The sequence below is a fragment of the Fundulus heteroclitus genome, chromosome 2 (genome assembly GCF_011125445.2).
Source record: "Fundulus heteroclitus isolate FHET01 chromosome 2, MU-UCD_Fhet_4.1, whole genome shotgun sequence".
Taxonomy (NCBI): domain Eukaryota; kingdom Metazoa; phylum Chordata; class Actinopteri; order Cyprinodontiformes; family Fundulidae; genus Fundulus; species Fundulus heteroclitus.
In genome coordinates this window covers 22,231,669-22,371,484 of record NC_046362.1, presented here as the reverse complement: position 1 = coordinate 22,371,484, position 139,816 = coordinate 22,231,669, and the positions used below count along the sequence as shown (strand labels likewise).

Here is a 139,816-nt window from a genome sequence, read left to right as displayed (position 1 = left end):
ACTGAAAGGCATTTTAGCTGAGTGGATTAAGTTAATTCTCTGCAGTGTATGTTTTATATTTTCTAGCACTCTTCAGGTTGCAGATCAATGCGTCTCCAGAAATGTGGATTTATTCCCCCCCTTAACTTCTGCATAACCAACATTTTGCATGCTTTTTTTTTTTTTGTTTTTTAACCAATCCTGTGTAGCAAAGCATCAACAGCAATGTGCTGTCATCGTAAAGCAGATGGTTTATGACGGAACATAGTTTTTCTCTTGGATGTTTCCTCAGATTAGTGCAAAAAATAAAAAAGTTATAGATAAAAAGAAAATTATCGGCCTCTAATCAAAAATCTATCTGAAGAGGGAACTAATCAACTAACCATCTTACAGGAGTAAATAAGACTAAAGTTAATACTTATTTCAATGAATAAAGATGCAAAACCAAAGTTACAAACCAGAGATGACACTAAAGAGAAGCTCAGGAGCTGAGGATGAACATTCAGAGAAGAGCTGAATGTGGAGCCAAGTAGTCTTACTGAATGGGTTTCGTCTCTAACGGTGGTCAACATGGTGCAAATTAGCCTACAGGAACTTTAACGATCAGGCAGAAAAACAAAAAGGTAAATAAAAACATGGACCTGAATATTGAGTTGATCAGGATTGAAAGCTTCACATTAGGCCAGAGCTTCTTGGCGCTGCCTCTGGACGCCTCTGAGTCAAAACTGGACTCAAAACACCAGACAGTAAACACCGCTGCCCGGATCTGCTTACTCTAATCGTTGAGCTCTGAGCTATTTATTTTAAAATGTATTTAGCATTATTAAAAGGAGGAACTGCACAGTAATTAATTGATTGGCGGATCATTTAAAAATGTCACTGATTTTTTTTTTTCACCTGCAGTATTTCTATGAAGGGGACTATTGTGTATTATCATGCATCTAAATGAACAATTATTGATCATAGCAGCGGAGTCGTAAGCATTACATGGTTCTGACAATCTCAGGAAGATCATCTGTGGGGTAAAAGATTATTTCAGCTCTGCCTCAAGTAGTGGTGAAAGCCTTCTGCAAAAGTCTCATACAGACTCGGCTGTGGGTCCAAATCGAGACAAAAGGCAGATAGTATTAGGGAGTGGTGGCCTGGCTTTAGAGCAGGCCGCTTGCATCCTGGAAAGCCTGCAAGGTCCCCGGTTTGAATCCCACAGACAGCCTCTCTGCGTCTCTGAGCAACACCCTTATCCCCAGAATGCTCCTTGGGAGCTCCACAGCGGCAGCCCACTGCTCCCTGAGGGATGGGTTAGAAGCAGAGGACAAATGTGATTGGAATATACAAATCTTAAGTGATGAGCAAAATGTGATTGTTGTTACATAATAAGTGCGGTAGAATAAAGTGGATAATCCCGGCAGTTCAGAGCTGCTGCAGGAAAGCAGGTCCACACAGAGGACATGGACATCTGGTGAACTCTGCAGCTCCCCTCACTATCCTCTGCAAGTAAGGGAATCAAGGCGGGAGGTGGCAGGTGCATTTCCTTGCTAGTAAGGGCAGTTTCTTTTCAGAAGTACTAAATGAGCTAATTTTACAAGATTAAGTGAAGGACACATTTATATCTACTTTTGGTGTTTTAAATCTGTCCACAATGCAGCTTATTACATTGTTATTGTTGGAAAATGAAGATTGGAGTTCCCCACTTGTTTTAAAATGCACCATAATATACAATCTGCATTATAACGTAAACATTTATTCATGCAGTCTCACACTGTTATAGGGTAATAGGGGTATGTTGGGGGTTATTTGTTTCTACAGGACTGTTTTGAAAGCTGCACAGCCTGCAAAGGACAGGACAGGAGTGTCATTAACAGTAGCTTGATGGTTGTGGTAGATCCAGGGACACTTTAACAAATTATTTTCAGGTTTTGGTGAATGGAGGGGGGCACTAATAATCCTGAGTAGCCCACCATAGCCAGAAACAATTGCAGAATTTCAGGGGTTGTGTTTGGGTAGCTTAGTACGACAGGATTTGAAATGCAGGTCCAATTTTGGAAATGTGTATCATCCTAATCCAGCATAGGATTTTTTTTTCCCCAAAACACAATAATAATCTGAGTTCATTTTGGGTGTGGTTCTTTACCATAAATCAACGGATTTGATCCTTTTTCAGTCGAACCCCCAGAAAAATAACACTGTAGCAGTGACAGACATTTAAAAAGGGGAAACATGGTCATACCAACATAAATGAAGGCTGTAAACACCCCTAAAGCTTTTCCTCTTCTCTCTTAAATCTGTGCATTGAAAATATTAGCAATTGCAGACTGTCTGACCAATGAAGACTGGGAGCATTGTCTGGAAAATTGATAATCTGCTGTAAAAGTGCATAAAGAACTGGACCCTAAAGCAGACTGCCCCCTGCTGGTGAAGCATGATCCACCCCCCTCCCTTAAAAAACAATGTTCACGTTCAGTTTGCTCTCAGCCCCCTGCTGAGTTCTGGACTCTGGGTGGAGAGACTGGACTCAGTGAAACATCAGTGAACGCTCCGCGCCGCAGTGGGAACTGTACAAGCGAAGAGTTTCTGTTACCATGGCTCTAAGGTCTGTCTAAATATTTATTTTCCTCCCTTCAAAGTACATTTTTGTGGCAGAAAACAGGGAGTTTTAACAACCAAAGGATGTTGACTGTGTGAAATGCAGGCTTGGCGGAGTCCTCCTCCTTGCAGCGCTGCTCTGCGGAGTCGACGCGTCAAGGTAAAGCGCACGAACACGCGTCCCTGTGCGTGTGGCTCAGCTTTTTTTTTGTTTTGTTTTGTTTAGTTTAGTTTTTTTTTTGGTGCGTTTCTTCAGCAACAGGCCCGCTGTAAACCAGGAGCTCTCCAACCTTTTCAACGAGCTCTGGAGGCTGGACGCGAACCGCATGACGCCCGGGGTGGACTACACCGTCTCCGTCCAGGTGAGGAGCTCCTTTCTCGCCAAAAAAAAAAAAACGCCGCTGCTCTGTTCGCGGTGTCTGCAGGTTGTCTGGCTCTCCTCCGCAGGGCAGAGCGGGCTTCGTGAACCAGGGCAGCCACGTCGTGCTGGATCACGCCTCGCTGCCTCTCTTCTCCAACGTGGACGAGAACAAGCTGAGGAACATCACCACCTATGCCCGTGAGTGCGTAAAAGACAACCATTCATTGCGTTTTGTTAAAGTGTCCCAGGATCTACCACAACCATCAAGCTTCTGTTTTGTTGACTTTTGAGTACACAATGACACTCCAGTCCTGTCCTTTGCAGGCTGTGCAGCTTTCAAAACATTCCTATAGACACAAATAACCCCCAACATACCCTACCCTATAATACCCTATATACCCTTACCCTATGTGAGACTGTGCATGAGTTTAGTCTCACAGTTTACAATGCATTGACTTAACATGAATGTTAAAATGCAGATAGTTATGTTACGGTGCATTTTTAAAACAAGTGGCAAATTAGAATCTTCATTTTCCAACAAGAAAAATGTAATAAGCGGCATTGTGGACATATATAAAATACCACAAGTAGATATACATGCATCCTTCGCTGCAAAAACGGAACTAAAAATAAGTTAAATGTTCTTAAAGTTTGTGTATTTATCCTTGATTTGAGCAGGTAAGTAAGATTTTCTGCCAATGGAATGAGTATTTTGACCCCTAAAATAAGATAATTAGACATCCTGCACTTAAAATAAGATGATAGAGATGAATTGTTCCTATTTTAAGTGCAAAAATCTTATTCCACTGGCAAATCATTTTATTTACCTGCTCAAATCAAGGACAAATACACTAATTTTAAAAACATTTAACTTATTTTTAGTTCCGCTTTTGCAGTGCTCACTTAATCTTGTAAAGTTAGCTCATTTAGTACTTCGTTTTGCCCTCGCAGACTTCATGAAGCTCCTGGACAACTACGAGCGGTCGACGGGCATCACAGAGCGAGTCACCCCGGAGGAGCTGACAGAGATCAGTCTCTTCCTGGACGCCGTTCTGGAGACGCAAGTCATGAAGGTGCGTCCGAGCGGCCGGTCGTGTTTCACGACAGACGCGTGTTTGTTGTGTTTTCCAGAGGCCTCGAGTTTCCCACAGAACGAAGAGAACCTCTTTGTGGCTCGGGCCCTTTTTGTGGTCGGAGGCTGCAGCTGTGCCTTCCTGTCCCTGCAGGAACTTCGGTGGTGTTAGAGTGGAAAAATAACAAACAGCTGAAACATCTGTGCGCAGCTGTGGAATGCAAAGCTGGCCTCCGCGGCGCGTTCCCCGAGGAGGATCGCTGGGGGGAAAAAAACGTGGACATTTAGTACTGGATCTGCAAATATTTGGCTCTGATGTGTCCGAAACGGAAAAACAAATGATCATAATACAGATTTAAATCAGTTTGTTGTCAATTTCTGACACGCAGCACAACAAGACCCTGTCTCTCCGGGATCCTTTGGGTTGTGAACCAAATAAAAAAAGCTTACATTTCTGACAAGATTAGCAAATAAAGGGCCTCGCAGAAGTGTTCATCCCCCTAATTTTCACATTTTGTCACATTACAACCACAAGCTTCAGTTTATTCTGCTTGGATTTGACGTGACACAAAGTTGTGCACAATCGTGACGTGGAGGGCGAATTATACATGGCTTTACATTCTTATAAATAACGAGCTGAACGACGCGGCATGCGTTTGTATTCACATCCCAGTTGTTTGCAGAAGCACATATTGCTTTCGCCATCTATCTCTACGCCTATCTCTGAAATCGCGTGAGCTCAGTCAGAATGGATGGACAGCATCTGTCAAAAGTCTCCCTCAACAGATTCTCATTTGGATTTAGGTCTGGACTTTGACTAGGCCATTGTAAACCAATTGTTTTGGTCTAAACTGTTATATTGGAGCCCTGGCTGTATTTTCTAACCTGACCCTAGCCAGCTGAATTTTGCTCCGCCTAGCTCCACTCATCCATCTGGGACATCTCCCATAGAGAGTGATTTCTCCAACCAATTTTATTGTCCAGCCAATCAGGACGCAGGGCTGGAGTTTCATAGATGTGACGTAGTGGAGAAGCGACCGTGACACTGATTCAGACTATGGCGGCTCGCATCGAGGAAGCAAGCGTTAACATTGATGCTGCTATTTCTTCCATATGTTGTTATGGAATATTGTTTCATTAAAAGAACATCAGAGAACGGCTCTGAAGGCTTTTGTTGGTGGAAACGATGTTTTCGCCCTTCTCCCGACTGGATTTGGCAAGTTTTATTTTCCGGGGCGCAAGGATTTTTCATAAAACCCAGCCTTCAAAAAAGGCAATTCCTATGGAGAGGTCCCAGATGGATGTGAGTGGAGCTAGGCGGCGCGAAATCCATATGGCTAGGGTCAGGTTATGTATTTTCAGCATCAATGTGAACCTCCACCCCGGTTTAAAGTCTCGTGCAGCTTCCCTGTCTGTGCAGAGGGAAAAACAGCTTCCCCACAGCATGATGCTGCCACCACCATGTGAGACAGGGATGGTAGGCTCAACAGGATGTCAAGTGTAGATTCTCCACCACACACAGCGATTTGCATGCAGGACAGAAAATTTAACTTTGGTCTTATCTGACTGTTACAGCTCCTTTTTAAACATGGTGTCCATTAGATGGTTTGTGAAAAACTGCAACCAGGAGTTTTTGCTTTCCCTTCTTCCATAAAAGCCAGATTTGTGGATCACATCATTCACCTTTAAATCTCTGCACCTCCTCTAAAGGTGTAAAGCACTTTGCATTGTCTCTGTACTGAAATGTGCCATATAAATAAATTTGCCTTGCCTTGCCTTACCTAAAGTTACCATGAGTCTGTTGGGTGACTCTGTGATTAAGGCTCCACTTGCCTGGTCTGTCCATAGAGAGGCCGTAATGTTTCCACTTTCATACTTCACAGTTAAGCCGTACTTTGTGTTTTTCTATCACAGATAAGTGGTGGTAAAAATTTAAAAAAATAAAAACTCAATAGTTTAAGAGGTGTGAATAATTTTTGCAGCAATGATATAATTAAGAATCCTCTCAGTGTATTTCCCCTGACGAGTCAGTAAACGTCACAAAGAAAAGTCTGATATTCACAAATCGAGTAACGGAGCAGAAAAGAAGATATTTGCAGAGGTCTGACGGTTTTTACTGCTTTGCACTAACGGATGTGACTTCTCCACAGCGTGCTCATCAGTACCTGGTGAGCAAAGGGAAGTCCAGCTCTGACTCCAGGCAGTTTAAGAGTCAGCTCAACCTGATCTGGTTCCACCTGTACCACCGGCAGAGAAACACAGGGTGAGGGTCCAAAGAGCTTCTAGTTTGTTTCCCCCCCTCTGTCTTTAGTTGAATATGTAAAAGGCCGGTGAAGAATTATTTATATATATATTTTTTTGTGACAGCCCAGACTCTTGTGGATTTGAACACGTCTTTGTCGGTGAAACCAAATCCGGCACAGAAATAATCGGGTTTCACAACTGGGTCCAGTTCTACTTGCAGGAGAAAAACAGCCACTTGGACTACAAAGGCTACAAGGCCAGAGACCACGACCTGGTAGGTTCACCCCAGCGAGGAGGAAACGTGTGTCTGACCCGCTTTTAAAAAAAAAAAAAAAAACGTGTTCTTCACGCTCCCCTCCACAGCCCGATCAGGACGACCACGTCCTCAACCTCCAGTTCAGCTGGCACGGCGTGGTGAAGCCCGTCGGCAGCGCCTTCATCGGCACCAGCCCCGAGTTTGAGATGGCCCTCTTCACCGTCCTCTTCCTCATCAACACGGAGCGAAGCACCACGGCGCTGGTCAACATCGACCAGTGTCAGATGGAGCTGGTGGTGATCAGGCAGGGCCGCTGTCTGGGGACGGCGTACCCCAAACTGCTCAGCAGCAACAGCAGACATGTTGGGCAGCACTCGCACTGACTCCTGCGGCACCTGAAGGCATCACGGCCTAAAAGCGGGTGGAGAAATCTGCGTCCATCAGGAGAATCATAATCTGTGTTGATTCAACCATGTATCTTTTAATCAACTGTTTTATTAGGGGAATAGGATTTGTTACGTTTGTCAGTTAAAGGTGTAATGGGTTATTAAGCTGTGAGAACTTTATATTAATCATTCTCATGAATCAAAGTAATGCTAAATGTTCTAATGGCCCTAAAATTATTTTAGAAATAAAAGCATTGCCTGTGCAAACATCCTTTAAAGAGTGTAAACTCATTAATGTCTTGTTATTTGAGCAGCAACGACATGATGCAGCTAATCTAAAACGAATACTACTTTCTTTTCTTGATGGTTTTATTTTTCACATTGAAGCTGATGGACTCGGGGTTTCTTTGAATTGCTCTGACATGACAAGACTATTTTGTTTTTTTAAGGTCTCTGAATATTGTCGAACAACTTTTTCTTATCCTATATGATTTCACAAGATGTGTCTTCTCCCATTCTGTTTTTGTTTTTATCTCACCCGTCAGTTTTTGTGTTCGATTTAGGTCACGTGAACCCTTTCTGTGATTGTTTTGCCACATGTTCTGGATAATTACCCTGAAATCTACAATCGTCTCTTTAAGACTTCATAATTCATATAGGCCATTTTTAGTTACCTTGACTTTATGGCAATAAATGGGTGAACATGTGTATTATACAGAAGAGGATTAGGGCCATCAAAAATAAAATAAAAAAAGGAGGGGGGCATTAAAAAATGTCTATTCAGTTCTGACTTATTTCTCAGAATTCTGACTTTAAACTTATGAGATAAAATCAGAATTAAGTAGAGTTTTTTTTAAATAGCTCTACTTATTTTTTTTTAATGGCCCTAATCCTGTTCCATAGTATTAAATATTATTACTTCTCCTGTGTAACATAAGTTTAAATTGCAAAATAAAAACTTGTCTTCCAAATCCTGTTTGTGCTGATTTTACAGCAGCAGACTCTGCAGGCAAATTTCTTTGTTAAAAAAATTGGAATCTGTATGTTTTCCTTTTATTTGATCAAGAAACAAAGCATAATTGAAAGTGTCTGTGGATTGTTTGTCTATGTTTTTTCTTTTTTTTTCCCCTTCGTTTTTTATATGGAATAATTTAGTCAGAAATAAAGATGAATATATCATGAATATATGAATATGTATAATTGTATTTTTCATAAGTATTATACTTTGCCGACAGCAGGTATATTTAAATTTTTTGTGTTTGTTATTGTTAAAACAAACTGATTTCAAACGATTCGCAGCAGCATTGACGGTTTTGCAACAGTAGGGGGCGCCAAGGCAAAACATGATGATAACGAGATCAAAACGGAGAAGAAGAATTTATTTGTAGCGGAACTATATGTTTAGTTCCGTCCATCTTGCAGAGGGGACGTTTTAAAAAGTAACACCGTCGGGACGCATGTTGGGTCCCGTCTGACTTTATTTCCAGTTTTATGTGTTTGTTGGTGGAGAGCAGCGCTACTCATGGAGGTGCTGGGAGGAGAGTTTGGGGACATGACTCCCCAGGAGCTGGCGGCTCCTGTCAACACTGTGGCGGTGAGTTTGAGGACAGTGGGACAGATGAGTTTCCACCACGAGCGTTAGGATTGTGTGGTGTAGTGGCAGAATGGAGTCCCATTATAGCCACCACTGTTCGGCAAACTCTGAAGGGAAAACTGGGACTGATTTCTGTTGTTGGTTTGTTTGTTTTCCAACAGGAAAAGTGGAAATTGTTACCAGCCTTCCTGAAGGTAAATCAACACAAAACGTGCATTCATAAGCCATCCTCCAACCACCCCAAAATCACATGGAACCAAGCACCATCTACAGCCGATTTAAAGCTAAATATGAGCTTTTATCTAAACCATAAATCTTCCTGTTTGGTTACATTTCATATGTATTTTAAAAAAATATTGTCCCATTAAGCAAATTAAGATGATAGTTTGCCTTCTCATCTACATGTCTTGTTGATCGCACGGTTTTCTGTTGTTGTTTTCAGTTACATTTTATTTATATAATGCCAATTCACAACACATGTCATCTCAAGGCACTTTACAAAGTCAAATTTAATCAAATCATACGGATAGATTGATCGAAAAGTTTCCTATCTAAGGAAACCCAGCAGATTTCATCAAGTCTGACAAGCAGCATTCACTCCTGAAAAAGTGTAGAACCACAGTGGAGAGTCGTTGGCTTTGCAGCAATCCCTCATTCTGGTGGAGAGGAAAACTGACTTTTAACAGGAAGGAAAACCCTCCAGCAGAACCAGGCTCAGTGGGGGTTAGAGCATAACCACAAAGCACACATTGATCCAGGAATCCTTTCTATGTTAGAGGGAATTTGTGTCGTTGATTCACCTTCCCTTATGTGACTGGGATCGATTTCAAAAGGATCCTTTTTAATGTGTTTGCAGACCTCATTTAGATGTTAAACCTTGCTTTTTTAGCCAAATATTTCTGCAGGGTTAATGTGCTCAGTCTGGGAAAGTCTGGAATTTGATTTCTATCTGGAATAGTAAGGACAAATATTTGTATTTCTAAGCTTTATTTCCCTTTCCACTGTCTTAATGTTGTGTCCTTTTTAATTTTTCTTTGTTTCTGACCTTCTATAGTCTTATACATACTTGTCCTGCGTCCCTGCTACATGTTCTTCCTTCTTACCTTTTTTCCTTGTAACCTTCCTTTCTTCCTATCACTCTTCCTTCCTCAAATCATTAGTTTTCTTCCTTGTTTCCTTAGTTATTTCTGTATGTTTCCTCAATTTCTTACTTTCTTATCCTCTCTTATGTCCTACCTATGTCCTGTTTCTACTTTCCTTTCTTTATTTTGTCTTCCCTTCTTTTTCTTCCGTCCTTTCCTTAATTCCTCCCTCCTTTGCTTCCTTGTGCCTCTTCTTTCCTTTCTCACGTCTGTCCTTAAATCCAGTCAGTCTTTGGTTTGTCCAGGTTCCATGTTTAAAGCCTGCCACTAAAGAGAAAATCTTCCATAAATTACTATAGAGGAAAGATGACTTTATAAAAATTTACTCATGGAAGAATCTGGTATTTTATCTGGAAAAGGAGTAGGAACAAAGATCCCTGCCTCAGTGCATGTCTCATAATGAGCATAATCAACATCTGTTTACTTTTTAGTTTCATTGGAACCGCAGTAAAGCATCAATCAGTTTAAATGTTTGACCAATATAAAATTATATTTTTCTGCTATTTTCAGTATTTATTGACTATAAATTCATGGTATGAACTTGTTATAGTTCGTATAATGGACCAGGTTTTATTTCTGCTCCTCCCAATCACTCGTCTCGTTGTTTGCTCTGCAGGTGAAAGGTTTGGTGAAGCAGCACATCGACTCGTTCAACTATTTCATCAACGTTGAGGTAAAATTAAACACCAAACCACATAATTTATCAATTTATTCCAGTTTTCAGTCTTAAAACGGCTGTCTGAGTCTTAAACTGACCTCCTTTGTTTTTTCCAGATTAAGAAAATCATGAAAGCGAACGAGAAAATAACCAGCGACGCTGATCCAATGTGGTACCTGAAGTAAGCCGGGCCCATCCGCACCGACTCCGGGTTTAAATGCAGCGACTTTTGGTGTCAGGTCTGGGTTTTTAAGAGGACTTATTTCTGCACAGGTATCTGAACATCTACGTGGGAATGCCCGACGTGGAGGAGAGCTTCAATGTTACCAGGCCGGTTTCTCCTCATGAGGTCAGAGCAATGTCTAAGTAATTAATTGGCTCACAGGGTCCCTAATGAGGATAATTCACATTATGCCTAATCTTTGTAGTTTTTTTTGATGTTCAAGAGTCCTTTACAGTTTTTAAAATTATTATAAAAGAGAATGGAGTCTCAGATTTGATCCCTTATTTCATTATCTACACTGAAGTAATGTCAATATTGGAAAAATAGAAGGCTTTTCAACTTGGTTGCATCCAGGTAATATCCTTTTTTCTTTGATTTGCCTCATCAAAGCTTAGGTTTGTCAAACTCAATACTGATTTGGGTGTTTTTAGTCGCTGACAGATTCCTCAGATAAATGCATGCTTTCACAATTTTTTAAGAGCAGTTTAAATGCTCTCTAGGAGCACAAATGTGGCTTATAAATTGGAACCCGTTTAAGTGTATAGGAGCTATTGTACCAGATTGCTAAGTTAATAAAGTCAGTTATGCAACAAGAAGAGCATTTTACTTTTCACCATTTAAAAAAAAAACAAAAAAAACAAATCAAAACAACATTGACTTCCCTTCATTTTCAACCCTTTCTATAGTCTAACTCTACAAGCTTTGGTGCGCAGAAACCTGAGGAAGACCTGCATAGGTCGAAATGTCGTTTTAAGCACAACTATCTTTTTTTGGCCTAATTACTTTACTAATTTTTTTGTTGCAGTTCTTTTATTTAAAAAAACAAAAGTTAAAAAAAATCACACACACACAAAAAAACTACACATGCACCACAAACTGTTTTTGTTATTATTTTGAAAACTATTGTTTCCCCTTTGGTAAACCCTCCCTTAAGTCTATAATTTTTTTATTTTTTTTAAACTTTCTTTAAATTCATTTAAACTCATTCATAGTCAATTTATTTTTATTACACAACTTGTCATTTTAATGTGTTGTTTTCTCATTTGGGAAACCCTCATTTTAGTTTTTTGGGTTTAATAATAAAATTAAAACACAGATTAGAGAAAGAGGGACACATGGATGTAGGTTCGCTATGGTGGCAGACGAAAGAGACGCCGCTAACCAGACAGAGACTGTTGGCGGTGGGGTTGGGTGGGGGAGCTGATGGATTGATGGACCGGACACCTCCCTTCTCCCTTGGGAGGAGGAATCAGTTCCCCTACCCTAATCTTTACCAGTATATACCTAACGCCAACCCTACCCTAAACCCTAATTGACACCTGTGTCCTGAACTTAACTACTAGCCCAAAATACTAGGGACCAGAAAAATGTCCTTTCTTTACTAAAATGAGGAAAAAAATTCCTCACTCAGCTGCAAGTACAAGAACACAGACATGCAACCAAAGAAGAGGATCTTTCATTTATTGTCTCCACTGTAAAGGGTTGTAGGTGTTACTGATTTTGGGAGTTGTTCAGGATTAGGGCTTCATAGTAGCATGAAAACATGTAGTTCTGATGTTATTGCTGCGTTTTTACAAGACAGGGTAAATTCCTATTAACCCCCATAATCTCAATTCTTATAATATCCTAGCAAATATTGCATTGACGCAGTTCTTTGTGATTGCGATCTGTCGGGCATGCATGTTGTAGTGATGCCATGTCGTGCAGCTCTGGTTTCATGAGTTGTGGAACATGAAAATGATAAAACCCATCCAGGTAGACGTTTGCTGCTCAAACCTTACGATAATGTGCAGGAAGTCTTGATTGCTGAAACGTCTCCCATGTGTTCGGTCAGTGTCGCCTCAGAGATATGACCTACTCGGCGCCCATCACAGTGGACATAGAGTACACTCGAGGCAGCCAGAGGATCATCCGCAACGCTCTGCCGATTGGGAGGTTTGCGCCTTCTTTCCGTCGACGTGACTCTGCGTAATTGATACGTTGCCGTTAACGCGTCTGATTCTGCTTTCTTCAGGATGCCAATCATGCTGCGAAGCTCCAACTGCGTTCTCACGGGAAAGACGCCCATGGAGTTCTCCAAGCTCAACGAGTGTCCTCTGGACCCAGGTACAGCGTCGGCGTGGCCGTGTTTGTTAGAGTTCCACCTGCACAGAACTGACTGCCTCCCTTTTGTCCTGGCAGGGGGTTATTTCATCGTAAAAGGCCAGGAGAAGGTCATCCTGATCCAGGAACAGCTGTCCAAGAATCGGATCATTGTGGATCAGGACAGGAAGGGAACAGTTGGAGCCTCGGTCACCAGGTGAAAGCATAACCGGTGCCGTCTTACGAAGACCTCAAATCACTACTTGGGTTCTAAGAAAACTAGATGTATCTCGATACAGTGGAATATACCGTATTTTTCGGACCATAAGGCACATTACATATGCTTCCCAAGTGTGTAATATCGGTGAAACGTTGCACTACATCAGTCCCGAAAGGGGAAATGGTTTTGGTAATAGCATGCAATGTTTAGGAAAATATATTTCCAAAATACTTCAAGGAGGAAACCTTTGTACCCTAACATGAGGCACTTAATTCATTTACTTATTTTTCTAATTGGTGGGACGTTACACAAGTGCCTGTTCCTAGCTGTGTGACACAACTAGCAGCAAACATTTAGTTAAATTTTCATTATTTACTATGGTGGGGCTGGCCATCTTGTTTTGTAAGTTATTTTTATAAGTTGTTTTAAAGCTCTTTAAATCATTTGTTTTTTATGAAACAAAAGGAAAGAAAGCTGTTTTAATTAGATTTGGCAAAAAAATAATACATTTAAGCCGTACGCCTCAGCCCTACATTGTGTATTTATTTTACTTGGATAGAAGAAATCAGCCAGAGAGCAAATACTTTTCACAGCACTGCAGGACTGTGAGATTGATATTTAATTGTAGATGTGAAGATAAGAAGCTAAATGTAATTATCCCAGTTATATCAGAGGGGTGTCGCTCTGATTTTATTGTTTTTATGTATCATCTGTAATCCCACTTTTCACTACGGTATTTCCTAAATTTCACCTAAGTTAATTTTGTAATAAAATAACAGGATTGTTGAAATTCGGCCCATATAAAATGGGTATTGTACATGTTAAGTTGCTTCAAAGCTAGAGATCTTGACTGCATAGACATGTTTAGGTATTGCTGGTGAAGATTCTCAGTCATCCAGGTCAGGGTCATTCCAAAAAAAAACAAAAAAATACAAACAAACAAAGGAACTGGACTTGTTTTCCGTAGTTGAAGACGTTTCGCTTCCTCTCCAGGAAGCTTTCTCAATTCAAAAAGTCTGGAGTAATGTGCAGTACCAAGCTTTATACTCCTGCCAAACAAAGGTCTTGTAATGGCTTAGACAACATGCAAATTCAACCAATGTTTAGGTATTGGAGTTGAAACAAAGTAGTCCTCTCTCTGAATGTCTGATCAGTCATAAAGTAGGAGCTTTCACTGTGAAACCTCATGTTTTCTACCCCAGCTCCACTCACGAGAAGAAAAGCAGAACCAACCTGATTGTGAAGCAGGGCCGCTACTACCTGAGACACAACACGCTGTCTGAAGACGCTCCCATCGCCATCATCTTCAAGGTAAAAGGAGTTTTTTTTAATGACGCCACTTGTCCAGCAGGGGGCGTTGCAGTACAGGTTAATAATTCCTGGGATGACCCAAGCAAGGGTGTGTTGTTACCACTTGATGCCATGCATGTTGTTTTTAAGCTTCAGTGGAGTCGTTCTTCTGTCGTTGAACGTTCTCACCGCTTGGTGTTGACAATGAAAATGTCAGCGGGACAGCTGGTGTAATGATCTCCAGCCGCCTAAGGGGGGGAAAGAAAAAAAAACCTCCTCAAACACGTTACCTTGTGAGGGTGAAGTGTCGGGATCAACGGTTTGCACGTTTGCCGAGCGCCTCCTTCCTCCGCCTCACGTCCACGGCGGGTTCCAGCGGATCAGTTCCCACAGCCTCACATTTCCATAAGCAAATGTCACACAACCTCCCGACTCCCAGTTCGACCTCTCCAACCCTGCGAACACGTTTTCATTTTCCTTTTGGTTCCGTGTTTCAGCCCTTGTGCAAAATTTACCACGGTTTTACCTCGTGAAGTCTTTGCAACATTTAAAATTTAAAATGTTGCACGCCTGATTCTCTCCCCCTTTTCAGTTTCCCGCCTTGTTTGCACATGTTCCCCTGCAGGGTATGGGTGTAGAGAGCGACCAGGAGATCGTTCAGATGATCGGCACGGAGGAGCACGTCATGGCCAGCTTCGCTCCGAGCCTGGAGGAGTGTCAGAAAGCTCAGATCTTCACTCAGACTCAGGTAGTTTACTTTACAGCGCCCTGCAGAAAAACGCCGCTCGACCTTTTCCCATAAAGCGACAACCAAAGCCAGAGTTGTAGCGGAGCACGACTGCAGCTAAGTTCACACCGCAGGAAAATGCGACCCAAATCCTAAACGTAACACTCATCCATCTTTTTTTTTAGTCAGTGTGAACGGCCCAGTTTCAATCTTTTCACCCCCCAAAAATCTCTGATTTGTGCCACTTCCATTAAGTGGTTCTAAATCTGACAAGTATCAGATGTTTTTCAGAGCATCTGAACCGTCATGTCGCATTTCCTCCGTTTCTTGTTATGTGATCTTAATATTGTTCAGTACCCGTCACTATAAGCTACATACTAATACAGAGACCCCGATATCTGCTGTTGCTTGGGTTTTATTTTATTCAACAAAACTTTATTGAACAATTCTAGTAACAATTACATCCACCAAACAGTGCACTGCTGGCATGCCGGTCGCTTTGGAGTCTTGAACTGTTTGGACAGAAGTATGATGGCGGTCACATTCCATTTAGCCGCATGAACAATGACGCAAAAAAAAAAAATCCGATTTCAGCAACAAAAAAAAAAATCAGAATTGAGCATCAAGACCTGCAGTGTGAATGTAGGCTACGAGTTTTTTTTCTCCCTCTCTGTGGATCCTCATGCCTGCACTGCAAAATGGAAACTAAAAGTAAGTAAAAAATTACTTGAAATGAGTATATTTTTCCTTGATTTGAGCAGGTATGTAAGACTATTTGCCAATGGAATAAGATTTACGCACTTAAAATAAGAACAATTCATCTCCATCATCTTATTTCAAGTGCAGGGTATCTAATTATCTTATTTTAGGGGTAAAATATACTCATTCCACTGGCAAAATGTGTTATTTACATGCTCAAATCAAGGAAAAATACACAAATTTTAAGAACATTTTACTTACGGTAGTTTTAGTTTCTTTTTTGCAGTGTGAGCTGTGGATCTCTGCAGCTCCCACAGCCTTACAGTCCTTCCCTGATTAATGCTCGCTTTGAGCGGCATCACAATAACAATGTTTCTATGAGGGTTTCTGTTGCAAGTGTTAAAATGCGTAAAAGTCATCCTCTTAGATTCAGAGACGCCATATGGTAACCTTGTTGGTGTGCGATTACGCTTAAAGTGCATAAAACAGCCATACTGAATTATCCAGCAGCTCTGATGTGCTCTCATTAGCCTCATCTGAAGAAGCTCCAAAGCACAAACGCCTACAGTCCCCTAACAGGAGACGTACATAGTGATGAAGACTTTGTTTTTCCACCCAGTTAAGTAACACTTTTCACATCCTTTTCAGGAGTCCCCCCGTGTTTTCCTTGACATCTACAGATGAATGCCATCGTCGGCCAATTTGTTTTTCATAAAGATTATGTTGTTAGAGGTTCCTCTGATGCATTGATGAGGGCATGTTTGGATCCTAGCAACCCATTCGCCTCAGCCCTCGTGTTTCTCTGCCTGCCAGCGTCCGTCATGTCTTTTCAGGGTATTCATTGGCTCTTTGTGCTGTGAACAATGAGACCTAAATCTATATAATTAGAGGCAGATAAGGTTTAAGGAACAGCGTTATCAGATTGTTGGTAATCTGTGTAAACCAAATGGGACTGTAATCTTTTTTTTTTTTACATATCAGATTCTGAAAAATTTACAGATTTTATCAAGCCATGTGTTCAATTCCTCTAATTAGATGGGATTTTAGTTTTAAACACAGCTGAATGCGAGCCATTTACTGTTTTTATTTATTTATTTAGGACAGGAAGGTGTATTGGGAGTCCTTCTAACTAACCACTGATCTTTATTTACTCTGTGTAGAGATACAACTTAGCAGTAACTTAGATAAGTTAATGTGTGCGGTCTTTCAATTATGCTTTTTGACCAGGAGTTTAAAATACGTCTTAAAATTCAGTCTCAGTCTTTACATATTTTGTCTAATTTACATAGTGATAACTTATCTTCTATGGATTAAATTGGAGAAAAAAAATAAAACAGTGAGGGCATCCATGATATAACAGGAGTCAAGATTTAACATGTCAGGGCTTTGTTTCGTGTCTTTCTTTTTTCTCTCTCAAAGTAAGTAACAATAAAACAATTTGTTGTTTGGTCAATATTAATATTGCTTTTTATTTGAAATGATTATTCATTGAGTTTTGCCTAAAAAAAATACTAACGTATAGTAATTTCATGCTTTCTAAGCACGGTGTTGCTCTTAAAGTAATGTTCTTAATCATCATCTCAATCTTAATTATTTTGTAAGTCACATGATTTGTTTAATAGTTTGGATCCCATATTTAAATATGAAAATGATTCATTGCAAAGCTCTACATGAAACTTTTCCTCAAAATTATGGGCACGTTTAATTTTTATTTCTTAATTTTATGTAGTTTATACATTACAGTAGGGCCTATCTTACAAGTTGTTGTTAGCATCTATGATTTAATTTCCATTTTTTATTTTCCCCAGGGAGCACTGCAAGGCTCTATTCTTGGTCCTCCTTTTTTTTTTTTTTTTTTTAAGACATTTTGGAGAAATAAAACACAGAGATGACGGCAAAAAAACTTCAAACATCATAAGTTTGTAGCATTCAAATAAGATTTGCAGTATTGAAAATGTTAAAGTTTGCAGAGACCTTTCGACGGCCGTAAATGAAATCTGTCAGGATAGAAATGAGACTTTTTAGCGTTGGCTCCTTTTTAAGGAAGTTTGGTTTGGGTGAATTACTCGCATGGTGTCGTTTTCCTCACTGGACTCCTCTGCCTTTTTGTTTGGGTTTCAGGCTCTGAGGTTTCTCGGGAATAAAGTCCGGCGGCAGCGCATGTGGGGAGGTCCCAAGAAGACCAAGATGGAGGAGGCCAGAGAGCTGCTGGCCTCGCTCATCCTCACTCACGTTCCTGTGTGTAAACGGACACAAACCCTCTGATTCTTCCTACTGTTTTAATCGGTTCTTCTCAGAAGATTGCGTCCTGTAGAAGTTTAACTTTTTCTCTCTTGTTTTCAGGTAAAAGAGTTTAACTTTCGGGCTAAGTGCTTTTACCTAGCTGTGATGGTCCGGAGGGTGATCCTGGCTCAGGGCGACAACAAAGTGGACGACAGAGATTATTACGGGAACAAGCGTCTGGAGTTGGCCGGACAGGTAAACCTTCACAGTGAGGCCTGTTCTGCAGGCGGCTTCATTCGGACTCCGCTTCATTAAAACCTCCGCTGGGTCGCTGGTTTTATGTTTTAGATACAAAACCTTTCAGCTCCAGAAGGTTCCCCGGCTCTGTTTGGACGATAAAGACTCCCCGTCGACCTTTGTTGTTTACCCGTTTGTTAACTGGAAGGTGTTTATTCCTTTTGATTTCCTTGGAAAACAAAATGTTCTTATTAATAATTGGTCGGCGTGTGTGCCGCGGTGTGAATGGATCACAGGGCTGCACCAGCTCTGATCTTTCACCTGCATCTTTGTTCGCGCCACCTTCCGTTAATAAGCCTCTCATTACCTTTCGTCAGCTCTGGATTCCCCCCCACCTCCCCCCCCTCACATGTTTTGTTTTCGCACACCCTCCCCTTTTGTTTCTGCCTGGCTTTGTCAGGAGGGAGATATGCAGTGGCACCAAAATCCCAACGCTGTGGAAGCATGGGGATTTTTCAACACCGCGACAATAGAACCGCTGCCTTGACTCGAGCGATTGAGCTAATCCGCAGGCTGGGCTCTGATAATGTAATTACTGCTGTCTTTAGGCTTTTAATTTCCACCCCACCCTCCCCTCCCACCAACTTGCTCTGTGTAAGGAGCAGAGATGGGAGGTGGAGGTGGGGCTGGGGGAGCAGCAGAGCCCTCTTTCAAAAGGAGGCTTACACATCGACGACGCCAGCAATCTCCTCGCTCTCCAATTATGGTTCCCTGACATTCAACTAATTGGCCCGGCTGCGCAATGGAAGCTTAATTTCGTTATTAATTTCAAGCAGCCTGTTTGTTTTGATGTATGCTAATGCAAAAAGGGGGTGTGGGGGAGGGGGGGGGGGGTGAGACGCTGCCTCCTGCAGGCCAGGCGGAGGAAGACGAGGACTTGGGACAGAGGCCAGGTCAGGGTCATCTCTGAGCCGAGCACACCTGGTTATTAAATCTGACGGCAACCTCGATGCCCGTCCTGATACGACGACTTTGCTCCCTGAAATGATTGTTCCTCACTGCAGATAACCATTTTGGAAATTGTCCCGAGCTAGTAATACCAAACAAGACAACTCTCTCCATCTTCTTCTTTTTTTTGTTTTTCTTTCCCCAGCTGCTGTCTCTGCTCTTCGAGGATCTGTTTAAGAAGTTTAACGCCGAACTGAAGAAGATCGCCGACCAGATAATCCCCAAGCAGCGAGCGGCTCAGTTCGACGTGGTCAAACACATGCGGCAGGATCAGATCACCAACGGCATGGTCAACGCCATCTCCACAGTGAGTTTAGCTGAACGCAGCGCTGAACGCAGAGAAAATGGGACAAAAAGTTTCATTCGCTTGAGATCACGCTTCACTTTTCCAAAAAAAGTCTTCAAAGATCAACTCCTCGTTAGTCAGACATGCTAAAAATACTTTTTGTTTAATGGTCCCTCTGTGAGAGAACAGAACTATAAAACAGGGTTTTAATATTTGACGATAAACAAAAACAGACTTAAATTAGCCAGATTACTGGCAGTAAGATTTCCAGTGGTAGTGACCTTGGTTATTGTTTAATTCTAATGAATGTAGATCTTTACTTTAACTCTAAAGTTTCAAAAAGTTGCCAGAATTTCCAGATTGAAAGCTAAAACAAATAAAGCTGAGCAACTTTGGTGTACTCTGTTCAGCCTTCCTGTTATCTGATAAAAATCCTGCTCTCTCAAGCTCTCGCGGCCTGAATAAACTGCAGCAGTCGTCATCAATTGTAGCAAAGGTTTAAATGTTTTCTTGCATTTCTGTGCTTCAAACACCTTACTGATACTAAAAAAGGCTGATTGGGGGAAAAAACTGCTTTTTATCTGTTTATCAGCAGATTTCTCTGAGTAATTAATCTTTGGATATGTTTCCCATCATTAGGGCAACTGGTCTCTGAAGAGGTTCAAGATGGACCGTCAGGGTGTCACCCAGGTTCTGTCCCGTCTGTCCTTCATTTCGGCTCTGGGTATGATGACCAGGATCTCCTCCCAGTTCGAGAAGACCAGGAAGGTCAGCGGGCCGCGGTCCCTGCAGCCGTCCCAGTGGGGAATGCTTTGTCCGTCTGACACTCCGGAGGGAGAGGTGAGAAAGCCTTAAAAAAGTCCATCAGACAGATAATTTTCAGTAAACGTACCTAAACCTCAAGCCCCAACACTTTTGGAGTGTATATACCACGGTTGCTAGTATTGCTGCTCAATAAAAAAAAAAATTTTAAATTGTTGAAATTGTTTACTGCAGAGAAAAAAGTCAAAACATTTGACTAACTAGTTCTAAACTGATAACAGTAGATGGACGTTTTTACGTGACAGGTTTCCATCCAATATAACTTATTTGACGCACTTAAAATCTCACAAATGTATGGTGCTCCTTTTATGTGGTACAGCACACTCATAAATCTGTCAGAATAGTAAGCAACGAAGCCGCTCCGCTCAGTGGGTCGGACCCCTGAGCTGTCTACAAGACTGCCTGACTGTAATGTCAGAAGAAGTGCACAAGAAGTGCATTTATGTATGGCAGCCCGTGCCTGGAGTATGGGCTAGCAACAATAATTAATGCGCCTTATAATCCGGTGCGCCTTATGGTCCGAAAAATACAGTTATACTACCTGCTGTCATTTTTAAATTAAGAAACAACTTTCAGTGGTCAGAAAACCGTATGGGGACGGCTAATGCTTTTTTTTAAAGAATAAACAGTATTTCACAAATTTTGATTCGCTGAATGTGTATACGTGGATTTTAGTGTGAATTTTTGCTTGGCTATCACTTTTTATCACAGCTTTTTCACTGTAAAGCACAAAACCAGCCGTTCCCTGGTCATAAACCAGGCCAGCCATAATAATCTGTTCACCTCAAAGCCTGCTCTCCGAACTGAAGAGTAGCTCTGTGATCAGGAAGGTCACCCTGATCACAGATGATCCTTCTCATCTCCTCCATCAGTCTTTGCAGCTGTTCCCGTCAGGCAGAAGGTTTAAAGCCCCTCTGGCCCAGAAAGCCATTTACAAAAAATAATTGTATCCATTTGCGATATACACCTTTTAAACTACACTTTTAAACAACATGGCCCTTTGTGTTTTTGGTGCTTTTTATGTGAGCGTAGGAATGCAGTTGTTGGACCCCATCAAAGAAAAACGTCTGTCTCAAACTGGGACGGACAAACTTTTCTATTTTATTTTATGTACCATTAACAGTCCTGTTTGAAACAAAAAGAAAAGTAAAAAATAATGGCCTCTATCAAAGTAAAAGTCTTAAATTCTCTAATTGTGTGCACCTAACCAGCCTTGGACTGTGTGATCCAAAGTGGACCCTTAATAAAAACACCCGATTGTTGCTTTTGCCTTGCACTGCTTCCAGTGAAATATTCACTTTCTTTGAATCTTGTGCAGTGCGGGGGCCCTCACTGCCTGGTAATGTGTTGTAAATTGAGTCTTGTTAAAGCAAAAAGTCAAAGTTTTCTATCAACGGCATGTGAGATGTTACAAATACTTGATTTAATGAAGGAGTGCAGGATTACACTTATGGAAAAACAAAACAAAGACTAGCTTCTTTCTGTATGAAACACCATGTAGCTGAATTTGATCTAGAGTAACTAAATAAAGTGTCTCGCAAAAATATTTAAAGCCCTTGAAACCTTTCACATTTTTTTTTTTTTTTTACATCTCAACCTCAAAACCGAGTGTATTTTATTAGGGTTTTGAGTAACTGGCCGATACGGGAATCGGCAGCTCAAGGGGGAAATTGATAGAATAGTTTTCGGCACTTTAGCTCAAAATCAGCACAACCCATTGATTTCAGAAGACCCCTTATTGGTAAATAGAGTCCATCTGAGAGTTGCTTATTGTCAGTACCAGTCCAGCTGTCCTGTGAGAGCAACCAGCGTCATGAAGACCTAGAAAGACTGCGGGTAGTTGGAACGTGTGAAGCCGGGTGAGACCATAAGATAATATCCTAATCTGTAAACATTTCACAGAGCTCTGCCTAAAGCTGGAAAGCTACACGGCAATACATCTAAACTAGACTGAGGCAGTGGAGCATTAATTAGAGATGCTGCCAGGAGGCCTGTGTTACCTTTGGAGGAGCTGCAGAGGTCCACAGCTCAGGTGGGCCGATCTGCTTTTGGTCGTGCGCTCAGCAAATCCGGCATTATTGGAAAAGCGAGGAGAAGACAGTTGTTACTGAAAGGAATTATTTCTGGTTTGATAAAACATAAACTAAACTTTCTGCTCTGCATGGACTGTGTGGTGAAGAACTAACGCTGAACCATGATCACGATATCACCGTGGAGAAACATGGCAGCATCATGCTTTGGATAGGCTTTTTTTTTTTTCCCCTCTTCCTGCAAAGACGGGAACGCTAGTTAAGCGTTGATGGGAAGTTGATCCAAGGCAGCCCTGTAGAAAATCTGTTGGACCTGATTGGGGCTGAGGTTCACCTTCCAGACAAAAATGTAGGAAAAATGTTTTTCCTGCTCCCCTAACCGACATAAACATGTAGCCGTCGTTATTAACAGGTAAAGCGGGAAGAGTGAGCTCAGTCACGTGTTTGAGGTTGCTCTTTTCTTTCCCACAAACATAGTTTTTTTTTTTTGTTTTTTTTTTTAAATCTGTCGCTGGGCAGGCCTGTGGTCTGGTGAAGAACCTGGCTCTGATGACCCACATCACCACGGACATGGAGGACGGGCCGATCATCAAGCTGGCCTTCAACCTCGGCGTGGAGGACATCAACCTGCTGTGCGGAGAGGAGCTCTCCTACCCGAGCGTCTTCCTGGTTTTCCTCAACGGTAAAACTTCTTCTGAGCAAACTCGCCGAACCGGCGAACGCAACAACTCCAGCCGCCGTGGCTTTAGATCCTTTGAAAAGACCCTCTAATCCCGGCAGTTTTAAAATGCATTGCCTGTGAACATGAAGCAAATTCTCCGCTGTTTAGTTTAGAGGATGTCATTTTGTGTTTTTTGCAGCGACGCTGATAAGTCTTTAATTTCACGGCAGCAGTAGGTGTTATTCTTGTGTCAACTTGGCCCTTTTTAATTACTGTATTTGTTTGTCTTTCGCTTCTGATAACTGTCGAATTATATTAGCTGCCACACCGTTTAATTAGTTGGTAGCAGCAGGTGTCAAACCCCTTCAGAGTGTGTTCGCTCACACAGAGGCAGAGCACAGGCCCTCCTCTGTTCTCCGCTCGTTTGTCTGTCAGAACTGATATGAAGCAGCCCCAGCAGGCAGCCGGGGCTCTGCTTTCTCCCCGAGTCGAGGCAAAGAGTATGTCGCCGTGCAGCAGAACTCCTACTTTTCCTTCTGCCGCTAAAGTTTCTTTAAAGAGTGAAAGTCGGTTCACATTTCTTTCTGCTTTGCTTCCAAAGCAAGCATACTGTTGGTAATCTATCAGCGTTCAGTGAAGTCTTTCCATTAGGAAGCAAGTTTAAACGTGGTTCCTTGGGTTCTTTTGGTTTACTGGGATCCTGCTTTTCAAAAGCAGACAACTTTTATTTAAAGGCCTTCATGCAGGGATCAGATCTGAGGGTTTTAGCAGCTACAGAGTTGCTCTCATTGTTGCAAAAAGCTTTCCTCCCCCTGTATGCATTATTTTATGTCTGAATCCCTGAAGGATCTTCTGCTTCCATCACAGTAGATGAATTCCCTCACTGCAAAAAGGGAACAAAAAGTAAGTGAAATTTTCTTTAAATAGTGTATTTTTCCTTGATTAGAGGAGGTAAATAAGACTATTTGCCAATGGAATAAGATTTTTGCACTTAAAATAGGAACAATTCATCTCCATCATCATATTTCAAGTGCAGGATATCTAATTATCTTATTTTGGGGGTAATAATACTCATCCCATTGGCAAATAGTCTTATTTAGCTCCTCAAATCAAGGAAAAATACACTAATTTCAAGAAATTTTTACGTAGTTCCCTTTTTGCAATGCTGTCGTAAGCAGGCCTCGTTTTCCAATGTTAACTGGGGAAAACGAGGTCAAATTTCTTCCCACTTAATGTTGCAAATGTGCCAAAGGAGGACAAATGACCAGGTAAGTCCACATAGTTTGATTCAGGTATGTATCATCTGTCTGCTGCTGTCACTGCTACGGGTAAATTTGTGTCCAGGTAATGTCTAACAATTTTTCTAAATGTAGTCCAATATGGTAAATACAACATACTTCTTTTTTTAATCATAATTCTGTTAACAAACTTGTAATGGACAGCTATATGTGAAAAAGGCAGTATTGCAAGTGTAATTTTTCCTTTTGATCATATTAGTGTTTTATTATTTTTATTACACAACAGTCATGGACTTAATTATATGGTTAGTATTGGCGGTCTCTTTAATAAAGTCCTTGCCTTCCTCCTAAGCTCTGCAGGGCCCCACAGGCCAAGACTCACCAAACTAAAGAATGGCGCGTCCCTCGGGTCCTTCAAGGCCTTTCTGTAAAACATTTTTGTTTCTTAGGATTATAACAGCTACTTTTGACCTATTAGTCCCTTTTTGAATCGCATTAGCATCATATATTCATGAAAAGTGCAGTTAACGTGGCTAGCATTACAAAACTATCGATCTCCATGTAGGCTTTATATTTTTCAGGCTGATATTTAGACGCTTCAGGATAAGACAGTCATTTGCATTTTGTTCTGCAATAAAATTACAAAAACAATGTAATTTCTAGATTATTTGGCCACATTTCCCTGTTACTGTACTCGACCTGCAATAAATGCAGTTTGTTTACAGGCTCAATAATTGTTGGAGGCTGCTAACTTTGACCAACATGTTATGATTTTTCTCTCTCTCCATAATGGAGGAGCCCTACTTTGGGAGAGCAACATGTTATTCTGTGACGTCTGATCGGATTACTTGAATTTGACCTCGAATCAAATATAAAACCTGAAGACACAAAGGTCTTCATCTTCCCTTCACCTGTCTTCACATTTTTTTCATTTTGGGGGTTTCCTGTAAAAGCAAAGAGAAGAAAGGGGGGATTTAAAATATGTCACAAAGTTGTTGACGGCACTGAAACAGTTTTCTGCTAGTATAAATGAGACTTTGTGTCGCATTTAGGTGATCAGGTATTGACAAGTTGTCCGTGACGTATCCGATCTTAGGCTTTTATCTGGCATCTCTGCACGGTTCTCTTATCTTTTACAGGTAACATTCTGGGAGTCATCAGAGACCACCGTAAACTGGTCTGCACCTTCAGGCTCATGCGGAGGGCGGGTTTCATCAACGAGTTTGTGTCCATCTCCACCAACATGACCGACCGCTGCGTCTACATCTCATCTGATGGCGGACGACTCTGCAGGTGCGGTGAAGCGTAGAAGAAACAAAAGCAGACATCCGGGAAGTGATCTTTTCTTAAAACAGCACAACAAGTACATCAAGAGTGAACTTTCTAAGGCTGTAGAAAACCTTTAGCAGTTCAACTAACGTGTTTTTCCAACTATAAGGCGCACTTAAAATCCCTAAATCTTAAAAGATTATGGTGCACCTTATAATCCGGTGCACCTTTTTATATATGATTAAAGTTGTTTACTGACTCATTTCAGGTGGTACAATGTGCTAAAAAATCTGTTAAAATATGTAAGTATGACTTTTGATTAGCTAAAAAGCCGCTCCGCTCAGTGGATATTCAGAGAATTACGGTACACTGTGTCACTACCTGATCGGACCCCTGAGCTGTCTACAAGACTGCCTGACTGTAATGTCGAAACTAGAAGTGAATTCATTTAAGGCAGCCTGCGCCCGGAGTAACAAGCTAGCAACAATAAACGTAGTAAGTTAATTCAATATAAAAGTTGAGTTTATTTTGGCCTTATGTTAGAAACAGGGCAATGTAGTCCAACTACTCTGTCCTCCCGGCAGAGACGGATAGCTCTCCCTCTCAGGTAGTATGTGTGTACGCGGAGGGACGGAGTGATATTTCACACTTGGAAAGAATCTTTAATGTGCCTTATAATCCGGTGCAGGTCCAAAAAATACGTTATGCTATGTTTTGGTCTGTTTTCTCCTCGCCACAGGCCATACATCATCGTGAAGAAGGGACAGCCGATGGTAAATAACAAACACATGGAGGATCTGTCTCAGGGCTACAGGTGAGTCACTGTCAAGGCAAATTAGACCACATACATATGCAGAGCTCCTAATAAATATGTTCAAATAAATGTATTATTCTGTGTTGGTGAAGTTTTGGGGAAAGGTAGAAATTTTCCCTGCTGCCCAAAAGTCCCGTTTAGTTGTTAATTTGTTCTTATCCAATGTATGAAAGGATAACTTTTACAGTTTCAGCTCTAGTAGGCGAGGGTAGTTTACAACAAAGCTGTTGGGTGAAACTTTCTTTTTATTTCTTACGGGCATTGACTTTTCAGCCAAAAAGAAAATCCAAACAGACGTACAGTTCTCTCCAGAAGTTAAATTCAGGTTATTTACATTTCACCAAGTCGCAATAAATGTCGCCTGAAGGCACTTCACAAGACTAACTGGTCAAATTCATATCCAAATGAATTTAGTCTTAATTCATTTGGATATGAATTTAGACTAAATTCATATCCAAATGAATTTAGACTACATTCAGTCCAAATCATGCCAATATATCCCAAAAAGTCCAGTCATGTTTAGGTCTAACTGCACACATTTAAGTTCAAATCTTATACCATAATACATTTAAATTTAGGTTAGCAGGTATTGTCAAATGGTAAAAATGTATCAAAGGAAGCTCAGCTGATTGCATCTAATCACTGACTTTTCAACAAACCCTACTCCTAATAAAGCAAGCATGTGGCGACAGTGGAAAGGAACCTCTTAGCAGGAAGACACCTCCACCTGCCTAATCCTGAGGCAGCATAACTGCAGAGATTGCTCAGGATATTGTAAACCACCTTAACTATAAGTTTTATCAAAAGTGAACATTTTTAAACCTCAACCACAAAAAGTGGGAGTTGGTTCCACAGGAGAGGAGCCGTTTAACTACAAGATCTGCCTCCCATTCTACTTTTAGAGACTCCAGGAAGCACCAGTAAACCTTAAAAAGTGGCAGGATTTTATTTTTTTGACAGGGAGCTGCTGAAGAGGAAGTAAAACAGGAGAAACTTTTAATCGTCACCTAAACTCTCGTTTGAGCATTCTGTATCAGCTCTAGGCTTTTCTAAAAATGTTGAGGCCTTTTGTGATAATAGCATTGAAATATAAAGGGATAGACTGAAGCAGGGTTTTCCTAATTTTGACAATATTGTGCATTTAAAAATCTGTTCTAGAAACCTGTTTTAGGTGGGATTCAAAGGAAATGTCCTTGTCAAAGACATCAAGTTATTTACAGTAACTGTGGAGGCCAAACTACAGCTATCCAGAGAAAGCAGTTCAGATGCTCCGGTGCAAAGATGACAGCTGCTGTAATTCAGGCTTTTTGTAGACTTTTGTTAACATAAATATATAAATGTAGCAGAATATCTTTAACATGGCAGTGAAAATTTATCCAGCATTGTAGTAATTTTACCAAATTTAAAGCGTGTATATATAAAATAAAAAGAACTGGTCCACACACTAGACCCTGTGGTCCTCCATAACAAGAATGATTTGTTATCTAAAAAAAAACTGGAAAGTTTATTTTAAATATGATCGAATTCAGCTCAGCGCTGTTCCCTTGATATCTACAGCTTGGCAAGAAGTATTGAGTCATATCTCGTTTTGTTGTATTTCACTTTAAATTGCCAAACTTTCTTATGATGCAGTTTTTAACCTTTTTAAACTTAGCTTATTTTTCATTCATGCCACATAGATTTTGACAATTATCAAAACACATGTCTCAGAAATGCCGTCATATCCAAGTCAGGATATTAAAATACTCCTGTTTTTCTCTCTAATGTTAAAAATGGGTGTTTTTTTGTTTAGTTTTTCCTGCAAGTTTGCAGAGTTTTTAAGTTCTGTATGTTGTTGTGATCCGACACATTAGCGCTTTATGAACAGCTGAGTTAATGATGTCTGTAACTTGATCCAGAACGTTCGAGGACTTTCTGCACGAAGGCCTGGTGGAGTACCTGGACGTGAACGAGGAGAACGACTGTCAGATCGCCCTTTATGAACACATGATCAGCAAGTAAGCCAAACACGACACGATGAAACGGTCAAAAACCACCTTCCTGGGTTATGTTAGTCACTCCATGCATGTTCGCTTTATTCCTTCAGAGAAACGACGCACTTGGAGATCGAGCCCTTCACGTTGCTGGGAGTGTGTGCAGGTCTGATTCCCTACCCCCACCACAACCAGTCACCCAGGAACACATACCAGTGCGCTATGGGCAAGCAGGCCATGGGTAAGGAGCCTCTGCTGGGCTGCTGGTCTGGGCTTCCTGCACCGTCTGGAAAATGTATTTGTTTGATATCAGTATTTTCCAGGTCTGGATAAGCATGACAAAAAAACAACATTATGAAACAATATTTGTGTTTCCAGACTTCCAGACTCTCTGTATTCCTAATCCAATTATCAAAACGGTTGTCTCTCCTTTCCTTGCGTCTCTCCTAACCTTGTGTCTTTTCATCCATCCTTCCTTCTTCTCTCTGTCACGTCCTTTTCTTTCTCATATCTTGATTTTTACTTCCTTTCTCGTGCTCCTCCTTCCTTTCCTTGTGTCCTTGCTTACCTTTCCCTTCTTCGTGTCCCTTTTTCTTCCTTTCTTTTCTTTCTTGTCCTTTCTATTCTTCATCCTGTCTTTCTGCCCATCCTTCCTTTTGTTCTTTACTTCCTCCCTCTAGTCCTTCTTTTCTTTTCTGTCCTCCCTACCTCTCTCATATCCTCCTTTTCTTGTCTTTTTGTCCATCCCTCCCTCATACCTTCCCATCTTTTAATCCCTCCTTCCTTCCTCAGTACTTTCCTCCTTGCATCCTTCCCTCTTTGCTTCCTTCTGTTCTTCTTTCCTTCCTTGCTCATGTCCTTCCTGCTTTGTTTGTAACCTTTCCTTCTTCTTGTATCCTTCCTTACTTGTGTTGCCCCTCATTCCCTTCCTCCTTTCTCACCTTTCTTCCTTCTCCGTCCTTCCTTTCCTTTTTTAAAGTCTGCCTACTGTGAATTGAGGGGGATCTTGTGTATTTTATGTTTCCACATTTACTTGGAGGGCTGATAAATCTGGAAATTTCGAGTCTGGAGAAGTCAAACATTTATATAAAACGTTGTAGGAACCGTAGTAGTTTCATATCGTTCATATTTACTTTATTGATGCAAAGACTCGCACTAGGAGTATTTCAAACCTCCATGAACATTATTCTCAAGCCCCCTTTAAGTCTGAAAATTTAAAGATTTTATTTGCATGAGTTGAAAATAAAACGCACAAAAAAGGCCATTAGAATAACAAACAGTGTGGATACAGACAGGCTGCTGGTTCCACTCCCCCGAAACTCTGCTCCTGCAGCACTTCTTGTCAGAATACATTTGTATGTGTGATTGAGTGTTTGTCGAATATGTGTGTGTGTGTGTGTGTGTGTGTGTGGGTCGGTCAGAGTGTGTATGCACGCGGACATCAAACATGGGGCGCTTGCGTAGGTTCTCCATTGTGCTGTGTGTGCGGAGGCCCTTTCCCTGCCAGTCACCCAGAGTGTCATTAGCAATTCATTGTGTCTGCTCGGGCTTACTCGGGGGGTCAGTGTGCTCAGCTGCAAAGGCCCACAGAGTGCGCACCCGAAGCTCCTTGGTAACCAAAACTTCCCCAAACGGGACGGCCAACGTTCGCAAGAGCCGAAGTCACACCCCACCCTCCTCTTCTCCATTGCTTCCCCTCCATCCACCCATCCCTGCCCATCCACCCCCCTCATCTTTACAAAAACACTGACTGGAACTATATTTGGCCCAATATCCTCTGTGTTGTCTGTTTTGTATGGACAGGCCTTTACATGTGCAAATCTGGCTGTGTGGCCTGAGCCTATTATCACAGACTCTGTGCTTGTAGGCCGATTGTGCAGTAATAGCATCTGACAAATGTCAAGACTTCCAGGGAGGCCAGGCTTTACGCCATAACTCTCCCCCGTGAGCTCTTTAGACGCAGGGTAAACCAGGCCCAGACTAACAGGAGAACTTTAGCTCCACCGTACTGTGAAAAAGTATTAAACCTACCGGCTCTTTATGCTTGGTGTCCAAGGAGCCGAACGTTTCCTCATAGGGATTCCAAACAATCATTTCTCAGGCTCTTCAAGCATTTTCTTGGGAATATTCTTGGGAAAGGTTGGAATTTAATTTAAAGGTATACTATGCAACCGGGGTTGATTTTCCAGCGAGGCTCCCCCCAGAGGGCGAAAGTAAAAGTGCACTGTCGTCAAGATGCTCAGCTGTTCTGGTTTCTCCGTCAAGCCAGGCGCTTTGGTTGTTTTGAGCTTAGCAGACAGGCGAACGCAATGAAAAGTGGAAAAAACGGCAGTACAAACAATGACTAACACAGTGAAAGTATGAACATCAGGGTTTCCTGCAGCGCTATCTTGGGGAGGTGGCCGCGGCGTCTCGCCAACATTCAAAAAAAAAATAAAAATAATAATAATTATAATAATAAAACTCGATATGCTTGCATGTTTATTTGACGTTAACACGCGGTTCTTTGTTGTTGCTTTCGCGCGTGCATATAGTGAATGGCAGGGCAAAAACACATGGAGTTCTCGCCGTAAAGCAAGACCGACTCTCGCGGTCTTGCACGAGACTTCTGAGCCTGTGTGTGCGGTATTTCCCCCACAGACCACCAGGGCGGCCGAGAAAACCTTTGTTCGACCTGAAATGACTCATTTAATCATCCAAAACGGTATGGAGCACATTAATTAACTGAAAAATGTTGCATAGTATGCCTTTAAATATTTTCCAGCTGTGGATAAGGAGGATTTATTTCCAGACTTCATTTTTAATTTTTTGTTCTACTGTCCATGACTAGTATCCGTCCATCAGTCAGTCCTTCAGTCAGTCCACGCTTTCTTCCTACACTTGCATCTCTCCATTTTTCCATCCCTGCATCCATCGGTCCCTCACACTCGCTGCAGGACTCGAGGAAGACAGATTTTTTTTCCAAGCTGTTTGACCAAGACTGTGGAGCGAACTACCTCATTACCTGCGATTACTGGACTCTGTTGATGCTTTTAAAAAGCAACTCAAGATGTTCATTTTGGCCTCACCAAGCCTAGGGCTGCTACGATTGAATATATGTTGCTGTTATGTGTAATTAACTTCCCTTTTACAATGTTTTTTTTTTACTGTGAAGCACTTTGTTGCCTGAGAAAGGTGCTAAACGAATAAAATGTACTTCCCATTGCATCAGTCTATCCATCCAGCCGCCTCGATCCTTGCATCTTTTCATCTGTCCATGCACCCATCCGTCTACGTGTCAACTTTGATACGGGTTTATATTGATTAGATTAGATTAGATTCAACTTTATTGTCATTACACAGGTACAGGTACAAGGCAACGAAATGCAGTTTAGGTCTAACCAGAAATGCAATAGCAGCAAGTGCAGGATAAACAATGGTTCCATAAGTATAGGACATGCGTTATTACTGAATAAATATAGAGATGGATACTATTATAAAAATAATGTTACTGATCGATTTGTCCTATGAGTATAATATATAGATAACTAGTATTGTAAACTAAATTTACAGCTGGATATGTACCGAATATAATATACAGGTGGATATTACTATGAATAGAGTTTCGCAGATATGTACAATAGCATAATATACAGATGATTATTATAACAGTTTACATGTACTATGAATATATGTACAGGTGGCTATTACTATAGGAACCCTGATCAAGACTACTTTAAACAATAAAAAAAGTTGCATCTGCCTACTTGGTCTCATACAACGAAGAGATGACGTACTGTACGACCCTAAAGCTTCCCGTCAGCTTTTCAAACTAATTTTCTGCTCTCGTGTCCTTCCAGGGACTATTGGCTACAACCAGAGGAACCGCATCGATACGCTGATGTACCTGCTGGCGTACCCTCAGAGGCCGATGGTCAAGACGAAAACCATCGAGCTGATCGACTTCGAGAAGCTGCCAGCGGGTCAAAACGCCACCGTGGCAGTGATGAGTTACAGCGGCTACGATATCGAGGACGCTCTGGTTCTCAACAAGGCCTCGCTGGACAGGGGTGAGACCTTCTACCTTCTGGTCAACTAAACTAAAGCTTTTACTCAAATCGGGAGTTTTTTTTAGACTCTGAGTGCCGGCAGGAATAGAAATGCGTGGGGCTGAATGTCCGTTTTCCTCTCAGGATTTGGTCGCTGCCTTGTCTATAAAAATACAAAGTGCACTCTGAGGCGTTACACCAACCAGACCTTTGACAAGGTGATGGGCCCCATGCTGGACGCCGCTACCCGTAAACCCGTGTGGAGGCATAACATCCTGGATGCTGACGGCATCTGCTCCCCTGGTGAGTACAAGCAGGTCTGCAGAGAGCCCAGCTTCTTCTTCTTCTTCTGCTTCTGCTTCTTCTTCTCGGTCTGCTCCACTGCTTCAGGCTTACAGGTGCATAAAGCTGGAGGACGTTAATGTCATTTGTGCAAAATAAATATTAAATGTTAGATAATGGAGACGTAGGCTCACAAACATGAACGAAAGATGTGAAATAAAATTAATTCTTTAGATACTTTGGAAACCCTTAGAGCAGGGGTGTCAAACTCATTTTGGTTTAGGGGCCGCATTCAGCTTAATCTGATCTCAAGAGGGCCACACGAGTAAACTCTTTGCAAGATTAAATAGAACTAATAAAAGTGCACTTGTTGTTGATTTTTTTTATTTTTTTATATTAAATGAATTTCATTTTATTTACACAATATATTATGAATAACCTCAGCGTTTTTAAGAAAAGTATGTGCAATTTCAACAATACTTTTACTCAGTTAAACATTTACTTAAATGCATTATGCATGAGAACTGATCACAGTGATTGTACAATGCTGAAAAACATTTAATCAAATTTTTTGGAACTTAAAAACACTGTCCTGCATGACAAAATACATCAAACAGATAAAAATTAAGAAATTATTTAAAATCAATATTCCACATCTGAAGCTCAGTGCTACCATCTGCTGATTAAAACACAGCGCCTCTCATGGACAATATAGGAACTGCAGAGTTTCAATTAAACCAAGTACATGTTTTTTTCAATAATTGTTTTATCATTCTCTTCCTTTTATCTCCTCTTTCTTTCACCTTTTTTCCCTCTTATTCTTCCTTTCCTCTCCTACTTTCCCATTGTAGTGTCCATATCATTTGAGATATTCCCCGCATGAATCATAATAAAACTATTCACATTCATAAATCAAGCGGAGCACTATGGCAAAAGCAGTACTGCTCCACTTGTGAAAGTCAAATCTGATTAGCTCTTTTTGGCATTAAAACAACAATTCTTTTTGCCACATTGCACGGACACTGGAAAAAAAATAATATATTTTTTTAATAATGATAATGAATTTAGCCAGCGGCCGGACTAAATTGTTCGGCGGGCTGGAACCGACCCGCAGGCCGTATGTTTGACACCCATGCCTTAGAGGGAAAGGTAATTATCCTTGATTGTTTAATTTCAGATTTGTTTAATTAACTTGTGTAGTGCCATGTGAGCGTATTTTAGTTGAATATGGAAGGATTAGACAAAAAAGTTGTAGACTTAGACAACTTTATTTGTCCTTTTGTATGCACAGAGTGCATACAGAACGAAATTTCGTTGCATACAGCTTTGTAAATTGCAGTAAAAGTTAGATTACAGTTTTAGGTGCAGCAGAGATTTAAAAGTAAACATAGATTTAAAATACACTATAAAAACAATTGAAATGTAAACAATGCAGGCGAAGGTCACAGTATACAAACCATTTTTGTATACTGTATGCTATAATGCATGCTGAACACGATTACTGATAAACTTGATTTATTTAAATAAGTGCCAGTTCCAGTCAAAAGTTTATATACAGTTGTCATAGGCATACATTTTCTATCAAGACATGATCAGTTTAACAGACATTGTCAAACATTTATATCCAGCCCTAATAATATCAGATGAATGTCTTTTAGCTTGACCGCATGTTTTTGTGGCCATCAATAAGTTTCTGGCTTAAATCTGGCTCAATATAAATAAACGTGAATTTATTTATACATTTATATAAATTAAACCACAATAACGATGAGCATTTATTAAGACTTTATGTTTTATTTAAATGAGGGGCCTCCATTTGCGGTGAAATTTAGAAGATTGTTTTGTTTGTTGTTTTTTTTTGTACCCAAAATGTTGCAAAAGATAAAGGTTTTAGGTTTTTGAGCTGGAAAATATGCGACTCCACCAGCATAAAGTTGCACTAAGATCTAGTTGAATCTAGACTTGATCTATAATTCAATGATATTTAAAGACAAACTTTAGAGTTTAGTGTGTTGTCGGGTTTGTTTCCGACACTGTGTGTTTTATTCTGTGGTGCTTAGGTGAGCGGGTGGAGAACAAGCAGGTGCTGGTGAACAAATCAATGCCGACTGTCACTCAGACGCCACTGGAGGGCAGCGCCCAGCCGGGTCAGCCGCAGTACAAAGACGTGCCCATCAGGTGAGAGCCCCTCCGCCTCGTCTGCGCTTTGGTGCAGCTTCTAAATGTAGAAAGGTAGCAGAGGAAGTCATGGTTCTTCTTCTTTTCTTTTTTTTTTTTTTTTTTTTGTTTGTCTGCAGCTATAAGGGCTCAACAGACTCGTACATCGAGAAGGTCATGATCTCGTCCAACGCTGAAGATGCCTTCCTGATCAAGATCCTCCTGAGACAGACGAGGAGACCGGAGATCGGAGACAAATTCAGCAGTCGACACGGACAGAAAGGTTAATATAACAATAAGGATCATCGCTTCCATACCAAACCAGAACAACAGTAGGTTGTCTCTCTGCTCCCGAGGAGTTGTCGAGTCCTGTCTGTCCATGAATTGTATGGATTTACTTCAGTAAATGTTACAATTTTAATAAAAAAAGTTTTATGGATTAATTGTAGGTCAACTCTGCTGAGGAGAGCTTGTTGAGTCAACTCCCAGCGGCTGTAGCTGTCACCCCCCCCCCCCCCCCCCCCCCCCATCCCCATCTTTCAAGAGCTCTTTTCAATTAATTGGCTCTTTGTCCTGCGCCAGACTATGCAAATTTATTACACCCCAGCAGTATTCTGGGAGGGGAAAAAAGTGTTTACAACCTTCATTGTTTTGCAGCGCCTCCCCTATAGAGGGCTGGTATGATGTTTTAATCAAAAAGCTAACTGGCGCCATGCATAATTTACTCTCTTCATTAGCGCGGGTGGGTACGGGGCGGTCAGCGCGGGGCGGGACAATGTCCTCCGTCCCAGATAATGACGAGGACAGGGGTCGCCGTGGGGTTAGCTGGAGGACGGGTGGGGGGGGAAACATCCAGATGTGTAACTGTGCAGCTTTCATCTGTTAAAGTCTGCTAAAACTAAATCTCTCCTCACTTTGAATTGAACCGTAGCTGGAGTAAAGACTAGGACTAATATTTAATGAGAGATGCACCAATCAGTCTGTTAATGGTCAGAGTTGTCCCTTTTATTTGGATCTGATTGGTGATCCAAACTTCAAACACTGTAAAAATTGATTTTTCCTGTTTATTAAGTTCACCATAATTAAGAGCTAACCCAATTTCACCCAATAAATCGACAGCATGCACTTTTTCAGCTTAATAAATAAGACATAAATCCACATAAATCAATAAAAGGTCATTCTCTGCTTTTTTTTTTTTGGTGTCGTCACATCTGTGTGTCAGGGGTTTAACTTACGTCTGTTTAATAGAATAAAAACTGTTTTAAATCTAAATGTCTTGCAGCTTTTACGGTGACGTCCAACCTTAGAGTTACAAATAATTTTAGAGATGCAGCGGTTTATCAGAAAGGGATCCTTTGTAAAAAAATTTTACTTGGATCGCTCTGATTTCTTACGTCCAGGTCAAATGGTCCATTTTCTGTCTGTATGCGTTGACCTGTGACATCCTTTTGAGTATTTTAACTCAAATCAGCTAAAGGTTAGAAACATAATGCATAAATGGGGATAATATCATCATTTTCTGTTGGACTCAAAAGTTACTGCAGCAAACTTATTTAAAATCCTCTGAATGGAGAAAAAAAACAAAACCGGACCTCCAAAGAAATTGTAAAATTGGTATCGGCCAGTAAAAAAAAACCTGATCGGTGCGTCGATTATGTGAATATAATCTTTAAGTGAACTGGCATTTGCAGTGTTGGCTACTCCTACATCCCAGTCGGCAGAATAGGTTAATTATTTACCCGCCTCTCTCTTACACACACACACACACACACACACTCACTCACACACACACACACACACACACACACAGCTGTGGAGGTGGAGGAGGTGCAGGGTTGTCGGTATTAGGGGCCCATTGTGCGAGCCGTCAGTGCGGAGCTGTATGAGCCGTGATGGAGGGTCCTGGACCCTTGCTGTTGTCTTGCTTTTCTCTGCTGATTTCATGCCTCCTTTATCATTCACTTTCACACAAAACAAACAACACCGAAGATGTCTGCTGTTATAGCCACCGTGTGTGTGTGTGTGTGTTAGTGTGTGTAAGACAGTGAAAGAGTTATTCTGTGTTTGTTCCTCCAACTTTTTCCACATCTTTGCTCCCTGATCCTGATTTTTGCCCTTCTTAATTTGCTCTGGCTCCCTTTTTTTTCTTTCTTTCTTCCTTCCTTTTGGATTTTTCTTCTCTTTTCACCGTCTTCCTGCCGTTGGATGACTTTCCACCAGCTTGCTGCACTTGTTCCCGGTCCACATCCTGTTGCCACATCCTGCAGGCCATCAGCAGTCAGCCGAGTCGCCCCGCTTAATAACAAATTTTTCCCACGTGCATGGCTTCAGTTTCTCCTCTCCAGTTGATCCCCTCCACTTCCTCAGACTTAAAGTGAAAGTCATGGGTCTGTAATCCTGCTCTCTCCGTCCAGCTAAGCACCTTTCTCCACTTCCTGCCCCTGCTTCTCTCTCTCTCTCTCTCTCTCTCATTTTTTTTTATTTATCTTCATTTGCAAATGGGACAACAATCTGTGTACCCTGGCCAGGGAAGAGTGCTTTCGGGCCCCCTCGGCAAACATTTGCTCTTGCACTTAAACCCCTGGCTACCGGGGAGCTCGTCCCCACATCAGGCGAGTCAAAGGAGGACCTTGTCTGTCCACATGAGTATGGAAATGTCCTCTCCTGCTGGGGCTCCACAGCCTCCAGCACAAAATACGGACCAGGAAACGGCTCCACCAGAACTTTTCCAATCCAAACTGGGTTTGGTCCGTGAAGTATTTCAGTTTCTGATAAATGTATAACAGGATTTTGTTATCACTTCATTTCCTTTCACCTCGAAAAGTCTTTTAAGTTTGAAAAGTGTGGAAAAGCATGAAATTTGCGATTTATCAGAAAGGTGTGAGCCAATAAAAACGGTTCCACCAGAACTTTCACTCCTCCAAGCTGGTTTGCATGTAAAACTGTGAATGACTGATTCAATTTCTGGGGTTCCTGTTGCCGTCTTGAAAAGTTTTGCATTTGGTCTCATGTTCCAGGTCTGGTTAAGTGTTTCAATTTCTTTAAACATTCCTCTGTATTTAAAAACAAATGCATATTTATTAATTTTTTTGCTGAGGTTTGTATTCAAATTACTTTTGTATCTTACATTTCCTTGACATTTTAATATTTCAGGCATCAATGGTTTGATTTCTGAGTTATTTCCTGTGAAATAAGCATGGTTCTGGTGTGAGATGAGTAAAAATACCGTGTTGTTTAGAGTGCTGCATGTTGGACACCAGTCCAGGATTAATAACGTTGATCTGCAGCAGCGTTTCTCTCAGCGCAGCACAAGTTTAGAAAGTGAGTAACTTATCTATGTTCACATAGAGTGTACGCATGTTTGGTGATGCTTCCAGACTTTACATTTTTTTCTTTTAAAAACAAATAAAATAAAGTTCTGAAAGTGAAGTGTTTCTTACATGGGTTGTATGTAAATGATTCTTTAATTTGCATAATTTAGTGGGAACTCTGGGATAAAAGTGCACACTCAGCGCAGATACAAAAAGGATCTGTTTCTATTTGTTCGGGTGAATTCTCTACCAAACAGAACAGCAGGTCCTTCGCTGGGTCGGATGTTTGAACGATCTGATCCGGTTTGTCTTTCTGATTCTGATAAAACTCAATATAGGCTGAGATGAGACATGATATCATGTCTTAGAGCATTAGACACATAACAAAAGTGTCAAATGTCACAAACTGGGAGGGGTTTGCATTAATTGAGTCCAGGTTTTAAATGAAAGGTGATCTAAGTTGGCTCAGATGCCTAAAAAACAGAAAAAAACCGCCTGCTGAAGGTTTTCTACATTCTCCACTCAGCTCTATGAAAACCAGTAAAAATTGTAGTTATATAATTGAAAATATGCATTTCCCATTAGGGATAAAAATATTTACTTATGACCACAGATTAGCGACTGACTCAATGGATAGAGCAGTCGGTTGTGGGTACGATTCCAGATTCCCCTGTCCCATGTCATAGTGTTAAAGAGCTTACAGTAGTCAGTATGATTAGAAAAGTGAATAAATAAATTCAGTCCATTTACCATTTAATAAAGAAAACCTGAAATCCATATCAGTCAAATGACAAAGCCTGAGTGGTGCATCTCAAACATTTACAATAAAGAAGAACTTGTAAACAAACTCAATGAAATAAAACAATCCAAACAACAAAATTTTAGTTTTGTGTCAGAAAAGCAAACGCAGAAGCATATTTATTTTAGGAAATGCAACAAAAATAAAACATTCCTGAGGAGGAAAAAGCAAATTAACAGGACTATAAATCACACCTTCCATGGTGCGGAGTTTTGTCTGACAACCCGTTAATTAACAGAATAAAAATGGCGTCTTTTTAAAGCGTCGTCTTGAGTTTCTACATGAAGCAGCTCTTCGTCTTTGAGTCTCTGGTTATTGTCTTCCTCAGCGTTGTGTGTCTGCGTGTGTTTCAGGTGTCTGTGGCCTCATCGTCCCTCAGGAGGACATGCCGTTCTGCGACACGGGGATCTGTCCGGATATCATCATGAATCCCCACGGATATCCCTCCAGGATGACGGTACGACGCCCGTTCCTCTGGCAGATCTATGGCCACAAGTTTAGTTTTTTTTTTATTTCCAACTAATATACAGTAAATAAAATGGGTTTATCTGTAAAGTGTCGCTGTAAAAAGGCCTAATGTAATTTTACCATAGAGACAAATGTTTTTTTTTCTATAGAAAAGAGTCAATTGATTCATTTTTATTTATTTATTAGCTTTTTTCGTTCTCAGAATATTTGTCGTGTTTTAGAAAAGGCTTTTAATTTGACAGCAGTTGACATTTCTCTGTAGTTTGGACCCGAGACCTCTGTGTTGCCTCTCCTGAGACAATAAAGCCTCATTATCTGCGCCGCTCTTCCCTCCGGTTTATCGTCGGCTCCCAGAGCACACGTCCATTGACGCCGTCGAGCGCCGACCTCGCTCTTCACAAACGCGTACCTGTTGCTGCGGAGACGGCTGCCAGCGGATCCGCCGCGTTCTGGCAGCGTGTGTGTGCGAACTTGTTTATTTTTATCAAACACGCCCAGCGCATCAGAACTGAAGCGCTGGGCGCTGAATGTGGACCACATGAAAACCGGCCCTCCTCTCTGGCGGGGCCGTAAACACCCCCGGTGGATCTTTACTGCCCAAGTTGTCTGTGTGTGTGTGTGTGTGTCTTTGCTGGCCGTCGTTGCCTCGGAGAAGCCTCAGAAATGTTTGGCTCCGGAGGATGTTTCTGTGGCCTGAGAGTGATACGAGGGTAGGTGTTTGCCTTTATGTGGCGGGGTCAGGGGTCCTCGGGGCGCAGCCTCACGGGAATTGTTGAAATCAGTCATCCTTGGAGGGATGTCCCCTCCCCGAGGGAGCAGGCGGGCGGGGGGAACGGGGGGGAGCGGACATGTGTAATCTAATTTCACTGACATTAATCAGCACTTTGAGCCACAGGCGGATGAAAATGCTGAAAATATTTGCGTTCTGACCAGGAGTTGTGTGTTTGCGGGTTTCAACAGGTTGGAAAGTTGATAGAACTGCTGGCGGGGAAGGCGGGAGTCCTGGACGGACGGTTCCACTACGGCACGGCCTTCGGAGGCAGCAAGGTGAAGGATGTGTGCGAGGATCTGATCCGATACGGATACAACTACCAGGGCAAGGACTACGTCACCTCAGGAATCACTGGGTAATTTAAATAGAGGCGTGTGCAACTAAACGGATGTTATAGCCGTCACGCTGCAAAGAGGTTTATGTTGTTCCCTTCATTTGCATGAATAAATTATTTTGGTCTTTTTAAATATTGATTTCTACTCTGTCAGGGTGGAATGATTATAAAATATGCTTTGAATGTGTTGTGGACTTTCTCTAATCCACATATGGTCAAGTATATACATACGGCCCCATTAATATTTGGTCAAGTGTTGCATCATCAGGTTTCTAATATTTGATTATCTGAAAAAATGCCACAGATCATTAAATCTTCAGCTTTCTATTAAAAAACTGTCAAATATTGATGTTTAAGTTCATTCATTTATAATGGGGGGGGGGGGTATATATGGAATTAGGCTTAAACAACAAAGTTCAGCCTTGTTTTGCTCTCTAAACAAAACTTGACATTGTAAAACGCCTTACCCTCTTTGGCTCAACTAACTTGAGAAGCTTCTTGAAGCTACCTACCACTTTCTGACATCGGTCCACTTTCCAGAATCTTTATCGCCATTATGCGGCCATAATTAAATTTTGGTGAGACGTCGGATCTGAATGTTCACATTACACGCAGACACAAATCAAAAAACACCCATAAAAAAAACAACTAAGAATGAGCATTCATAAAGAAAACCCTCAAAAATACAACACAATGTAAAAAAAGCTAAATTTAAGGTTGAGCTGTAAGCACAGGAGAAAGACTTATCAGAAGGGGAAACACGCTGTCCAGTTAATAATAGATAATACGGTATATTCAAATAATATTGAGATGTTCAGGTTAAAAAGAAAGTTACACGTTGGAGGCGTTTCTTACATGTTCAGCCTACGTCAAGTCTTCCCACAGCATCTCAGTGAGATCCAGATCTGGGCTTTGACTAGGCCCACAACTCACTCTTTGTGTTTCAGAGCAGCTCTTCTCTCCTGCATTTCCTCTGGCTCCACTTTTCTGAACCAAGAGCCAAAAATCCCAGTTAGGCCACTTCATTTTCACTCTGAAGAAACATTTCCACGCCACTAAACCGTCCCGTATTGTCGCGACCTCGGATGTAACCGTGCGTTTCTGTCCTTATTTCCCCTCAGAGAACCTCTGGAGGCGTACATCTACTTCGGCCCGGTCTACTACCAGAAGCTGAAGCACATGGTTCTCGACAAGATGCACGCCAGAGCCAGAGGACCCAGAGCCGTTCTCACCAGGTGAAACCTGCAGAACCCGACAAACGGAAATCCTTACAGACAAATAAACTCTGGGTTGTGCATGTTTTAGTAGAGTGATTGCATTAATAATCTCCCTTCATCAAGTCTCGGATTTCTGCCTGCCTGCAGACTTTTTAAGGTTACTCTAGTGAATGTGTTGAATGTGTCTTCTGAACTCCCCCCTCCCACCAACAGGCAGCCAACGGAGGGTCGCTCCCGTGACGGAGGTCTGCGACTGGGAGAGATGGAGCGCGACTGCTTGATCGGCTACGGAGCGAGCATGTTGCTGCTGGAGCGCCTCATGATCTCCAGTGATGCCTTCGAGGTGGACGTGTGCGGACAGTGTGGCCTGCTGGGATACTCCGGGTGGTGAGTTGTATCCACAGATCAATAGGTCAACACACGAGTAGTTTCAGAGATGCATTTTGAAGATAAAGCAAGCCTTTAAACAAAGAGTTATGAAACTGGGCAGAAAGGGGAGTCATTTTTGAGCAAATTATAAACTAACCTGCTTACAATCTTAGTGAGTGCCATGCAATCTACACTGCAAAAACTGAACTAAAAATAAGTCAGATTTTCTTGAAATTAGTGTATTTGTCCTTGATTTAATTATGTAAATAAGATCATTTGCCAATGGAATGAGTATTTTTGCACTTAAAATAAGAAAAACTCATCTCCATCATCTTATTTAGAGGGCATAATATCTAATTATCTTATTTTAGGTGTCAAAATACTCATTCCATTGGCAGATAATCTTATTTACATGCTCAAATCAAGGACAAATACACTCATTTCAAGAAAATTTTACCTAGTTTTAGTTTCCTTTTTGCATTGTAACAGCGTTACAATGCAAAAAGGAAACTAAAACTAGGTAAAATTTTCTTGAAATTAGTAAAAGTAAATAGTAAATAGCAAGTAAATAAGACTATTTGCCAAGGAATAAGATTCTTGCACTTAAAATAAGAACAATTCATCTCCATCATCTCATTTCAAATGCAGGATATCTAATTATCTTATTTTAGGGGTAAAAATACTCATTTCATTGGCAAATATTCCTATTTATCTGCCCAAATCAAGGAAAAATACACTAATTTCAAGAAGATTTTACTGACTTTTAGTTCCTTTTTTGCAGTGTACCAAGATATCAGGATCTGATTTTATGCAAAGATCAAGCAAACGCCTGGGAGAAAATAAACGACATGCTAACACAGCAGTCTGTTTAGGAGCGCCGTCTCTCTTTCAGGAATGCTGAGCATAGAACAAACTCCACATCTGAATTACACCACGGTGATCCTAGGGCTCATTTCAGTAGATTATAATCCAATAATGAGCATTTAGAGGTCAGGAGGAGGACATGGAAGGCTGAAATAAAACTATTAACAGGTTTTAGCAGACCTTGAAAGTAAAGACCTCTTTGGCACAGAAGTCCAGAAACATGACAACCTGGTACGGAAAAGATGGAAGCACTGTGATGAAATTACTGATGATATAACGACGGATTCATTTTCACAATTTCACAACGATTTCCCCACATTAAACCAAAGCTGGTGAATAGAAAAGGGGTAAAGCGGCAAAACCAGCAGCAACACACAGTTTTCAGCCGTTTTCTAATCTGTTTGGATTAGAAAGGAAGTGTTACCGAAAGCCGCAGCGTCCCCACCGGATCAAGCTCCTGGATTTCATGGGCAAAACAGGAAAAGTTTTGGTAAATTTCAAAATAAAATCATCCACTAATTTAAGCTAATTTGACTAGTGCCAACAAAGTGGCAACACAGAAACACGAGGAAACAGAGGGGCTACCGGAGGATGAAGTAGGATATTTAGTCGCTACTTTTGCCCTAGAAAACTAAAATCAAAGCTTTTTTTTTTTTTATTCATTTATGAGCGGTGGCAACGGGAAGAACCACGTGAACATCATTCCTAGGCTGATGTTCCCCTAGGACCCCCTGTGTTTGTGGAGAAGCCGCATTGGATCAGGACGGTAACCGGCACCGTATTCAGCGTGAGCCCGGCGTGATGCTGCCATTCTTAACGCATGAAGTACATCGTGTCTGGAACAGTTTTATCTTATTCAAAACTAATCATTTAATTTCAAAATAAAATGGCAGCAATCAGGTGAAGTTCACTCTTTGCCCCTTAAACACTGGTAGGATTGTGAAAACATTGTGTGTTGTGCAAAGATTCAGTTCAGCTTCAGCATCAGTGTTACCGTGGTTACTGGTCGCAGTGATGGTTGTATTGTCTGCCGCCTGAACACACAGCGCACCCAGCATGAGCCAAGTGGAAAAAGTTTAAAGTTATCTAAAGGTAATTTTCTTACCGTTGAAATGCGTGTCTGTGTTTTAAAATTTGAGATTATTAGATTAGAAATTAAACTAAACTTGCTTTACTTTCAAAACATGACACTAAGTTTTGATTGGCTCCAGTTCTTTCCTCAGGTCCAGCAACAAACTAGTGCAACCAGTAGTTGCTACATAACAGATATCCAAAACACATCAACCACAGCAGATCTAGCTTCAAGCACTACCCTTTAATTTAAGCACTAAGCATACAATGTTTACCTTTGAACAGACGAACATGCGGTAGTCCCCGTTGATCGTTCTTTTGTTCAGCTGCGTCCGCATGCCTTTATCCATCTTTTACAATTTCCTAGACTCCGTTTAAGGTTTGGGAAAGGAATACTGATGCTCTTAACGTTCGGGATAATGTCTGGCTGTCCCCGCTGACAACATTTAACCATTTTTACAGATGTAATTTAACTAAATCACTCTGACCGCAACATGTTCATAATGGAAAATCCCGGGTAATGTTGTCGCAGGTAAAGGAATCGGCCCTTACCTGTGGGTGAGGGGCGATTCACTTTGGGACAAATTGCGATCGCTGATTGGTCAATTGGTAACGAGCCTCCAGGATTGATTGATTGAGAGGCGGCGTCATGTCAATTAAGCACCAGAGCTTGTTTGGGTGGAAAATTAAAGGCCTTTTTGCTCCCAGGTCCAGAACTAAACAAGAAAAGACAGAATGTTTATGTTGTGCTTCAATTATAGTAACATTTCAGTCCAATGATGTAGTTCCAATATTTAAATGAACTTCATAGTTTCTTTGAAGCCCTTTTGAATTAACGTGAATAAATATTGCCACACTAATGAAGCTCACCGTCCTCGCTATGTGTGCATTATGGGTCGTGCCTAAGTTGTCTAACGGACTCAGCTAAATGTAGCATCTCCTGAGAATGTGATATTCTCAACAATAATAAACTTTCATGAACAAAAATGAAAGAATAAAAGTATAGTTCACATACCGATGATTTAACTTTCATCGTAAAACTCTCTGCCTTCTTCAACAGAGTGCTTATTTCTAGCTTGTCGCTCACAAACGCTCTTCACGGCGTCATGTTAAAGCCGCCGGTAGCGGCCAATCACCGACGCGCGTCTGTCTCTGCTCTGCAGGTGTCACTACTGCAAGTCGTCCTGCCACGTCTCGTCGCTGAGAATCCCGTACGCCTGCAAGCTGCTGTTCCAGGAGCTGCAGTCCATGAACATCATCCCTCGACTCAAGCTGTCGCGCTACAACGAGTGAGCGCAGACGGGGGACAGAGACGCGGTGGGAGTGAGTGAAAGGTGTAGACGATTTAGGCGACGAGGTCCTGGAGTTTGGGTTGGATGAGGGGAAAAGGCGTGCAAGAGGAGAGAGATGGACCGAAGAGAGGATCGTTTTTGTTGATGTTCCCAAACTTCAACTGTGAAAGTTTGAAGCTTCCTCGTTTGAGTTTTCGTTTATGTAAATGCTTCATCAATATTTTTCTTGGACTGTGTACAGAATAAACGCAAATGTTCCTCAGTGGTTTTGTGTGTGTTCTTTAATTGGGTTAATCTGCTTCGTCTGCGTCGTCTTTCGGCTTTTTCCCTTTTCAGGAGTCGCCACGGCGAGGCATCCGTCTCCATCAAACCTCATCTTCTGCATCTTCTTCTCTCACACCAACTACATTCATGTCCTCTTTCCTACATCCATAAATCTCCAGACCTCCTACCTAACAGTTCAAGCCTCAGCGTCCTTCCACCGATGTTCTCTCTATTCCTCTGTTGTCCAGACCATCTCAGTCTGGATTCTCTGGTTTTATCTCCAAAACATCTAACATGAGCTCTCCCTCTGATTCCTGATCCTATCCATCCTCGTCCCTCCCAAAGACAACCTCAACATCTTCATCTCTTCTGCCTCCTGCCTCTTCCTCAGCACCACATCACTGCACTAATCACCGTCTTGTACACCTTTCTTTCTTTCTTTTTCTTTTTTTTTTTTGCCGAGCTTAATTGGGTCAATCTGCTGTTCTTTAAACACATCAAGGCTTGTCTCATGGAGCTGTGGGTAACGTGGATGGAGGAGCAGAAGCTGTTTCTGAGGCGCTGAACCATAAACCGGATCCCTTCGCTTTCTCTGCCCGACATCCTGTTTCTCTCCATTATCAGGGGCCGGTGCACTGCAAAAAACGGACCTAAAAATAAGTAAAATGTTCTTAAAATTCGATCTTTTGTCCTTGATTTGAGCAGGTAAATTATATTATCTGCCAATGGAATGAGTATTTTGTCCCCTAAAATAAGATAATTAGACATCCTGCACTTGAAATGAGACGATGGAGATGAATTGTCCCTGTTTTAAATGCAAAAATCTTATTCCATTGGCAGATCGTCTTATTTACCTGCTCAAATCAAGGACAGGTACACTCATTTTAAGAAAAGTTTACTTATTTTTAGTTCTGTTTTTGCAATGTGGCACTCAGGCGTTTATGCCATTTCTGATCAAAAATGTCTCCTTTTAAACATTCAAAGTATCATAATCTTCTTAGGAAAACCTTTAATGATTAAAATGAAACATCTCAATAGTTAAATGTGTTTCTTTGCTCTTCAGATTGTTAAAACTGTTAAAAACCTGAAACATCCAACATAAAGTGGTAGAGATGCGCGATCATAAGTCATACTTTTTTTTTTTTTTTTGTATAACCTCTGATCAAATTTCTGCACTGCAAAAACGGAACTAAAAATAAGTAATTTTTTCTTGAAAGTAGTGTATTTGTACTTTATTTGAGCAGGTAAATAAGATCATTTGCCAATGGAATAAGATTTTTGCACTTAAAATAGGAACAACTCATCTCCATCAACTTATTTCAAGTGCAGTATATCTAATTATCTTATTATAAGGGGTAAAAATACTCTTTCCATTGGCAGATAGTCTTATTTACCTGCTCAAATCAGGGGCAAATACACTAATTTCAAGAAAATGTTACTTATTTTTAGTTCTGTTTTTGCAGTGTGATCAAATTTACAATCTTTCTAAACCCCTGTTGTAGATGCACACAGCGCGGTGGCGCACCGCCCACAGCATAGCTAAGACTAACACAAATCCACTCACTGCACTATATAAATGACTCAAGCAAAAGTGTTCACGCTTTAACTTTTCACATTTTGTCTCACAAACTTCAATACATTTTGTTGGGCTTCGTTTTAAAATAATTTAAAAATAAACTCATGAGAAGTGCTGGTTTGCATTCAGCTCCCACAAAATAGTACAGATTACTCCTATTACAGCTGCATATCTTTAAGGGTTTGCCTGTTTTTTATGTAAGAGCTCAGATTATATGGAGAGCATCTGGGAACATCGATTGTAGTGTCTTTAGATTTTAGTCTGGGCTTTGGACCATTCTGAAACATTTAAACCTGACCAGAGCACCTTCGTCCATACTTTACACGGGTGGTGGGGGAAAATGCAGTGAACACTTTGTAAGTTTTTCTTTTTTGAAGGTGAAGCTTTCTTGGAGCTAAAATAAAATCCTCTATTTTCATGCATGGTGGTCACATCAAGTAAAGGGGCCGTATTTGAAGGATGACGACCTCCATGTCTTTTTAGCGTCTCCTCAAATGAACAAACCAGTCGGAACATCGACGCAATTAATAATCGCCGCGTTTTTCCGAGCCTGCCAAAAGGAGAGGTCAGATATCCAGGCAGAGTTATTCCAGCGTCTTTATTGATTACTGCATTATATCTGCATTTTTTCTGCAATTTGTTGCTTTTATTGAGGGTCTATATGCTTATATTTGAGCAAGCCACTGTAAATTTGACACCCTTTATTGGCATTAAAGTATCAAATTATTTTTTTAAATATTCCTGTTGAGCACAGTTCAAATAAATCACTCAGATTTCCATGTCTTAATGCCTTTAATGGCCATCATGAATGTATGTAAACTTTTGACCAGATCGTTAAGTAGATACAGAAATGGAGTCTAAAAGTAATCACACCCCTGGATGGCCTAAAATATTTATGTTTATAAAAAATGTTTTTCATTCAACATAAAAGTTAGTTTGTTTCTGATGGGGATTGAGACGGGCATCTCTTAAAAGATAAAGCAATGTAAACGTAGTTTCAATTGAAAATGTCTTATTGACATTTCAATAAGAAAATCAAGTTTAAAAATTATTTTTGCCCTTTTAACACCCTTTATTGTCATTAAAGCAAACCTTTTTTTTTAAATTGCAGACCACTTTTTTTCTCTTTTTTTTTTTTTTTTTTTTTTTTCTTTTTTTGCACGTTTCTGCTGGTATTTTGCTGAGTTATCTTTGTTCTTTGTTGGTGAACGCTTTCAGGTTGGAAATCCATCACCCTAATTTTCATTTCCCGCCACTAAGTGTCAGATTCAGGTTGAGACTCCAGCCGTCCCGTTCCAAAACATCCGTATTACATCCAGTGTGAAGAATGATGTTGGTAAAATAAAACCAGGAGTCGTTTTCTGCTTTTTGTAAAAAAAAAAAAAAAAAAAAGCAGATGTTAATGGAAGTCTTCATTAAATTATCTTTAAATTACATTTTGATTAGATAGTGACTTTCAGCTGAGATGAATTGAATGACCCATATAGGTAATTTCATTTATTTATGAAATGAATGACCCATTTAAGCATTTTTTTCAATGATTTATTTACTTATGCATTATAATAATGAAGTTCTTTCATTTCATGCGAAGATTTTGTGGATTTTCTGCACAGTAATCATAACAGAAATGGGCAGAGAGAGAAGGAAGAACCTCCATATAAACGGTAGTGGTGTAAGTCGCCGGCTTTATCACAATACAATATTATATCGATTTGTTGGTATGACGGTATGATGTTTGCCGATATCTGCTACGATATGATTTCCATTAAAATAACTTCACAAGTCTGTGATCCATACGATGCATCTGCCCATCTAACTCTATTATTTACACTGATATCAACTCACAGAATGCTCCAATATAATTTGACCATTTATTTCTAAACTCTTATAGGCATCGGATATTTAAATCAAAAACCGTATTCTTCTAATTATAACAAAATATTAATAATAATAGATCACCTGGTCACTAAAGTCGTATGCCTGGTGAATAAAAAAAAAAGGCGTATCTTAAAAATAATGATATGGATCCATATTTTCATTTTGCATTGATGTAATTGGATCATTAATCATTTAATCGATATATCAATGAGGATCGATGTATTGTTACACCCCTAACAAATGGCACTACTTTGACATTTTATGACCTCCCAAGAACAAGTGAGCTAATGGGATGAAAAGACAAACATCTTCAAAACGAAGCAAAAGAAGTTGTAACAATAATAATAATAAAAAAAGACAGAAACTGATCCCATAAATTTTAAATATTTTGTCACTTTTCCCCACTTTTTTTACTTGTTTCATAACTCTCCTATATTCAAATATTGCTTTATTCTCTTAAGATCAACTGGCTGGCTTCTCTGAAATTCCTCTCATTTATTTTTTCCCCTCCAAACTCTTATTTGCAAACCCAGACGATCACGGCGCCTCAGCCGGAGCTGACAGCTTTCCTTTTAAATGCCGTGTGACGAGCAGACCGCCGGATCCAGGGCGCCGCGATCCTCGCTGACATCACTCTGATCACGCTGAAGTCGTGTTGATGTCAGCGGGGAGAGAAAGCCGCTTTGAGTCGTATGGTCTCCTCTTTAAACTGCAGCCACCAACACGGCGCTTGCAGCGTAATGACCCCCCCCCCCCCCCCCCCCCCTGCATGCGTGCACACACACACAGCTCGACTGGGGCCTTTTTGTTTTTTTTTTAGGGCAACAAAAGCAAGGATGTAAGCATTTGTAACTGAGAGTGCGATAATAAGAGGCTCCTTTGGTGGCTGCACCTGTTCTGCTTCATGAGGTTGTAATAAGGAAATAAAAATGTCATTTTTTTAAATATATATACATAAATGAATGAGATCTTGTTTGTTTTGCACCTGTTGCTGTCTGAGTGCGATGCAGAGAGCGAGTCTGGGGGGGGGGGGGATGCAGCGTCGCCTCCTCGCCCTGCCGTGCATCAGGTGTCTGCAGCAGCATGGAGCATCAGCCTGCGAGCCCAGAAAGAGAAAGTCCTCCTTCGCCCACCGTTGTGTGGTGAGTAATTCAGCCATAATCCGCCTTTCTCCTCTGCCTGTCTACCCCCCCCCCCCCCCCCCCCCCTCTCCTGCCGTTCCATTCATATTCTAATCACAGCTTTCCCTTCTCCAGCTCTCAGGCACTCCATCAGAGCCCTCCCAGCCTCGGGCTTTGCACTTTTACTTCCACCCCCCCGCTCTTCTTTTGTGGCCGTTCCCCTCTTCTCAGAGGCACACACCAAAAGAAAAAAGAAAAAAAAAAGAAAAAATAAGGCAAACGAGTGAGCAAAAGGAAAATGGGGGCGAAAACCTTTTTAATATCACACGTGTAAAGTTTCAGATTTGTTCAGACGGAGAGCGACATGGAGACGCAGCTTCATCGATGAAGCAGCTCGGATGAGGGAACAGGTGGCTGTGGGATGTGGAGGTGGGGGGCAGATATAAAACACTGTAAAGTTGTAGTAGTGAGTTTATTTGGAGCTTAGGGGTGGGGTGTATAAAATGTATGAAATGCCATAACTGAGAACGGGGAGTCCACAGCGTTAGGATGTAGATCTAAGGCTCTTTTTTTTTCTTTTTCTTTTTTTCTGGTTTGGAGGGAGCCTTTCTTATTCAAAACAGCCCCACAAAAGACTTCCAGTGAGCTCTGCCACATCCCCATCTGACTTGGGGCCATTCATCAGCCTTCCAAGCCTATCAATGACATGTCCCCATCAGGGCTCCTATAAAATCAGCCCCTTTCCCATGAAACATCAGCAAACATTTTGACGGGTCTGGCTTTCCCCCCTCTGGATTTCTGGAGTCTCCTGCTCCCTTCTTTAACACCCCCCCTCCCCTCCCTCCACCTCTCCCCCATCTCTCTCTCTCTCTCTCTCTCCCTCCTCTGCCAACACCGCCCTTCTCTGGGCGAACCCCAGATCCCCAACATCTCCCATGACGGGCAGTGGTCAGGGGAACTTAGAACGAGGCGAGAGGAGATCATCGGAGGAGGGGGACAGAAAAGGCGCACCGAGCCATTTTACTCCGAGGAGCCGGCGTCGTTGATGGGAAGAGGATGCACTGCGGGCTGCTGGAGGAGCCGGACATGGATTCCACAGGTCAGTCCTGGTAAACTGTCCACAAACTCTTTGCTTCTTCGCTGGGCCGCCTTTTTTTTTTTTTTGGTAAATCTCAAACGCCCCGTGGAGCGGCTCTGGATTATTTTCTGTCCCAAAAAAACAAAACCAAAAAAAAAAGGATGAATTTTTTTGGTTAGTTGGTCACATTTCTGGTAAGTGCACCGCTTTTTCAGCTAGATGTTTCAAAAGAGGTGCACCTGCTCCCTCCGACCACATTTTTGAGCATTAAAACTAGAAAAAAAAATGGTAATTAGTTATAAAGGAATTAGTAAAATCAATTAGTGGAAAGCCTAAAATGTAAAACACTATTCTCCGTATTCTTCTTTTTCTTTTGCCTAGAGGAGGTTTTGTAAACTATTAGCAGCTTTCACAGGAAAGTGTAGTTTTGTTCCTGCTGATAAAACTGGCCAAACATCCATCTTGGTTGTTGATCGGATTTAATCCAATTATTTGGATCCCCCCAACTTATCTGTTCTTGTGGCAAATGAAGCCTGAGCTCTGAGTCTCTGTGGAGAATTAGCCTCACTTCAGTGGATTCACTTATGCATCTCCAAGCTGTTTCTTTTCTGTCTTTTTAACGTGAAAAGAAGGGCAAACTGCGTGGGTTCAGTTTTAATAAATGCTCCCAAACCAAAAATAAATGAAAAGTAATGACGGGGCTTTTAGCAATAAGATGTTATTAAAGTAGTTCAAAGAGGCAGACTCTATAAGTGAGATTCAGTAGCATAAAAAATACTTTATTTGTGAAAGGCAACTATCAACTTTTAAAGTTCTGAAACTTTTTATAATCTTCTGGGATCTGTGCGGAAAAAGTTGTACATTTTAGGCAGAACGTAAAGAACATCTTCAGTTCAATTGTTGGAAAGCATAAAATAATGACAACAGGAATATTAACCCAACTCGTTTTCCATCCTTCCTGAACGCCAACTCTTCTTTTTTCTTTTTTTTTCTTTTTTTATTGGCGTTCCTTAAAAGGATTTTCACCTTATCACGCAGCTCCCACATGAAAGCATTGTTGTTTTGCTGCTGTTCGCTCACAGAAAGCACACCAGTCGGGCCATTTCTAAGCAGAAATCAAATGAGCACAATGGCCTCTATTCCAGCAGACTGCCTCAGTAAATGTGCCCAGGCTCTTTTTTTTTTTTTTTTTTTTTTAAGCTTCTGTGTGTTCATCTCGTCGTCTCTGGGGAACAATGCTGGATTCCTGCCGTCTCGCTGAAAACATCTCAAACAGGACCCACGGCTGCGATGCTGCCCCATACAATCGCTTGTTGTGGCCTCGGCCTGTCACATTAGCGCCGTTTTAAGTGTCCTGCGTGGCCGATGTTTATGTAAATACAGCTTTTGCTCTGTTCTGCTGCAGCATGATGTTCCTTCAGTGCAGAAAGGAGCTTTTTAAAGGAGTAGAGAAAAAAAAAAAAAAAAAAAAAAAAAACAGGCTTATGTTCCACTTTCAGCTGGTTGATCCTTTAAGTTTACCAAATTTTGTCTTCCAGAAAAAAAAAAAAATCCTACTTTCAGAGATTAGATGTATTTTTTTATTATTTTTTTTATCTTTATAGAGAGTTGGATCGAAAGGTGCCTCAATGAAAGTGAGAGCAAGCGATACTCCAGCCACACGTCTCTGGGGAACATGTCCAACGACGAACGTAAGCAAGAAGCCTCAGCATGTTTGGTCGAGCTGTTTACCGGCGCTGGCGCAGAGGCCGGGTCTTTTCCTGTGCGTTGCAGTCGTTTGATTTTACTCTGATGCATGTTGACTGTTGCAGATGAGGAAAAGGAGAATAACAGAGCGACTAAACCCCATTCGACACCAGCTACTCTGGAATGGTGAGTCCCTACGGACAAATATGGTTCATTTTTTTTTTTAAAGTTTTTCCTAATTTAAAAATGTACAAAGAAGGAATAAGAACATTTAAGCTGACTTACTATGATGGTGATAATAATGCAGCTCCACTAATATGCATGTTGAGCACCGGACATCTATGTTGAATATGAGGTCGTGTCTGTGGGCTTTTTATTTTGAAAGAATTAAAATTTAACACTCATATATCTGTGTTTTAACCATTCATACCCTTAATAACACTCGTCTCTGAGATCAGATTTATGTGGATTTTAGTTGCTTCACATGAAAAACTCACTCAGATGATCAGATAAATTACTTTTCAGGACCTGCTTGATCTTTTTTTGTATCTGTTACACCCAGATTGAAGGTACATCTAATAAAACGACGTTTGTGTTTAAACAAAAAGTAATTGGATCAGACCTGATATTATTTTTAAATAAATGTGTTCGAAAGCCTTCCTGAACTTTAAATGTTAGTTTCTTATTTTTGAGACATTTTGTCTTGCCACACCTAAAAAAAAGAGCATAATTCTGACGAAAAATAAATAAATTAACTGCAGCATTCTTCTCTTTTTAACAGAGAGGTGGAGCAGGCCAAACGTTTTCTCAGATTTTTCTTAATATAGATAAACACATATAAATGATGTATAAATGGCGTAGACCTGCAGCTAAATTGTGATTTCTGTCAAATTATATTTTATCTCAGAAATTAACCAAAAGTTGTTCCAAAACTGTTGACGTTGGTTCTCTTTTTGACTGATTAACATAATGCATCTAACTGTGGAATAGTTCCTGTATAAAAGTGCTGTAAAAAATGCACAAATATTATTTAGATATGAGTGGTATAAAAAAGTTTTCAGACTTTGTTCCCAATATCAACTGTTCTCAAATATCTAGATTTCTAAATATAAATTGTTTAAACAATTAAGTTTTCCTTTCATGAAGAATATTTGTATAAACAGTCTAAAAACCGTTGCATTGGGATCCTGTGCTTTCGGACCATCAGCTTGTTTTGCGTTTGCTCTAAACCTAAAAACTTGTGCTACAGTTAAGCTTTAAAATAATCTTTTATTTTATCAACTTTTTTTTCTGACTGGAAGTAACATCCTCATTTTGGAGTCCCGACATAAATCTGATAATCTGTGGAGGGAGCAGAAGATTAGGGTGATGGCACAGAGGCCTTCCGAAGTCTAAAGATGAATCGTCAGCATACCAGTGGAAACATTTAAAAGGCTGATCAGCAATTGTTAGAAAGGTTTGATTGCCATAATGCCTATAAATACTCTAACACTGATTATGTAGAAAGATGGAGATCATTTTCAAAATGGCATCTTTTAAAATTAAATCTAAATAAAAAGCAAAATTGACTCCTTTTACATTGTTATATTATCTTTTAAGGGATGCCTGTCTCGTGTCCTGCTTGGTAGAATACAAAAAAAATCTAAATCTGCCGGGGTTATGAATAATTTTGGGCTTAGCTGTAGGTTTGCATCAACTTCTATAATGGCAAGAAAAAAAAAGATGCAGTTGTTTCTTGGGATTGTCTTAATTGATAACATTAACTAAGTATAATCTTTTCTGTCCTGTGTGACACTTCAGAGACATTCTATCTATTTGTACATTTAGCTCAAGCAAGAAATAAATAAAAGCACTGAGCTTTACAATTAATAAAAAGACCGATCTATAGATATATTTCTGGAAAAATGCATCACTCAGGTGGTAGAACCGGTCATACCACAGCTGACACCTTTGAGTTTTAGGTTTTGTTTCCTGTTGTCTGTTATTCAGTTTTCAGTGTAGATTTTCAAATTTATTTTTGTGGTGTTTTAGGTGTTTGGATTCAAAATAAACACCTAAAACATAAATATATATGATAGTTTCTATTAAAGCTAAGTATGTTGAATGCAACAAAGTTTTTGAGTCTGGAAAAAGAAAATTTTCGTATTAAACTGTAGAGATTCATACTTTTATATGTAACAACAGTGAGAGGTTATACTTTTAACAAATCAATGATCTGGTTTTAAAATTATTAAACTCAAACCTCCTGTGAACAAACAAACAAACAAACAAATGACACCACAGTTCCAACTGTTTAATATTTAATTAAATATAGACCATGTACTCCTTTAAATAAACCATGATAATAAATATGCTGGTACCTTCTGTTCACAACGACTCAATATGAAAATCAAAAAAAATTTGTAAATAAATTTGCAAATCTGGAATGAATATAAAAAATGGAAGTGTTTATTCATGACAGATTAATCTTAGCAAATATGTCTTCCACCACCAGAGGCTGTAAAGAAACAGTTTGTGTTGAGGCCAGCTTTTGTGTAGTTGTTTTTTAAAGGAAATTTTAATTATTTAACATATACTGATAAATTCATACAACACTTATTTTCATGGTGTGCCCCAGGGCTCAACTCTGGGTACATTTTCTTTCTTTATTAACAAGAGAGATAAATAAAGCTTATGAGGTATTTTCTGCACAATTTGAAGGGCGCTTATACTTAAATTCAAACAAATAATCAAAGTTTTGTACAGTATCTCATTTGTTTCATCTTGAGCTGCACAATTTAACAAGTTACAATCATCACCACAGTATCATTGATTAAAATATCAAATTGCAACCGACTGCTTCTCACTGCACACCTGGTACAGATCAGTTTGGGCCGAGACGCTAAAGCAGACTGAGAGTTGTGACGGACAAGAAAAAGCAGTAAAATTACGCTTAAAGGCAGGGATCACATAGCAATATGCATGAATGACATTCCCACCCACAAGTTTCTTAAAATCGTACAGCTGTAATAAAAACTGTTCTTCATGTACACAACAAACAAAACCAGCCTTTCATTTGAAACATTGTCTTAGTTTGTGAGGATTTTAACGGTCTATAAGAGTCAAGGACAATCAGAGTGACTATCTGAGGTTCCCAATGGCTCAATGCAGCCGTCGTGGGTAACTTAGAAAACAGAAATAACAGCCAACCAACATTTCAGTGTTAAAATTTAACAAAAGATGCAGCTGCTTTTTCAAATCCAGCATTTTGAAGTCATCATACTGTGTAACTTTAGGGCTCCCGGTGGACCTGTTGTGTTTTTTTTACATTGTGAGATGTGAACTGCCTCAAATTCTAACTGGGCATTTGACGCAGTTCGCTGCGTAATAAACAAGATGTTCGCTGTTTTGGTTCTAAACGTGGGAAACTGCTGTGCTGAAGGCTCTGGTCAGAAAGCCGAGATGTTCTGTTTTTTTTTTGTTGGCTTTCTGTCCCGATGTTCTCGTGATGGAGCAGCTACGTGAGAAATGTAGCCTTTAGGTTAGAATCATGACTCCAGTGTTGACTCCTGCACATTTCAACAATAAAACACTGCTTGTGTTTTGCCTGGAATTGTCCTTTTGGAGCTCTGTGCAGAGGTTGCAGTTCCCACATGTTGTTGTTGTGCCACAGGTTGGAGGAAAACTACGAAATAGCAGAAGGCGTGTGCATCCCCAGGAGTGCCCTCTACATGCACTACCTTGACTTCAGCGAGAAGCACGACACGCAGCCGGTGAACGCGGCGAGCTTTGGAAAGGTGAGCTCACCGTCGTGCCCTGCTGCATTTTTAGCGTAACTCATGATCATCTGAAAACATTATTCAAACATTTTAATCTAATCTCATTTTAATGACAGATTGAAGCCGCACTCCAAAAAGGGAGCCAAAACTAAGATAAGATAAGATAAGATAAGCTTTATTGATCTCACAATGGAGAACTTCACTTGCCTCATCGGTGTATACAAGAAGGTGCAGAGTAGGAAAGGTGCATTCAGTTATATACAGTGAATTTTCATATATACAATGGATCAAAAAGGATACAAAAAAATACAAAAGAAATAGGAATGTAAGGGATGTAAACTAAGATTTCTTGAAATTAGCATATTTGTCCTTGATTTAAGCAGGTAAATAAGATTATTTGCCAATGGAATGAATATTTTGACCCCTAAAATAAGATAATTAGATATACTGCACTTGAAATAAGGTGATGGAGATGAGTCGTGTCTGTTTTAAGTGCAAAAATCTTATTCCATCTTATTCACCTGCTCAAATCGGGGAAAATGCACTGATTTTAAGACAATTTTACTTAATATTTGTTCCCTTTTTGCAGTGAGCGAATCCAAAAGTGACTCAGCAGATTTGTTTATAAACTAGCATAAAAGCTGTAATCTGTCATTCAGACTTAGTCCAGTCTGACCCCGTCATACGTGCATTTGGTTTTGGCGGTGGAGCTCGGGCGGCTGTGTTGAAGCTGCATCGGCCACAGCTCAGTGTGAACATTTAATCTAGAGCCAAAGGAGATGTGCTTTCATCTGTTCCCACAAACCCCAACAAGTTCCTCAGCCTTCCTGCCCCCAGCCATCCCCTGTACCCCCGGACTCCGGCCCCAGCCCCCAACCCCGAGCTCACCCCCGCCCCTCTGCGAGCTCCTGTCGGAAGATATTGAAAAAGAGAAGGGGCCTGGATTAATGTGTAATTAAAGGAAATTTGGAAGGGTGAGATGTTGCGGAATGTTAGATCAGTGGCTGGAGCAGTGTGGGGTGTCCTTTAGGAAGGCTTCATTGATTCGGGACAAAAAAACGAGAGAGGGCCCGGGCTGCCTCCCTGTCTGCTCATTTATCAAGCGGGGCCTGACAGAAACTTCACAGCTTGGCCCCTTTTTTCATCCCACACAATGGAGAGCTACACTGTTTGCTAAAGTTTCTGCACCAGGAGCCGGACTGAGGAGCCAATCTCTGCGGACAAAAAAAAAAAAGGAGAGGAAAGAAGGGGAGATGAAAAGGAGTAGAAGTGAGGATGGGGGAGGCAGATGAAGAAGGGAACAAGCAAAATGTCTGGATGTCATAAGTGTCAAAAAAGGTCCTTTGCAGAAATGAAATGGAATTTCTTTACCTTTATTTTATTTAATTAGTTGTGTCCTGAGGCTTAACAGTGGTGCAGTTGGTAGCATTGTTTCCTTGCTGCAAGAAGGTCCTGGGTTCAAATCCCAGTTTAAGGTCTTTCTGCATGGAGTTTGCATTGTTCTCCTTGTGAATGCATGGGTTCTCACCAGGTCTTCATATGCTCTGTTTACAGCAGAGCATCTCAGTCAGATTTAAGGCTGGGCTTTGACTTTGTCCCATTTTAAACCTTCATTCATTTGTCTTCTTTTACATGATTTAGGGGGTTAACTTGCAGGAGGGCTTTAGATCGTTGTCTTGCTGCAAAACCCAAGTGTCGTTATACTTATGGTCACAAGCTGATGATATTGTTCTTCAGGTTTTTCTTGCAAGTCGTCCATGTCCCGAAGTAACAGAGCAACCCCAGACCATTATAGCACCACCACCGTGCTTTACTGTTGCTGTGATGCTGTTTTTCCTGAAATGTTATGTTAGTTATACAAAAGATGAAGTGAGGTGCACAGCTTTTAAAACTTTTGTTTTGTCGGTGCACAAAATATTTTCCCAAAAGTCTTGGTCATCACCCAGAGCTTTTATTTTGGTAAATGTGATTCGGACCTCAGTGATCTTTTCGGTCGTCAGTGACTTTCTTTCTCATGGATGCCATTTTGCCCAGTCTTTTTCTTATTGTTGCATCTTGAACTCTGAGCTTAACTGAGACAAGTGAGGCCTGCGTCGCTTTAGATGTTCTCGGGGTTCCTTGAGATATCCGGGTTGCAGTCTTGGGAAGGTTCTTCACTGTTTCATATTTTCTACAATTTTTAATTATGGTTCCCTCGAGTCCCAAAGCCTTAAGAAATAACTTTGCCATTTTTTATTTTATTTCAAAATTTTGTTGAATGTAGCAGCAATAGTTACTAATTAATTAGTAATTATTTTACTAACTACAAACTTATATTAACCCACCTTTTTCCTGCAACATTATTGCCATCGCTTCTAATTCATAAAAATAATACTCAATTTCCTACATTTGTAATTTAAAACAGAATAAACTGCATTCCACAAAGTAGAACCCGACTCTCATTTAAAGACGAGAATATGATATACAGGTATAGAAAAGGTAATAAATGGTAATAATGATAGTAGTAGTAGTAGTAGTAGTAGTAGTAGTAGTAATAATGATTATTTAAGTCTGATATTCATTTATACATAGGTTTGGCTTTATGCAATAAATAAAAACTTTTGGAAATTTTACTTTGGACATATCGATTGTGAGGTTTTCAGTTCAGTTTATCAACCATAATAAAACCAAAAAAATTGGACCTCCATGTAGCATTTAAACACCTGATTTATCTGTAGTTATAGTTTCTTGTCGGTTTTACGGTTCCCAAACATTATTTTGGTTTTGCTCACATTTAAAGACTGTTTCTTATGATCAAACTATATTTTTTGTTTGATTGTAACATCTTTTAGTGACATTGTTTAATACAGTATCTCCAACACGGCAAAAATGTTTGTGATATGAAAATAGACAAGTTTATTTGTAAAATAATTTTTTAAATATATAATTCATAACTTCAGATATTTTACACGTCATTTACATTCACTATGAAACATTACCCTTACAGAACCTCACAGGCAATGCAAACACATCTCCCAGTTCGACATACTTCTGTTTGCCTTTTAAATAAATTTTAACCTACTATAACCCAAAAGTCCCCTGATCTAGTCATATTTCAGGTTTCCTGACAGTAAATCATGATTTATTGTGTCAAAGGTTTTTTTTTTTTTAACGTAAACTACCACTCAAGCAGCATTTTTTTATTATTATTATTATCAGCAGTTGTTATTTCTTTTATTGATTCCACTATGGCTAGTGTTGTTGATCGTTTTAATCTGAGACCATATTGACTTTCAGTGAATAATTTACGTTTTCTACTATTAAACAGTTTTCCTAAATGTTTTGGGAATTGTGTTAGCAGAGATATGGGTCTATAGTAGGAAAATTGGTGATGATCTCAATTTTTGTATATTTGGATTACTTAGGCTATTTTCATCTTATTAGGAAATGAACCAGTTTGAAATGACAGATTGCTGATATACTGGAGCAGTTTTGAAATCCCCTCAATTATACGTTTTGCTAAATACATACCAATGACGTGTAAATCAGTTATTTGTTTTTAATATTTTTTTTTACAGTTTGTAACAGTCTCAATTATGTATTTTTCCAGTGCTGTGCTAAGGAATGTTGAGTTTGGATTTTTTTATAATAATTGATCATACTCTTGTGCAGTGTTTGGTGTTCCAGGGATGTTTTTGAACAAAGCTTATCAAAGATTTACAAAGAATTTATTAAAACTGAGATGTTTCATTAATATTGTAATATTAAGTTAGGGTATTGTAATTTGTTTGTGCCATTTTTGATAATATTCAAAATATTCTGTGTTTGATGTTTGATGCTCTTGCTTATGTGATAAAGCAGAACCCTTTTTAGAAAGGTGTCCCTTAATTGTCAGGTTGCTAACTAATGAGAGGCAACACGGGAAAACCATATACACCGGTATATGTTATTTTGTCTTTAATTACCTTAAACTTAACAAAGTTGAATAAAAATTATTGAGAATATATTGCTACTTGTAAACACTGTGCCATTGTATAATTTGCATATAAGTGAACCATAGCTGGATCTAGACCCACCCCAGAACTCTCCCGAGGTTATTTATAAAATAGAAGAAAGATGATGGATTTACTTGGATGTTTAGGCTGAATCTAATTTTGTAGGGTTATCCCTCTTTCCACTTATTGCCAGTAGTGGCTAATTCAATTCATGTTTTATTTATATAGTGCCAATTCACAACACATATCATCAAGGCACTTTTACAAAGACAAATTCAATCAAATCACACAGACAGATTGGTCAAAAAGTTTCCTATCTAAGCAAACCCAGCAGATTGCATCGAGTCTTAACAAGCAGTTAAGACTCGATGACTGTACAACAGTTATCAATTCTGCAGCAGATGTCATTTTACATTTTGCTCACTTCTTAACAAGCATGCAAAATAAATACTGAGTGAGAATTAACAAATGGGAATTGTTACTGTTATTCCAGTGGGATTTGTGTAGGACCACTGGGCTTAGTTTTGGGTCACCTCTTGTTCAGTCATTTTTTTATGTAATAAAACATTTATGAGGTAGTAATACTCTTAAAGACGTTGCTGATATTCAAATACATAAAGATATCCCTAACTGTGAAATGATAATCTAAGTTTTATGTACAGGCAGAACTCTGACAGCTTTGATCTCCTTTTTTATAAATAGATTATAAGGCAGCAGTTTCCAGCGTTGACTACTAGAAGACTGGGGACCAGAGGACAGTCCAAGTGAGTTTGGGCTTTTTTTTTCTGCTCAGAAGCACTTTTATAAATAACAAGCAGAAATAGACACATTGCAGTTACACAAAAAAATATATATTTTTTTTAAGTGGATGTTATTCCAGGGATGTGAATGGACTTCTTTTGTGTGAATATCTACAGACACTAATAGTACCTGATTATTTAACTTTTTTTGTTTTAAAATGGCTCATGTTTCTGTTCTGCGCTCCTCAGGTACCACTACTATGGGATTGCGGTGAAGGAGACGTCCCCATACTACGATGTGATGTACTCCAAAAAGGGGGCTGCGTGGGTGAACGAGACGGGGAAGAAAGAGGTCACAAAGCAGACAGTGGCGTATTCACCGCGCTCCAAGCTGGGGACGCTCCTGCCAGAGTTTCCAAATGTCAAAGACCTAAATTTGCCTGCCAGCCTGCCAGAGGAGAGGGTAAACGGCAGATTTTCAGTCCTTACTTACTTACAGCCCCCCACCCCTCCCCTCCCTTCCCCTCCCATCTCACCATCTATGCCCCCCTCCCGTCTTTGACTCTTTTATCTGGCTCTGCGTTGAGAGAAGGACCTTAAGGATTTATGTGCTGGCTCCTCACTAACTCTTAATCTTCAGGGGGGCACATAATAAGATCTAGCTGTGGACAAAGGACAGGCACTAGCTGTCCGGCTTTTAAAAGCAGGGCCATGATTTTAAATAGTTTGTGTTTTGCTGATCTCTAAAGCTTGTTTTATATCGCTCCGCTCCAGCCTAGACCTGTAACATGTATTTATTGGCTCATGGGAAGATTTATTTTCTTGTTTTTGCAACACTTTTTTTTTGTTTCCCCCTTTTTTCTAAAAGAGGAGGAAAGACGGTAAAACTTTCCGCTGCAAACAGATTAATACTCGGCCATTGCTTTCAGGTGTCAACGTTCATCATGATGTACAGAACGCACTGTCAGAGGATACTGGACACCGTAATCCGAGCCAATTTTGACGAGGTAAGGTTTTGAACTCGGATTCTGCTCTCTTTGCGACACACGAGTATGAAATTCTCTGTTTTGGCATCTGCAGGTCCAAAGTTTCTTGCTGCACTTCTGGCAGGGCATGCCGCCCCACATGCTCCCTGTCCTCGGCTCCCCCACTGTGGTGAACATCGTCGGCGTTTGTGACTCCATCCTCTACAAAGCCATCTCCGGGGTGCTGATGCCCACCGTCCTGCAAGCACTGCCCGACAGGTGAGAATCGGTGACAACCTTCACCTTCAGTCAGACAGTGTTAGAGCTAGTTGTCTACGGTTGAACCCAGATAATCACACACAGATGCATACCGGTCTTCCTCACTGTCTCAGATTTGGCTGAATTGGCTCTTAAACTGTATGACTTAAGAGTTTTTGGATGTCCTCCAACAACCTTCCCACAATAGTTTGCTTGAGTTTTGGCCATTACTCCTGACTGAACCTATTTAGGTTTGTTGGCCATCTTGCTCTCACACACACCTTTTAAGCGCTGCCCACAACCTTTCTAAGGGGTCGGCAACAGGACTTTGTGATGGTCAAACATTGACTTGGTTGTCTTTATGCCAACTAATTTGGCGCTTTGCTCAGGTTCATTGTTCATTGGGAAGACTCATCTGTGCTCAGGCTTTTACTATCTCAATGCTGTCTTGATATATTGGTTCAAAACTTCCATATAATGTTCCTTCCTTGTGATTTCATTTATTGACTAAAGTCCACCAGGCCCTCCTGCTGAAAAACACCTCAGAAGATTAAGGTCTTTGTTCCCTATAGTAGCCTATATTAGAAAGTTTTAATCTGGCTTTTTTAATGTTTCTTCATTGTAATTGCTTCTTCGGTGCTGAATGGCCTTTCAGTGTAGGTTGATGCAGGACTTATTTCTGAACAGATAAACACACTGTCCGCCTCAGCATTTTTACAAGTACTTTTTCTTCTGGGAATGATTTACACATTTGATATCAAAACATATCTGGGACACAACCTGTCTGTCTCCTGAACATGATGCTGGCTGGACATTCCTGTGCTGTTCATGCTTGCATAATTGCTTAAACTGCTGAATGTGGCCCCATTAATGAGATTGAAATTGCACTCAAGGAAGAATTGAACCTCTTGGTACCGAACTAGTACAAGAGTTCTCTTCCTGATCTCTTGTCTGATTTCCTTTAAATTTTCCTATGATGTCCCACAAAGAGGCAACATGTGCCTCCAATTAACCCAAATGTTTTAATTAACCTGCAAGAAGATTACGAGGCTATGACGTCACCTCCCAGGATTTCCCAGTCTCAGACTTATCTGAACAGTTTTTTTGTGATGTTCCATTTAGGGTAAATCAACAGGGGGGCTGTTACATATTATACGAAACTACAGATTGCTGGAGCTGCTGAAAGCAGTTACTGGGAAATAGACACTGTGGACATTACAGATGTGGCATACATAGACAAACGGTCAGTAATCTCGGGGCAGCATGTACATGTGGATAAACCGTAGAGTCTATGCTGACAGTGACACGTCTTCTACAGACATGTGAGGAGTGTACCACTTCTGCACAGGTGTTTCTGATCTATAAGAAGCTGATGTAATCCTTATCCGGGGCTCTTCCTCATTTTACCTTTTTCCTGCATCGTGATCAATATAATAGCCCAGGACAGAGTTGTACCGTTTCTCTTGCTTGTTTAGATTAAATGTGTTAAAGTATAGTTTCAAGAGTCTTTAATAAAAGATCTCTTCTCCAGGGTAAAGGATCGGGAGGACCGTTGACAGTGGGCGATAATCTTTTGTACTATATTGTTAAGAGGCATAGTAACGTAGTGTATATAAACTTTTGATTTTTAAGAAAGTAAAAAAAAAACCCTCTCCAAACATTCTGGCAGTTAGCAAATAGAAATAACTGGAAAGGTTTAGTATGATTTTATTACAGACAATGAGAGAAAAAAAAACTTTTCTGCACGGTATGGAGAAATTTAATTTACTCTGCAGATGGGTTTTGACCTCTCCAGATTTAACTGCATTGCTTAATTTTAAAGATCGGGGTTTTGGGGCCAATTTTAGATCTTTGGTTGTTAAAGCAAATATTTTAGTCGACTTATCCATTCTCTTTATGAACTTTGATTAACTCCATTAGTATTGTTTTCTAACCTTCCTGCAGTCTGTAGTGGTTAATTATTTCTATCAGAAGCAGGATGTCTCATCATGAGTGCGGCAAGAGTTGTCTTAAAGCAGAGTTTTACGATTAGTTTGAACATTTTAAACTGTCTTTATAGGGACATATTACTAAAGATAACAGCTCATTTGGGAATGTTGACTCTTTGACTTTAAGACCTCCAAGTCAGCATTTCCATATCTAGCATGTTCTGTAACCGACTAAGGTAGAAAGCTAAAAAGGAAAATGCAAAGCAACTTCACTTTAAAACATTTTATCTTCTTGGTATCACTGTCTCTTTAAATAGCACCCTGGCTGAACAGCTGACATTCCTCTGTTGAAAATACTGTTTCTCTTTAGCTCCAATTAAATTTTAAATTAAAACACCTCATAAATTTGATTCTTCTTCCTTCTGTAGCAATATGCACTCTGAAGACTGTGGCAGCAACATTTATTGACCATTTGTTTTTTTCTTTTTCAAAAATAACATTTAGTTTAGCCTCTTAACTTTTGCTTTTGTAAGGAAATCTAAACACACATTTTAAACAATATTTCTTGTTTTTTTTTCATAAATAAACAAACCCCTAAAGCTGGAAATCATCCAATTCCTTTTAACAACTGATTCCTATTTATGCAAATGCTCTGTATCAGTGAAAGCTGCCAATCTGCATTGTGACGAGCCTTTACCTACACTATCAATATAGGTTTTTTGTTCTTATTCAGATTGTCTTATAGTACTAGTCCAGATGTTACCTCAATATAGTGTTCATTTACTGCTAATTAACAAATGCATCTATGGCTTTACTTTATCATGCAATCAACACAGAAAAAGATTTAATGAGAAAGTTTTGAAATCAAAGCTGTGGACACGGTTCTTAAAAATGTTGCACTGCAGGAAACAAACCAGTTTGTGAAGAACTAATTTGAATTGAGAAAGTTCACGCTGAATTTCATTGAATGCAATATCTTTCTATTGGTTTGTACTGTTCAGAACAAATGATTTACAGCTAAGCTATATTGTGTATAAAATAAATATACAAATGTTTTACGAAAAGGCAAACAGGTAATATAGCATGACGTGTGTCAATACTGTGTAAATTTGACTCTTTTGTATTTGCGTTATACAACTGATGTTTTTTATGTTTATTTTGCTGAAATTTTAAATGTAAGTTGCTTGTAGTTTTGCTCTGAACTTAATTTCTTTATTGCAACATTTGTCTGTTTGGTTCTATGGTAACATAGTAATCAGAATAAAATTCATACTATAGCCATTTTAATAAATTGTTGCTAAACATCAGCAACGTTTCATTCTTCTATCATTATGATAAGGAAATTGAAAAAAAAAAAAACTATATTTAATCAAACAAATTTGCGAAATGCATTTGTGACAGGGTAAGAATGTAAATTGTGACCTGGGGCCAAAAAGTAAAGTTAAGAGGATAATCTGGATTCTCTGTCAAAAATATGCAAAATTGCAATGAAGACATAAGTCCAGAAACAGTGAGCACTGGTTTTAGCTTCTTATTTTAATGTGATAACCTTCAGATTAAAGTTTTAAGATAAAGATTCACTGGCGACAGCTCTTATGAATCCACTCTGTCGTCTCTCCTCTGCGCAGCTTGACTCAGGTCATTCGGAAATTTGCCAAACAGCTCGACGAGTGGCTTAAAATAGCACTTCATGACCTTCCTGAAAACCTGAGGAATATCAAATTTGAATGTAAGTCAACAATAAATAAATTATATACACTGCAAATGCTTGTATACATTTATTCCCACATTCCTGATAGTGACCACTTTTTTTTTGTTATTGTTTTTTTGTCCAGTGTCGAGGAGATTCTCCCAGATATTAAAGCGGCAAACATCATTAAACCATCTCTGTCAGGTGAATTTCATGTTTCTGAACGTTTTTTTTTTAATAAAATTCATATGAAAAACAAAGAAACAAATCAGATAAGGGATGCACAGGCGTCATGTCATGTTTATCTGCCCACAGGCATCTCGCACTGTGATAAACAGCGCTGACATTACCTTCCAAATGCTGGAGGACTGGAGGAACGTGGACCTGAACAGCATCACCAAGCAGACACTTTACACTATGGAGGACTCGCAGGAGGAGCACAGGCAGCTCATTATGCACTGTAAGTATCGCGGTTAAAACTGAATCTTTCACCGCCGCGTAAACAACACACTCAGCGACGATCATTCCCACGACCGGCGGAGTCAAAGCGCCGAGGACGGAGAGCAAAAGGTTAAACAAGTTCATCCTTCTTTTCCAACGCCCCGCAGTGCCACGATTCAGCTCGTGGTGAGAGGAGCAGAGGTCGCTGATATGTGGACGGTGCTGCGTTAGGAGGCTGTTGTTGAAGCTATGTAAAGTTTTTTTCTTTTTTTTTCTTTTCCTCTCTTGTCTCAGTGTATCAGGAATTTGACCGCCTGTTGGAAGAGCAGTCTCCAATTGAGGCCTACATCGAGTGGCTGGACTCCATGGTGGACCGCTGCGTTGTCAAGGTGAGCGACAGCTATTAAGGATCAATAAAATAACTTTAAGTATGTAGATTATTCATCATCCCCACTTTATGTAAATAGCTAAATACATTTAGAGGCTACATCACAAACCAGATCATCTGTTATACAATTATTTTTTTTCTTCTCCTAACATATCTGAAAATAAAACCTAATTCTATCTAAATCCTAGAAACCTATTAAAATATGTCATCTAGCCATAAGAAGTTAGAGAATTAAAGCCATCATCGCATTTATTTATTAAGCTTTGGCTGGTGTGAGACGTTGACTCCATGTTGCTCCTTAGTCAAGGTCACATAAAGCTGTAAAAATACAATAAATGAAAATAAAAGAAATATGTGTCAAAACTTAATAGTAAAAAGAGGGCCAGAGAAAGCAACAATGCATTTAAATTAAATAAAGGTTTAATGAAGAATTTAGTAAAATAATCACATACTTCATAGATACTTGTTTTAGATTTTAACTCAATGGTCAAGGTCAGACGTAGCTATAAAACATTTTTTTAATTTTTTTTAAAAAACTGCATAGACTCAGCGATTAAAAAAAAATATTTAAATAAATTGATTAAATAATTTAAACAACAAAAAAGTGCCAAAGTCCAGCTTTAGAAAAATGTAAAGCTTTAAAAACAAGAAAATAAATCAAGCAAAAAAATTATTTTAAAAAGCTAATTTCAGACACAGCTCAGTAACTCCATGGTGGGCTGCTAAAAAAAATCTTTAGAAAGAAATTAGCAAAAAAAAAAAAGTCTAAAGGTTTAAAAAAGTCAGACACAGAAAAAAAATAATCTTTAAACCTGACTTAAATGTTTTTATCTGGCTGCACCAGTAAAAACCCGGATCGGTTTTATTTAGGAAACGGGTTTGTGCAGCAGAGTTGTGAAATCCGCTCACCTCTGCATGCCTTTCTCGCTCAGAGGCACTTAGCTCCCAATCCTCCCAGTTAATGATGTCTTCAAGCGTCCCATTTGCACCCATTATGTGCCAGATATGGGCTTGTAAAATTTGGTTGTCCTGGCAACGTCCTCCACCGCCCAGACAATAGTTCAATAGGAAGGCGTGTCCCCGGGGGCAAATTAAATAGTTGACTTGTTGACATGTTTTTCGTTCCTGAGGGTTAAGCCCCAATATGGACCCAGGGGTTAATTCTAGTTCTTCCCCCCCCACCCCCATCCCCCACCACCGCCATCTTTTTCTCATGGAAATGTTCTCTCTCTCTCTCTCTAGGTGGCGGGGAAGAGGCCCGGGTCACTGAAGAAGGTGGCCCAACAGTTCCTGCTGATGTGGTCGTGTTTTGGTACCAGAGTCATCCGGGATATGACGCTGCACAGCGCGCCCAGCTTTGGTGAGCCCCTAATAATTCCTGCAGCTACCTGAGTTTATCAAGTTCACATTCTGCTTTGGAAACCAAATATTCTGTCAAACAATTGTAGACATAGTCATTTTTTTTCTCTTTATAACAAAAGTTCTGTTGATTTTTTTTCTTCCTATTTTTATTAGGAAGTAACGCACATTAAAACACTAGAGATGTGTATCTATATGTACATCCTTTTCACATAGGGTATCATAGCATGCAACAATATGTACATATTGGCACCATAAAGGTACTGTGGATCTCGAAGACTTGGGAACAAGGGATATAGTTAAACTTCCAGGGTGTTTTTGTAAATTAAGTGGTACGAACAGTCCAGTCCCTTTTTTGTAAAATGTCGTAAAGCCACAAAAGCCCATCCAATAATATAGTTATGTCAGTTACAGGCAGAGGGCAGTATGATATTCCCACTGTATGGTAACCTTGAGTAAAAATGCCATAGTTTTACAGTATTTGCATAAAAGTTCAAAACCAAAACAAATGACTTGGTGGGATTGCTTTAACAAATTATTCCTGATGCTGCTGAAATAAAATAACACCATGATTCTCCAACTGTGAGGGTACTTTGGCTGCCTTCTGTTTGGATAGAAGCTGTTTTGATATTACCCGGTATTTTACATATACAGTTCTTCTGAAAATATCTTTTAAATTCATGTTTAGTCATTTTTAGGTGTTGGTTTTAAATAGAGCTCATTCAGACCCTTTTTCATACCCCTTTGCTTTCTCGTGACGGTACACGAGGGTATTTGACTTGTGTTTATGCGCGTTCACGAGTTCCCATGAAGATCTTACTGGTTAGCAGCGTGATATTAGCACTTTATGTGAGAGCGGCCCTTTGCTCATGTTTACAAACATGAAATGAAATGAGATTTTAAACCCCAAACACTAGAAATGTATCTTACATGGGGATGCCACGTTAGCAACAATAGCTGTTTGCCATGGTTTCGTTTACCATCGCTTCCCGGTCTCTTACGCAATGGGTAAAAAGTCACACAAGGGACAACACTTACCGACTGCACTGCAGATGAGTCCCTGATTGTTGGAATCGTCCCTTTCTCTAAGCCCAGGCTTGGTATTTTCCCAAGTTAACGAAACACTCTGGGGCAAAATGTGAAGCTCATGCAGCAACAGTCACCAGAACATTGATATCAAAGATGAACTCAATCCACTGCTCCCTGGTAGTTTGGTCCACATTTGCAGGCAAGCTGAAAACATTTGCATGTTTATTTTGGGCATGTTTACTTTTAACACAACACGTTAGTGGCAGCGACGCAACTAAGGCTACGTTCACACTGCAGGTCTTAATGTTAAAATCGTATTTTTTTGTGAAATCGGATTTTTTCCCGTGTCCGTTCACATTTCCAAATATATGCGACTTGTATGTGATCTCCTGTGTGAACTGAATGCGTTCAACCTAAGTGTCCCGCATTCTCACTCGAGGACGCGATGACGTCACACATAGCAAGCGTCCTCAGTGTTTGCGGAAGTAAACATGGATTATAATGCCGGGGCGCATTTTGCGGTCATTAATTTATTTTCTAACCGGAGCTTTCTCTCCACTGAATGCTCTTCTCATTGTTGTCCGCCATGGGTGTCGTTTTTCTTCCCGATTCTGCATAGCAGGACGCAGAATAGTGACGTTTGTCGAGTATCGGTGACGTACAGGTCGGATTAATGCGACCCGGCCGTACAGACACAGGTCGCATTAGAAAAGATCAGATACGTTTCGGATTCCGGACCACATATCCAAGTGGCCTGGGTCGCAATAGAAAAAATCCGATCTGTGTTGTTCAGCCTGTCATAAAAAGATCAGATACAGGTCGCATATGGGGAAAAAAATCGGAATTGGGTCACTTTAGGCTGCAGTGTGAAGATAGTCTAAGTGATTTCAGATGGTTGAGGCGGGCGTGGCTTACGTTAGCAGCTTCCACGAGTGACGTAAATCTAGGAGGAGCACCAAAATCTCAGTTTGTGGGGTTTTATGGTTTATACAAAGAGCCCTCCCCCCCCCCCCCCCCCAACACACACACACACACACAAACACACACACACAAACACACACACACACACACACACACACACACACACACACACACACAAAACAACAAACAAGTCACTTTCACACCCCTGATTTTTCTGGAAGGTTTTAACTGAGGCCCAACACACAATTTTAACATGAAGTCAGATTTCCAGGTGATGATCGACTCCTTTAATTACTTGCCACAAGACAAATGCAAATGTTTTAACTTTCATGTAGAGGGTCACACTGATCCACAAACAATAGCTGGGGGTCACTTTCGCCGTCGTTCAATCATTCGCTAACATATGATAGCGAACCGACCTTCCCTGTTCATTGAACAGAATAACTGCTGTGAACAATGCAAGCTCACAGCAGAGCGTTCACGATAAGGAGGTTTTATGTGTGTGTTTGTGTGTGTGTGTGTGTGTGTGTGTGTGTGTGTGTCTGAAAGATTTATAAGTGGACAGAAAGGAAAACAGTTTTTTGCTGCAGCCATTTAGGTGCAGAGTTGCCATATTAGAGTTTGAGGTTAAGGTTGGCAAGTAACGTCCAACCTTTATATTTTAACTTCTTGAAGTATTAGCTCGCAAAAACCCCCCCAAAAAAACAGTTAACCTGGTTAAAAATTGAAAAAGAAAAATCAAATTTTAAAAGTTACTTATGTTCTTCACTATAATCAGTGAAAAAAAATCTTTAATGGCATTGGAGCAATCAACCGTTTCTTATAGTTGCTAATCAGATTTTTATATATTTCCCTGTTATTTTGTAAGGCCTCTTTGCCATAACTCTAATCTTAAACTTGTGCTCCAGATTCTGGATCAGATTCAAGTCAGGATTCTGGCTGAGTCACGTCAAAACGTTAAGGATCCAGTCAGAAAAAAGAAGATCCTGGTCAAATTAAAAGGTTACTTCAAACCTGAATCTCCATTATACCCCCATAGCAGATTTTTAGATTACACCAAAAAATACAGTTACAATCTGTGTCTATTTTTTATTTTTTTGTGTGTTTCCACCAAATGCTCCCATTGAGTTCCTGCTTACGCCTGCAGAGTTAAGAAGAAAGCAGGAGAAAGTAAAATGGCTGCCTTCTTTTATGACTTGCTGTGCACCAGCTCAACTTAGACGGACGGAGCAGTAAAAGTGAACGAGGGGAGAAAAAAAAATGACTTCTCTCTAAAACTACTCGGCCATTCTTTGAATATCAAAGACACAGCTGGTAGCGGTGTTTTGATAACGCCGGTTTCTGTGCACAAACAGCTAATTAAGGAAGGCCACCCCTCCACCACCACCCACCACCCATTTTATGACTCTTCAGGATTGCACCCCGCTCCCTTAAATGACCACAAGTGTTTTTATTATGCGCACGGCTGCGGCACAATGACAAGTTTGTGATGCTGCTGCCTCATCTGTTTCCTGTGACCTCTGGGGTCAGCTGACATATTTCTGAGGCTGAGTCGGTACGTTTTTAATGACGGCGAGCCCTCCTGTCAGGATGTGAAGTCATCCCCACTTTAGACAGACAGTCACTGGTTCTTTCATCCAAATTCCCTGTGTGTAAAAAGCGCTCATGTTTCTAGCAGGAATAGATCACACGTTGTGTTTGTGTGTCTGCAGGCTCCTTCCACCTGATCCACCTCATGTTTGATGATTACGTTCTCTACCTGCTGGAGTCGCTGCACTTCCAGGAGAGGGCCAACGACCTGATGAGGGCCATGAAAGGAGAGGGGAGCACAGGTGAGGCCACAGCTAGTGAGGGCTACCTGTGATCATTTAAAGATTTACACTAAAAGAAAGGTTTTCATGGAAAACGGGGGGGTCAGTATATATTTCTTAAATGGCAATGTTGTATTTTTTTGGTTCGATAGCTAGTCTATTAGCTCATCTAAAGAAAATAGTTGTTTGTGGCATTTTATTTTGATAAAAACTTTTTTATTTTTTTTATTTTTTTGGTCCATCATGTGTGGAGGTTTTGCTTTTGTGATGATCTATCAGTCAATTTTTATTTGAAGCTGTCGGTCAAAATGGAAAATCGGCTGATTATTTTAGGCTTAGATGGAAAATGATGTTGTTTTATAATAATCGTCTGCAGGACAAATGTTCAATGCTTCGACAAATTTGGCTTTTATAAAAGAGTGGTGAGAACAAACCTATTGTTGAAAGAAAGAAAGCCGTGACACGCCCTGTTTGAGAAGATGATCCAGTCAGATGAGACCAAAATTAAACTTGTCTTTTGTCGGGGGTAAAATAACACGGCACATCACCTTGAACAGACCATCCCACGATGAAATATGCTGGTGGCAGCATCATTTGTCAGGACGCTTTTTTTTTTTAGTGGAGACAATGAAGCTGTAGAGAGTTCATGCAGTCCTGTAAAAACCAAAGAGTTGAGACTCCAGCTGTTCAGTGAGCCTAAACATGCTGCCAGAGCTACAAGAGATTGGTTTTGATTAAAACCGCATAGAAACAGAATAGAAATACGTTTATTGTCCCACAATGAAGAAATCTTTGCGTGACAGTCAAAAATACACCAGAGTTATACACACTAGATTATGTAATGAGAGTAAAAAAGCCATTTTAAGTTCCAGTTCTGAAGCAGAAGAGAGTGAACTTATCAGAAAGGGAAAAAAATTAAATATTGAACAATTATTCATTGATAATACAATATATTCAGGTGAAAATGCATACTTTGTGTTACAAAATTGCAAATTAGAGTTAAATAGAGGAAAGACAGCAGCTGATTTACAAAATTATAGGATAAAACTCTGCAATATGACCTCAGGAGTTAAAGCATGTTGTAAACAGTTATTGAGTCTGTTGTGAACAGCAGAGATTATAAAGTCTAGCAGCAGCTGCGATGAACGACCTGCGGAAGCGCTCATTTGAGCGTCTGAGGCGCAGCAGTCTGGCACTGAAAGAGCTCTGCAGCTCTGCAGCAGCTGCAACATGAGGTGGGAAACATTTTCCATCAGCGAATGGCTTATTCTTGTATTAGAATGGCCTAGTCAAAGACCAGGAATAAATCCAACTGAGCATAACTGGCAAGACTTGAGAACTTGAAATACTCTCTATCCATCCGACAAGCTGAGATGCAGCAATTCTGCAAACAAGAGTTCAATATGTGCAAAGCAGCTGAGGCAAAACGTTCTCCCGCAGAGGATTAAGTCAAGTTGACTGAGTCGGTTTTAATTTAGCTCCTTAACTCCAAATATTGGATCAATAACCTCATGAATAAACGTGTTAATCTCTCCTCTCCTGACACTTTCAGCAGAGCGAGAGGAGGAATTCACCCTGACAGAAACCACCCCCACCTCCCCGTCTCCAGGGTCCTACTCTCCTGCCCGCTCCGTCCAATCCGTGGACGTGTCGTCGGCCAGCTCCCCTACTGCCGCCCTGTCCCCAGAATACACAGGAGTCCCCACTTCCACAGGTGAGACAGGACTCGCTCACGCACGCGCACGCACAAAGCATTTGGACACAGGCTCGACGTCATTTAGCTACCCCGCGCCGAAACGTTTGTTTCTGTGTCTGCCAGGCGCTGTTCAGTCATATACCTGGTCCCTTACATACACAGTGACCACAGCAGGCGGCTCCGCCCCAGAGGCAGGACAGCAGCTGTCCTGCATGAGGAGCAACGCTCCCGTGCCGCCGCCGCCGTCCTCCGCCCACAGGATGCCGGTGTACGCCCACAGGGAGGAACACGGGTAAATATGACCTTTTGGTGCTAAATGCCTTCACAGCAAGATTTACCTGGTTTGTATTTTCTGTAAATCACACCTTTTTTTTTTTTTTTTTTTTTTTTTTTTTCCTGTCGCTGCCTCAGATACAGCGGTAGCTACAACTACGGTAGTTACACCAACCAGCACCCTCACTCCATCCAGAGCCAGTACCCGAGCCTGGCCCATGAGCCGGCCATCCCCGGCCCACTTCACTACTCCGCCTACCACCGCTCGTCTGCACAGGTGAGTCCTGCTCCGTCAGGGTGGGCTTAGCTCCCTGTGTTAATAACTGGGAAAAATACATGCCTTTTGACCCTGAATTCATATAAAAGGCCAATAATGTATTCAATTCAATTCAATTCAATTCAATTTTATTTATATAGCGCCAAATCATGAAACATGTCATCCCAAGGCACTTTACAAAGTCAAGTTCAATCATATTATACAGATTGGGTCAGATTATGCAGATTGGTCAAAAATTTCCTATATAAGGAAACCCGTTGATTGCTTCAAAATCCCGACAAGCAGCATTCACTCCTGGAGAAGCGTAGAGCTACAGGGAGAGTCGTCTGCATTGTCCATGGCTTTGTAGCAATCCCTCATACTGAGCAAGCATGAAGCGACAGTGGAAAGAAAAACTCCCCCTTGACAGGAAGGAAAACCTCCAGCAGAACCAGGCTCAGTATGAACGGTCATCTGCCTCGACCGACTGGGGTTTACAGAAGACAGAGCACAGACACAACAAGAGAAACAAAAAAGCACAGAAGCACACATTGATCTAGTAATCTGTTCTACATTAGATGGTAATAGGGGGTGATCTGTCTTCCCTGGATGATGTCACAGTTAACAGAACGCCAGACCAGGTGTACCTACTATGAAGAGAAAAGAGAGAGAACAGAAAGTTAAAGCAGAAATGACAACACATAATGCATAATTGAAGAACAGTAGAACTCTATAGAGTGAGAAAAATAGACCCTGATGTCCTCCAGTAACCTAAGCCTATAGCAGTAAAACTATAAAGGTAGCTGAGAGTAACATGAGCCATTCTAACTATAAGCTTTGTCAAAAAGGAAAGTTTTAAGATTAGTCTTAAAAGTAGACAGGGTGTCTGCTTCATGGACCAAAACTGGGAGTTGGTTCCACAGGAGAGGAGCCTGATAACTAAAGGATCTGCCTCCCATTCTACTTTTAGAGACTCTAGGAACCACCAGCAGACCTGCAGTCTGAGAGCGAAGTGCTATAGATTATATATGCTACTATGTCGTACTGTATATACTATATTCATGTTTTTTTGTGGACATCTTCTTGATTTAAACAATAAAGGTGACAGAAAAACATAAGAAGCTGAATAACTCTAATCTGTTTTGACTCGCTGAACCTGGACTTAGTATTTAATATAAAGTATGACAGAAGAAACCAAAAGGTGTAAGCGGAGGACGCTTTGAGACGCATACCCTAAGAAAAACATATTTGTAAAAATTAACATAAATACAAAAACATTCAGTGAAATGTCTGCTTTAAAAAGACGCATTTAAACCACGTTTATCATAAATGTATTTTACATAAGAGGCCACAGTGTGAAACATTGTTATCAAAGTGATTTTAAAAGCTGTTAACGGTTTGAAATAATCTATTTTGCATAATTAAAACTTTCACTCTGCAACATAGCTAAGTAATTGGTCTCTCAGTAAACAAGTAAAGAAAGCTGATCTTCTGTAAAAAGCAGCATAAACATGAAAGTTTTTATCCCAGTAATTTCAGGTAATGTTAAATTCTGCCTTCAAAAAGAATTCATATAATTTCCACCCCTTTTTTTCTCCTGCATTTTATCTTGTTAAAGCCCCAGACCTCAATGTATTTTATTGGGATTTTATGTGAGAGACAAACACAAAGCAGCACAAAGCTGTGAAATGGAAGGACAATGATGCCTCGTTCACAGCATTTCATGCAAATAAAATTCTGGATGACCTATATTTGGATTGTCCAAAACCCCTAAATAAAATCCAGTACCACTAACTGCTTTAAGAACTAGCAGAGACTACGTCCCCCTGTTTGATTTAATCTCAGTATAAATCCAGCCGCCGCGTGAAGGACTCAGAGGTTTGTTAGAGAACAAACAATGTCATAAAGACAAAGCAGCACACCAGACAGGCCAGAGATGAAGTTATGGAGAGGTTTTAAGCCAAGTTAGATTATAAAACAATATGTCAAGCTTTGAACATCTTTCTCTGTTCAATCCATTATCTGAAATTGGAAAGAGTATAGAGCAACAGCTTACCTACCAAGACATGGACATCCTCCTAACCCCCTACGCAAAGATGGCCTTTATAAAAGAACGGTGAGAAGAAGGTCATGGGAAGTCTTGTCGTTTTCCACAAGCCATCTGAAGGACATGGAGAACACATGGAAGCAGGTGGCTCTGGTGACACAAGACCAAATTTGAACTGTTTAGCCTACAATCAAAACGCTAACTAACAGAAAACCAACACTACAGATAATTGTGAACAGACACTCCCCGCCGTGAAGCATGGTGGTGGCAGCATCATGCTGTGGGGAGGCGTCTCTTCAGCAGGGACAGAGAAGCTGGTTGGAGCTGAAAATATTGTAACACTGGAGGAAAAAAAACAAAAAACGATAAAGGCTAAACACTTGAGGCTGGGCTTGGAGTTCGTCTTCCAACAGGACAACAACAGGAGCATATTTATGCACGAGACTCGACCCGTTACAGTCCAGACCCAAATCCAGTGGAGAATCACTTTGAAAATTGGTGTCCAGAAACGCTGTCTATTCTCTCCGACTGAGCCTGAACTGTTTTTGCTAGGGAGAATGAGCAAAATGTTCCACCTTTAAATCTGCAACGCTGTTTAAATGTGTACACCACAGATTTCAGATTTCTACCTGTAAAAATTGTGAAACCACACATCACTGCTTCTTCGTTTCACAATCACAGCTTTGTTTGTCTGTCACATAGAGTCCCAATAGGATACTTTGGGGATTGTGGTTGTATTGTGATGAAACGTCCAAAGTTTCCAGGGATATTACGACTTTCTGAAAGTACTGCGTGAGTGTACCTCCACTCTATGTGCTCGCATGCTGCAGAGCCGTCTGCATCCACTCAAGTCTGATAGCTAGAAAGGATTCAGATTAACCAGAAATTTATAAGAAATCCGCCTTGATGTACTTCTCAAGGAACCTGTTGGGCCTCTGTTGTTTTAAATGTAAGGCTCCAGTCCTTGACGTGCCCGCCATTGCAGCTTGTGGTGTGAATTCACTCTTTTGGTGGTGATTTCCTGTCGAGGGAGTCCTAGCTTCCGCTGCTTTTTACGCAGGGAGGGAAATCAGCCGGACCTCAGAGCTCACAGTGTTTCTAAACGTCTCTGAACCGACCCTCTCCGCTCAGCGGAAGCAGACAGTGAAAGGTGGCTGGACCAGGGGCCAAGAGGGGCCCCCGCTCTGTTACTCCTCCTTCCAGCCCTCAATAGACTCTTCATCTGTTTGAGCCAGCAGCCACAGAGCGGGGCAAAAGGGGCGTTTATTAAAATATTGTTATTCAATGGTTCCTTCTCTGTATGTGAACAAGAGGCAACTGAGGAAGCCTGCCCTGCTCTGACTATCTTTTTCCATGCCGTGATCCTTCATAATGGAATCAACTGTCGTGTTTATATTTAGCCAGAATAAGGAAAAAGGGGAAAAGAGGGTCTTACTTCCACTTTTCCTTTTTTTTTAGACCCGTCTGAGCTTAAATGAAGCACAATGGCCGCACTTTGTCAGAGCAAGAAGGTCGGACATGGAGCTGAAAACTCAGCCGGATCCACATCTGTCCCGAGTATTTTTATCATCAGGCGGATTTAGTCGTTGTTCTTTGTGGTCCGTCACCACAGGCAACCCAGACAACAAATAGGAAAACCGTTTTTTAAGGAAAAAGACCGATTTTTTTTTTTGTTGAGTGCCTCGGTTTTCTGTTTTGACCATTTCGGAACAATTTCCGAGACAATTCTCAGAAATAGCATCTATTTTAATTTCTACTATTATTATTATTATTAATGCAGGTATCAATTCAAATGTATTTTTGGCCTTCTACCTTGGTTGTATGTTTTTGCAGTGAGAGATTAGTTTTAAGCATCATTTAACTGGCCAAGTAAGAGACTGATCTATCAACCTTACTGTATTATGCTGCTTTCTCGTCCACAGTACCAACTCAACAGCCAGATGCCCCGAGTGGAGCCGTGCCTGATGGGCAGCTCTCCTCGGCTGCACCCTGCGCCCATCGCCCCCCGCTGGCCAGATGTGTCCCCCACTAACAGCTGCTACACCAGCCCGCCTATGCATTCCTCTCGCTATGCCACCTCTGGGGACATGTACTCTCCTCTTGGCCCTCGGAGGAACTCCGAGTACGAGCACTCGCAGCATTTTCCAGGCTTCGCCTACATCAACGGAGAGGCCACTACAGGCTGGGCCAAATAGGTCTGGATAGACTTCTGCTGCGTGCAAACTCCACGCCTGATAATCCGGCAGCTGCAGCCTCTGAGCTCTCTCTCTCTCGCGAAGACAAAGAAGAGAAGAGAGGAAGGTGAAAGAAGTCGAGGCCGGACTGACAATTTAAAGAGGCCGGGTTGCGTCGGCCTCCCCGATGAGTGTGGCATAATTTGACCAGGACTCGTTAATTAGTCGTTTCTTTCCATCGAACAGCTGATGAAAGAAAACAAATCATATGGACCCGTCTGAACCTGCAGCAAAATCTTTTAAAGTGCAATGCTGCCTGCCAAGCTGTGCCTTTTTGTTTTAAGGAATGTACAACCCAGCCAGAGTCGACATCGGCGCTCTCAGTGCTGTCTTTGGACGGCGGTTCCTGTCCCAGCAGCTGCAGGTTGCCCTCGTGTTGCTCAGCACTGTTGCAGCTTCTCGTCGCGATGAGCCGCGCCGCCTTAACTCTCTCCTGGGACGCCAGGTCTGTGACTCTGAGCTGACAACCGTCACGTGTCCCCATCTCAGATAGTTAACTTAAACACAACAAATGTATTCTGTTGCGAGCATTTCTGCTGTTCTTCTGTGAATATATATCTATATATATCTATAAAGATAGATATATATAGGAAGTATTTTCTGTAACTTTGTAACATGGTGTAATGCTATATTTTCTATGTTGTCTGTTTTGTATGGTTAGTAAAGGATGCATTAACTTAGGGTTGTGTGTTTTATAATGCACTCAAAGCTACTGAGGACCTATTACCCCATGGGTATTTATTAAAAAGGGAAAATATCAAAGTGTACAGTAACATGAAGTATCGTCACTTTTCTGTAAATAAAAAGCACTCGAGAGCATCTGTGGTGACGGTTAAATTATGTTGGAAATATTCTGCCCCATAAATAATTCAACAATTCAAAACAGTGAGTCATTTTTGTTTGTTTTCTTCTGTTTAATGGGTTTTCTGTCGAGAAATCACGACATATTGGCACTTTTTGGTTTAAATGGTTCAGTTCAGGTTGTACACATGCAGTCCTGTAAAAGTAATTGATCCTGACAGAGATCTGTTTGGGGTTTGTTTTGGTCACACTTAAATGTTTCAGATTATAGAAAAAAAGTTTAAGATCAGGCCTAAATAGCCAGAATCAACTAAAAATATGTTTTCAAACTTGGAGAGGCCAGCCTACCCAAATTAATCCAGAAATAACTGGTTAGCTGCGGTTATGGGTCAGGAGAGGTCCTGACCCATATAGTTCACAAACACCCAGCTGACATCTTCCTAAAACCACCTTGATGATTCTCAAGACTTGTGAGAAAATATTCTGTGGACTGACGAGACAAAAGTGGAACTTTTTGTAAGATGTGCATCCAGCTACATCTGATGGTGCAGGACTGCTTTGCTGCTTCATGAGCTGGAAATTTTTTTTCTTCTCTCCGCCCTCCTCTTTTTGCCTTTAGTTTCATAAAAAGAAATTATATATATATATATATATATATATATATATATATATATATATATATATATATATATATATATATATATATATATATATATAAAATCATTAAAATAAGATTGTACAAAATGTTGTTTATCTAGGATTGCGAAATTAACCCTAGATAATCTGCCCCTCTTATTTTACAGTAACTACAGATGTGCAAAAACAGATGGCCATCACAAATTTGCAAAATCAAACAACTTTGTAATGTGTCTTCACTTTTCCTTTGTACATTTATTTTATATTCAATAACAGATTAATAAAATTTGAATCAGTTTCCAATTTTTTTCTATTAACTGAAAAACACATCCACTTTAACTTAGTTCGTGCACTTTTTAAATCAGGGTTTCTTTAAATATAATTGGATGTTAATACAAAGTTTGTGCCAATCATTTGACAATTTTTTTTGTTGTTTTGTAGAAAATATTTTTTATATTCACAAAATCTTTCAATATCAACATTTGCAGCTTAAACTGTGGGTCTGCTCACTTGCATCTACATGTTGTAAGATTCCTGTTACTGTTTTTCGTAAAACTAAGTGTTTGTTGGTTAATTGTTGCAATGTTGATATGGAAGAATAAGTGAACAATAAAAAAAATACAAATTGTTAATGAATGCAAGTTTTGGTAGACTTTTTAATTCAATAATTCTCTATGAGATATCTAGTTAAAAGTATGATTTACAAATACTCCTGTAAACCTAACATCGGATCCCCTTTACACTAAAAATCCTGCTATCACCTTGCTTATGACACTATCCTTTTTTTCAGTTACCAAAAATCATAAATGTTTTTTTTTTTTCAATTTGATAATAGGGTATTTTTAAAAGGGCCATAACATTACTGTATAATCTATTTCATGTTGTTGATATTACTGCACATGTAAATTCTCCAAAGAATTTCATAAAATAACGTCACCTTTTTGTAGTAGGTCGTTTTGGCTGGCCAGATTTCCCTCCTCAATAAAAAGGGTTGGGTTCGGTAATGACATGCGTCTCTGCCTAGTTGACTTCACCCTGATTGGCTATAACCATATTTGGGGAAACCGTTCAAAGACACGTCTGCGCTCTCTCCATCCACACCTTTCTTCTCGGCGCAACACGCCGTCATAAATCCATATTATGGTATTATTGCTAGTAGAAGTATTTGTGTTGCAGGCAGGATGTCGGACAGGCGAGGCCAAGCCGACCAAAGGCTTTAAACTGGCGACGCGATTCATCATCCACACAGCGGGACCAAAGTCCATGGTCCACAGCAGCAGGGCAGCGAGCCGATACTAAAGTATAGCTTACCAAGATGCTCAACATTCTTCATTTTAATACAGGGGAAGAGTTTTCATAATATCAATACCATATTCTCGCAATTTAATTTATTTTTGTAATTTCCAAAAAGAAAAAAAAAAGCACCAAAAGGGGGTCGCTGATTCCTGGGGCTGTGCAACAGATCATATTATACCCCCAAAACCCCAGAAAAATCAAATTTGTTGTCATGGCCCCTTCAAAAAACTTCTTGAACTGAACAATTTTACCAATCTTATTCTCATTCATTTTTAATTAATTTCCAGATAAATACCAATTTGTGTCTTCAATAAACACGGAAAGTTGTAGTTCACTAGATACTGTCCAAATGCCATTAATGAATAAATTAAATAGTTTAGGTTCTAACAGCGAACCTTGGGGTACTCCACATTTAAACTCTGATACTTCATTCGTAAACACTGCAAACATGAACAGCCTCTCTTACTCCATAAACCTGTAATTTTAAAAGTAAAAGATTATATTCTATAAATAGAATTAATTGCGGTGTTTTGTGCATATTGTTGCTGTCACTTCTTTCATAAATTCAGGTGCTGCAAAGAAAGGGGATCTTTTGAAGTTATTTTAATTCTTGTTTAGTAATGTGTTTTTTTTTTTCTTCAAACCTGCCTGGTCCTGAGTTTTTTAAGCATTTAAGAAAATGTGAGTGAGAAATGGGGCGTGTCTATAATTATCAAAGAAAACTTTTTGCCATCATTAAATAGTGGGATTTTCTCTTTCAATTTCATATATTTAAAAATATCACTTTATGTTATGATAATCATAATCCAAGTACTGACAGTAGCTACTTCCCAGCTTTTCAATCTGTATATTTTTCTACTTCGGCTAATTATTTTTATCGACTTTCAAACCAATGTGTTAAACTTTCCTCGCGTTATCTCCTCACATGCTGCAGATGAATGAGCAGAAATGATTCCTGGAATCATCCTAGCTAATTAGTCGTCCCCCCCCCCCCCCCCCCTCCTATGTTCATAACCTCAGTGGAAACACTTGAAGGGGGGCTGGGCCTGAGCAAGAAAAGCCACACTGCTTAATAAATTACATTTCTATTGTGAGAGTATCCTGCTGTGCTGGGGTCATTGCGCCTTAGTCCCACAACCTTTAACCTACCCCTGCCGTGGTTTCTTTATGCAGAGTGAATCCTCCGTGATGCATCTCTGAAATCCTGCTGGACTCACCGCAGAGAAACTGAACACAGACGGCTTGTTTGATGCAAAGGGAAAAAAAAATTATAAAGAAGAAGTCGGCTCTTCATTGTAATATAATCACCTGACCTTAATGTCAACACCAATATCCGCCAAAGATGTTCTTCTGAGATCTTTGCACAGCCTCGTCTGGCAGCTGTGAGAATCGCGCTGTCTCCAAAGTGGACGTCTTTGATATCGCCCAAACCCCCCACAGTATTTTAGAACGGCTATCTTTTTTTTTTTTTGTTTTTAGTTCTACAATTATCACTGCTGGAAATCTCCTTTATTGTTCCTCAGTGGAGCAAATCTGGTGTACCAGCAGCAAGGTGACATAGAACCATGCAGATACACATACAGATAAAATCATAAAAAAATAGGAATAGGAGACTGTACAGTAAAAGCCAATTTACAGCATAAGAAAACATACTGTGCAGTTATTAAAAACTATGTACTCTAAAAAAAAATACAACAGAGTCGTGTAATTTAAAATAAATGTGGATGAATATTTATGCATTAAAAGATAAGATAAGATAAGATGGTCTTTATTGATCTCACAATGGAGAAATTCACTCGTTACATCGGCTCATACAAGAAGGTGCAGAGTAGGGAAGGTGCATTCAGTTATATACAGTGAATCTTCATATATACAATGGATCAAAAAGAATACCAAAAAAAAAAATACAAAAAAGGATAAGGAATGGGCATATGATGTCTTATTTACATTCTTAGTGGTCTCTCTCTATATATAAACATATCTATATACTTAAATATATACATATATCTATGCGCCTACATACATACTTACCTACGTGTATATATGTGCATATACATACGTGCATACATTTGTACATACATACATACATGTGTACTGACTTATGTTCAGGTGTTGATAGCAGCAGAAGTCACTACATCAGAATTATTGCATGGGTTGTAGGACAGTGAAAAAAACACCAACAGGTGATTTAAAAGATGCAAAAATAGCAGACATGATGAAGTGGTTATAAAGTCTAACAGCTGCTGGGGGGGAAGGATCTGCGATAACGCTCCTTTGTGCGTTCAGGATGCAGAAGTCCGTCACTGACAGAGCTCCCCATCTCTGCAACGGCTTCATGCATGTGGTGGGAGACGTCCAACAGTGACGTTCGTTTCTGCTATAGAGTCCCTCTGTCTGACACCACCTGGACGGGGTTGAGGGAGCATCCTGGGATGTAGCTGGCCTTCCTGATGAACTTATCTAACCTCTTCCTCTCAGATACAGATACGCTGCTGTTCTAACAAATTACAGGTGTCAAACTCAAGGCCCGCGGGCCAAATCCGGACCATCAAGGATAAATTATCCGGCCCTCAAAAGCCAAAAAAAAGGCGTATATCCTTTTAAAGTGTATAAAGTGGCTAAAACTGTGCCTCCTGTAAGTGTAACTCACCCCAATATCAACTTTTTTTTTGCAGATAAACTGTATACACTGGGCCCTAGGGTGCTACTTTTATGTTACTGTGCATTTTTTTATACTACTGTGTGAACTGGAATGAAATTATGAAATGAAAAGTATCGTCTCTACACATGCAAGCGGCCCTTTTAATGACTTCATGATGCCAAAGTGGCCCCATATAGAAATTAGTTTGACACCCCTGCCATAGACAATGGCTGATGCCACATTATAAGTTAGCTTGTACCCTGGAGTAGCGCCCGTTGCACTCCAAAAGGTCTCAGTCTTCTTAGCAGGTAGAGTCTGCTCGGGTTCTCCCTGTAAAGAGCATCAGAGTTGGGATTCTGGTCCAGTTTATTATTCAGGTACTTGCATGATGTCAATGTCAGTTCCCTGGATGTTCACCAGGTGTTGGCGTGGTGGGACGTGCAGGAGTCCACCACTGGTTCCTTAGTTTTCCCCCACGTTCATCTGAAGGTGGTTCCGCTGGCACAAATCTACTCCAGGCTGTCCACTCCTGAAAACTCCAGCTTGTCCCTATGAGGTCTTGGCTGAATGGTATTAAAAGCTTCAACTGTCAGTAAAATAATGGAGGACATTTTGAAGCAAACTCCTATTAAAATGACTCAGTTATTAAAGGTTTCTAAAAATGATCTAGAAAGCTGATCTTCACCTAGCTCATTTCCCTGCCGCTTTTGTTAAGCAGTCCGATTGAATTATTTATTACAGGATATTGATTTGACCCTCTCTGACAAGCAGGAAGCTGCCGTTCCCAACAACATTATGACGCAAACAGCACAAGGACAAATAACATACATAATTGCACAGAAATCTCTAATTGGACATTCAAAACTCATGCACACAGTACATGCACTCATCATGGGCATGACTTCTCAGTAAAATGTGAGCTTTAAATGATTTATCAGAACCATTCTTTTTTGGGGGAGAACTGATGACACAAACATTTTCACCACACCTTAGAATAGTACCTTTTGCTGCAAACAAAAAATGTCCCAAATATATTTTTCAAAAACTTTTTCATTAATCTATGTGATACTAATAACTGACTTCTTTTAATTCTCTTTTGCGCTCTCAATGTGTAAAATACAGTAACAGTTTCAGAAACATAAACAGATTGGCAGGGGAATGATCACTGTTTCAGAGCACAACCTTTTTCTCTCCCCCTTAGGATTATCTGTAATGGTTGGGATATTTAATTTCACCTTTAAAAAAATGAAAAAAATAAAAATAAATAAATAAAATAAACATAATACATAATATATTATGATGATATGCGCTGGCACAGACACCATAACTGATTGGTCCCATGGACCAAATAATTTTTTACCTTTACAGTTTTACTTTAACAATGATTTAAAGATTCCTTAAAGATTAATTGCAGTTTTAATTACAGTTGTATTGCAATAGAATCACCGTTTTCATCTGCTAGATCAGGGGTTTGCAACTAATTTAACATATTAAAGATGAAATATTGCCCTTTTTAGAAAAACATTTATTATTATTCTTTTCTTGTGTGCCCCCATGAAAAACAGTGGCCCCATCCCTGCCCTCCCTAATAAATCTGGTCTAGAACCACCTTGGGCATTATCATATCCACATCCAAACTATAGGGAGCTGGAGGTGGATTTCTACAGGCACAGATACACTGTACTACAACTGAATAACCAGAGTTGAGAATGAGAGAGTGGACTCTTATACAATCTTGGGTCTTTACTTCAACAATAAACTGGACTGGACACACAACTGTGATGCCGTTTATAAGAATCATGCACTTCATAGCTCCTTCAGTGGCAAACTGCTGCATTATCTTGTAAAGCAGGGGGTCATGAAATACCTCTTGGGGGGTCGAGAGATGATTTGATACCAATGTGCTAAATAAAATGTGTATTTCTTTATTTGTGAAACTGATATCAAATAATAACTTTAAAAGAAGCTCAACATGGGGTCACCAGTCTCTGGCACTATTATTTTGGGGCTCCTGGACTATAACATTTCACACCAGTGATACGTTGTAAAGGACCTATTTTTTTGCACAAATATATAAGAAAAAGGATAATTTTTTTTGTTACATATCTTTAAAAAAAAAACGTATCTACTTCTTTATTCATACCTGTAGGATTTCTTATTTGAACTTATGTCACAATTGTACAGTTTCTGTATAATTGTTATTTGTATTAGTATTGTGTTTCATCTATTTGTTTCTAATCGCCACTCACCTTGCTTCTGTTATATGAATTCTATTCTATTCTATTCTATTCTATTCTATCAACTTCTTACTTTCTGCAGTCCACACACTGAAGGGAATCCCAATGCTAAGCAATAAAAACATAAGTATATATTCAAAATAAAATACTTTTTCGATGTATTTGTGAATGATCTGTTTGAACAAAGTACCATAACCCGATTGTTTAGCAGCGTCTAATCAGTGCAGTTGTGCGACTGAGATGGAGGCAGTCAGGGGAGTTTCCCTGCAGACAGGCTATCTGACACCAACTTTAGCCTGACAGCTAGCAGCACAGTGGCAACGTCCGGACCAAGCTAGCTGTCCGTGTTCCACACGGTCTCTCCATCATGGATCTGAACGGCCTCCTGTCCCAGCTTGAAAGTGCGAACGAAGAGGACGCAGAGAAGCTTTTACGTCGGTACAGTCAAGAGGTGAGCCAGGGGGGGTGTTCGCTCGGATTTCATTCAACCAAAGCAGGATGCTAATGCTAGCTAGCTAGCTAGCTAGCGTTAGCATAGGGGCGTGCTAGCTTTGAGTTAGCTTGTACCCTGAGTTGCTAGCTGAGCAGAGGTGCGTTCTGTCAAATCACTTTTAATCTTTACTCAAGCCCACACCGTGTCGGAGAACGATTAAGCAGGACAGAAAACTGCTAAATACACCAGTGATATCGTTGCAATCGACATGCTGGCTGCCGCTTTATGTGTTTAATGCAAATCTCGGGCAGGACTGCTCTGTGTTGGATGTTCTGGACAGCTCAAAGTAAACAGAACAGTGAAATAAAAAAAAAAAATCCGAAATGAAAAAAATAAATAAAAAGCCAATTTAAACAAACTGAAAGTTTCGACGCCATTGAAATTAACTTATAAAGTAATATTTAACCTTGACGATTGAGCTGCTGGCAAGTTTTCTGTCACGAATTATAGGAGCTAACAGCTTCTGCTCATCTTGGGTTTCCAGGGCGTTTGCTCCAGAGTTGAGCAGCATAGCAATCAAATGCTGCCTCTGCTTGTTTAATCCTGCTGATTGCTGGTTTTACAGACCAGCAACAAGATTTGAAACTCTATCCTTTTATAATCAGGGAGCCAGAGCAGTGATCTAAGCAGTGGTGTGATATGATCTGTTTTCCAGCAGCATTTAGGACAGACGGAAAAGGGAAAACTGACCCAAATCTAGCTATAGATTCTGTTTATATATATATATATATATATATATATATATATATATATGTGTGTCTGCAGCATCAACAACAAATCAAATGCATTACTGTAACGCAGAAGGTTTGGAGATGCTACGTTGGTGTAGCTTGTAGGTCCTGAACAGGGGAGAAAGGCAGTGTCAAGTGTCATGGGCGGCTCTTGGCCTTGTTGATAAGGCGGATGGGAAGAAACTGTTCTTGTGGCGTGAGATTGTGGTCCTGATGGACTGCAGCCTCCTGCCAGAGGAAAGTGACTGAAATATTTTGTGGCTGGGGTGCGAGGGATCAGCCACAATCTTCCCTGCACGCCTCAGAGTCCTGGAGGCGTACAGGTCCTGGAGAGATGGAAGATTGCAGCCAATCACCTTCTCCTTAGTGGTGGCACCAGCGTACCAGATGGTGATAGAGGAGGTGAGGATGGACTCAATGATGGAGGAGTAGAACTGCACCATCATTGTCCTTGGCAGGTTGAATTTCTTCAGCTGCCGCAGGAAGTACATCCTCTGCTGGGCTTTCTTGGTGAGGGAGTTGATGTTTAGCTCCTGGGAGATGATAGTTCCCAGGAAGCGGAAAGACTCCACAGTGTCGATGGTGGAGTCACAGAGGGTGATGGGGGTAGCTGGAGCTGAGTTCTTCCTGAAGTCCACAACCATCTCCACAGTTTTTACAGCGTTCAGCTCCAGGTTGTTCTCCCAGGTCACCAGATGGTCAGCCTCACACCTGTAGGCGGACTCGTCCACATCAGAGATGAGTCCGATGAGGGTGGTGTCGTCTGATGACTGGAGGTGCAGCTGTTGGGTTACAGGGAGAAGAGCAGAGGAGAAAGAGCACAGCCCTGTGGGGAACCAGTGCTGATGAGCTGTGAGTCAGAGTCATGTTTTCCCAGCTTCACGTGTTGCTTCCTGTCAGACAGGAAGTCTGTAACCCACCTGCAGGTGGAGTCGGGCACATTCAGCTGGGAGAGCTTCTCCTGAAGCAGAGCTGGGATGATTGTGTTGAAGGCAGAGCTGAAATCCACAAACCGGATCCTGGCGTAGGTTCCTGCAGAGTCCAGGTGTCTGGAGGGTGTGGTGAAGGGCCAGGTTGACCTGTGGGCTCTGTAGGCAAACTGTAGGGGGTCCAGGAGGGGGTCAGTGATTTCTTTTAGGTGTGAAAACACAAGGCGCTCAAAGGACTTCATAACCACAGAGGTCAGAGCGACGGGTCTTTAAGTCCTGTGGACCTTGGCTTCTTGGGAACAGGGACAATGGTGGAGGTAATTTCAAGGCGCATCCTGAGCAAACACACAGCAGCAGGCGACTGGCAGGAAGAGAACATTGTTTCTAGGAAGCAGAGAGCTACGACAGCACTGATGGAAACAGAAGGGCCGGTCCGCCGTGCTTTTTGTGAGATATGAACCGTGTTTTATTTATTGTTTTCTTTCAGAACACTCAGACCTTCAAGTTTGACCAGAAAGAAGAAGCCCTGAGGAGCGTGAGTACACCACCCTCGTTTATTTAAACCACGCAACGTTTGGTCCGCGCGGTGATGACCGTCTTCCTTCGCCGTCTTGTCTTCTCGTTTAGAAACTCTGTCAGAGCGTGCTGGCGCTCCTGGGGAGACAGGTGCGGCCCGGCTGTCAGCAGGCGTGTCTGGAAACCCTTCGCATCCTTTCCAGGGACAAGCGCGTCCTGGGACCGGTGGCCACCATGGACGGCATGCTGGTTCTGACCAGGATGGCGATGCTGCGCGCCGGGCAGGAGGACGGGGACGGACAGGAGACCGCTCAGGACGGCGCGCGGTCCGAGGAGGAGAAGAGGGTGGCGGTGGAGGCCCTGAAGTGCCTGTGCAACGTCGTGTACAACAGCGCGGCGGCTCAGCAGGTGTGCGTGGATATGCAGCTGGCGCGCGGCCTCTGCGGCAGCCTGCGCTCCGCCCGCACGTGGCAGCACGAGGTGGGCCTGTTCATCCTGCGCCTCTTCTTCCTGCTGTCCGCCCTGCGACCCGACGTGCGGGGGGTCCTGAGGAAAGACTGCCACGCCGTGAGGCTGCTGACCGAGGTGCTGGAGCACACCCTGGACGTGCGCTGGGTCGGCACCTACGAAGCCGCCCAGCCGGAACCGCAGGCTCTGCCGCTGCGCGCAGAGAACAACGAGCGGGCGATGGAGGCGCTCAAGGCCTTGTTCAACCTCACCCTGTCGGAAAGTCGGAACGAGGTCAGTGCGCCCACGCTCCGGTGTCGTTGTCTTGGTAAAATGGTCAAAATATGGGTTTGTGTGCAGAAAGCGACAGGAAAAGCTGTAGGTATAGCTTTCAATTGGGAGTCGTTAAAAATGTCTCTTTTGTTGCATTTGGGATGAGTGCCTTTTTTTTTAAACGTGTTGATACAACTTTTTGGGTCAACTTTCTACTTCCAGCGAGAACTTTTTAGTTCTTGTAACTGATTAAAACAAACAAGAAAAGGTCAAATTAGTTGTTGCAGCAACAAACCGTTTGTCCCAGCCTTCACTTTTAGTTGTGAGATCTCTTTTATTAGCGAGCTCCAGGACCTTTCACTGGTTATTTGAAACCAGTGAATTGACTTTTTAGTTCATTGTCAGGGTCCAGTTCTGTTTCAGCGTCAGACTTTTTATGGATGTTCTCACATTTTACTCAAGCTCCCTCGTCTCTGATGGTGAGCAGCAAGGCATCCCTAAACCACGACACTTCTAGCTCTCAGCTGACAAACCTTAGTCTGGTTTCCTTCATGTTGTTTTTTTTTTTTTTTTTTGTAGAGCAAAGTTTTATTCCTTGTACATCTGTTTAAACTGCATCTTTTTTATGTACCTTCTTTCAACAGTAGCAAGAGCCTGCTTTAGGCCCCATTAAGACATTTTAGTGTTTTTTTTAAGACTTCTTGTACCACCTGGGTGTGTTGGCAGTTGTTTTGGATGGCCTCCACATGGAGACTAATTTACTATTTTTCTAGAATTAGGAATATCTGATTCCCTAAAATCAGACGAGGAGACTCGTACGCTGCTACACTGCAAAGAGGGAACTAAAAGTAAGTAAAATGTTCTTAAAATATGTATATTTTTCCTTGATTTCAGCAGCTAAATAAGACTATTTGCCAATGGAATGAGAATTTATACTCCTAAAATAAGATAATTAGACATTCTGCACTTGGAATAAGGTGATGGAGATGAATTGTTCTTATTTTAGGGATAACGATACTCATTCCATTGGCAAATAATCTGATTTACCAGCTCAAATCAATGGAAAAATACGCTAATTTCAAGAGGATTTTACCTACTTTGAGTTCCCTTTTTGCAGTGTACAATCTTCTCTCTGAAGGCCTCAGACAGCTCTTTGGATCTCACTGTGGTGTTCGCCCTCATCTCGACAGTCAGAAGCACCCAGCTAAATGTCCGCAGTTTAAGCAGCGCACAGATAATTTCAAAATGCTAAGTAGCAGCGGTGGCTGGTGGGTAAAATTTATGGGGCGATAGATGTCGGAGATCACAGCACAATAAACATAAATCTGTCTACGGTCACTTTCCTGCCTGTGAATTGTAAAGGCTTGTCAGTTTGGTCCAAGTTTTTTTTTTATCCACTTTTTTTTCCTCTGGTTAAACACTGTGAAATTATTATTTTGTAAGTAAATGACCAAATTTGGATAATGGAAGGGGAAACGCTGAGTACGATGAATTAATCCTAAGAATGGCACAAAAGGGGCTGATTGCGCTGCAAAAATAGAGATAAAAATAAGAAAATATTTCTTGAAATGAGAGTATTTTTCTTTGATTTGAGCAGGTAAATAAGATTATTTGCCAATAGAATAAGATTTTTTACACTTAAAATAGGAACAATTCATCTCCATCATCTTATTTCAAGTGCAGTATATCTAATTATCTTATTTTAGGGGTAAAAATACTCATTCCATTGGCAAATAATCTTATTTACCTGCTCAAATCAAGGAGAAATACATTAATTTCAAGAAACTTTTACTTAGTTTTAGTTCTGTTTTTGCAGTGTGGCCACAGGAGAATCTTCATGTAGCCAATTAGAGTGCGGCATGAAGTCACATGGAAGCCAAGAGGTTACAAACATGCAGACATACGCGCTGATTTGTCCATCGCCCCTCAGATCAAACTTTAAAACTAGGAGGCTTATGCAAAAAAAAAAAAAAAAAATGGAACGGGAACGATGAAAAATCAAAAGCCAGACATTTTATGAACAAACAGAGGAGACAGTTACATTTTATTTTGTGATTTATCTTCATTTATGCCAGATGTGATACGCCTGGTGAGTGATTTTAGCTATTTTAATACCTTAATAAATGTGGGAGTGTTTTAATATGTTCTTCACCAGAATTTGCTTTTCTGAATTTAGATCACACAAATGGTTTAAAATAGCTGTTCAGTGATATTTTTGATTAAAAATTGAAGCCTTGAAAGCTGGAGGAGCAAACCGAAGACGGTGATCCGAAGCGTACTTGTTTTGTGTTTCATATTGTAATGGTGGATTTTCAATAGAAAAGGTTCCTTTTTACTTGACACAGATGAATTCTGCTATCTTTTACACATTACAAGATGTATGGCTTGTTTCTGCTACAGTAAATGTTTTTTTTTTTTTAAATAGTGAATTGTTTTTCTTGGTACAACTGTAGTTTTTTGAAGATATAGTTTAATTATGCTTCTGATGTTCCCTGCAATTTGGACAGAGGGGGGAATGAAGCACAAGGGCAACTTCTAACAGTGTAAGTCCAAACTGCGTTTAAAGGATTGTATTTGTCCCTGCTTTTCTTATAGTTAAAGAGGCATTTTATTTAGGTTCCTTCCCTTCACCTGCTGCTGATAGTTTCTGCTGTTTGGCCTTTCACCTCCAGACTAATGTTCCTGCAATTATTTTAATCACCCATTTTTTTTTTTATTTGAGTGATTTCTTTATTTATTTTATTTATTCATTTTACATGTTGTTTGGTTTTTACAGGAGGACGACCACCAGTTCCGACTCTTGGCTGCTATCCTGCGTCACCTGTTGATGCTGAAAACTGAGACGGAGGAGAAAACAGAAGAAGCACACAGGTAGGAATCTGTTTCTCGCTGCTCTTTATACTTGGTGGTGTGTTTTTTTTTTTTTTTTTTGCGGCCTGTAAAAAGACACAAAAAGATAATTAAGCTTGGGTCTGTGCTGTTTCCTTGACTTAAGCCCTTTTCTGACAGGATTAGTTTTACTGAATCTTTCGGACTATAAGGCACACCGGATTATAAAGTGCACTAAATATTCTTCCCAGGTGTGTAATATCACTCTGACGCTTCACGTCCACACCTCTCTATCCGTCTCTGTGGGGAGGACAGAGTAGTTGGACCACACAGCCCTGTTTCTATCATGAGGCTAAAATAAACAGAACTTTTATATTGAATTAACTTACTAGGTTTATTGTCGCTAAGGTGCGGGCTGCCTAAAGGCTCCCACATACTCTTGTGCGCATACTGTGAGCTTAGCTGACTTCACGCTGACTCTCCGAGGACGTTTTACCCTTCATAGTGGAGCGTAATGTTGCCTACATTTCTTGTGGCAAATTCCTACAATTCCCACACTTTCTGCCAGAGAGACCAAGGCAAGGCAAGGCAAATTTATTTATATAGCACAATTCAGTACAAGGACAATGCAAAGTGCTTTAACTTACATGATTAAAATATAGCAAAATAAAACAGAATAAAAGCAAGTAGGAATAAAATGTAGATAGAAAATAGAACATAAAAAAAACTAGTGGTGTTTCAGTTAACTAGAACAGTTGAAGGCAATCCTAAACAAATGTATTTTTAATCTTGATTTAAATGAACTCAGGCTTTCTGCACCTTTACAGTTTTCTGGAAGTTTGTTCCAGATAAGTGGAGCATAGGAGCTAAATGCTGCTTCTCCATGTTTAGTTCTGGTTCTAGGTATGCAGAGTAGGCTGGAGCCAGAAGACCTGAGTGGTCTGGATGGTTGATACACTGATAACAAGTCTGTGATGTACTTAGGTGCTAAGCCATTTAGGGATTTATAGACTAACAGAAGTATTTTAAAGTCTATTCTCTGAGATACAGGGAGCCAGTGTAAGGACTTTAGAACTGGGGTGATGTGCTCTACTTTCTTAGTATTAGTGAGGACGCGGGCAGCAGCGTTCTGGATCAGCTGCAGCTGTCTGATCCACTTTTTAGGCAGACCTGTGAAAACACTGTTGCAGTAATCTATTCTACTAAATATAAACGCATGGATTAGTTTTTCTAGATCCTGCTGAGACATTAGTTCTTTAATCCTGGAAATGTTCCTCAGGTGATAGAAAGCCGACCTTGTAACTGTCTTTAGATGCTTTTGAAGGTTCAGGTCTGAGTCCAAAGCAGGGGAACGGATGGTAAATGTGTGATTAGCTAGCTGAGCACCTAGAGACGTTTCTTTTCCAGCAGGCTCCCACCTGTCAGTGAGAACAGAGAGGGACTGTGATGCAAAATTTAGCTCTGTGCATATCTGTATGCGGGTCGTCCGCACAGTCCACCTTGAGTACGCCACGAGTACGCGTCGACCTCCTCGGAGTGAAGTACGCCCATGTGTGTGGGGGGCCTTTACATAAATACACTTCTAATTTCAACATTACAGTCAGGCAGTCTTGTAGACAGCTCAGGGGTCCGATCAGGTAGTGACACAGTGTACCGTAATGCTCCGAATATCCATTGAGCGGAGAGTCTTCGTTGCTTACCAAAGCTTTTTTTTTTTACCATAATACAAGCCACTTTATTTACTCATTTACTTTTTTTAAGTTAGTTTAAATTACACAAGTGAAGTAAAGCCTGTTGTTAGCTCATTGTGTAATGCCGCTAGCAGCAAGCATTTTGTTTTGTTTTCATTGTTTACAACGGCAGGGCAGCCATCTTGTTTTACAAGCAGGTTTCACAGCTATTGTTTAGTTGCACTTTGAACTCAGGTCAACTTCCAGATAAAAAGCTTGAAATAAAAGCAAGTTTTTATGATGGTTTCTTTAATTTCTTTTTGTGGAACAAAAATGATGGGGAAAATTGACTAAACGGATTTGGTATAACATAATCAGATTTTTAATGCTCATCTCCCTGCCCTACAACGTACATATTGTGCTTTTTCCTTTACTGCAATGCAGAAACTTGTGGAGCGGCAGAAATCTCGTATAAAAATATTGAACTTCTTCAGATTGTGAGGAATCCTGGTGCAGGAGTCATACCTGTGCTGGTAATCAGCGATGGCCAGGAAGCAGCTGCAGCGGGGTCATCCTGTCCGTTACATGGATTTTCTGTGATGCTCTGATGTTGAATTGGCTTGGAGATCTTGGAGACTTTAAAGTGGTGTTAATTCAGTGTGAAAACGGCCTAATTGCTGTTAAGAACGTGACAAACTCAACCCACACCATCATTTTTAAAGACAAGTCTTTTATTTGTAACCTGTTACTTATTATTATCACCTTGAGTTTCTGATTTCACCTTTTTATGATGTTAAATGTTTTGCATGTTTAAAAACAAAATGCTGTTATTCTCCTAATTTAGCCACGCTGTCAACCTGCTTAATAACCTGCCCGTCTCCTGCCTGGATGTGTTGATCGACATGCCCGTCCTGGGCGGCGTGGAGGAGTACGGCGGCAAAAACATGGAAGCAGTTCAGGTGTTACTGGACTTTATGGAGAGGAGAATCGACAAGGTAAAGTTTTCCCTTCACGAGCGAACACGGGCGGGTTCTGGTGTAACCAGAATCAAGGGGAAATATTGTAATAAACAAGGCCAGATGTGTTATTCACGTTAAAAACTGTTTCACATTTCACTGCTGTGAAAAATTAACACTTATATGAAGGTATAGCTATAGTGTTTCATCTCTTCCTGCAAAGAAAAACATCTGAGGCTTTTCCGTCTCACAGAATACGTCTCTGTTGTTTGTTGTAGCCGCACTAGAAGTCTTCTACCAACCTAGCACTAAGTTGCCTCATAAATATGCTGCAGTTATGTCCATTATGTTGTTCTGTGAGCATCTAATAGCTGCAGGGCTGTCTGCGTCACGGATACAGCTTTTTCTCTCAAGCTGATGCTGCCGCTCTGACAAATGCATGTAGAGAAATTGGTGCATTTTCCTTTGATTTAAGCAGGTAAACAAGACTATTTGCCAACGGAGTAAGACTTCTGCACTTGAAATACAATTCATACAATTCATCTCCATCATCTTATTTCAAGAGAAGGATATCTGATTAGCTTATATTAGGGGTAAAAATACTTATTCCATTGACAAATAGTCTTATTTAGCTGCTCAAATCAAGAACAAATACACTAATTACAAGAAAAAGTTACTTTTAGTTCCCTTTTTGCAGTGTAAGAGAGTCTGTGATGCGGTTCCTGCCTGGTCCTTTCATCAGATGAACAGTTATCTCCGTCTCTTCTTCTTCAGAAGCCACAAAATGTAGCACTGTAGTGCTGGTCATTTCACCCTTTTATGTTATATGCAGGGAGTTGTTGTTGTTCAGGACCACAGTTTTTCCTCTTTATGTAGTCATTATGCAGGTCATTTAGTAAATATGTCGATGGCAGATGAAGGGAATCTCTACAGTCGACTCATTCTGCTGCACAGAAATGTGGTTATTTCCATCCATCGTCTCCTGCTTATCTGAGAACCCCAGACATCTCTCTCCCCTGCATCATCAGCTCATTCTGGGGGGGATCCCAATTCGTTCCCAGGCCAGACGGGACATAAAGTCCCTCCACCTCAACTGGCTCTTTCGATGCTTCTCCGTACCTTATCCCCTTAGAGAAGTCACCTTATCCCCTTAATTTGTTATAATTTATGAGTCATGCGACCCAAACAAGGATTAAAACAATAATCAATTGAACTTTGGGGTAATTTAAAGAAATCTGGTTAATAATATGGTAATAAATAACATTTTACATGAGATTGAAGTACTATTAGTATTTTTCTAACTAATTCATCAAAACGGCAAGAGAAGGGAATCGATCGAGGCACTCCAGTAGGACGCACGGGAACAAAATGGTTTGTTTTCACTAAGATGGCATCAAAAAGAAAGACGATTATGTTGAAATATCAAAGCAAGGAACATAAAGCTTGAAAACAACCGAGTCTTGAACAATGGTCCTAAGTAAGTAGATCAGCTACAAAGTGGCCTAAGCACAATCTAGTCAATGATGTGGTGTTGGCATCACAGAGCTCTGAGCAAGGCGGTCTACAAACCTGAGTTGGTTACGTCGGTTTATTCTGGAAAAATGGGCCCAAAATCTTGCAAACTATGCTGAGAAATGTTCAACCTAGCTTACATAGTTTACTTTTTACAAAGTAGCGTGCATCGACCTCAGCTGACTGCTGATTCTAGCAAATATTAAAGAAATGTGTCTAAGCTTTTAAAAGTATCTATGGTTTTATGTTTTCAAAAAGTATTTTTTTTCTTTTATCATTGTGGTATTTAGCAAATCAAAATAATTTTGGTCCCTCATGCAGGAAACCTGATGTCAGATTGGGAGGGAAAAAAGGATTTTGTCTATTTGTACATCATATGGAAAAAATTTGGTTTCAACTGTGAAAAAAAAAAACATTTCACTAATCTCTTGGTTAACTAAAAATGGATTTGATCCAGCTGTCGGTTTTTGTACCGCATTTCTCGGACCATACCGGATTATAAGGCGCACTAAATATTCCTCCCAAGTGTGTGATATCACTCTGCCCATCAGAGTACACAGATTTGTTTTTAAACAGATTTTTGAGCGCATTGCACCACCTAAAATCAGTCAATAAGCACAACGGTAATCATATATAAGGTAATCAAATATAATTTTTGAGAAAATTTAAGGATTTTAAGAGCGCCTTATAGTCCGAAAAATACGGTAACAATCTGCAAAAATGAGTCCCAAACATTTTTGTTCTCCACTGTGTGACCTTTTTATTAGTAAGAAAATTAAAGCTTTATTTATTCCTTTTAGTTTCTTCTTTTTTTACTACTCAACCTTTAGATCCTCTATATGCTGCCCAGTAAATATGCTGGTGAAGATTCTCAGTCATCCAGGTCATGGTCATTTTAAAAAAAAGTAAAAAAACAAAGCAACTGGACTTGTTTTCCGCATACAGCTTAATCTGATCTCAAGAGGGCCACACGAGTAAACTCATTGCAAGATTAAATAGAACTAATAAATGTGGACTTGTTGATTTTTATATTAAATTAATTTCACTTTTACACAATATATTATGAATAACCTCAGCATTTTTAAGAAAAGTATGTGCAATTTCAACAATACTTTTACTCAGTTAAACATTTACTTGTGCATTATACATAGGAACTGATCACAGTGATTGTAAAATGTTGAAAAACATTTATTCACATTTTTTGGAACTTAAAAACACTGTCCTGCATGACAAAATACATCAAACTGATAAAAATTAAGAAATTATTTAAATTTTTCCACACCTGAAGCTTAATCTGCTAATTAAAACACAGTGCCCCGCGTGGACAATATGGGAACTGCAGATTTTCAATTAAACGAAGTACATGTTTTTTTCAATAATTTGATAATTTTTATCATTCTCTTCCTTTTATCTCTTCTTTCTTTCACCTTTTGTTTTTTTCTTCTTGTTCTTCCTTTCCTCTCCTACTTTGCCATTGTAGTATCCATATCATTTCAGATATTCCCCGCATTAATCATAATAAAACTATTCACATTCATAAATCAAGCGGAGCACTATATGGCAAAAGCTGTACTGCTCCACTTGTGAAAGTGAAATCTGATGAGCTCTTTTTGGCATTAAGACAACAATTCTTATTGCCACATTGCCAGACAGGACACTGGGAAAAAAAAAAAAATATATATATATATATTTTTTTCTTCTTTTTTTTAATAATGATAATGCATTTAGCCACCGGGCCGGACTAAATTGTTCGGCGGGCTGGATCCGGCCCGCGGGCCGTATGTTTGACACCCCTGGTCTAGACCTTTTGAATTGAGAAAGCTTTCTGGAGAGGAAGCGAAACGTCTTCAACTATGGAAAACAAGTCCAGTTGCTTTGTTTTATTTGCTTTTTTTGGAAAACCCAGTTAATAGTTTTCTCTCCTGTGTCGCTCAAAGGGCTCCAACTACAAAGAGGGTCTGACTCCGGTGCTCAGCCTGTTGACTGAAGGGTCCAGGTGCCACAGAGAGATCCGCAGATACATCAAAACTCAGGTAACGCTGCAGACGATCAAAAAACAGCCAGCGCCCCAACATCTGGCGACATTCCCTTGGCAATAACGGCAAACCGCTGCGCGTCGTAGGTACTGCCTCCACTGAAGGACGTGAAGAACCGGCCCGAGGTGGGCACCACCGTCAGAAACAAGCTGGTTCGCCTCATGACGCACGTGGACATGGGCGTGAAGCAGACGGCCGCCGAGTTCCTGTTTGTCCTCTGCAAGGAGAGCGGTGAGTGAGGACGAGTGAGAGAGAGCGCCCGGTTTCTCTATATGAAGTATTAATCCGTTCCTGCGTGTGGTGTTGCCGTCCAGTGGACAATCTTTTGAAGTACACGGGATATGGGAACGCCGCCGGACTCCTGGTGGCCCGGGGGCTTCTGGCAGGAGGCAGAGGAGAGACGCAGTACTCCGAAGACGAAGACTCAGACACAGACGAGTATAAGTCTGCCAAACCGTTGTGAGTTACTCGGACGGCCGGTGTCAGCTTGTCTAGCGCTAACGAGGTGGTTTGCAGATATACATTAAGCCCTTTTAATTATGCCAATTCCAGCATCAACCCCATTACGGGTCATGTGGAGGAGCCGATGCCAAACCCCATCGAAGAGATGACGGAGGAGCAGAAGGAGTACGAAGCGGAGAAGTTGGCCAATATGTTTGACAAGCTGTCAAGGTGAGACTCTGAAGCAAGATCGGGCATATAGCACTTCTAAAAGCTTAGTTTACAGATCAGGAAGGGTACAGTTTTAAAGGTATGACCTATATTAAGCCCCCCAAGATGTCAGTGTTGTTGTAGTTCACTGATGGTGAGCTCTGGAGACGCTGTTAGCTTCTTCACTCTCCTCCTCTCTCTGTGTTATCCGGCCTTGTTTATTCAGGGTTTCTATGCACGGTGCTGATAAAATGGGGCCACCGCTGAATCATTTCTTAACGTGGGATTATTTCTCTCCTGTTTTAAATAAAGTGAAGGTTTTGGTTTTTCTCAATGTTTCAGCAAGAACTTTTTTATCTGGAGGGTCAGTAACTGTTTAGGGCCTCAGAAAGTATATTTTTCCTTTCCCCTCCCACTCATCGTTACACTTTTTAACTCATGCATTATTTGTGTAGAAAAAAATCAATGAAGTTAGATGTGAAAGTCAAGATATTTTTCTCTAGCAGTACATTGGCCTTGAGCTCAGTGACTAGGCCAATGGGATTCGTTCAAATCCTTCTCTCCACAGACGGAGACCTCCCATAGATGCCATTCCAATGAGTCCTGATGTGGAGGGGAAACGTATTAATTGTCTTTATGGTCCGCAATGCTTTCTCTGGTTTTTGTGAAGCTTTAAACTGCTGATTTAGATTTTTTTTAGTAAGTCCACTTTCTCTCGAAGAACTATAAAATGAGAAGATAGAGGGGCCACCATTCAAAGTGTCGTTTTCTAGCCATCCCACAGTGTGCAGTTGGTAATTATGTCAGTTCTAGAGAAGATTTCATTCTGCTGTTAGAGGGCAGTTGCTCCAAAATATTATTATTATTATATTTCTTTTTGCACTGGTGGTTTTTTTGACAGGAAATAGAACTGAGATGTGGCAAAGGTCCACAGGCTGGGTGCATGCTGGACCCCAATGCCATCACATAGTTTTACTGAATCACTGCAGATGTGACGTTTTAAACTCCCTTTAACATCTTAAAATTGACAATTAGCTTTTGACTAAAACAGCATTTGCTGTGTGTATTCTTCTTAATTATCAGCTTTATTTGCCAGGTATGTGTGCAAATGCGAGGAAGCTGACTCTGGATTGTACAGTGCTACACAATGTGCTTACTTATACAATAACACAATAGTGCAGTAATAAATAAAATCAATCCCAGTGTGGGGGTATAGAAATAGTAAAATTAATATGAACACACAATAAACAAGCGGACAAATTGAGACAATAAATGCTAAAATCATTTAGTCCAGAGATGGAGGGTTTTTTGGGGACCAGGATGATTGTAGAGCTCTTGAAGCAGGAGGGAACTTCACTCAGCTCTGGTGATCTGTGTGAAAATGGGGGGGGGGGGGGGGGGCAGCTGGTCTGTGTAGAGCTTTCCTGATCTTCCTCCTCTTGAAGAGCAGGCGCACATCCTCTTCACAGATCCTGGGTGCATGTGGGGGGTGGGAGCGTGGCAGTCGGGGGAGGTGACTGCTTGGAGCATCGGAGAGTTGTGAATTTTACAATGTACAACCTATTGTAGAGCCTTTTTTATAGCGAGGCTGGATTTTTAACAGGCTGCCTGCATTTCCAAATCCAGCATAACCCCAGGGTGAAAGCTCAGAAAGGCTAAAATAAAGCAACTTTGCCGTGCTGTGTTCTTGCCTTCCTGTTATCTGCTGGAAGTCTTGCTCTCTCTTGCGCCACCACAACTCGAACAGACCCCGGACATCTCTCAACATCTCACACAAAGTACACCTTTCTTTTAACTTTTTCAGCAATTATTAGCGCTGGAAAAGTTTGGGCCTTCACTCTCTACCAGCGTCCAGGGTGGCGTTATCAACAGGCCTGGTAGTAAGACATGTTCACCGACTGGAAAAAAGAGAAGACAGTGAGATTTCACAGCCAGTCCAACTGAGAACCAACCTATTTATTGTCACCTAAGCACTTAAGGTGACGCTTCTCTTGTTTCTTGAAGGTGTTACACCTCAGCAGCGTGTTGCATGAGAGGTGAAACAAGAGGAAAAGTTGAAAAAAAGTAAAAAAACAAAGCAACTGGACTTGTTTTCCGTAGTTGAAGACGTTTTGCTTCCTCTGCAGGAAGCTTTCTCAATTCAAAAAGTCTGGAGTAATGTGGAGTACCAAACTTTATAGTACTGCCCAAACAAAGGCCTTGTAATGGCTTAGACAGGGTTCCCACGGGTCCTTGAAATCCTTGAAAGTTTGTGAATCTGAAAAAATAAAATCAAGGCCCTTCAAAGTTCTTGAAAACAGCCAAAAAAACACCTTGTCCTTGAAAGTCCTTGAATTTTTTTGTGGGGTTGAAAGTTCACACGGTTGACGACTCATGTGTCATTATTTTACTATCACACGATCTTTTAAAATTATGTTGATTCCGCAGACTTTTAATTTGCAAAAGTACGTTGGCTCTTCTTCGTTAGTTGGTAGGCTACGGTTTAGGCCTACATGCGTCCAATAGGTTACATTCACGCAGTGTTGCCAACTCGGCGACTTTGTCGCTATATTTACCGACTTTTCAGAGTCAAAGTCAAAAACTAGCTTAATCAAAGATGAAAGTAAGTGAAACAAATTGATATAATTCTGAACATCTCAATGCTGCACTTTTTTCCATTAAAATTCCATGAAACAGAAGGCTAATGTACATCTTATATGTAATTTAGTATGGCATAGCCATGTACTGTGGATATCAATGTAGGCTATGAATATGATCAATATCAATGTAGGCTATAAATTAAGTCCACTTTCTTCCATTGCTTCTGACCCAACAACTTCTATGCCGTTTAGTCTTTTATTGAATTTGCATTGTATTAAAATATGATAACCTATTCAGCGGTCACAGTAGGTAAATGCCGCCACGTGTGGTCCTTGAATTTGAGGAAATTGGTCCTGGAAAGTCCTTGAAAGGTCCTTGAATTTGATGTTCACTAAGGTGTGGGAACCCTGCTTAGATAACATGCAAATTCAACCGAAACAGGTCCACCCCCTTAGTAATGGACAGTCGTTAAAGTCGTTAAGGCAGCAGATTAAAACGAAACTGGTCCACTCCTCCAAGAGAAAATGTTGCCGTCTTCGCAAGATTCATCATCTACAGCAGCGCCTTTACTAATTATAGCTGGTAGCGAAGTTTTATGCCAAAACAGGCTTAATTACAGGTGAAAACAGATGTAAGTTTTATCCTCTGGGTGAACATTTTCCGTGGAAACCACATTCAAACCACCGAAGTTCAGCAGAACATATTAACCCAGTGGAGCGCCGTCCCAGAACCGGAGGAATAATGTTTTCTCCACCGGGCCGATCGGACTAATCCTGTTTTGAACGAGTGCTTGAAGAGCCGCAGGGTTTTGCCGCGCCTGTGTTGACCTTTTCATTAGCGAGCGGAGGCTAATGTTACCTGCTAAAAGGTGACTGTGAGCGTTCTCCCTGCCAACCGGTTCATCACGACAGGAATCTCCCTCCGCCGGCCGAGTCTTCAATTAGCCTCTGACTGGCAGCCGTCACATTCAGAGGGGGGAGTAAATGGGAGCGGGCGCCGCGTGTCTCTGCAGCATCATTACCTCCACGTTAATTATCGCCTAATTGGCAAACGCCAGTCCGCTCGTTGGCGCAGCTTCCTTTATGTTCCTCATTGAAGCCTTTTTTTATTTTTTATTATTAATGCCTCACGTCCGGACTCGCGTTCGAGGAGCTGGTCGCCCCCGGCCAGACGAGGTGCAAACCGCCACGCGGGGCCCGAACTAGACGGACCAATTTGGGTGGAACGTGGATAAAGAGGAAGAGGCACGGCTGAATAAAAAAAAAAAACCTGCGACATAGAAGAGCCGACCTCGTCATTGTTGGCCGCGTAGAGCCGTAATGAGACACGTGCGCCCAGAAAGAAGATTCCTCCTCTAAGGCCGCGTCGTCTTTCTTCTCTTCTCCAGGTGGAGAGAGAGCTGCTTCGATCAGCACAGGTGCTAGGGAGATCGCTCAGCGGCCTCCAAGAATGTGCTCCACCGCGCAACTGGCCCCTAATTAGGACGTACAGCACCCCCGTTACACCTGCCAGACCCTCACTCCTCTATCACTACACTGCAAAAACGGATCTAAAAATAAGTAAAAATGTTCTTAAAATTTGTGTTTTTGTCCTAGATTTGAGCAGGTAAATAAGATTATTTGCCAATGGAATGAGTATTTTTACCCCAAAACAAGAAAATTAGATATACTGCACTTGAAATAAGATGATGGAGATGAATTGTTCCTATTTTAAGTGCAAAAATCCTATTCTATTGGAAGATCATCTTATTTACCTGCTCAAATCAAGGAAAAATACACTCATTTCAGAACATTTTACTTATTTTAAGTTCCGTTTTTTGCAGTGTACCGATAGGAGAGATGAGATTTCTTTTTATTTATTTCGCTCTAATTACACTGCAAAAAACATGACTAAAAATAAGTAAAGTTTTCTTGAAATGAGTGTATTTGTCCTTGATTTGAGCAGCAAGTTTAAATGATCTGCCATTGGAATAAGATTTTTGCTCTTAAAATCGGAACAACTCATCTCCATCATCTAATTTCAAGTGTAGTTTATCTAATTATCTTATTTTAGGTGTAAAAATACTCATTCCATTGGCATATCATCTTATTTACCTGCTCAAATTAAGGACAAATACACTAATTTAAAGAGAATTTTACTTATTTTTAATTCAGTTTTTGCAGTGTAGAAGCGATTATGGTAATGTTTGTCTTCGGGGCCGGTTTGATCAGGCTGTAGGTGACTTTTAAAGATTATCTCTGCAAAAACTGAACTAAAAAAAATAAAATAAAATTGTCATGAAATGAGTGCATTTGTTCTTGATTTGGAGGAGTATTTTGACCCCAAAAATAAGATGATTAGATATACTGCACTTGAAATAAGATGGGTTGTTCCTATTTTAAGTGCAAAAAATCTTATTCCATTGGCAGATAATCTTATTTACCTGCTCAAATCAAGGATAAATACACTAATTTTAAGACTTTGTTTTACTTTTAGTTCCCTTTTTGCAGTGATCTATTGCCATTTATTTCCCACACTACACTCTTAATGCAGTTCACTACACTGCAAAAAGTAAGTAAAATTTTCTTGAAATTTGTATATTTTTTCCTTGATTTTAGCAGCTAAATAAAACTATTCGCCAATGAAGTAAGAGTTTTGCACTTAAAATAAGAACAATTCATCTCCATCTTATTTCAAGTGCAGGATATCTAATTATCTTATTTTAGGGGTAAAAATACATCGATTCATTACACAGAAGTAAAGCGTAACGTATATTAGGGCTGAACGATATAGAAAAAAAAGCATATCGATATCGATAATTATCAACAAATTCAAAACATATATTTTAAGTGCAGCCCTGGTCATTTTATGTTGTTGCTTAGCGAAATAAGACGATTTCAACATAATCGTCTTATTTAGCTGCTCAAATGAAGGAAAAATTTACTAATTTCAAAAAAATTTGACTTACTTTGAGTTTCCTTTTTCAGGATTCAGTGTTTTGCGTTTGAATCTGTCACATCCATGCTTTTTTTTAATAACTGTTGATGGATAATTCTCCGCTGGATCATCTTGGAGGGAGCGCTGACACACACACACATGGTGCAGGTATAATTGGATTAGGATAAAGGGCCAATGTTGGCTTTGAGGAGATTAGTTTGAGCACTGATCCTGTAATTAAACAGCCCCAGGAAGAGAGAGGAGGAGGGAGAGAGGATGGCCAGACAGGACTGATTGTCCATGAACTGCTGGAGGGGGAGGGGGGGGGGGGGGTGTATGAGGGTCCTCCAGTTTGCGTATGAATAAGAACAAATGCAAGGCCCTCGTTAAGTCTGGCCAGAGATACAAAGAAGCCTGAGCAGAGTTTTGTGCATTTAGGTTTTTCGGTCCTTCGTTTTGCACTCCGGGGTCTGATTCTTCTCGTCTCTTCTCCTCCGCAGGCAGAACGTGATCCGGCCGATGGGCGTCAGGCCAGACGGGACGTTGGCGCCTCTCGAGGAGACTCTCGTTTGTCGACCCGAAGAAAACTCTGATACAGACTCTGACTAGTGCCCTTAATGTCTAGGCCCCGGGTTTCCGGGTCCGTGTCCGGGTCCGCTGTAAGATTATCAGCCAAACTGTGACACTCACACGTTTTTCCTTACACCTACCCGACTGTCGGATATTTAAAACCACCCTGGGCTGCAGAGATACTTTTTATCCGTAAAGTCCACTTAGTGTGATAAAAGAGAAGAAGTACTTTATTGTAGAATAACCCGGGACGCCCATATTACTGTGATGAGTTTAACTGGAAGATACTGAACCACTGGCAAATCATTCGGCACGGTCACGATGGAAAACAACGAATATAACTTTAAATCCGTCAAGCATCGTTTTTCCTGCTTCTTGCAGGGTTATAAGCACAAACTTTAAACAAAAATTATTTTATGAGCCAGACCAGCAGAAAGTAGTGCATAATAGAAAAGTTGGAGCAAAGAAACACTTTGGGTTGGGAAAATTATCTGAGCATTTAAAATCTTAAAAGTGCGTTGTGCATTTGTGTTCAGTCCCCATGAGCCGGCGCAGTCCAGAACCTGCAGTTACATCTAAAGAGTCTATTTCTTCATAAAATAGCTCAAGCTAAAACAGATTGGACAGACGGCATTAATGAACATTTATTATTTAGTGTTGCTGCAGATTCTCATTTGGGTTTAGGTTAGGGTTAAAGTGTGGCTTTGTCTCGTGAGTTTTCCCATCAACTCTGACCAGCTTCCTTGTCCCTCCTAAAGAAAAGCAACCATACAAAATGATACCGCCACCACTTTAGGGATGGGGGAGCATGTGCAAATTATTTTTCCACTGATTTTTCAACCTTCCCCAGGTATCAGGAGTTAAACTTCAGTTTAAAATATACACAGCTGGGCTCTGCTTAATAGTTTTGAGACTTCTGCAGGCACTTAACTTTATTTGCTGGTGTCCTTTTCATTCAGCCGTGCACTACTTTGTGTTGGTCTATTAAATTAAATACACTGAGGTATGTGGTTATAGTGTAACGGAAAAACACTGCGACGTTCAAAGGGTGTGAATACTTTTTGTGAGGCACAGTTTGGGTGCCTACTTTGATGCAAATACAAAACCAATGACATACGACTAAGATTATATTTATTTTTAACGAATGGCTTAACGAGGGCTGAAGTTTGGTATGTAGAGAGGATGTGAACAGGGAAAATCTGAGTTTTTCCTGTTTGAAACAGTGAGACCTCCGATGGTCCGGTCCTGAAGAGGGACACAGCTGAACATTTAACAGGAACCCCCTAAAGGCGGGTGCTGTTAATTCCCCCCCCCCCCCATTTCATAGCTTTGCTGTTTTGGTCGATCGTGTGTGAAGCCGTGAAAGACGACGTCAACACATTTTTTCCTCATGACGTCTGCGAGGAAAGTTGGTCAGAGCTCATAATCTCTCATGTCACCTTGCTGGGAATTATTATATAATTATTTCAGGAAATAATATACAATTAATCCTGAAATTGGAGCATTTTTAGGGTTTTTCTAAATTAAAAAAGTGAAATGAACTAGGACTGCACGGCGGGGGCAGCTGTTTGCACGGTTACCTGCACCCTAAGCAGATATAGGGATGGGTGGAAACGCAGCGTTTCTGGACACAAGGAGGCTCGCCATTAAGCAGGTACAGGCCGTTATCCCCAAATTCATTTGAGGCCTTCACGGTGAGCCGTTTCTACGCTTAATTTATAAAAAAATAATACATCTTTATTGCTGGATCTTTACTTCTCCTTTTGTGAACACGGATGCCAAGGTTTTTATGTCTTTAAAGTCATTCCTCTTGTCGATGCTTGCTTGGTTCCTCGCATTTGTTTTATGTTCTGGCGGGTTACTGCTCGGTCGGGTAGAGCCACGTTTAAAAACACTGGACGACCGTTCTTCAGTCACCCTACCATCACCAATGTTGCACACCAGTTTATCACTGAGGAAATTTGAATTCAGAGCTCGTTCGCTAACAGACATTCACTTTTTTGGCCGTTTAGAGAAGAAAATGTAACTTGATATGTAGCTGGTAAATTTTGGGGGGGAAATGCACCCCTGACGATGAATTGTGAAAACTGCAATGATTGTTTTTAATCTAATTGCTTTTGCCAAATCTGCACGATGATAAATCAACTTATTTTTGCCCCTGATAGAACAATGTTACATTTTCTATAAGTGTACATGTTTTTTTTTTGTCTAAGTGGAAGCCTGAATACTCTTATGAATTTATAGTGAAAGCTGTCGGTACAGTAAGAAGTCCAGTTCCTCCCAGTTTTACTGTAACTGAAATGCTTTTAAAGCCTGGTCGGATTTGTTATATTTTCTTACCGTTACGTTTTTGTATGTTTTGTAATGAAACTGTTTAGACTTTTCTTTATGCTCTGCTTTAAGTTATGCTGTTATTTTCCAACACATTCATACAGGGATAGTTTTAAAAATTGCATGAACATGTGGGGGGGGGGGGGGGAAGAGTATCTAGGTTGTTCTTTTTGCACTTTTTTTGTGTACCATAAGCAGCACTACTTACTTTATTTTGAGGCTTTTCCACTGAAGAGTTAATAAAGTGAAGAACAAGACCGACTGTTTTCTTTGCACCCAAGATGCAGTTTGTCCAAAGAGAATCTTTATTAAATATTGAACAGTACATTATTAAGAAAAAAAGCTTTATTAGCCTCAGATTTATATATAAAAAAAACACTTTAGGAAATATTTACTAGTGTTCTGGATGGAAACTGGATTAAACATTTACTATCTACATATAAACAAACTTTACATTTACATTACGTCTGGGCTAAAAAGAAGTTAATTATGCCTGAACCCTTGACGTTTTACAAACGAAGTGTCATTTGCTTGCTTTTGATGACGCAGAGCTTCTGCTTTCCGTCTCCGAGTCGTTGTCCTCGCTGCAGCTTCCCTGAGCTCCGGTTCTTGACCTGGATGTCCCCGACGTGTCTTCAGTCCCTGATGACGGTCCATTATTGGTCCAGTTGCTGGTTAACATCTCCGGAGCGCTCTGCAGGAAGGAACCCATTAAAAAATATATATATACAGCCGCGTCTCAATAAATTTGATCATCATGAGGAGATTTGTGTATTTCAGAAATTCAAAAAGAAAATTTAGTTCCCTAAAATAAAATAAAAAGTCCTATTCAAGATTTTTAATACAGAAATGTGAGCCTAAACAAAGTAACATGTACTTTTAAGTATTTGTACTCAATTACTGCGTTGGGGCTCATTTTATCAATGAAGCGGGGCGTGGCGGTGATGAGCCAATAGCTCTGCTGATGTTTTAAAGAAGCCTTGCTCTTCATTGTTGGGTATAGCGTCTCATCTGCCTGTTGACTGGGCCTCATATTCCTTACGGGGTTCAGGATGAACCAGTAGTACAACATCATGACCCTTAAAGCAGGTGCTGGTACCTTTAGCAGTCTGGCTCAGTACCAACCAAGTCCTGCAGGGAAGCAGGAAGTGCTCTAAAAGCTCCTAGTAGATGGCTGCCCTGACCTTGAAATTAATAAATGCGGTGGTGCTACACTAGCGGATAACGCGGCTCCTCAAATCATCACCAGCTGGGGAAAGAGTTTTGTGGAGGCTCTTGAAGCGCCGACTCCAGCGACAGACCACGCCCTGTGGATCTTCCCCAAAACGTTTGAAGAGCCTTTGCTTAACAATCCTCACTCAGCTGCAGATATCCCTGCTCTGTGTGAACCACTTTTTCCTTCCACTCAACTTTCCACCAATGCGTTTTTAATACAGACGACTTCTCCAGCAGGGCTGCACAGTGGCGCAGTGGGTAGCGCTGTTGCCTTGCAGCAAGAAGGTCCTGGGTTCGAGTACACCCCTGGGTCTTTCTGCATGGAGTTTGCATGTTCTCCCTGTGCATGCGTGGGTTCTCTCCGGGTACTCCGGCCTTCTCCCACAGACCAAAAACATGACTGTTAGGTTAATTGGCTTCTCCAAATTGTCCTTAGGTGTGAGTGTGTGCGTGAATGGTTGTTTGTCCTGTTTGTCTCTGTGTTGCCCTGCGACAGACTGGCGACCTGTCCAGGGTGTACCCCGCCTCTCGCCCAGTGAACGCTGGAGATAGGCACCAGCACCCCCCGCGACCCCATGAGGGAAAAAGCGGTTTGGAAAATGGATGGATGGATGGACTTCTCCAGCAATATTTTTTCTTAGAAACTGAATTTTGGGCTCCCATTACCCATCATCAAATTAATAGTGCAATATACGTTAGGGCTGGACGATAATTCACTAACGAAATGTATCGATTGATAGATGTATATCGATGGTAGAAAAAAAAGGGTCAATAAAAAGTTCAATAGAATAAAAGTTTTCCTTCCTCATGCATTTTAGCCATCTAGTTTAATATTACATTACATATTTAGGTTACACTTTATTTGAAGAGGTGTACATAAGACTGACATTACAGTGTCATAAACATGACATAACACCTGTTATGAATGTTTAGGACTGTCGTTGTCGTTCGGTAAATTATGACAATATTAAAGCAAAGTTGACATTGTTTAAAATGTCTTTGTTATGAAAACTTGACATTAACAGAGACAAAGTCAAGTTTAGGGCTTGACTTGGGATTTGGTTAAGTTAAGGGCTTGTCATAACAAAGGCATGTTAAACAATGTCAACTTTGCTTTAATAGTGTCATAATTTACTGAATGACAATTAATGACAACAGTCCTAAACATTCATAATGAGTCATTTATGTTCATAACAGGTGTTATGTCATGTTTATGACGGTGTAATGTTATGTACACCCCTTCAAATAAAGTGTTACCCATATTTACATTTTTACATATTTACATTACATTCTTCCAACCAATCACAAACGTAGGTCCAGGAACGCTCCATCACCAAGCTCCGCCCCCTTTCAAAGAGTTCAGAGAGCACGCGGTTTTTCTTTTTTTGGTAAAAAGTTGGCCGAATAAAGGGTTGATTTTGATTTCAGTGTTTGTGTGTTCTGTATCTAAAATAGGTCGCTAAGCAACAACATAAAATGGCCAGGGCTGCACTTAAAATATACGTTTTGAATTTGTTGATAATTAATATCAATCAATATGATTTCAATTTTATTGATATGCTTTTTTTTCTTCTATATCGTCCAGCCCTAATATACGTTACGCTTTACTTCTGTGTAATGAATCGATGTAAGCTGTGTTTCACTCTTAATGAAACAAAGCATCTTTTTATGATAATCTACTGAGACGCACCTGTACAAGGGGAGCGTTTCAAAGCCGCCACAGCGAGAGAACCCAGGAGTTTTTGTTGAACGTTTTTGTGTCCTGCTGTAGAACTCACCGAGGTTTCCTGAGTCCTCATCAGTTCTTCGATTTCACCGTTCCAGCCAAGAAGCTCCGCGAACCGCCTGACCGACTCGGCCAGGTCGCCCAGCTCCATGTGGTCGCCTCGCTGCAGTGGGACCTTCTCAAAAGGGCCGACGGCGTGCCGGTTCAGGAGGAGACGTGGCACACTGGAGCGCACCGTGTTCACCAGGCTAGCGAAAGGCTCGATCTAAAAACCATTAAAAAACGTAATATTTGTTGAAGATGAGACGCTACAGGCACCTGATTCTGGTTTTATAATTTAAAAAAAACACAAAGAAGTCGAAGCTAACCTTTAAAGAAGTCCCCATAACGATGAGCAGGTCGGCTTTGGGGAAGTCTTTTGTGTGCAGGAAATATTTCTGCGGTAGGTCTTCTCCAAAGAACACGACGTCAGGTTTGACAGCGGCGGCACAGAATGAGCAGGTGGGAATGTTGTCATTCATGATGGCAACCTGGGGGAAAAAAAACTGAACATTAGAAATCTAAATGATCCGTGAACAGTGTACTGCTGGTGGTGGACTCTACGTACTTTAGCCTCTTCAGCGGGATAGGGAGTGTAGCACAGGTGGCAGGAAGCTGTGGCAAAACTACCGTGGGCCTCCACGAGCTTCTCGTCAGGGATTCCACACACTGTGGGGAAGGGCATCAGATAGGTCAATCTATCCTGAGACACGGGCAGAAAAAGCCCCAAAACTCTTACTCTGGGACTAAACTATATTTACTTTTACTGATTAATTAATTACTTGATAGCATTGTTTAAAAAAAATCTAACTAAAGTTCCCACAAGCAGACCAGAAGTCTTTAAAATGTCCTACGTTTATAAACCTAAAGTGTTGTTATCCCCGCCCACTGACTGAACCTCCAGATCTGAACCGTAAGAACATTTTCAATTAAGTCCTGATGGATTGTAACTTCAACATAGGGCTGGGCGATAAATCGATTTAATCGATTAATTCGAATTTACAATTCTTTAAGATTTCATTTTTGGAAAATCTGGATTTTATTTTGCCAATACACTCATTGGGTTTCCATGAAGAGAACAGCATGCGATGCTGGATATATGTTTAGGCAAATGTATTGTCAAAATATTGTTAAGTAGAAACTTTTTTTTTTACCATAATACGAGGTACTTTATTTACTTTTTTTTTTTAACTTAGTTTGAAGTTCACAAGTGCAGTGAAGCCTGTTCTTAGCTCAATGTGTAATACCACTAGCAGCAAAGGTTTTGTTATGTTTTCATTGTTTATAATGCTACGGCTGCCATCTTGTTTTACAAGCCAGCTTGTTTTTAGTTGCACTTTGAATCAAGGTCAACTCCCTGATGAAATACTTGACATAAAAAGCAAGGTTTTAAAATAATTTCTTAAATTTCTTTTTATGAAACAAAAAGAAGGAAAAAATATTGATTAATCGGATTTGGTGTGATAAAATTAGATTTATTTTTTAATCCATATCGCCCAGCCCTACTTCAACATGAAATGATCAGGAAAATGTTAATAAAGTAATTGGATAAACAGTATTCTTCTATTCTCTTAATATCTGTAATACATTTTGGCCGTTTAGATAATTCTGTACATTTCTCGACTCAATACATTTCCCATTTTATTGAAATAGTCACACACACAGTGTTCATACTTGTGTAACTTATTTTACAAAACAGCATTTTTATCCAAATTATCTTTTTAAATGTGCAACCTTTTACTCTGCCTTGCTGTTGTGTTAATAAATGTGATAAACAAAGTCTTATATACAATTTATACAACTTATAAGATTTTACAGTTTAATTACGTAAATAACTCACAATCACAAAGAAGTGCATTTTATTTAGTTAATTGACCTCAATGACTATAAATACCTATGTAATAACTTAATTATTATCACACTTATGGCCCTTGATAGAGTCTAGGTTCTTGAGGTCAGGTTTGGTATCAGGGTCCCTACGGTTCAGTTTATGTCATTTTGTATTAATAAAAAGAAGTCCTGTCAGGAAATGTTATGTAAAATTTATAAAATGGTTAAATAAAAAGTTCTAAAAAAATAAAATAAAAAGAAGTCGATGATACATTTATGGCTTGAAACAAATGACCAGGAAAAAACACAGGAGGTAAAGAGGGAAAGCAATAGACATTAAACTTTGACAACAGGACTGCCCTGTCGTACACATTTCCGTGTTCTAACTCACGTTTCTCCAGCCCGTCGATGTTCTGGGTGTACAGTCGCAGCAGCAGACCTTTGTGGTGCAGCATGCGGAGGAAGTAGTGTATGTAGTTGGGACGGTGACAGCCAGGATACAGAGCCTTGGCCAAGGAGAAGAAAGGCTGGGGGTCGTTGGAGAAGTAGTCGATGTTAAAAATGGCCTCAGGGTAAGGGATGTTGTACTTCTCCAGGTTGGCATAGAGGCCTGTTCCTGGAGTCCTGGAAACAACACAGAGCGCTCATTTTGGCACATTTTCTTTGAGAGGTTATCCAAAGCAACCAAGTCTTCAACGATCAATTTAGACCTGAGGCTCTGATGAGAAAGACCACTCTGCAGGGCAGTCAAAAGTAGCCGGTCAACGGTGGCAAATCGCCGTCTATAGCAGGTCTTGCCGCCGCCTACATTTCCCCAATTATATAATGGAGCGATATTTGAGCTCGGAACCAATCCAAGCTCAACTATGTGAAAAACTCTTCTCACGCGACGCTCGCGGAGAAACAGCCAAGCGAGCGCACAGCACAGCTGGTGTTGAGCATGGAATGAGCAGGTCGAGCGCGCGCTAGACCGGTTTTGAGCACGCGTGTTGTCTCACTGCGCGCTCGGAAGTTAGTAAATTGTCATATATTCACCTAATCTGATCTGTTTTATATGGTGCTAATAATTCAAATTCAACTAATTTTATGCAAATTGGTTCAAAACCTTGTTAAAACATGATGATAACATGTGAAAAAATGTTTTAAAGGTATACTATGCAACCGGGGTTGATTTTCCAGCGAGGCTCCCCCCAGAGGGCGAAAGTAAAAGTGCACTGTCATAAAGATGCTCAGCTGTTCTGGTTTCTCCGTCAAGCCAGGCGCGGTTGTTTTGAGCTTAGCAGACAGGCGAACGCAACGAAAAGTGGAAAAAAACGGCAGTACAAATAATGACTAACACAGTGAAGGTATGAACATCAAGCTTCCCGCAGCGCTATCTTGGCCCAGTTTTTTTTATTATTATTATTATTATTATTATTATTATTATTATTATTATTTTATGTTGGCGAGACGCTACCGCCACCGCTTCGCCAAGCCGCGGCCGCCGCCTCGCCAAGCCGCAGCCGCCTCGCCGCGGCCGCCACGGTAGCGTCTCGCCAAAGTAAAAAAAATTAAATAAAATAATAATAATAATAATAAAACTCGATATGCTTGCATGTTTATTGGACGTTAACACGCGGTTCTTTGTTGTTGCTTTCGCGCGTGCATATAGTGAATGGCAGGGCAAAAACACATGGAGTTCTCTCCGTAAAGCGAGACTTCTGTGTGTGCGGGCCGTGAGCTCTTGCAATTGCAAGTGCGGTATTTCCCCCACAGACCCCCAGGGCGGCCGAGAAAACCTTTGTTCGACCTGAAATGACTCATTTAATCATCCAAAACGGTATGGAACACATTAATTAACTGAAAAATGTTGCATAGTATGCCTTTAAGAATAATAAAAAAAAACAAGGTTGTTTTTGAAGAATTGATCATTCACTTTTTTTTTTTGCTTTTTATTCAATTTAAAACATGCACTCTGACTCTATTCTTTAAATAATCACCTGTCTTGAAAGCTTCCAAAATACATCAGGGAGACTCTATTTTTCAAAATCCTCCCCTCCGGGGCTGGGGAAACCGGCATAAGTGCACCCTCCTACCTGATAGTGTGTGGCCTGCTACTGTAAAAAAGTTTGACTGCCCTGACTCTGACTAGGGGTAAAGCCTTAAATCCACAACAGAACAAAGCCGAAGTCGATTAAAGGGCTAAGGTACGGACCGGAAGTCTGGGATGCCGCTGGGCGTGCTGATTCCTGCTCCCGCCACCACCAGCACGTTCTTACAGCGGCCGAGTCTCACAAGCCGAGCCACCGAGGCGAGACCGTCCCGGGAGAAGGACTTCGCCGGGACTGAAGATGGGCCGATCTGATCAGATATGGACTGGCAGAGCTGCACAGGAACACTGCCAGCTTTGGACGTCTTTCCTTTACTGCAGAAAAAAAAGAAAGAATAAACCCAATATTTGTTGCCCTTTAAGCCGTTTTATCAGTTCTACTTTTAACGCATCCGGCTGCAGTTGTGCGTCGTCACCTTGTGCCGCCCACACTCATCAGGCCGAGGTCCTGGGGGAGCGCCGAGTCCGTTTGCTTCCTTCGTATCTTTCCATACGGGCCCTGCTCCGACTCCAGAGGATCTGCAGGGATGGGACGCTTGTTGGCCCGGGAGCTACGAGTTATCCTGGCGACTGGAGGCTGGGAAACTTTTTTATCCCTGCTGGACCTGGACCTGTTCATTCCAACACCTGGTACAAAAATAAAAAATAAAAGTAAGGTATTTCTAGTTTTTGATTGCTTCATTTATACAGCACCGATTCACAACAAATGTACAAGACACATGGATCCAAGCGTCATCCACTTTCATAAATTAAAACCAATTCCACCCATTCCAATACAACCCAGTCTGTTTCATTCGGGAACGAGACACGGCTAAACAAATAAAACACAGAGCCGAAAAGTGAGGGCACCACAGGCTAGTAGCAGCAACAGCTCTGGTGATTGCTTCGTCAACAAGAGAAAAACAGCGCCACATAAAATAACAGAGCCAGAAATGCTTTCTATGTGGAAGTAATAGAAAAACATTAACATTTAATGCAAGCAATGGCTGTCAATTGATCTTTTTTAATCAAAAGAGACAGAGCAACGCAAATGTACTAAGCCAGGGAGTACTTTCTATGAATAAGGCAGCAATAGCTCTGCGGATGGTTTCATCTGACAGAGAAATGGAGCTCAACACAAAAAGGGCAGAGTCAAGAAATACTTTCTCTGGAAATAAAAACCCAAGCGGGCACATAAAGCAAACGGCAGCACTGTTTACTTCAATGGTCCAGGTCCAGGAAAGAGACGGAGCTAAACACCGACGTTCTGGTCCAGCACCGCTTTGTATGGGAAAACAAAACTCGCCACGATTAAACTTGACCTTTTATTTTCCTTAACAAGCTTGAATACATGCTTGCTCCCCCCCCCCCAGGCTTTTCGATTAACCGAGAATCTAGAAGGCTGATTAGACACAGAGAGCTTCCAGTCGCTTCTTTTCCAGTTGCCGTTCCTCCTCCTCCTCCTCCTCCTCCTCTTCCTCCACGTCCCGTATTTAAAAAGCTGTTACACTGAAATCATCCTGACATCCTTTTCTCCAGAGTCTCTTTACACAGAGGGAAGCTGAAATGTTTTAAAACTGTCAACAGCTGAACAAAAGCTAATGGCCGCAATATATTTACCCCCCCTCCCCTTCTCTCCATAGCAGCTATGCTAATACAGTCCACAGCTGTGGCAGCTTTACTGTTCAGGGAAAGCGGAGCGTTGAGCCGAGAGGTTAAGGGAGGGAGGGGGGGGGGGGAGCTAGTTAAAAACAGGGGTGGGATGACGAAAAAGAGAAAGAGAAATAGATGTGAGTCAACAAATGCAGCTGGGTGAGGGGGGGTAGATGCATCCTAACGCGTCTCCGCCAAACATTAGGAAGACCAGTGAAGGGTAGCGGACAGAGGAGATAAATGACATGTAGGCGAGCTTCAATAATGCCTGAGCCTCAGGGAGGAGGCTCACCTAAAGCTACTCCAGGGCTTTAAAGAAAGTGCCCAGTTGGAAAGACTCTGAGCAATCATCAGGCAGAGACGGTGAGCAAGTGGACAATAGGGCTACAGCAAATAAAGCCAGAAGGTTTCATGATACGACCTTCCCTCTACGTCCGCCTTAAAGGATACGAGTAAATGTCTCTTATCCTTAAGACATTTTGTAAATGTCTTAAAAATGGATATATTAAACATAAGCTGTCCTAAGTATTCACACCCTTTCTTATGAGACTCAGAGCTAAGCTTTAAGTGCTTCTGGACAGAGGTCCCCCTGTAGAAAGTCCAGCGGTTTGAACTTTAGTTGGGGACGCACTTGTCTACGGGGAACGAAGGTTGACAACGGAAACCAAGCAATGAGGTCAAAGGAACTGCTTGTAGACCTCCGGAAAAAGGACCGTGTCAAAGCACCCTCCAGTCCTTATGTCTAGTGGACATAAAAAAAAAAAAAGTTTTGGCAGCAGTGATAAGCAGTGATAAGCAGTAAAAAGCGCCGTGGTCTTCACCATTTGGAAATGGAAGACGTTTGGATCTACTAGAACCCTCCCTAGATCTGACCACTGGACCAAACTGAGTAATCAGGGTAGAAAGGCCACGGTCATAAAAGGTGACCAAGAACCCGACGGCCACTGAGGTAGAACCACCAAAAACACCAACCAGAAGATTGTTAAGGCATTCCACCAATCCGGCGTTTACTGTGGGCAGGCCAGACGGAAGCAGTTCTTTAAAAACCCACCTTGGAAACAATCAGACCAGGAAAAGAAAAACTAATTTATCTGATGAAACTTTTTTTTCTTTTTTGCCTAAACCAAAGGGGTGATTTATGAAGAAAAAGACGTACTGTCCATCACCGTCCAACACCATCCATACCGAGAAGCTGCGGTTTGTTTTTCCTGTGCCAGAAGCTGGTGACTACTCTGCATAAAAGGGTAAGATGATCGCAGTGGAATACAGACAGATTCTTCAAGAAAACTGTCTCTAAAAGGTTCTGAAACCTTAACGCGACGATTCCTCTTCCAACACGAAAGGCCTGAAGCAAACAGCCAAGACAACGAAGTAGACTCTCAAACGAAGGCCTCTGGAAAGACCCAAAAATGGCCGCCTACCGACTCTTCCCATTCAGCCGGACAGAGCTTGAGGAAACCTACAGGTTCGCCAAGCTTACAGAGACAGACCCTGAGAAGACTCGAGGCTGGGATTGCTGCCAAAGATGCTTCAACGGCACATCAATCCACGGGCGATAAAAAGCCATTTCAGAATAGGTCCGGAACGTAATAAAAATCTGGACAGAGTGAAGGAATGTGAAAACTCTCCGGCTAGCATTAACGCTAGAACCGTCTAGCTTCATTGTATCAAACCCATTTCAAGAAAGTTATTTATTGAGCTTAAAACAGATAAATCTTGGGTTTAAGAAATATAAACAGACAACCATCCCGTTTCACTTCTTTCATTCGAGGTACTTAATCTTTTTCCTCCTTTAGGACTGAAGGCCCACCAGAGCCCCTCCCCCCCTCCCTCCCTTCACATCCTACAGAACTATTAAAAACAGTAGGAGGGTGAGGGTCTCCGCTTTTGTCTGGTCTCCTCTCAAAAAGACACTGCTGAGTACAGGCAATAAATCACAGGCCCAGTTATTACGGTTTCTCACAGATGGTGCGCGTTAGCGTCGCAGCATCTCCGCACCACAAAAGCATAATCACAGTTGGATGAGTTGAATGTCTCCACTTGACACGAAATGTGTCGGGGCAGTTTTTTCTTTTTTTTAATAAAATTGTTTGTTTGAAATGCTCCCGTTTTATCAGATAAAGCTTCAAGTGTGCTGCAGACGCCGTTATTCTTTAATGACTAATAAATCCTTGTATAAATGACAAAAGGCATTAAAAAGGATTTAGACCCCCCACCCCTCTCCTCCTCCTTACTTGCCCTTTCACACCACTTGCCCTCCCAGATCTCCCGGATCGAATAATCTGCGCGTCCCATAACCGGACCACCAGGATAGCGGCTGCTCATACGAGGGGATACAGTTATCTAATTAAGAACGTCTCACAACACTGGGAACACCTCAGTGATCACCTTCAAACCCCCCCCCCCCCCAATCTTCTTTGCTAAACAGTCATGCTTGCTGATAATCCTTTGAAAATGCTGGAGACTGAGACCAAAGGCCAAAAGCCGACTTGTGAAAGCGGAGACAACAAGCTGGGGTTAAATGCAACAAAGACACAGCTGAAGGGGGGGGGGGGGGGGGGGGGGGGGTAGAGATCCAACATACCCGCAACAACCAGAAAAGGCTTTCAGCAAATACCGGAGTGTTTAAGGGACTCAAGAGTATAATTAGTTATACTTTATGTAGAGCAACTTTCCTGCAGGTAACAATATAGCAATGCACCAATCAGGCTTCCTTTGTTAGGAAGGCTGGAATAAGGCCATGTGACCTTTGTTGTATTTCCACTAAAGAACGTTGTTCAAAAGGTCGACGTTTTGAACAGAAATGAAAGGATTACAAAGTTATTTGCATCAAAGCAGAGGTCCCTGGACTTGATCTCATCTTTATTGAACTCAAAGTTCGACGACTGCGAGGTTTGTTGATACCGACACAAAAATAAAAATAGGAGATGTGACTCATTTATTGACGAAAAATGTCACCCAAGATTTGGATGGACGGATTTGAGGTGTTGGCGTTTTTATGCGTCTGCTCTCCGTTTTAGCTGTTTAATAGTAATTTGCATTTGTTTATATTTTGTTATATTTAAAGAGCTGCTGTTTTACCTGCTTTTTAGGATGTGTAAAGCACTTTGACTCGCCGGGAACCCTGAAAGGACAAGCGAGTACAGACGATGGACGGACGGTCACGTCGGTTCATCACGATTTTGGTTCACTTTCCTGATTCATGTTCGGCAGAACCTCAAACTGACGCTGTTCATTTTAGAAAGTTTCTCAGGAGGATCTCAATATGGCCGCCCTCATCAGGCTCCACCTTCTGTAATTTGTTGCTGCAGTTTAACGTTTTATTATGAAGAGTTAAATCGCTCAAACGTGGACCCGGATTCTGCGGGCTGCGGCTCAGCTGCATCTTAAAGCAGATCTGGCCAAGTTTAATGAGGTGCTTCTCTGCTGCAGCCCCACCATTTAACCCTCCACTCACAGAAGAGTCGAGGACGGCCAACTTTGATCTCCGCCGTACCCCCAACCCAGGAGACAACGACCAGCAGCCTGGTCGCCATGGAAAGCTCTTCATTACTTCGCTGAAGAGGCGACTGCTCTGTGTTCTCCCTCCCCACCTGCTCACTAATGACATATCACTCTGTGTAGCATCTTTGTTGGCCTCTCCATTCACACAAAGCGGCGAGCCCTAATTTGTGTTAGGATGTTGTTTCCTCACACACAGCGGAAGGTGGGTGGCGGGGTTAAACTGGCCCAGTGGGTCGATGGCTAAGTAATGACTTGTCTTGTTTCCCCTCAAAAGACCAAGGAGCACTTAATTAATAACATATCAGACATCAGTGTAAATTCTCTAAGAGTATATGACAAAAAGCTTTTTTTTTAAACTCAATCCAACTAAAAGTATTATTTCAAAGTTGCAGGAAATAAAAAAAAAATTGCAATTAGAAAGAGCCAAATTGTCAGCAAACATGTTAAAACAGAGCTAATCACATTTTTAATAGTTAATCTGACAATCACTGCATTCGCGTGAAATAATCAATGTTGTTGCAGACATAAATATAAAAAAGAAAAAAGTCACGTTTATAATGAAAACAAAAAGCTGGCCGCCCCATTCCTGTTTATTTAGAAAACGATCCTCATCAAAATGCAGCAGTTGTCCAACTGAGCAAGTAAAATTAGATTATGTAGAAAATGTAAACAAGTAGTTAATGATTTAAAATAATCAACAAGCATGCTTCAATGTAAGAAAAGCTTGACACACTTCTAAGTACTTAAGTTTCTAAGCAGAAACATCTCCAGTGTCTGCAGAGGATCTCCTCTCAGTTATCCCACACTGACACCTGCTGGTCATGTCAAGTCATTACACTGAAATTGCGAGGAAGTCAACAACTACCCACATAAAAACAAGAACATATATTCAGTTAATTAAATAAAACCAACTGATACCAACAAACAGTTATACACTGTGATCACTGTGGCAGTCTTGCATCTGATTGTTGCTGCTAACATTGAGTGGACATTTATATAGTCAGTAAATTTCTCAATTACTGCTGAAGAAATAGGAAATGTGGTGCAAAGAAATTTATCAACTGTCTTCTCTAATTATTACACCTTGTCTCCCCCCCCCCCCAATTCCATTAATCTCACTGGAAAATTTAATTTTGCACTAACTTTACTTTTTTAAATTCCTTCAAGCAGTCATTGTAGGGGCTTATGGCCAGGGGTTGGAAGAAAAGACTACAAGGAAGGAAGGAGATGAGGAGTAAAAGAAATAGGCCTAAACTATAAGCAGGAATAAATGCATGAGGGTGAAAGGGAAGGAAAGAGGAAATAAGAAAATAAATACGTTTTAGACCATAGGATGTTAAATAATACTGGAAAATCGAATATTTCTTTCCATAATCTTATTTTCCTATGCCATATTACCCAGACCTGGAATATATTGAAGCAAAATGCTTTTCCAAACAGAGTGTCTGCAGGTACACACAGGTTGTTTGATGGTTGCTCTATTTTGTCTTCGAGCCATCGTTGGAAGCTTCAGTTAAGACCTTTTGTGCCTTAAGACACTTTAAATGTTAAAAACACGTGTTCCACATCTTTGCCCTGAGGTACTACTATTAATGACCTTTCTGCAGACACAGACACTAAAGCTTACAGGGTTAAAAAAAAGAACAGTAAAATGTCTGTGACATTAAGAAATCAATTAAGCGGCAACTTCAAAGGGTTTAAACAGCCCTAAAAATAAACCGTATGCCTAATCAAAGCTATACATGGCGAGAAACAGTAAACTCCAGTTAGATAGATAGATAGATAGATAGATAGATAGATAGATAGATAGATAGATAGATAGATAGATAGATAGATAGATAGATAGATAGATAGTATGCATTTTTTCATTATTTGTTAAATTGGTGGTGGAACACTTAAATATGGGGGAGATCATCATCGTGAAAAATACGAACTCTACCACTCAAGGCTGTTGTTACCTGCCTGGGTTAGACTGCACGACGACAGATGCAGGCAGACCGGGCTGCTTCAAGTCTGAATGCTGCAACCAGCCGAGGGAAACTCGCTAAGCGGCTCTGACGCTAAACCCCACAGCGGTGCTTCTTCACCTGCGGTAGCCAGGTCCACATTACCGCGCTTCCATTAAATCGGTCTCTCTCTCTGTGTGCCTCCAAGCCGCACACAGAAAACTCGGAAGTTTACACAACAGAGGTGTCACTCCGCTGCATTTTCCGGGGAGTAAATAACAGTCGCCAGGAACGAACACACGCGGGAAAGCGGGGATGGAGTCACGTGACGCAACGCATCCGCTCTGGACCAAAGATATTAACAAATCTCAGAGTCTTACTTATTATTCATGCATAGATGATAGCAAGCTATTTGGTCTTGTTTAACGGTTTCGCTGTAAATAAATAAACTACGCTGTACCGTTGCGATGTGTGGCTTGTGTAGATTTCTGCACGTTATAAACTAGGAGGCTTACTGTAGAAACAATTATGGGTATAACTTCCTGTGAGATGCCAGACGTAGTAGTAATTGGTCTGATTAATTTGCTGATCTGCTAATAAGCTTAAAATTTTGCAGATACTTACGGTTCTCTTTTTTTGGTGGCAGATATTAAACATACGCCGGTTCCGGTCTGCGGCGGAAGTCGGGCTGCTGATAATTCGCGCAACGCCTCATGGGAGATAGGAATGGTGTGTGTGCGCAACAGCGACGTTTTGTGGTTCACGTTCCATTTTTTTAATGAACATTGTGTCACTAATTCTGTTTATTTTCTAGATTTATGTTGTTTACAACCTATATCAATGCTAGTTATATGACAAAAGAATGACCAGTTTCATGTATTATATAATATATAACATAGATTTTATCTTTTAAAGGTTCAAAGTTTTCAGTTAAAGTTCAGGAAGTGTTCCACTTTTAAAAGCTTTGCATAATCCTCAGGGGAAACTTTAGTTCTCTTTACTGAGCTAAAATTGTAAATAACCTTCAGGGAGCATTTGTAAAATGTTAGGAGGATTTTCTCTAAAGTTTTAGGGAACCCTTTTAGTGAAGGTTTGCTAATGGTTCTCTGAAGTTTACAACCTGAAAGTTGTAGAGAACCATGAGGGAAGTTTTAAAGAATGTTCTTCTTCACACCAAACAGTTTGGTGTGAAAGCTTTAGATAACTTTTCAGGAACCTTCAGAGAATCCTTACATTAGGAACATGGAAGAAAATCCTCATGAATATTCCCTGAAGGCTTGGCCATAAAGTTGCATTCTAGAAGCTGAAGTTGATCTATAGGGAATGCTCCCTGAAGATTTTCTAATATTCATATCATGAAAGTTACAGGGCTCCTTTAACTCTATCATGCTAAACATATAATTTTTATGAACATTTCAGAATGACAACTGTGCTAAATGGTACTGGGCTGTGCTACATTGTCTTTTGTGAAAAACAGAATATGTCTTTTAAATTGGGAAAATCAGATAAAAACATAAACATAAATGTCCGATGTATACCAATTATTATAAAAAATTGTTGCAAAATCCGGGGTATGTTTTAAAAACTTTTTCCGTTGTCTTAGAAACACCTAGCAATCAAATTGAATTTAAGAAACAGACTTTTCCACAATACATTTTTCAAACAGGCTTTCAAAAGGTTGAAGAATGTTTACCGAATTTTTGATGGTTTTTAAATAATGAAACTTGCTGCTTTCACCAAATCTTCCAAGAACATTCTCTGATGGTTCCTAGACAGTCACACAGTCAGTGTTGAAACATTTACCCTTGGGGAAGATTCCCTGAAGGTTCTCTGAAGGTTATGAAATATGTGTTTTTCTGGAGACAATAGGAAACCTTGTTGCTGATTTGTATTTATGGCTATGTGACAAATTTACTAAGCAAAAAGAATAGTATGATACACATTCTTCAGATGAGCTAATAAAATACAAACAAAAATGTCAGAAATTTGATTGACCTAAAAACTCTGTTCTATTATTGAAGCAAAGTGTTTGCTTACTAACCAATAAAGTAATTTATTTGAAATTCTGGATTAAATAAAAATTCTGACAAGTCTCCATTATTTACATATAATAGGTTTATTTATTTGGAAATGAACAAAACTCTACATCAGTCAATCAATCTCAACAAAGTGACCAAATGGCTTCACGGGTAAAATAAGCCATAAATAGCAAACAAAATGAAAAGTACAAAGTCACAAGTTAAGATAAAGCAGAAACAAAGATATCAAAACTGGCCTAAAGCTCCAGCTCCCCGAAAATACACAGTAAATAAATATAAAAATAAACAGTACAATGAATATACAATGGGTTTTTTAAAAGACATTTGAAATCACTCAAGCTTTTGGCGGACCTTATATATATATTAGGAAAGTGTTCCACAATTTAGGAGCTACAGCTGAACAGCTATAATAATCCTCTTATCATCCAGGTAACCCATAGACAAGACTCCATTTCTGAATTACAATAATTTGTTCTGGACCAAATATAGATCTCTGATTTTAAACAGGCACATTTAGACACGTATTGTCATAGATCTCAAGCAGCAGGGACTGTTAATTAACTTGACCGTACTGATACAACTATACCATCCGATCCTGTCATAGTGACATTATTATCCACAAGGACCCATCTGCTTGTAGGAGACCATCTTTGTTTTAAGGTCACAAAAACAGCTTGGTCGTCACTTCCTCCCCAAGGAAGAGGCAGTCCTGCTGTATTTTGATCAGCTTGCTTAATGCATGAATGAATCGGATCATTTGAATGGCTTATTTTGTACTCCCCCCCCCCCCGCCAACAACGAGTGACAGGTTGGGTAAAAACTGGGGGCGGGGATTATAGACGTTAAATCTTCTCATACGCGACCCCCAAACAATAATAAAAAATTGTCTCGTTTTTTTTTTTATATAAATCAATTTTAACAAGATATTTTTATTTACATTTTATCATTTCATGTTTGTGAAGTGCAGCAGCTAAAAAGAGCTGCAGTTTGCAGACTCTACCTCTGCGTATGTGTGCTTTGTGGGTGGAGATCGAGGACCTCCTCCTAAAAACACAACAGTCAACAGCAGCCAGCTCCCAGCAGCACCTTCGTTGTTCCAAAATTTAGGACTGGAACATAGTTTTTTATCATTGCATTCGTCGTTTTATTCGTGTTTAAAGTATAACACTTCCAGCTCACTGGATGTAATTTATTTATTTTTTTATTTGCTTGCCACCATTACAGAAAGGTAAGAGTTATTTTGGACCGTTAGGGATCAGTTTGAGGTTAGCCATGAAAACTTCACTACCACCAGTGCTGCGTTGCTGTTTTATCACTCGGAATAATGTCTATTATTTTTTTTTTACGTTATAACCACAGCTTCACGGCGAACGCTGACGTTTATTTCCGTTTGGGCTTACTAAGCAAACGTTGCTTCTTTTTTTTATGTCGAACGTTCGCGTGGAAAAACCGTTGAAAATCGCCGAGCGACGTGACGTAGGAGCTAGAAGATTCTCCATATTATTTAACGTTGAGAGCGCGAGCAGCGATAAAACAGCTTCACGCAGGGCGATAACGCGCCTTTAAAGTCGTATATTTTGAGGTTAGATGTGCCTAAAAGCATTCAGACGAAGCGTATCCGACTCTTACGAGGACGTTAGTTGGAAGTAGAAGTTAAAAATGCAGGCAGCTAGCATACTTTAGTTGATGTTCGTTTGCTTTCGGGGAGGGGGCTAAACTCGTAAAATTGTGTTTTTAAAATCCACGTAAAGGATGATGTTACATCCGTCAGTTATTTCGCCTGCTAATTTCTTACCGAGTAAGTTTCCCCTTGAGCCCTTTTACTCGTTCATCAGCCATTTATGCTTTTGTTATGAGGTTTGCTCCATCCACGCAGAGCGGCCCTTAAAAAAAACACAAACATCCCCTTGAGGTCTTCTTATAACTGAGGTCAGATGGCAGAACCAGCGTGATCATCACAGTGCTTTTATTATCTGTTAATGGTGTTTCTGAGCTCTGCCCATGTAATAGTTATAACAGAAGCTGTCCAAAGTAATACTATCTTCAGAATCATTAAGTGAAAATGACTAATCAGTTCAAAAAATGTATAATATATAGATTCCTTACACATAGAATGGACACATGTCAAGAGTTTATTTCTAATGATTATGGCTTAGCATCCTGAAAAATAGTGCAATCTAATGTGATGTTTAGAGTGATTTCTAGACTGATTTTTTTTAAGCTGTATGCAAACGAAATTTTGTTCTGTACGCACTTTGCATACAAAATGACAATATATCTATCTATCTATCTATCTATCTATCTATCTATCTATCTATCTATCTATCTATCTATCTATCTATCTATCTTTCTTTCTTTCTTAAGGGTAATGAAAGGCCAGAATTCAGCTTCTCAGGAAGTTAGAGTATTTAAAAAAATAAATAAAGACAACAATAAACAAGGATTATTAATTCAGAAAATGTCAGTCTGCGTAAAAACGTGTTAGGTCACCGTGTTTTATCATGTCCAAAGTCAGCACGGCCATCTAGTCGATGCGCTTGATTGGCCAGGATGACCTAAACCCCACAGAAAAGCTAGGGTGTGCTGAGAGGAGGAAGATGAATTACACCAGACCCAATTACGCAGACAGGCTGGAGGCATACTGAGGCAACCCGGGCTTCCTTACCACCTCTCTGAACGTTTACTGTCAAGCATTTGCTGAATAAATGCTGCTCGAGCAAAATATCAATCAATAATAATAATAATAATAATAGACCTCTGCTACTTTTGTAGTCTTTAAAGAATTTTTCAGCATGTTTGCTCATTTTTTTTAAACTTAAACACTTAAGTTACGTGTGGTAAAAGTAAAAAGACTTGCAAATGGTTAGAAGCTTGCAATCCTGTTGAGATGCACAAATTAAACACAATCACTCCAGTCAGTTAACTTATTTTATCCCAGCCAAACTGACACAAAATGGTTACGTGTCAGTTTGTTAATTTAATCATCCAGTATGCCCCTTTTTTTTCTCTCTCTCTTTTCTTTGAACACGTTTTATTGCTTAGTTCCAGAATGTAAACAGGTCGGCCTTGTTTTCGGTATTAGCAGCACGCCCAAAGCACACTCCTTTATTTTCTGACACATTGTGTGCTCTCTACGACTACCTGATGTCTCGAGCTGGCGTTCAGCCGAAGTTTATGTTAAAGATTTTGTTACATGTAACATTCGCTGTATTCTGGCGAAGGCTTTTCACTGCAGACGGTCATATAAATGCAACATATTCAGACTCTTATTGTGCTATGCGTCCGTATATAATTACAAGGTTCTTGTATTAAAATGACAAAATCGGTACAAACTCCGAATAAGCAACACATAATGTGCCATTCACTCCGTAATCTTTTGTTCGACACAATCAAAGCCAAAATCCTGAGGTGTCTGTTTTTTTTTCGTGGAAATCTCAGAAACAACGTCCAAACCATGGGGTGATTGTCAATTCCTGGAAAGACTGCGAGCTTTACTGAAAGTTTTCTTCTTGTAAAAAAAAAAAAAATATTCTTTACGTGCAGGTACGTTTTATTTAACCCCTCCCATACCTGCATTGCAAGAACAGTTGCACCTCCCAGGTCTATGACGAATAACTTGTAATTGTTTGCGTTATGGCTCGATACGTTAAACCCTTTAATTACTTTTTGCAATGACTTATTTTGGCGATCTGAATCTGTGCCACCTCTAAGAGCGAAACCTGTTCGTGTCGCAGAAAATTGGGATCCCTTCAGCTGTAATCGTCGTCCCTGCGTACGTGTAACTACTTGAGTCACCTTAGTAATTTGGTTCTATTTTTGTTCTCAGATGAGTCAGGCCGAGCAGGAGGCGCCTGAGGACATGCCTGCATGCCACACGGAGGATCCAGAAGCTACAGGTGAGCTCTGTCCTTAATGCCCTTTAACACCTCAAAGGACGCTCGGGCAAGGACAGCGTCGACGTTAGGACTCAAAGTGGCCTTGAAATGTTTGATGAAGGGGAAATAATCAGGCTGGGGTTGGTTGAATCCACGCCAAGGCTTGCTGCTTGTAAATTACAATGCAGGAATGCAGGTTTTAGAAGCACCCAAAGCCACTGAACTGCTCTTATGCATTCATAATGACATATTCAATTCAATTTTATTTATATAGCGCCAATTCATGAAACATGTCATCTCAAGGCACTTTCCAAAGTCAAATTCAATCAGATCATACAGATTGGTAAAGAAAAAGTTCCTATCTAAGGAAACCCAGTTGATTGCATCAAGCAGCATTCACTCCTCCTGAAGAAGCGTAGAGCCACAGGGAGAGTCGTCTGCATTGTCCATGGCTTTACAGCAATCCCTCATACTGAGCAAGCATGAAGCGACAGTGGAAAGAAAAACTCCCCATTAACGGGAAGGAAAAACCTCCAGCAGAACCAGGCTTAGTGTGAACGGTCATCTGCCTCGACTGACTGGGGGTTAGAGAAGACAGAGCATTATATATATATATATATATATATATATATATATATATATATATATATATATATATATATATATATATATATATATATATATAGCTTTTCTGCCACTGAAAGCCCACACTGTTGCAGCATGTCCATAGAGGTTTGCTTACACTGTAGAAAAAGATTCAGAACCTTTTCTCCTCGCTGTCTGACATTAAACAAAACTAAGCTTTACATACACATATATACGATGAATGTTTATTTCCCTGCTTGTATATTTATATTTAAGATGTCTTTGTTGAGAAAAAAGTGGAACCGAAGAGAAATCCCTTGCTCGTGCTCAGACTTGGCCGTTAAATCCGATTCGGATAAAAGTTTGAACTGCCGAACGGCGAACCTTCAGGAACCTGGACATTGTTTCCACAGATGAACCCGACGTACGGAAGTCCGCAATTCTCTTCGCTTCTTTTTATTTGAGGTGCTGACTTAAAATGCATCCACAGGTGTTGTGAACTAAGTCGTCAAGCTATGACCTCATGATCTGAGGTCATCAAATTGTTTAAAGGCTTTTAGCAATCTTAGTGTGGAAGCTGCTGACTTTGAAGAAAGCAATTATCTAAAATGGTCTTTCTCTCGTCATTCTTGCATTTAGCAAATAGAAACAATGGAGTTCATCCAAACGTGCCTAAAATAGGATCTGCTTTGTCATGATTTTATTGTCAGAGGACAGTGCCCACAGTGCTTCAGTGCATTTTGGGCTGCAGGTGGTCAGCCCTAACCTGAGTCTCGCCAGCTGTATGTCGCTCCGCCTAGCTCCACTCATCCATCTGGGACCTCTCCATAGTAATTGTCTTTTTTGAAGGCTGGGCCTTATCAAAAATCCTTGCATATGATTGGATAAGCCACTTGTCTGTCATCTTTATCGACGTGCTATTTCAACCACTCACACCGAAGCTAACCTGTGACGCTGTGAGAGTGACGCAGGAAAAACATTTTTTTTTTTTTTATGTGTTTGCGGCTCTAGTGGCACATGTTTTATTGACAGTGAGCTGACAGGAAGAGGGGGGAAGACAGGCGGCAAAGCGCCGCGGGTCGGAGTCGATCCCGGGCCGACCGCGTTGAGGACTAAAGGCCTCCTAATATGGTTCGCGCTAACCGCTCCGCCATGGGCGCGCCCCTGAAAACAAAACTTGCCAAATCCGGTCGGGAGAAGGGCGAAAACATGGTTTCCACCAACAAAAGCCTTCAGAGCAGTTCTCTGATGTTCTTTTAATGAAACAATATTAGGTAGATTGGACAACACGGAAGAAATAGCAGCATCAATGTTAACGCTTGCTTCTTCGACGAGCCGCCATTGCTATCTGAATGAAAACAGTCTCACGTCACGGTCACTTCTCCACTACGTCACATCTATGAAACTCCAGCCCTGCGTCCTGATTGGCTAGACAATAAAATTGGTTGGAGAAATCACTCTCTATGGGAGAGGTCCCAGTTGTATGGGAGTGAAGCTAGGCGGAGCGACATACAGCTGGCGAGAGTCAGGTTAGATCAGCCCATGCCTCCACTTAGGTGTCATGGCAGCCCAGCTTGCTTTAATAGTGGCCTTCAGCCAGGTCTGGTGTGTCTCGTCTTCTTCTTCCTACTCTATCGGTTCTCTGTGGGATTTGGGTCAGGTGAGTTTGCTGTCCGATCCAGCGCAGTACCTCCATTTTTTTTGGCCGATCTTAACCTTGCTTGCAAATGAAATCAGCGTTTCCACGGAGCTCGTCCACACAGGGAAGCGCGAACTGCCGACTTTGGACATGAGAAAACAATCTGGACTAACACCAGCAGGACAGCACGGCACCCCGAATCATCACAGACGTTGGAAACTGCACATTGGACCGGTGTGGTGGCTTTTAAAACACTGACTCCAGTCACAGTCCAGGCTATGACAATCGCCCCAAACGTCTTGAATAGACTTTGATTCACAATCCTCAGGGCTGGGGGAATCCCTGTTGCTTGTGTTCTTTTCTCCGCTGGCCTTTTCCATTCCACTTATCTCCCATTAATATGCATAGTTAAAGAACTGGGACCAGCCAGCCTAAAGAGCAAAGCCTTTCTGTGGCTCACCGTCTCTGTACAGGGCATTAATGACTGTCTGGTGAACTACCGTCACATCAGTAGCCTTCCCTGTGTTTTAAAGACCTTTTTTAATTGGTCTTTTGCAATAATAACATTTTCTGAGATGCAGAATTTAAAGTTTTCAATTAGCTATCATGAAAATGAACAAAGCAGATGCTTGAAACATTTTACTCTGTGTTCACTGAGTGTGTTTTAATATACAGGCTTCGCTACTTTGAATTGAAGTGTATGCACAATCATTTGTTAGTCTGTAAAGTTGATAAACCAATAAACCCAATTATTATTTTTTGTTGTTGTTGATTGTTTTCAACCAGACACCAACAAGGACCACCCACAGACCCAACCGGGCATGTTCGGCAGGCTGGCTGGGGGGTTGTATGGAGCCACGAGAGCGACGGTGGGTGGTGTGGCTTGGATAGGCGGAAAGAGCCTGGACCTCACTAAGACAGCTGTGTGCACTGTGGCTGCTGTGCCTGTAATGGGAGTGGGGCTGGTGAAGGGGGGCGTGTGCGCCGTGGCTGGCGGCGTGACGGCCGTCGGATCGGCTGTAGTCAACAAAGTTCCACTAGGAGGCAGCAAAAAGAAGGACAAGTCAGACTGACGGCGAGCGGAGGAGCCCGAACACGCCGCTGAGTTGCTCCAGCCCGCACTCCCGGTGGAGGTGTTTGCTTTAGTGAGCAGGAGAAAAAGCGACAAAGGACTTAAAACTTCAGTATGCAAGTTTTATTGTTGGTTTTATGTGTGTTTGTGTGTGTGTGTGTGTTTTTGTTACTAGAGATCCTTTCACTTTTGTTTAATTATGTGTTCAAGACTTGTATATAAAAAGAAAGCAATACAGCGTAGGAGAGTTTTCGTGCTCATTCATGGAAGCAAACACCAGGAGGAAATGGCCGACAGAGATATTTAACATTTTGTTTCCTGACAATCGATGATGATCTGTGCCTTACAATGAGTTCTTACTTGGGACTGGAAATAATTCACTTTTCAACTGGCTAATACCTGGAAGCGCTCACAGTAGGATTTCTGGTTCCTCCTCTTCAGTTAAGCACACTTGTTGACAAATGAGCAGATATATCTGATCAAGGACACGGTGGTTAAAGTCCGGTTAAATATAGATTTATTTTATTTTTACAGGCTGGTTGAGTATGCTTAACTTGGACAGTTTTGGTGTCTTCCATTTCAACTCGCATGCTCCTCAGACGTGACGTGGCCCTCTTGTGGTAATGTTCCCACCATCAGTAGAGGACCCCTGTTTTAGATATTTTATTATTGTTATTACAATTAATAAATGTTACCACAGTACAAAGGCCTTTTTTTTAATAATTAAACGTTCTCTTGCTTGTATGCATTACTTCTTTCTTCTTGAAAAATAAAACTTAAGGTTGTTAAAATTAAATTATGGAGCCAATTTTCTTTATTTTTTTAGGAAATAAATTTAGAACACTCAAAGGATGTTCCACTGCAAAAGTGTGTGTTTTTAAAATGTGGAATGTATAGACTTCTCTTTAATAATTCAGAATTGCAGAAGTTGCAGTAACATGCTACTTTAGCATTATGCTAATTTTATTTATATGCATTAATGCTGTTACCTGACTCCGCCAGATAGATTTGCTCCGCATATCCATCTGGAAACCTTCCGTTGAAGTAATTTTGGGAAGGGGCGAAAATACTGGTAGCTGATTGGCCTATGTTGGTGATAGACGGGCCAAATAAGCCAATCAGATTCGTCGTCGCTCTGCCAAGCTACTCTTGCTGCTGCAGGTAAAGGCTCGTTAGCTCAGCAAAGAAATACTCTGTAATGCCGATAAAACTTGCTCGATAGCCACGCTAACGCTAGTTTCATTGGCTGAAGCCGCCATGTTCTTTAGACTGAACTGTCGCGCTTCCCGTTGCGTCACACCTCAACCCGCCTCAAAGCCAACGCTGATTGGACGTTCGTTTGGTGAACGGCTCCAAATTTTCTTTAACGGAGAGTAGCCAGACTGATCTGCGAGTGAAACCTTGAAAGCTCGCGAGATCAGGATGGTCTCACGAGGCTATTAATGCTGAGGCCACAAAAGCAATACTTTTGCTACATTTAATCCCCCCTTCTGTCACCACACACAGATGTACCACGACCCCAAAAACCGCCGATGAGGCCCATTCTTCCAAAAAATAAAGGTAGTGTGTTATTTATCAGAAATGTTAGGGACTAAAAAAAATAGTAATCTGATAATATATGACGGGTCTGCAACCTGCGGCTCCTGATCTGCAATGGGTCTTAATAACTCTGGCTAAAAGCGATAAAGAATCTACAGATGTTGGTAAATACAGATTTACCAATAAATAGATGTTTAGCAGTTTTTTATTGAATAATTGCATTGAATTTCCAAGATGCAATGATACTAAAATTACCAATAGTATGTTTTTTCAGATACATTTTTCTTGTGATTCTATGTGATTTTTGAATATCCACAAACACCAACATCCCATGGAAGAAATATCCGTAATTATTTCATAAAAGTTTTACAATTTTCTTTGTTTTTAAACCTAAAGATTTAAATAAAATACGGGTTCTTTAAAAATTACAACACATTTCCTATAGTAGGTTGCTTTTAAAATATACATTGTCCTTTTTCAAAAGGTCAAGTAACATTTCTGGTTCTGAACAACTTCTATTTAGCTGGACTGCGGGCAAAAAAAATGGCTCTTTATGTTGTAGAGGTTGCAGACCCCTGATGTAGGGAGATTGATTAGATTTCAAGCGGCCAAAACCACTTGAATATTTCATTCCTAGTTGGACCGGTCTATATTTTGTGCTTTTCACTGTTGTTTTAATTTAAGGTGGGTTGTGACGCCAAATTATTTTAAAAATGCGGGTTTTTTTTCTTCCTGTTTTCGCAAATAGAATAAATGATTCATGAATGTCAAGTTGTGTTTTCTCAGAGTCTGTTCAGTGTGCTGTAACCCAAATTAAATGTAAGATAATACACTGAAGATGACCAAATGAAGCCCATACTCCCTAATAACTCTTTAATGCAGCTTTTCACTTGTCTGGACACGAGAATAAGCAAGCCATTGGAAAAAAAAAAAAACTTTATTGTGTAACTGAGCTATCTTTATTTCTCAATCAAGGCGCCCTCTTTGGCCTTCTGCCCTGGGCAGAGAGCCGACACTCCAGTGACCTGCCACAGGGTCACAAACTGCACAGTTTTTGTTTGCTGTCTCGTTTAGGTCTGAACGTGTCCTGATGTCGATGACCAGCTCAACATCTGGTGCAAAACATTCACCGGTCAAGGTCTTCAGAGCAGGCAGTGTTACATAATATTTGTTTTTACTTTATCCTGGTGAGTATACATTTTTGGGTCACAGTAACTTTTCAAAAGAGAGATCCTTGGGGTTTGTTTGTCGCTAAATCCACAAGATTGATTTTTCCTTTTAAATCGTAGAACTATTTCCTTTTGAACGTCGATGTGAACATTCTGAAAGAATCTCTCCAAATTTGTTGCCGTTCGGTATGGGGCAGCTAAAGTGCATATTACACAGATGCAGTGCCTTGGAGAAAAGTTCAGACTTCCACCTTTTCTGCATTTTGTCTCATTAAAACTACAAAAATCCAGCTCAACCATTTTCCTCCACAAGTCCTAACTAGGAAACCGAGTCCACCTGTGTGTAATTTAAAGCCCCTTTTGCAATGGATAAGCATTATCTGGGGACCCCATGTAATTAATAAATTACCCCTCTATGTCTGCTTTTTAGGACCCAGGTGTTCTGTGAAAGTCTCAGTGGGTCGTTAGCAGATAGAAATCTTTCCTGTTTATGACGAACATCAGGTATTGATACACGTGGGCTCACAAACCTATTTTTATTTTATTCTCGACTCCCGTAATGCACAGTTACATATTTTCCATTTTGTAGACGGATAGATGGAAATAACATCTTTATCCGGATGAAATTTCAACATAAATATGTTTATTCTGTTTTTATTGACACTCATCAATTTCACAAGTTGGTCATTTTTTTTACATTTTAATTCATACAGACGTTTTAAACTATTGTAGTCTAAACTAAGAGTACTCCTCAGTAATATGATTCTGCTGCGTTAGTCTTCTCATGCTTGCTTTGACATAGTAGGAGAATTTATGTAGTTATTTAGTTAACAAATGTTTTTTTTTTTTTTGTTTTTTTACAAAGAACTGAAATCAACCGATCATCCTATCTTCAAAACTGAATCAATTGCTGAATATAGATCGTGAATATAGATCACTTACTTAGAAATACTTAGGGTGACATTTTTATTTACTGTTCAACAACCTTGTTGATTTTCAAAGAGTTTTGTCTAAATGTTCCCAGTTGAATTCTAAATGTTCCCAGATGAATTCCTGAGCTTGTCCCAGATTACTCCTGAGGAGCGGTCATGATCACTTCTCCGGACGAAACCACAACCTTTGGTTCGACCTTCCTCTGCTCTGCAGCCTCAGTGTCTCTCTCTGCACAATGACATAAAAAAAACACCGTCACATCTGGGTAACTGTTGGATCCTGATGTTTTTGCTGTTGAAAAAAAAAAAAATCACTTACTTCCTTTTCTGTTGCATGATGGTTCGCAGCTGACACCCTGTCCTGGCACGCACACAGCTGTGCTACAGTGAATGTACACCTGAAGACGAAAAAAGCTTTATTAGAACAGACGTGTAAGGAAAATGTGGCCGAGCTGTTCCTGTGCTGTATTTGTTACATTTTCCCTCAGGGGGTCCATTGCAGTGGTGTCCACAAAGGTAAACATTTTGAAAATGAAACGCCGGTAGTGACTTGGAAATTGTAGACCAGAAGAGGCGTCCACTGGAACCAGTGTGGAGAGGTAACGATCATCCGTGTAGGGACATCTGGACGGAGGTCGGGTAAAACAGAGGTTAACATGTGAGTGTATGAAAACAGGGCAGACAGTAATAATGCAGTACCTTATCAGTTTCAGTTTACAACTCGGCGAATAGGCAATAGGCCTAATTCACTACAAACAAACCCAAAAATATTCAAAGCCCTGTCAGATTTAAAACACATAAAATTCTTTGTTTATGACAAGAAATGAAACGGCTATCTAACAAAAGACAAAAAACAGACTTTAAAAGGATCTGTTTTTGTTTAATTATTAAAGTCATGTTGAAAATTATACCTTTATCAAAAATAATATTTGCTAGATGCAAGATTAATACTTTTATTTACATTTTTTTGCCATTAAAGCAATAAAACCCTTCTTATAATTGTTGAGCAGGGTGTTGCATGTTTTGCATGTTTGCACTGGCATTTTGATATGTGGTATCTGGTATTTTGATCTACGTTTGGTGATGTTGGTAAGCCTCCCTACCATAATCCTAATCTTTAGCTCCCTCCACAGATTCTGTATCAGATTCAAGTGAGGACTCTGGCTGGGCTGTGAGGCTGGGCTGCTTCACAATGTTAATATCACTTTCAGCCACACATGATGATGAAATACACAGCTTACTTTAAACCTAAATATACAAGGGGTATGGATAACTTTGGGCTGAAGTGTTTACAAAGATGTAGGATACCAGTTGCATTATAACATGAACATATGTTCACTACAGAGTAATAGCAAATTCCCTTTCCCCCTGCAATGTTCTGCTCAATAGTTGCTTTTTTGACAAGTACTTTTATTTTGTGGAGGTTAGTGTATTCCCTGAGCTGATCACTGTTTCATAATGTAGTGTACAAAGCAAGCCGTGATCTACTTCCTGGCAATATACAAAAAATACAGTAGAGAAGAGAATTACAATTTGAGAGGAGAATTTTGTTGAGAAGATGTGGCGTTCACACCACACTTAAAAGTCTGGGGCTCAGCCAAGCAGGAGTTGTGTTGTGGAATTGGTTAGATATAGAAATAAAAAGGAGTACCACGCTAAGACAATTTAAAAGCAGGTATAAATATGTTATCTTGAAAAAATATGCATGTAACCCAAACATTTAAATGTGATAATTTGTAACATTTTCAATAAGTACTGGTAGATATCTTCTTCTGTACAATTGCTTTAAAATAAGACACCGTATTCATTTAAGTGGGCTTTGATTTGTAATGCCTTTTATCAAAAGACTGCATATGTTACATGGCATGAATATTGTAATTGGGGGTTGGTTCTTATAAGTTCTCAGAACTTCTACCTACTCCTTTTGAGCACTACTAAAATGTCTTAACATTTCAATGTAAATCTTACTTGTATTTTTGCTCAAAGAAACTGAAATAAATAAATAAAATAAATAAATAATAAAGTTTAGCATCCATCCCACTCAGATCCATAAAGGATTATGAAAACATTCCGAATTAACATAATTGACTGAAATGTAAATACTAATCGTATTATCATTACTGATATATAGTGCAAACAAGTGTTTTTTAGTTACCCGTCAATCAGAATGTCCCACTGGGGCAAGCTGTGAGGATTGGGGCTAGTGGTTGCCCAACAACGTCCAAGAGTCAGAACCAGAGCGGGATCTGTCTTTTCAAGGAGCTGAACCTCCACATACACGGGATCCCTCAGTATCTTGGTAACCGGATAGTCTGAGTCCAAATAGTAGGAGGTGTAGGCTACCTCCGCTATGAGACAAAAGACATGTTATTAAGGCAGCTGAGTTTGTGAGAAGATCAACATACAGCATCGTTTCATGTGTGACACACACTGACCTTCGTTGCAACCCTTTGTAGCACACTGGCCATTGGCCAACCTAAGGGCCACTCTGATCGGTCCGAGCTCAGCAACTGCTGGAGGAGGATTGTCTAATGGCAGCACTTCGACCACCAAAGTTTCAACTGAGGTGCCAATGTACCTACACTGGAAGAGCAATCTGGAATACAGAGCTGGTGTTAAACTGCATTGTATATTTGGTTTCAAAAGATGATAGTATTCTAATGTTCACCTACTCGTAGGTGCTGTCCCTGGTAATGGCTCCAAGAGGCCCAACTCCTACTTCATATGAGGAGGTCATCCGATTCTCATACATTATAACGCCAGGCTCCTCCTACAATGTGTTAAAAACGGCATTGTGGATAAATTGTTAAACACTACCTTATTTTTTAATATAATAAAACCAAATTAAGACTTTACCATGACAACAGTCCCACAAGCAGTAACGGGAAAGTAGTAGATGGCAAAAAGTGAATTGGAGTCAACATGTGTACAGCCTTGACCTCCTCCCAACAATGAGATTGTTTCAAGGTCAATGTGTGGCAGGGTGACATCTTTGGCCACAACAACGATAAAATGGCCATCCTTGGTACACTGGACTGTCACTAATGGATCAAAGGTCGGAAGTGATATTGTAAAATATGCACATGGATTTCCAACGATAATAATTTCTGATTAATCACTTTATTTTCCCTGTCGTTTTGAGTGAGATTTTAAACAGTATTTCAGTAAAAAAACTAGCCGGTTCACTTACCTCCTTTTGCAAAGTAGCATGACTGGCCGTCAAAGCAACAGTCTCTGGCCTCACATTCAGTAGCAGAGACGGCAGAAGCTCCACAGGGGACTCTTGAAGCTACTTCCACGTCACAACTTTTAGGGGTGGGAACTCCAGGGGCCTCTGGTCTCTTGGAAGGGACATTCGGAGTCTTTGTATCATCCCATTGTTTTTTTCCAGGTTGTTGGGGCGTTTGAGGCCTAGGATATTGAGGTTTTGAAGGAGGCGTTTGGGGCCTAGGATATTGAGGTTTTGATGGAGGCGTTTGGGGCTTAGGATATTGAGGTTTTGTAGGCTTTGAAAAATCCCACGACAATTGAGGTTGCTGAGGGTTCTGAGGGTACGAAGGCGTTTGAGGATTCTGAGGGTACGAAGGCGTTTGAGGATTCTGAGGGTACGAAGGCGTTTGAGGATACTGAGGGTTTGAAGGTGTTTGAGGATACTGAGGTTGCTGAGGGTACGAAGGCGTTTGAGGATTCTGAGGGTACGAAGGCTTTTGAGGTTGCTGAGGATACGAAGGCGTTTGAGGATTCTGAGGGTACGAAGGCTTTTGAGGTTGCGGAGGATACGAAGGCGTTTGAGGATTCTGAGGGTACGAAGGCTTTTGAGGTTGCGGAGGATACGAACCCTTCTGAGCCTCTGCTCCTTTCCCAGCTAAGCAGCATAGCAGAGCCAGCGCGGCCCAACGGGTGACACTCCAGTGACTTGCCATGACCTCGAAGCTGTCTGGTCTAGTTAGTCCCCAAGTGTTCATTGACTGTCTGCTGTTGCTTTTATGTCCTACCGGGGATAATGCTTTACAGACTCCACCCCTAGGGGAAAATAATAACAATAACCTCTAGTGTTTGTATGAGGAGGGGAAATTTGTCTTATCGGATCAGGTCAGTGAGTTGGATAACAGCATGACATTATGCTTTGGGTCACAGTAACCTTTATATGATCTTTGCACCCTGAAAGTTATCTTTAGCAAATGTTTGTTTTACCAGCACATGATCACAAACACATTGATATTTTCTCTGAACTCCCAAATTAATTTGATCTAAAGCTCGGCTGTTAAGCATTTTTTTCCATTCTCACATTAATTAATTAATTGTTGAAAGTTGGAAACATGTCTTTTTGCTTTTATAATAGACACTGAGTTTGTGAGAAGATCAAGACACCGTATTCATTTAAGTCCACTGTGCTGAAAAGCACAGTGGACTTGCCCCAAAAATAAAATTCAAAGATGTCCTTGCATGATATTTACTTGAAGTTAGATTTAACTTGAAGTTAAATGTTATAATAGCATCACATGGTTCACTGCAGATTTATTGCCTGCACATCCATGATGCAAATCTCCTGTTCCACCATATCACAAAGGTATTATTGGATGGAAATCTGGTCACTGTGGAGGCCATTGGACTACAGTGGTTTCACTGTCATGTTCACTGAACCAGTTTGAGATGATTTAGGGTTTGTAATATTGTGAAATATCATGATGTTAGCAGATGCAATGTGTGCAAAAAGGGAAAGGCACGTGTAATGACAATGTAATGACATTGTCATTACATTGTCATAAGCTGTATGCAACAAAATGTCGTTTTGTATGCACTCTGTACATACAAAATGACAATAAACTTTGTCTAAGTCTAAGCACCAATACTCTAACCTGGCCAGGCGGATTGATAATGTGTAGCACTCTATATTCTGCACATTATCAATCCGGGACTGCTCCCATCGAATCCGTTTGGGAATAGAAGTGACATTCAGCAGAATCTTCTGAGCTGATTGGACGAAGCGACACCTAGTGCCCGCCTACCAAAGGTTGGTTTTAGCCAATCATGTGTTATGGAAATATATAATCAGTTTTTGTATTAATAATGTATTTTTATTAAAGTAGTAAGAGTTACCAAAGTTTTAACTTAGTTAAACTTAGTTAAAACTTAGTTTAACTAAGTAAGAGTCACACAATGTTTTATGTTTGGTAAGCTTCCCGAAGGTTTATGGTTTAAAAGCTTTACATTGTTCTGGAATGTTTATCTTGGTAGACTCCTATACATCTGGCAAATGTATCAAGAAGCCAACTCCTTATTTGACACTGGAATGCAGATCTGGTTTTTTTTGTGGGGAGACAAGTGCAGATAGAATGAGGGTGTATGCCCCTCCGACATCATTCATTCACTTAATCAGTGAGGGGCCGGGCTATTAGTAGATGCGCCCCAGGGCTGTTCCTCAGACACGCGCATTGCAGCCAACACGGGAAGGCAGACTCCATATTTTACTACATGGGGCTTTAGAATAGAACTGTAAGTGCATGTCTCCCCTTGGAATT

General features: G+C 40.7%; 7 protein-coding genes across 16 annotated transcripts; 5 read left to right on the top strand and 2 right to left on the bottom strand.

Annotated features, from left to right (window-relative positions):
* The first annotated feature begins 2,437 nt into the window (after positions 1-2,437).
* Positions 2,438-8,066, top strand: endouc (endonuclease, polyU-specific C). The gene is made up of 8 exons (XM_021323360.2): positions 2,438-2,569; positions 2,669-2,722; positions 2,819-2,924; positions 3,010-3,121; positions 3,875-3,996; positions 6,146-6,258; positions 6,363-6,513; positions 6,603-8,066. The coding sequence occupies exons 1-8, from the start codon at positions 2,559-2,561 to the stop codon at positions 6,876-6,878; spliced, it is 945 nt and encodes a 314-aa protein (XP_021179035.2). The 5' UTR covers positions 2,438-2,558; the 3' UTR covers positions 6,879-8,066.
* Positions 8,067-8,403: 337 nt separating this feature from the next.
* Positions 8,404-45,306, top strand: polr3b (polymerase (RNA) III (DNA directed) polypeptide B). Its single transcript, XM_036151019.1, has 28 exons — positions 8,404-8,475; positions 8,637-8,669; positions 10,234-10,290; positions 10,392-10,456; positions 10,549-10,624; positions 12,333-12,433; positions 12,513-12,604; positions 12,680-12,797; positions 14,003-14,111; positions 14,716-14,838; positions 17,638-17,754; positions 17,860-17,994; positions 19,130-19,291; positions 19,910-20,110; positions 22,642-22,804; positions 25,161-25,314; positions 26,030-26,104; positions 28,003-28,101; positions 28,191-28,318; positions 31,917-32,126; positions 32,250-32,408; positions 34,448-34,565; positions 34,685-34,827; positions 39,008-39,111; positions 40,083-40,249; positions 41,350-41,463; positions 41,659-41,832; positions 44,913-45,306. The coding sequence occupies exons 1-28, from the start codon at positions 8,404-8,406 to the stop codon at positions 45,040-45,042; spliced, it is 3,399 nt and encodes a 1,132-aa protein (XP_036006912.1). The 3' UTR covers positions 45,043-45,306.
* A 5,053-nt stretch (positions 45,307-50,359) lies between these two features.
* On the top strand, positions 50,360-79,301 carry rfx4 (regulatory factor X, 4). Of its 3 annotated transcripts, none has more exons than XM_012876095.3 (18): positions 50,360-50,979; positions 52,563-52,649; positions 52,770-52,830; positions 56,297-56,420; positions 61,079-61,140; positions 61,366-61,579; positions 62,046-62,123; positions 62,197-62,360; positions 65,896-65,996; positions 66,103-66,161; positions 66,273-66,417; positions 66,693-66,787; positions 68,029-68,146; positions 71,808-71,927; positions 73,462-73,620; positions 73,726-73,894; positions 74,014-74,152; positions 78,101-79,301. In XM_012876095.3, exons 1-18 carry the CDS (start codon positions 50,937-50,939, stop codon positions 78,371-78,373), a joined length of 2,211 nt encoding a protein of 736 aa, XP_012731549.1. In that variant the 5' UTR covers positions 50,360-50,936; the 3' UTR covers positions 78,374-79,301. The 3 variants fall into 3 exon arrangements, with proteins under 3 accessions (XP_012731549.1, XP_012731550.1, XP_012731548.1); XM_012876096.3 differs by having other exon boundaries at positions 50,467-50,979; positions 73,459-73,620; positions 73,765-73,894; XM_012876094.3 differs by having other exon boundaries at positions 50,937-50,979; positions 73,459-73,620.
* Positions 79,302-86,249: 6,948 nt separating this feature from the next.
* On the top strand, positions 86,250-107,720 carry ric8b (RIC8 guanine nucleotide exchange factor B). 2 transcript variants are annotated; one of them, XM_012876038.3, is made up of 10 exons: positions 86,250-86,474; positions 88,664-88,711; positions 88,804-89,433; positions 92,189-92,283; positions 94,756-94,906; positions 98,317-98,412; positions 98,502-98,646; positions 98,730-98,871; positions 98,968-99,087; positions 105,063-105,184. In XM_012876038.3, exons 1-10 carry the CDS (start codon positions 86,391-86,393, stop codon positions 105,169-105,171), a joined length of 1,620 nt encoding a protein of 539 aa, XP_012731492.2. In that variant the 5' UTR covers positions 86,250-86,390; the 3' UTR covers positions 105,172-105,184. The 2 variants fall into 2 exon arrangements, with proteins under 2 accessions (XP_012731492.2, XP_012731491.2); XM_012876037.3 differs by having other exon boundaries at positions 86,252-86,474; positions 98,730-98,874; positions 105,063-107,720.
* A 68-nt stretch (positions 107,721-107,788) lies between these two features.
* si:dkey-103i16.6 (SIRT1 domain-containing protein) lies at positions 107,789-125,630 on the bottom strand. Of its 6 annotated transcripts, none has more exons than XM_036150995.1 (8): positions 125,279-125,630; positions 114,779-114,989; positions 114,468-114,677; positions 112,665-112,897; positions 111,012-111,112; positions 110,773-110,934; positions 110,457-110,669; positions 107,789-108,157 (listed from the first exon to the last, which is right to left on the bottom strand). In XM_036150995.1, exons 2-8 carry the CDS (start codon positions 114,979-114,981, stop codon positions 107,987-107,989), a joined length of 1,293 nt encoding a protein of 430 aa, XP_036006888.1. In that variant the 5' UTR covers positions 114,982-114,989; positions 125,279-125,630; the 3' UTR covers positions 107,789-107,986. The 6 variants fall into 6 exon arrangements, with proteins under 6 accessions (XP_036006888.1, XP_036006886.1, XP_036006878.1 ...); XM_036150993.1 differs by lacking the exon at positions 125,279-125,630 and adding an exon at positions 122,069-122,153; XM_036150985.1 differs by lacking the exon at positions 125,279-125,630 and adding an exon at positions 121,457-121,730.
* tmem263 (transmembrane protein 263) lies at positions 124,476-131,450 on the top strand. 2 transcript variants are annotated; one of them, XM_012876048.3, is made up of 3 exons: positions 124,476-124,711; positions 127,310-127,379; positions 130,369-131,450. In XM_012876048.3, the coding sequence occupies exons 2-3, from the start codon at positions 127,310-127,312 to the stop codon at positions 130,653-130,655; spliced, it is 357 nt and encodes a 118-aa protein (XP_012731502.2). In that variant the 5' UTR covers positions 124,476-124,711; the 3' UTR covers positions 130,656-131,450. The 2 variants fall into 2 exon arrangements, with proteins under 2 accessions (XP_012731502.2, XP_036006896.1); XM_036151003.1 differs by having other exon boundaries at positions 124,478-124,711; positions 130,375-131,450.
* Positions 131,451-133,985: 2,535 nt separating this feature from the next.
* LOC105935571 (zona pellucida sperm-binding protein 4-like) lies at positions 133,986-138,261 on the bottom strand. The gene is made up of 8 exons (XM_036150974.1): positions 137,485-138,261; positions 137,151-137,335; positions 136,967-137,064; positions 136,730-136,890; positions 136,450-136,642; positions 134,771-134,918; positions 134,614-134,692; positions 133,986-134,523 (listed from the first exon to the last, which is right to left on the bottom strand). The coding sequence occupies exons 1-8, from the start codon at positions 138,257-138,259 to the stop codon at positions 134,432-134,434; spliced, it is 1,731 nt and encodes a 576-aa protein (XP_036006867.1). The 5' UTR covers positions 138,260-138,261; the 3' UTR covers positions 133,986-134,431.
* Positions 138,262-139,816: the final 1,555 nt, after the last annotated feature.

Bases quoted from the DNA above. Each gene is read 5' to 3' on its own strand.
- endouc (XM_021323360.2), top strand. The intron at 3,997-6,145 runs GTGCGTCCGAGC...ACTTCTCCACAG, and splicing joins TGGAGACGCAAGTCATGAAG to CGTGCTCATCAGTACCTGGT. The intron at 6,514-6,602 runs GTAGGTTCACCC...TCCCCTCCACAG, and splicing joins AGGCCAGAGACCACGACCTG to CCCGATCAGGACGACCACGT.
- polr3b (XM_036151019.1), top strand. From the start codon at position 8,404: ATGGAGGTGCTGGGAGGAGAGTTTGGGGACATGACTCCCCAGGAGCTG. The intron at 25,315-26,029 runs GTGCGGTGAAGC...TCCTCGCCACAG, and splicing joins GATGGCGGACGACTCTGCAG to GCCATACATCATCGTGAAGA. The intron at 28,102-28,190 runs GTAAGCCAAACA...TTATTCCTTCAG, and splicing joins TATGAACACATGATCAGCAA to AGAAACGACGCACTTGGAGA.
- rfx4 (XM_012876094.3), top strand. From the start codon at position 50,937: ATGCACTGCGGGCTGCTGGAGGAGCCGGACATGGATTCCACAG. The intron at 71,928-73,458 runs GTGAGGCCACAG...TGACACTTTCAG, and splicing joins GAAAGGAGAGGGGAGCACAG to CAGAGCGAGAGGAGGAATTC. The intron at 73,895-74,013 runs GTAAATATGACC...TCGCTGCCTCAG, and splicing joins GCCCACAGGGAGGAACACGG to ATACAGCGGTAGCTACAACT.
- ric8b (XM_012876037.3), top strand. From the start codon at position 86,391: ATGGATCTGAACGGCCTCCTGTCCCAGCTTGAAAGTGCGAACGAAGAG. The intron at 92,284-94,755 runs GTAGGAATCTGT...CTCCTAATTTAG, and splicing joins AAAACAGAAGAAGCACACAG to CCACGCTGTCAACCTGCTTA. The intron at 98,647-98,729 runs GTGAGTGAGGAC...GTTGCCGTCCAG, and splicing joins TGTCCTCTGCAAGGAGAGCG to TGGACAATCTTTTGAAGTAC.
- si:dkey-103i16.6 (XM_036150995.1), bottom strand. From the start codon at position 114,981: ATGAACAGGTCCAGGTCCAGCAGGGATAAAAAAGTTTCCCAGCCTCCA. The intron at 114,678-114,778 runs GTGACGACGCAC...TTTTTTCTGCAG, and splicing joins ATGAGTGTGGGCGGCACAAG to TAAAGGAAAGACGTCCAAAG. The intron at 112,898-114,467 runs GTCCGTACCTTA...TGTTGTTTCCAG, and splicing joins AGCGGCATCCCAGACTTCCG to GACTCCAGGAACAGGCCTCT.
- tmem263 (XM_012876048.3), top strand. From the start codon at position 127,310: ATGAGTCAGGCCGAGCAGGAGGCGCCTGAGGACATGCCTGCATGCCAC. The intron at 127,380-130,368 runs GTGAGCTCTGTC...GTTTTCAACCAG, and splicing joins GGAGGATCCAGAAGCTACAG to ACACCAACAAGGACCACCCA.
- LOC105935571 (XM_036150974.1), bottom strand. From the start codon at position 138,259: ATGAACACTTGGGGACTAACTAGACCAGACAGCTTCGAGGTCATGGCA. The intron at 137,065-137,150 runs GTAAAGTCTTAA...AACACATTGTAG, and splicing joins CTTGTGGGACTGTTGTCATG to GAGGAGCCTGGCGTTATAAT. The intron at 136,643-136,729 runs GTCAGTGTGTGT...TTTGTCTCATAG, and splicing joins TACAAAGGGTTGCAACGAAG to CGGAGGTAGCCTACACCTCC.